Below are 132,595 nucleotides of genomic sequence, written 5' to 3' on the forward strand. Positions count from 1 at the left end.
GGTCAACCCCAGTTGGATCCCCTGCACCACAAGGTCTTTGAAGTATCTTTTTTGTTTCGTGTTTTAGTCACACCTGGCGATACTCAGGGGTTACTCCTGGCTCTGTGCTTAGAAACCACTCCTGGCAAGCTCAGGGGACTATATGGAATGCCGGGATTTGAACCACCATCTGTCCTGAATTGGCTGTGTGCAAGGCAAATATCCTACCGCTGTGTTATCTCTTTAGTCCCTCTTTGAAGTATGCTGAGCTGCAGCTATGAAACCCTGAGTACCACTGGGTAGAGCCAGAAGGCCCCTAACCCTGTTAGAGATGGCCTTGGCATCATAAAGTTCCAAGCAGTATTTCATCCTCAGACCCTGACATTGCTGAGGATAATGGACCAGAAGTTCATTGCTGCTGGTTGGCCTGAATGGCTGAGAACCACCAGGAATCCCTGGACCTCATGAACATTACTTGGGCATTCTCACCCAAAGAAAGAAGCATGGCTTCTGAGGATTTCCCAGAGCCAGGAGGAAAGGTAACACTGCTGAAAACTCCAGAATAGCAGCAGCAGGAACGAGAGACTCCTGAGATGGTCAGAATCTCACCAGCCTCACGCTTCTCTCCTTTCATCATAGTGAACTTCTGTAACAGTAGTTTTGAGCTTCCTTACAATGGGGTTCAGACATACCAGTTCGTGAACTAGCAGATGAGAACAAGAGACTACTTCCATTTTAGAGATGGGAAGATGGAGGTTCAGACGATTTATACTTTGTCCACAAAATTGCACAGCAGAGTGCTGACCCTCCATGTATCCTCCTTTCTGGAGTGTACTCACCAAGACCAACTGCTGGTCTATGAATCAAACTGAGAGGCTGGAGAGATAGCATGGAGGTAAGGCGTTTGCCTTTCATGCAGAAGGACCGTAGTTTGAATCCCAGCCAGCATCCCATATGCCAGGAGTAATTTCTGAGCACAGAGCCAGGAGTAACCCCTGAGCGCTGCCAGGTGTGACCCAAAAACCAAAAAAAAAAAAAAGAATCAAACAATGATGAGTGCCCTCCCAAGGTGCAGAATCTGAAGGTAGGAATGACGCTCCTCAGAGGTCTGTGGCTCCAATAGCAATCTCACAGCAGACTCCACATTGGAAACCCTGAGAGTTGACAGTTGAAAGTTCACAGCAGGGACTTACCCTGACATGAGGTGTGTGTCTGTGTGGGGGGGTGTCAGGTATTTCGGCCAACATTCCTCCAACTATTAATATACCTAAGGCCACGGCTGACCGGGCACTGCAGATACGACACACACAAACCTCTAACAGTGACATATTTTATTTTATAAAGTTAGTGTCATTGTTTTTAAACATGTTTATTTTCATGTGCCTCAGGGAAAACATGACAAGCACATCAGCGCGTGGCAGCAGGGGTGTAATGCTTAGCATGACACTAGAACTGGAGTACAAGAAGTCCATTGCTTTGAAGAAGACTGGAAGCAAATAAGAGCTTATGTTAAAACCTGTGGAGGTGTGTGAACGCTGGGAGTTTGGATTTTGCAGTTCCAAGCTTCAGACAAGAAGCTGAGGTTTGCTTTGGGGTGGGGGTGCAGGAGGCCCAGATTCAATCTTCACAACACGGTGGGATGTTCCTGGTGGTATCCAGCAAGGCCAGGACTGAGTCACAAGGCATGGCCCAAGCATCATTTCAGGGGGTCCTCATGGAGCATGCAGGCATCAGAGGGGGACCCCAGGGAGGAAGGCACAAGTTTCACTGCAAATGTCTTGGGCAGAAGTGATTTCCCTTAAGGAAGAAAAGGCTCTGCAGTACAGCCTTGAAGAAGCAGGGCCCGGAGAGATAGCACAGCGGCATTTGCCTTGCAAGCAGCCGATCCGGGACCAAAGGTGGTTGGTTCGAATCTCGGTGTCCCATATGGTCCCCCGTGCCTGCCAGGAGCTATTTCTGAGCAGACAGTCAGGAGTAACCCCTGAGCACTGCCGGGTGTGGCCCAAAAACCAAAAAAAAAAAAAAAAAAAAAAAAAAACCAAAAAAAAACAATCCAAAAAAACAGCCTTGAAGAAGCAGTACTAACAGGGCTGCCAGGCAGGAGGCCTGAGGAAGCAGGGTTTCTGTGGCAGAAAATGGGGGCTGGGGAAACAGAGGGAACCCCTGCACTGTCCTGCAGTGTGTGAGGGCTCTGGGATGCAGCAAGAACACCTAGAACTCATGCACTTTGTGCCCAGTATGCAGCAGACAAACACTGAATCACTGCCTAAACTCCTGGGGGTCTGCATCACTCCTTCCTATGGTCTTGTGGCTACAGGGCTCAGCCCCATATCTGTGTGTCAGGTCTGTTGTGGGCCACTACCAGGTCCCAACTGTGTCTGTCTGAAAAGCCACGTCAGGGATTCCTGTGAGCCAGGAATCCCATTACCCCCAGTCTGAAGAATGTTTCAGACTGGGGTTGGAGTGATAGCACAGTGGTAGGGTGTTTGCCTTTCATGTGACTGACCCAGGATGGATTTGAGTTCAATTCCCAGCATCCCATCTGGTCCCCCAAGTCTGCCAGGAGTGATTTCTGAGTGCAAAGCCAGAAATAACCCCTGAGCGCTGCCATATATGACCCCCCCTCAAGAAAAAGAATGTTTCAGACCACTTCAACCTTAGTATTTGGGGACTAGAAAGAGAGTACAAGGACGAAGGCACTTGGGCTTGCATATGACTGACCTCATTTAAACCTCAGCACCATATACTGTCCTGTGAGCACCACCAAGAGTGAACCCTGAGCACAGAGCTAAGAGCAAACCCTGTAGATTGCCAGGTATAACCCCAAACCAAAACAATAACAAAAGCAAGCCTTAATATTGGGGCTAGATATGTGACTCAGTGATAAAGCATTTGCCTTGCTCAAGGCAGGCCAAAGCCTAAGTGATAGAGACCTTGGGTGTGATGCTTCCAGCACCCAGAGTGGAGCACAGGAGGAGCTGGGAGTGTGAAAGTGCTAGCTGTGTAAGTCCAGAAGTCAGGGCCAGGCAGGTTAAGGCCCCATGATTTAGGTGTGGTGGGTAGAGTAGCAGGCTGGTTTCTGAGTGGCTTAGAGCAGTCAAAAAGAAGAAAGAGTCAAAATACAGGGGTAGAGTGCTAGTCTTGCATGCAGTATACCTGGATTTGATTCCCAGCATCCTGTATGGCTCCAAGAGCCATCCAGGAGTGATTCCTGAGCTCAGAGCCAGCCAGGAGTAAGCCCTGAGCATTGCCAGGTGCAGCAAAAACGAACAAAAGAAAAGAAAAGAAAAGAAGGAAAGCCAAGTCAGAGAAAGCCACACATGCACCCCAAGGTGCATTTGGTCCCACGAAGCTGAGGTGCTCTCAGCAGCACCCTGCAGCACTTCGCTTCACGTGGCAGGGCTTGCAGAAGAGACGGTTGTTCAGCGGGTAGCAGCCCTGCTCTGTGGGCTCGATGGACAGCAGCACCATGCAGTCCTGCAGACAGGTGAGGGAGATATCGAGTGACTGTGACAGTTGGGCCTTGCCAGGCAGCCACCATCACACCTGAGCTGAGGGAAGGACTGAACCAATGGGCTCCATAAGGAGCAAAGCCAGGCTCCTTGTCCTTGCTCTTTCAATACCTCTGGGCTCCATCAAAAAGGTTCGAGGGGGGCAGCAGGTCAACTGAGGGGAGGACAGAGGATATGGCTCAGTAACGACTCAGATGGGAAAAGAAGGACAGAACAAGTGGTAGAGCATAGACATGGTGGGAGTGAGGCCCTGAGCTCAATCCCCAGCACTGCATATTCCCTTGTGGTCAGGCAACCTCCCCAAGGTGTGTTCTGTTGTCAAAATAAAACTTTAGGAAGAAAAAAGAGGATCAGGTCACTTAATGGGCTGAGCACATGCTTTGTATGTATCTAGAAGGTCTGAGTCCATTCCCAAGATATGGTCCCCTGAGTATCATATTGAAACCTCCCCCAAGCAAAGAGCAGAGAATAGCCCTTGAGTGCCACTAGGTATGATCTAATAACCAGCAAAACTGGACTAGAGAAAAAGTACAGTGGGGAGGGTGTTTGCCTTTAGCATGGCTGACCCCATGCCATAACAGGAGTGACCCCTGAACTCAGTGTCAGGAGTTGCCCCTGTATTGGCTTTGATTAGGGGAGAACAGAACTTTTTTTTTTTTTGTGTGCTTTTTGGGCCACACCCGGTGACACTCCAGGGTTGCTCCTGGCTATGTGCTCAGACATTGCTCCTGGCTTTGGGGACCATATGGGATGCCAGGGGATAGAACTGTGTTTCGTCCTAGGCTAGCATGGGCAAAACACCCTACTGCTTGTGCCATGGCTCCAGCCCCCAGCAACAGAACCTTAAGAGCACTTTTACATTGATAAGGATCCCAAAACTCTGGTCAAGTGGAGACTGCAGTAAAGCCCACTTTAGTCCCATGGAACTTTTAGTTCCATTGGTCTATTCATAGCTATACCTCATGTGCCTTCCTCACAGAGGTGGCTGGCCTATGGAAAGGCAGGGCTTAGAAATGGGGAGCACTGGGGCCAGAGAGATAGGATGGAAGTAAGGCATTTGCCTTGCATGCAGGAGGTTGGTGGTTCGAATCCCGGCATCCCATATGGTCCCCTGAACCTGCTAGGAGTGATTTCTGAGCATAGAGCCAGGAGTAACTCCTGAGTGCTGCTGGGTATGACCCAAAAACCAAAAAAACAAAACAAAAAAAAGAAATTGGGAGCACCTACACAAGGTGTCATCTACAAATGTCATCTTTCCTAAACAATTCCCATTCTTAGTGAAAGCCGGCTGAGTTTGGAGTCTGTATGTACCGCTCGGTACATTCTGATGACTAACCAGCTTGGGAATCAGTTCCCATGCTGACGTGTGTCTGCTCTGGACAGGAAATTGGCACATAGTAGGTTCTCACAGGGCTGCCTGCTGGTGGGTGGTCACACCTAGCCACACATGTATGACTCAGACCAAGGTGCTCCACTTACCTCACACCTGTAGCAATTTTCATGGAAGTTTCTTCCCATGCACTCAATTTTGAAGGCATCTTTCCCATCGCAGGGGATGATGGGATTCTCACAGATGCTGCACACGGGGGCAAATTTCCTGAGGGAGAGAAAGCTCTGCTGGGGAAGAGCTCACACCACCCAGCTACAGAAGGAGCTGCCCCAACACAGCAGCTCTGCTTCACCTCCCAGCACTGCTTTCTGACCCCCCTGAGTTCTAATGTCATCTAGAGCTGCACCACGAACACTTCTTTATGTTGGTCTGGCAGAAGAGGTTGCTGGACTCAGAACCAGAGCATAATGAGCTCAAGAAAGTGACGAATGGGGCCAGAGTGGCAGTACTTATAGGGCACTGGTCTTGCACCAGCTGACCTGAGTTTAATCTCTAGCATCCCATATAGCACTGACCCCCAGCACCAACAGGAGTTGGTGCAGACTCAGGAGCAACCACTGAGCATTGTCAGAAGCCAAAACCATGGGGCCAAAGTGGTGGCGCAGTGTGGTAAGGCATCTGCCTTGCTGGCACTATCCTAGGATGGACCGTGGTTCAATCCCACACGGTCCCATATGGTCTCAAGCCAGGGGCTATTTCTTTTTTTTTTGGGGGGGGAACATACCTGGTATCGCTCAGGGGTTACTTTTGGCTATGCACTCAGAAATCACTCCTGGCTTGGGGGACCATATGGGACCTTGGGGGATCGAACTGCTATCCCTCTTAGGCTAGTGCTTGCAAGGCAGATGCCTTACCTCTAGTACCACCTCTCTGGCCCCAAACAGGGGCGATTTTTGAGTGCATAGTCAGGAGTAATCTCTGAGTGTCACTGGGTGTGGCCCAAAAAACAGAACAAATAAAAAACAAAAAAGAAAATAAACAACAACTAAAAACCAAAACTAAGGGCCAGAGTAGTGGCAGAGTGTTTGCCTTGCATGTGGCTGACCTAGGACGAACCACGGTTTGATCCCCTGGTGTCCCATATGGTCCCCCAAGCCATGAGCAATTTCTGAGCACATAGCCAGGAGTAACCCCTTAGTGACACCAGGTGTGGCCCAAAAACCAAAAAAACAAAAACAAAAACAAAAACAAAGAAAACAACAACAAAAAAAGTGAAATATTAGAACTGGAGAAAGCAGAGAAATATATTTTAAGGGGAGGCCACACCAAGTGGTGCTCAGGGACCATTTGATACTGGAGACTAAATCTGGGGCTCTGGCATTGAAACGTGTATACCGGCCTTTCAGCCATTTCTCCAACCCAGAAAACAGAGACGCTCACGTGTTCAGTGTTCAGTAAGGTCGTGGCCTGTTTCCTTTGTCTTGGTCCTAGCTTTTTCTTCTTCCTCTCTCAGGAGGCAGCTCTGTTTCTGTCTTTGGGCAGTGAGTCTCCAGGGCAGGGACCAAGGCTCCCAGATTTATATCCTTTCCCAGAGTGGGTAGGTACAGTGGGTAGGACACTAGGCTTGTACACAGACCCTGGTTATATTCCCCCCAACATCTGGCCTATATGGTGCCTAGAGCACTGCCAGGAGCAATACCTGAATGCAGGGCCAGGTGTGGCCCCAAAAAAACTAAAACAAAAATACCCAGGGTTGAGCAACAGCACAGCAGGTAGGGCATTTGCCTTGCACAAGGCGGATCTCCAGGAGTAACTTCTAAGGAACACCAGGTGTGGCCCATAAATGAAGAAAATGAAAAAACAATCCAACCAAACAACAAATCAACAAAATTAAAAACAAAAAAAAAAGCCAGATTTACTTGTCTCTTCTGCTCCACAAGGCTTTGGTTTCAGGTCAGGGGTAAATCCAATCTCCAAAATCAGGTTGAATAGGAGATAAGTCCCTAAAGTAAGTGATCCCACTTCCCATCTAGAAGACTTGGGGTTGCTTCTCCGCTGTGTGCCTCTGTCCCTATATTTAACCCAATAGAACCCTTCCCAGTATAGGTCTTAAATCCCAGTTTTGAGAATTAAGTCACTTAAGTCCAGGAGGGACTGCTTAGATGCTCAAAAAGTGCTGCCTTGGGGCCGGAGAGATAGCATGGAGGTAAGGCGTTTGCCTTTCATGCAGAAAGTCATCGGTTCGAATCCCGGCGTCCCATATGGTCCCCTGTGCCTGCCAGGAGCAATTTCTGAGCATAGAACCAGGAGTAACCCCTGAGCACTGCCGGGTGTGACCCAAAAACCACAAAAACAAACAAACAAACAAACAAAAAAAGTGCTACCTTAGGAGGTCAGTGATAGAGCACTTGCCCTGCATATGTAAGGCTCCAGGTTTGGTCCTTGGTACTGGCAAATGAAATAAAAATTCTTTATTGGGACTGGAGAGTTGTTTTTTTTTTTTTTTGGGGGGGGGGGTCACATCCAGTGGCACTCAGGGGTTACTCCTGTGCTCAGAAATCATCTCTGGCAGGCTCGGGGGACCATATGGGATGCCGGGATTCAAACTACCGTCCATCCTGTGTTGTGCTATCGCTCCGGCCCCAGAACTGGAGTCTTAGTACAGTCGGTAGGGCATTTGCCTTGCACGTGGCCAATGAGGTTTGGATCCTCAGCATCCCATGTGGTCCTCTGAGCCTGCCAGGAGTGATTTCTGAGTGCAGAGCCAAGAGTAACCTCTGAGCACCACCAGGAGTATCCCCCCCCCCGAAAAAAACCAAAACAAACAATAAACAAAACAAAAAAATAAGTAGGGTGAGGAAATGACTCAAAGGAGTTCATGATCTGCCTACACTGCAGGGGTCTCAAACTCAATTTACTTGGGGGGGCCGCAGGAGGCAAAGTCAGTAGTAAGCCTTGAACATTGGGGGGTGTGACCCAAACAACTGAAACAAAACAAAACAAAAAAAGATTCCTCTAGGGCAGGGCCACAAAATGTTGTACAGAGGGCCGCAAACGGCCCCGCGGGCCGCGAGTTTGAGACCCCTGGACAGGGTTTGATCCCTGGCCCCACTTAATTCCCTAAGAACTGTGGGTAAATAACCCCTGAGCACAGAGACAGGAGAAGCCTCTGAGCACACTGCTGAGAGAGAGAGGGCAAAAACTAATAAACCAGCCAATAAAAGTAAAAGTAAAGAAAAGAATACAAGGGAATAGGGAAAACTAAATCAATCTAAAGCAGAGGAGAGCCAGAGAGAGAATACAGCAGGTAGGGTGCTTGCTTTGCATGCAACAGACTTGGGTTTGATCTCCGGCACCCCAATATGGTCTGGAGTACAGAATCAGGAGTCAGCACTGAGCTTCTTCCTCCTTTTCCTCCTCCTCTCCTCCCTCTCCTCCTCTCCCTGGCCTACCCACTGCTTCTCTTCCTCTTCCCTCTCCTCCTCCTCCTCCTTTCTCTCCTCCTCTTCTTTCACTCCTCCTCCTCCACTTTCTTCTCCTATTCCTATTCTTCCTTTTCTTCCTCTTCCTCTCCTTCCTCCTCTTAAGAAAAAAATAAAAGTAAAAAAAAAAAGGCAATGAGCACAGTCAGGTGTGGCCAAAAAAACATAACAAAAAAATAGGAGGGAGGGGCCGAAGAGATAGCATGGAGGTAAGACGTTTGCTTTTCATGCAGGAGGTCATCGGTTCAAACCCCAGCGTCCCTTATGGTCCCCTGTGCCTGCCAGGAGCAATTTCTGAGCCTGGAGCCAGGAATAACCCCTGAGCACTGCTGGGTGTGACCCAAAAACCACACACACAAAAAAAGGAGGGAACACTACAGGCAGAAATGGAAGGAGTGGAGTTGATGTAGGGGTAAAGAGAAAGGCCAGAGACAACAGAAAAGCTTGGCCCAGTTATAAGCACCACTTTTCTAGCCAGTCACAGCCTGGCCCCACCACTGCACTGAGAGATGTCGCCATACCTGTAGAAGTCATCCAGGCAGTACACTTCATTCTGGTTGTCCAGGGCGAAACGCTCATCCCCTATGCAACGAGCACAGGCCACACACGTGAAGCAGGGTGGGTGGAAGGCCTGGCCCAGGGCCCTGATGATGTGTTCCTGGATCACCTCACCACACTTGCCACACTTCTCCAGGGTGTCCTGCATAGAGGGCCGTGGGTTGAGTGCAGCCCAGAGTATGCCCACTCCAAACCACCAGGGCCAACGGATGGGTTACCACAGGGTTCCAGGAAGCCAGGCAGTGAGGATAAAGCCCATAGCTATGTCACAGGGAATGCTAGAGGTCAGGGTCTAGTGAGATCTCAGAACCAGTAATTGGTATGCCTGAAAGAACTGGAGCAGGAGCCGGAGTGATAGCACAGCTGTAGGGCATTTGCCTTGCATGCAGCAGACCTGGGAATGGATGCACCTTTTTTTGGTTTTTGGGTCACACCCAGTGGTTCCTCCTGGCGCTCAGAAGTTGCTCCTGGCAGGCTCAGGGGACCATATGGGATGCCAGGAATCAAACCAGGATTCTTCCAGTATTGGCTAGTGCAAGGCAAAAGCCCTACTGCTGTGCTATGGCTCTGGCCCTCAGTTTCCTTGAGGTCATTTCATCTTTGAATCTTCTCAGATCTATCTACTTATTTCCCCTCCCCTTATAGAGTTACAGACTTTCTCTAAGTTTGCCTTTCTTTTTTTTGAAGTTTGCTTTTGTTTTAGGGCCACACCAGCAATACTCAGGGCTTACTCCTGGCTCTGTATTCAAGAATTACTCCTGAGGGGCTGGAACAATAGCACTGTGGGTGGGTTTGATCCCCAGCTGTTTCCTTGGCCCCAGCAAAATGCCCCAGTGGTCTTTATACCATGACTTGGCCACACAGAACTACCATTTAGCAATTCCTTTTTTTGGGAGAGGGGGCACACCCAGCGGTGCTTAGGGGTTACTCCTGTTTCTGTGCTCAGAAATCACTCTTGGCAGGTTCGGGGACATATGGGATGCTGGAATTGAACCAGGGTTTATCCTGGGTCAGCAGCATGCAAGGCAAACGCCCTACCACTGCGCTATTGCTCCAGCCCCCATTTAGTAATTCTAATACATATTTTTTGTTTTGTTTTTGGGTCAGACTCAGAAGTGCATAGGGGCAACTTTGCACAGGTTGCTATGGTACATACAGCCACTCCCAGGAATGCCCAGGGAACCATGAAATGCTAAAGTTGAAAGCTCCTCCCTTCACCTCTGAAATGGGCCAATCGTGGGACTGCCTGCAGGTGGCACCTTCCAAATGCCTAGCACAATCCTAGCACCTGCAGCCTGCAGGGGGGTTACCTGGTAGCAGGGCTCACAGAGAGGCCGGCCGTCCTTCTGAAAGAAACGCTGCCCGGCCAGCTGGCGGCGGCATGTACGACAGGTGAAGCACTGAGCATGGTACTGCCGCTTCATGGCCTCCACAGCCAGCTCATGCGGGGACACGGTCTTGTGGCAGAAGGCACAGATGTCTGTGGTGGAGGAGACAAAGGCTGTGTGTAATCCAGGGTACAAGGGCCCTGTAAGCTGATGTGCAAAGTCCCAGTGAACAATGTGTGAGCACCGTGAGCATGGGGCTGGAACACTGGATGCCTGAAACATACTGACAGTGTTGGAACTCAAGGTGTCTATGTAGAATTGAAAAAAAAAGAGAAAAGGGCCCGGAGAGATAGCACAGCGGTGTTTGCCTTGCAAGCAGCTGATCCAGGACCAAAGGTGGTTGGTTCGAATCCTGGTGTTCCACATGGTCCGCCGTGCCTGCCAGGAGCTATTTCTGAGCAGACAGCCAAGAGTAACCCCTGAGCACCCCCAGGTGTGGCCCAAAAACCAAAAAAAAAAAAAGAGAAAAAAAGGAAAAAAAAAAAAGAAAAAAAAGAGAAAAGGCTGGGGAGAGACCGAGTCTGAGTAAGCAGGTAGGGCATCTGCCTTACATACAACTGACCTGGGTTCTCCAGCATCCCATCTTGTTAGATTACACTTTGTTTTACCCAAAACAAAGATCATTCCTGGTTTTTTTGTATCTGTTTGTTTACAACTTGGTTTCATCCCAAAATAGAGATTGTCTTACATGTAAACCTGGGCAGGACTGGCTCAGGATAGCCTGGGCTTTCTGTCCTTACTCTGTCCTTACTTGCCACACTGGGGGTGGTCTCTGTACTCAATAAAAAAATGATAGTTCTGGGGCCAGAGGGATAGCACAGCAGTAGGGCATTTGCCTTGCATGCAGAAGGACGGTGGTTTAAATCCCGGCATCCCATATGTTCCCCCCAGCCTGCCGGGGGCGATTTCTGAGCATAGAGCTAGGAATAGCCCCTGAGTGCTGCTGGGTGTGACCCAAAATCTAAACAAACAAACAAACAAACAAAATGATAGTTCTGGCAGGCAGCTCACTCTTTATATGAAATAGAAGGCTGCCAGACTACATGTTTCACCCTCAGCCTGGTCTGGATTATTTTATGTGTGGCTCTGCTTTAGATTCATTCATCCAGAGTTGGAAATACAGTGTGGGTGATTTTATACCATATGGTCTCCTGTTATCATGAGGAGTGACTCCTGAGAGGCCTGAGTACTGCCAGATGTGGGTCCCACACAAAAAAATTTAAAAAAAAAAAGAAAAAAGGTAAAACAAAAAGAGCATCCCAGCTAGGGGTGTATGCAGCCATGAGTCATTATGTCATCATCATCAACAACAACAATAAAGAAAATGGAAGAGAACTGTAAATAATAAAAACACCTGAACACCGTCGGGTGTGGCCCAAAATAAAAATAAAAAATAATAAAAACAGGGGCTAGAAGGCGAGGACAATGATAAGGTGCTTGCCTCGCATATAGCTCACCCTATGAGCCCCAGAACCGCATACAGCTCTCCAAGCCCTACAGGAGTGATCCCTGAGTGCAGAGCCAGGAGCAACCTCTGAGGATAATTAGGCGTGACTCCAAAACAAATAGAATACAAATGTCCCAGCCCGGAGAAATAGCACAGCAGTGTTTGCCTTGCAAGCAGCCGATCCAGGACCAAAGGTGGTTGGTTCGAATCCCAGTGTCCCATATGGTTCCCTGTGCCTGCCAGGAGCTATTTCTGAGCAGACAGACAGGAGTAATGCCTGAGCATCGCCGGGTGTGACCCAAAAACCAAAAAAAAAAAAAAAAGAATACAAATATCCCAGGGGAGTGAATTACTTGTACAGTGGGTAAGGTATTTGACTTGCATGTGGCCGACCTAGATTAGATTCTCAGCATCCCATATGGTGCCCCAAGAACTGCCAGGAGTGATTCCCGAGTTCAGAACCAGGAGTAACCCCTGAGAATCACAAAATGTGGCACACACACACACACACAAATCCAGATATAGGACCAGAGCTATAGCACAGCAGGTAGGGCATTTGCCTTGCACGTACGTAGCCTACTGGGTTTGGTACCCAGCATCCCATATGGTCCCCCAAGCCTGCTAGGAGTGATTTCTGAGTACAAAGCCAGGAATAACCCACGTGCCACTGGGTGTGACTCAAAACCCACCCCCCCAAAAAAAAAATTCAGGTATAACCCCATATAATCAGAAGATATATGTAAATATCTAATTATACTTGTATATATGTATCCATACATATGAGTTTTTAGGCTTATGGGGCCACACCCAATAGTGTTCAAGGGTTACTCCTGGCTCTTTTTTCAGAAATTATTGTTGGTAGGTGCTTGGAGACCTTATAGGATCCCAAGATCAAACCAGCTTGGCTGGAGGCCGAAGCAGTGGCACAAGCATCTGCCTTGCGAGAACTAGCCTACGATGGTCCCCCAAGCCAGGAGCGATTTCTGAGCACATTGCCAGGACTACCCCCTGAGCATCACCTGGTGTGGCTGAAAAACAAACAAACCAGCTTGGCTGAGTGCAAAGTGTGTATGCCCTACATATTGTACTATCTCTTTAGCTTATATATATATATATATATATATGTATATATATATATACATACATATATATATATAAAATATATAAAATATTATTTGCTTTTGTTTTGAAGCCACACCTGGGATTTTTTTTTGTTTTGTTTTGTTTTGGGGCCACACCCAGTGGTGCTCAGGGGTTACTCCTGGCTGTCTGCTCAGAAATCGCTCCTGGCAGGCACGGGGGACCATATGGGACACCGGGATTCAAACCAACCACCTTTGGTCCTGGATCAGCTGCTTGCAAGGCAAACGCAGCTGTGCTATCTCTCCGGGCCCACACCTGGGATTTTTTACACACACACACACACACACACACACACACACACACACACACACACACACACACACACACAGCTGTGCTATCTCTCCGGGCTCACACCTGGGATTTTTTACACACACACACACACACACACACACAAACGTGGCTGTGCTATCTCTCCGGGTCCACACCTGGGATTTTTTACACACACACACAAACACACACACACACACAGTGCTGCTCAGGAGTAAGCCTTGAATACCTCCAGATGTTGCTCCAAATAAATGAATGAATGAGTGAATAAGGTCAAAGCAATAGCAGAGTGGGTAAGGTGCTTCCCTTATATGCAGCCAACCCAGGCTTGATCCCCGACATCTTATGTGGTCCCCCAAGCACTACCAGGAGCAATTCCTGAGTGTAGAGCCAAGAGTAGTGACCCTACTGGAGAGATAGCATAGTGGTAGGGCTTTTGCTTAGCACACAGCCAACCCAGGACAGACCCAGGATCGATTTCCAGCATTCCATATGGTACCCAAGCCTGCCAGGATTAATTTCTGAATGCAGAGCCTGGAGTAACCCCTAGCACCACCGGGTGTGCCCCCCCCCAAAAAAAAAAAAAGAGTAGTGACTCCTGAGCACCACTGGCTATGGCCCCAAAACAAAAAGTAAATAAATAAGTAAATGAAAAAAGAGAAAACTGATGTACAGCTCTGGATCAGGTCAGTCTCTGGTGTCCCAGCTCTTCTGCTTCCTTCCTGGAGGCTTCCTGCTGACCCCAGCACCGCAGGGACCCTCAGGATCCCTCCGCACACTGTATCCATACCTGTGGACATTTCCCTTTCTGGTCCGCTGACTGGTTCCTCTGGAGGAGGGGGCAGCTCCTTCGTGGGCCTGAGGTGACTGGGTGGAGGCTGAGGCTGGAGAGCCTGTGGAGGCACAGAAGGGTAAGAAAGATGGTGCATAATTTCATATGACTCCTCAGCCCTGCTTCGACTCTGAAAGTACCCGGCACACTCAGCCCCTTCACATGAAAAAGGATGAGGATGGAAGCCACCAGAGAAGCAAAGGTCTAGGCTAAAGTCACCCACAGGAAGGGCAGCTGGGACCCAGGTGCCCATAGCCAGTCAAAGCTACTTCCCTTTTCTGTTGGTAATGGAATAGTCTAAAACCAGATCATCCCAGAATTTTCTACAGTGGTCTCTGGACTTATGTGGATGTTTTGGGTGCTGGGTATCAAACCCAGGGCCTCCTCAAAGTTTGTGCTGTACCTCTGAATCACATCCCCGGCAATGGCATCTATCAGTTAAGGGCTAGGATTGAAGAGGAGTTTCCTGGGCTGGGGACATAGTTCAGAAGAAGTGCACATGCCTTGTGTACCAAAGACCTTGGGTTCAATCTCTGGCACTGGGGCAAAAAGTGATTTCTCCTATAAAAACTAAGAGATTTGGGGGCTGGAGTGGTGGCGCAGCAGTAGGGCATTTGCCTTGCACGTGGCTGACCTAAGATGGACCGAGGTATGATTCTCTGGTATCCCATATGATCCCCCGAGCCAGGAGTGATTTCTGAGCATAGAGCCAGGAGTAACCCCTGAGCGTCATCAGGTGTGGCCCGAAACAACAACAACAACAACAACAACAACAACAACAACAACAAAAACTAAGGAATTTTTGTTAGACACAAAGAAATGTCTTCTGAGAAATGAATGGTTGCTTGAGGAGAAAAGTGTATGGAGTTCCTTTTCTAGGGACCTGAAAACATATATACCCTGTATATCTCTTGACCCTCACACCAGTGTTGACCAGACTGAAAGGACATTTAATGGACACCCTCCCTCCAGGATTCAGTTCCTGAAACATCCAAATTCCCTTGCCTCAGCCCCCAGCTCTGTCAGGGACCATGGTGTTGGCAGTACCTGAGGTGGAGGTGGAGGTGGAGGAAGGTGCAGCTTTTCGAAATCTGAAATGAGGGACACTCCCATTGGGGCTGGGGGTGCCTCCTCAGGAGGCAGGTAAGCCACAGGGGGTGGTGGTGGAGGCGGGAGAAGGTCCAAGTCAGGGAGTGGGTCATCAGCATCCAGGAGAGGAGGTGGGGGACAGCATCCTGCAATGAGACCAGAGACAGGGTTGGCTGAAAAGTCTCTGAAAGGGCACAGGGGACACTGCTTAGCCAGAAGACTGATCAAAGAAGTGGCTGTGGGCTCAGGAAGAGGGGTATCCAGACCTGGGGTTCATCTCTGACTGCCACAGGACACCTGTCAGCAAAAGGCCAATCCTTTCCAATAAATTTAATTTGCTCAGTCACTCACTCGGGGTTGTGGTAGGGATGAAATAAGATCATGAAAGTTTGGGATCCTTTTTGCTTTTGCTTGAGCTGCACCCAGTGATGCTCAGGGGTTACCTTCGGCTCTATCTGTGCTTGAGGGTCACTTCTGGTATTACTCAGGGGACCATATGGTGCTGAGGACCAAACCCAAGTCTCCCACATGTAGAGCCTGTGCTCCAGCTCTCTGAACCATCTCTTGCTCATCATGGTTGGCATATGGCATGGATGGCATATGATTCACACCAAGAAGTACCAGCAGATTTTAGAAGACTTACTATAGAGAATAGAATGAAAGCTATTCCATCAGTAACTTTTATAATGATACAGAATAAATGATAATCATTTTTATATACTGTGTTGCTAAATATTTACTTAAAATTATATGTACTTTTTAGGGGGCCACAACTGGCAATGCTCAGGGATTACTTTTGACAGTACTCAGGAGAATGTATGGGATGCCAGGATCATACCCAGGTCAGCTGCATACAAAGTAAACACCCCACTGACAGTACTATTCTGCAGCCCAAGAATCATATATTTATGTTGGAGGGCATATGAGACAGTGCTTGGGGATTATTCCTGGATCTGTGCTCAGAGGTTACTCCTGGCAGTGCTTAGGGACAATATGTAGTGGTGGGAATCAAAACAGTATCAGCCACATGCATGGGAAGTGCCTTAATCATTGTATTCTCTTCTCTAATACCCAAAATTATCTTTTTGTAAACTATTTTTATCATCACATTTTATTATTTGCAATTCAGATTATCTAAAACTAATATTTCTTTTCCCCTTTTTTGGAGGGAGGAACTTCTGGTTCTGTGCTCAATGGTCTCTCCCAGCAGGGCTCAGAGGACCATATGGGATGCAGAGGATCAAATCCAGGTTCGCTCTATGCAAGCAAGTGCCCTATCCACTGTACAATCTTTCCAGCCTCATCTTTTTCCTTATTTATTTATGTATTTATTTATTTAAGGGGCTATGCCCATGGTGCTCAGGGGTTACTCCTGGGTTTGCACTCAGAAATCACTCCTGGTAGGCTTGGGGGACTATACGGGATGCTGAGGATCGAACCTGAGTTGGCTACATGCAAGGCAAATTCTCTACCTCTGTGCTATTACTCCGGCCCCGCTTTTTTTTTTTTTAATTTTGTGTTGGTTTGGTTTGGTTTTTGGGTCACACCCAGCAGAGCTCAGGGGTTACTCCTGACTCTACATTCAGAAATCACTCTTGGCAGGCTCAGGGAACCATATGGGATGCCAGGATTCCAACCACTGTCCTTTTACATGCAAGGCAAATGCCCTACCTTCATACTATCTCTCTGGTTCCAGGCCTCACTTTTTTTTTTCTTTTTTAAATGTGAATGCTAGGAGAACTAAAATTATATATATGGCTTTATTTGTGACTCATTTTGTTTTATCAGCCAGTGCCAGTATAGACTATCTGGATGCTGATTCCACGGATAAACCATCTCATCAAATTCTCCTCATTTTATAATGGAAGAAAAGTCAAGTGATTTACTAATGGCACAGTTCAACAGAGAGATAAGATGTAATACAAACCATTAATTTCACTGCAATTCAATAGCTAAAAGCACTTTTGTTATAATTATGGAAAATCAACTGTGGATAAAGTATTAGATAATTATAAAGCATTCTTGTTGATTTTTTGAGGCTCTGTTTGGCATTGTGGTCATGTAAGAAAATGTCCATATTTAGAGATGCATTCTGAAAATGTGGGGCTGACAAGACCTCAGTGCTGATGCTTACTTCTAAATATATCACAAAAGGCTGGACAGATAGTACAGGGATCAAGGAGTTTGTCTTGGAAGTTGGAGTACAGCAGTTAGGAAACCAGCTTCAACTCCCAGATCCCTTTTGTAACTGGCTGTGATCAATTAATTGTAAACACCACTGCACTCGGACCAGCCCCCAGATCCCTTTTGGTCCCCTGAGCACTGCCAGGAGTAACAGCAGGAGTAATTCTTGAGTGCAGAGCCAGGAGTAACCCCTGAGTATTGCCAGGTATGGTCCAAAAATAAATAAACTGGGCTGGAGCAATAGCAGAGTGGTAGGGTGTTTGCCTTGCATGTAACTGACCCAGGACGGACCTGGGTTAGATCCATGGCTTCCCATATGGTTCCCCAAGCCAGGAGTGATTTTTGAGTGCATAGCCAGGAGTAACCCCTCATCACCACTGGGTGCAGTCCAAAAACTAAAAAACTAAAAAAAAAAAAGCCCCAACAACAAAAAGTCAAATAGCAAACATGTAAAAAACAAAAACAAAACAAAACAAAAAACTGGCAAAAACCCAGCTATTTGCTGTTCTGGAAGCTGAGGTAGACAGCAGGAAAAGGGAGCTAGAGAGTCCATCTCCTAACCTAGGGAATGACCTAGCCCAGCTGGTCCCTCACTAGGATCACTCACTGGCACTCTCATGCCCCAAACTGTGCCAGTAACAAGCTATCTAGCAGCCTAGAGGAGGCGATGGGGTGGCAAACGAGACTAGTGGACAGTCAGAAAACCGAATCTACTCTCCCACATGGGCCCAGGTGGAGGCACTCTGCCACCCCCTAAGTGGGCAGGAGGCAGGACAGGCAGCATTGAGGCCAGAGTGCCTGAGAAAGCACAGGAGGCAGATGGTGAGGCTAAGACCATACACCTGGCAGGACTGCCTCTCTAGGCTTCAGATTTCCATCCATTGGAGATGAATAAGGAATAGTTTCCTTGGCAAAGGGCATCAACACTGTGTAGATGGAAGGTGTTTCAGGCCTGGGGGCTTCCCAGATGTGGATAAGAGGCTTGTTCAATGCACATGGCTGGGCTCCCACCCAGCATATTTAGGGTAGAATATGAGTTATGTTGTTTTCATTTTCGTGGGGCTTTTTTTGTTTGTTTTTGGGTCACACCCAGCTGTACTCAGGGGACCATATGGTATGTAGGGGATCAAATTCAGGTTGGCCACATGCAAGGAAATGCCCTCCTCTACTTGGTGAACTATTGCTCTGGCCTCTCATGGGGCTTTTCTTTTGGCAGAGGCTGGGGGTTTGGGGGGCCATGACCCAGTGGTGCTCATGAACTACTCCTAGCTCTGTGTTTGGAAGTTCCCAGGGCAGTGCTCAGGGAAGCATGTAGTACTACGGATTAAACCCAGTTACTCACATGCAAGGCAAATGCATTTTCTTTTTTTTGTTTTTTGTTTTTGGGTCACACCCGGCACTGTTCAGGGGTTATTCCTGGCTCTACACTCAGAAATCGCTCCTGGCAGGGTTGGGGGGACCATATGGGATACTGGGATTTGAACCAATGACCTTCTGCACGAAAGGCAAATGCCTTAACTCCATGCTATCTCTCCAGCCCCATGCATTTTCTTTTTTCAAGCCACACTTAGTGATGCTCAGGACTTATTCCTGGCTCTGTGTTCTGGGATCACTCCTGATGATGCTCAGGGGACAATGTGGGATGGTGAGGATCAAAACCAAGTCAGTCTCATGCAAGGCAAACACCCTATCCATTGTATCCAAAGGCCTTAACCCTATAGGACCTATACTATCTCTCTAGTTCACGAATTTATATTTGTTTGGATTTCCTTTTTTTTTTTCTTGCAACATTCCAGGGTGATGCTGATAGTTGCAAATCCACAACGTCACTTTGTTGTTGTTATTGTTGGGCTACTCCCAGCAGCACTCAGGGGTTACTCCTAGCTCCTACTCAGAAGTCACTCCTGGCAGGCTCGGAGACCATATGGAATGCCAGGAATAGAACCCTGGTCCATCCTGGGTCGGCCACAAGTAAGGCAAACACCCTACAGCTGTGCTATCTCTCCAGCCCAGCAACGTCACTTCTTTTTTTTTTTTTTTTTTGTGGTTTTTGGGTCACACCCGGCAGTGCTCAGGGGTTATTCCTGGCTCCAGGCTCAGAAATTGCTCCTGGCAGGCACGGGAGGACCATATATGGGACGCCGGGATTCGAACCGATGACCTCCTGCATGAGAGGCAAACGCCTTACCTCCATGCTATCTCTCCGGCCCGCAACGTCACTTCTTAATCCCTTTGAACTCATTATCAGAGTAAGCTGTTCAGCCTTACAGCATCTGCTTTATCAAAAAATCCAGGAGGAATGCACATTTTCTGGCCCCAAAAGTACTGAATCAGAAATAGGGGGTAGGTCCCAGCTGGCTGTGTTCAAACAAGCCAAACCCCCAGGCCATGCTGAACCAGCTACAGTGCAAGAACCCAGCTCAGGAAGGAAGGCTGACGCGATTGAGTCAGGAACCGGATCAGGGTGGGCAGCAGTGTTGATCTGCCTAGAGTCTAGACAGCAGGCTGTGACGGGAGCTGTGACGGGGTTGTGAGGAGGAAGGTCCCAGCCAAGACTCAGGGCCAGAGGGTGGGTGTGCTGAAAGTCACTGAGCTGATGGAGAAAGGTGAGGTTCAAGGGGGCTGGGTGGCAGGAGGAGGGTTTGGTTCTTACTTTATTTTTGGGCCACTCTCAACAGCAGATTTGGGGGTAAGTGTATCGCAGAATCTGTACTTCAGCCCTTGGAGTCCTCTCTCCTCCCCAAGCAGCATTTTACAGAGAAGTTAGGAGGAAAATTAATGAACGAGAGAGATGGTGTGAGAGGCTGGAGACTTAGTACTGTGGGTTGGGTGCTTGCCTTGCATGTGGCCAATCTAGGTATGATCCCCATCATCCCATATGGTCCTCCAGAGCCTTGCCAGAAGTGACCCCTCAGTGCAGAGCCAGGAGTAAGCACTGAACACAACTGATAAGGCTCAAAAACAAAACTATTGTGGCCCTCCCCACCTCTTCCCTTCAGCTTTATGCTATTTGGTTTTTTGGTTTCCCCAACATTATAGATCTTTATTATCTTCTCCCTGCACTTGGCTATAAGCTTTATGTAAACAGAAAGCCTTGTTTCTTCCCATATTATAGCCCAGAATAAGGGCAAATAGTAATATACTTCACACTTTTTATGGAAGAGGGACTGGGTGAACCACTTACAACTGTGTAGCTAAACTGTGTAGCTAAACCTCCCTACAGCCATGAAGGTCAGAGAGATAGCATGAAGGTAAGGTGTTTGTCTTGCATGCAGAAGGATGGTGGTTAGAATCTCGGCATCCCATATGGTCCCATGAGCCTGCCAGGAGCGATTTCTGTCTGAGCATAGAGCCAGGAGTAACCCCTGAGTGCTGCCGGTGTGACTCAAAAACCAAAAAAAAAAAACAAAAAACAAAAAAAACAACAACAAAAAAACCCACAAAAAAACAACCTTCATGCTACAGATTCAGAAACTGAAGAACAGAGCCTGCAATGTCACTCAGCCAGAGTGAAGGACCCAGGAACCCCATCTCCTGAGCTAGGACCCCATAGTAGCTGCCCCAGGAAGGAATTAATGACCAACCTCAGCGCCTTCTCATCCCCTCCCCCTTGATGCCTTTGACCTGTCTTCCACCCCATCCTCACCCTCTTACCTCCATTGGAGAGCTGAGAGGGTACAGCAGATGTAGTGGCCATGGTCCTGCCAGGAGCCTTCCAGGGGCCCTGCCTGCCCGCTGAGCCAACCCCAGATGCCTTCTCAGGAGCAAGAGTCTCCCAGGGGCGGCTGGGTCGTATTTCACACATTGCCTGCTTCACTTCCGCCACCGCCTCATCTCGACGTGGGGGTGCCAGGGTGATGAAGACGGATGAGGCCACCCTCTTCTCAGAATTGGCAGCCATGGCCTTGGCTCCTGGTGAGTCTGGGGGTAGAATGGGGTTCAGAGCAGGGGGACCCCTCTATCTGGACACATGCATCCACTCCCAGCCAAGACAGGACCAACCTCCCCATGCTGCCTGCCAATAGCTTGGTTCAGATAAGGATGAGACTGGGGCATCCTTTGAAACAAGGCAGGAGGCATGAACAACCTGGATCACACCTTGTTTTCCTTCCTTCCTTCCTTCCTTCCTTCCTTCCTTCCTTCCTTCCTTCCTTCCTTCCTTCCTTCCTTCCTTCCTTCCTTCCTTCCTTCCTTCCTTCCTTCCTTCCTTCCTTCCTTCCTTCCTTCCTTCCTTCCTTCCTTCCTTCCTTCCTTCCTTCCTTCCTTCCTTCCTTCCTTCCTTCCTTTCTTTTTTTTTGGTTTTTGGGTCACACCCAGCAGCACTCAGGGGTTATTCCTGCTCTACACTCAGAAATCACTCCTGGCAGGCTCAGGGGACCATATGGAATGCTGGGATTCGAACCACCATCCTCCTGCATGCAAGGCAAACATCTTACTTCCATGCTATCTTTCCAGCCCCTGGATCACACCTTTTAACTGTCCCTTCCCCAGCTGGCACCAAGGAGAACAAAGGGCAGCTAGCTAGCCCAGCTTTCTTCAGCACTGCCCAGCACAGCAGACTATAGGCCACACCTGCCTAAGTCCTTACCTGGGCTCAGAATCTTCCTGGGAGAGTAAAGTCCTTACAGTACAGGCGCTGCTGAAACAGGAAACAAAACAACTGTCAGAGTATCATGGAGTCCAGGAGGCAGGCAAGTTGCAAGAGCAGAGCCCCACTTTCCCCAGCTCTGCTCGGTGCCTGTAGTGCCCTAACGCTGCCTACCCACTAATTCTGAGATCCCCAAGTATAGAAGAACAGGCACCATTGCATTTGAGACTTGGACAGTGAAGATTCTTGACCAGGCTCACTTAGCAGAGCGATTGGGATTGGGACCCAAAGCTCTCTTGGGATTGGAACACAGGAACCTCTTGGTCCAGGGCCCTGCAGACCTCTTTCAGCTCAGCCACAACCAGGTGCTTTCCTCTACCATGGCTTTCCACAGCCCATCCAACTTAATTCAAGTTTTCTAATCTGACTCTGTGCAGCTCTGAACACATAGAGGCAGGCATGGGTGGGGACCTCAATGACGTTCAGTCTTGCCTCCTATTCTGATCCTGCTTGCAGAGATCTTTGCAGAGCATGGGGAGGAAGTTGTAATTCTGCCAAAGATCATTTGGATTTTTATAACATTTTCCACAGGCCATATAATAGAGGTAGACAGGTTATGGTCATCTTTTTTTTTTAATTATAATATTTTTTATTTAAGCATGTAAGCATGATTACAAACATGATTGTAGTTGGGTTTCAGTCATAAACAAAATATCCCCCTTCCGGGCTGGAGAGATAGCATGGAGGTAAAGCATTTGCCTTGCATGCAGAAGGATGGTGGTTCGAATTCCGGCATTCCCATATGGTCCTCTGAGCCTGCCAGGAGTGATTTCTGAGCATAGAGCCAGGAGTAATCCCTGAGTGCTGCTGGATGTGACCCAAAAACAAACAAACAAAAAAATCCTCCTTCACCAGTGCAACATTCTCACCACCAATGCCCCCTTTTTTCCTCCCCCCATCCCCTGCTTGTATTCGAGACAGGCATTCTACTTCTCTCACTCACTAACATTGTCATGATAATTGTTAGTGTAGTTATTTCTCTAACTGCACTTACCACACTTTGTGGTAAGCTTCATATCGTGAGTCAGTTCTTCCAGCCCTCATCTCTATTGTCTCTGGGCATTACTACAATAATGACTTTCATTCTTTTTTAAAACCCATAGATGAGTGAGACTATTCTGTCTCTATCTCTCTCCTTCTGACTTATTTCACTCAGCATAATAGTCTCCATGTCCATCCATGTATAGGAAAATTTCATGACTTCATCTCTCCTGACAGCTGCATAATATTCCATTGTGTATATGTACCACAGTTTCTTTAGCCATTCATCTGTTGAAGGGCAAGATTGTGGTCATCTGAGGAGAAGCACCATCTATCCTGTTCAGTGTTAGGGCTAGGGCACATGGCATGGTATCATGGATTATACACCCATGGTATAACCTAGACAATCCTCCTCCTCTCAGAGTATCAATCATTCGCTTTTGCTCCAAAGATTTTCATGGGTCCGAGCAATAGTTTAGTTTAGTGAATAGGGTGTTTGCCTTGCATACTGCAGACCTGAGTTCAACCCCTGACATATGATCCCCTGAGCCTCACGAAGAGTGATTCCTGTACATAGTGCCAGGTGTAAGCCCTGAGCACCACCTTTGTTTTCTTGGCACCCCAAATCCACTTTGTTGGGTGGCTACTTTGCTTTCTTCCCTACCAAGCTGTGAGCTATGTGCTTTTTTCAGTGTAACATAACTCATGCCCACCCACCCCAGCCTTGAAACTGGTGGGAGGGCTACTGTCTGCAAAAAACATCTGAGGACAGTGAGGGTCCCAAGCCACTCCCAACTTCATTTTCTGTTACTGACTCTGTGGTCTAGATACAGGACATGCAAAGGTCACAGCTGAAGGAACTGATTCAGTAGGCTGGAGCACTGATTTGCATGCAGGAGTTCAGGGGATTCCCAGCTCTACATGGTCCCTGAGCACCCCTGATAGTAGCTCCAAAAGAAAAGTAATACATTTTTTTTGAGGGGGGGGACATACTCAGTGGTGCTCAAGGTTTACTCCTGGTTCTACACTCAGGAATCACTCCTGGCTGCATCAGGGAATTATACGGGATACCAGGGATCAAGCCTGAGTTAGCTGCATGTGAAATTGCCCTACTGGCTATAATATCACTCAGGGTTTACTCTTTCGAGAAGATGGGAGACTGAAGTGATAGCATGGCGGATAGTACAGAGGCTATCAGGAGTGATCCCTTAGTACAGAGCCAGGAATAAGTCCTGAGCACCGCTGGGTGTGGTTCCCCCCACCTCCCACCAAATGTATAGTTTAATCTGAATAAAATAGAGCTTCAGAATAAGAAACCCATATGCAAAGAAAGCTTTAGGGTTCTCTAAAAGTTTCTCTCATATTTTATAAGTAGCTTTTGGAAGCATATATACTTATAATGGCTGTCACAATTTTTGATTTTAAACTTTGTTTAAAATCTTTTTTTTTTCTTTGTTCTTTTTTCTTGGGAGGGGGGTGTCACACCGGCAGCACTCAGGGGTTACTCCTGGCTCTGTGCTCAGAAATTGATCCAGATGGGGCTGGAGAGATAGCATGGAGGTAGGGCATTTGCTTGCATGCAGAAGGACAGTGGTTTTAATCTCAGCATCCCATATGGTTCCCTGAGTCTACCAGGAGCGATTTCTGAGCATAGAGTCAGGAGTAACCCCTGAGCACTGCCGGGTGTGACCCAAAAACCAAAAGTAAAAAAAAAAAAAAGAAAAAAAAAGGGGGTCCGGTGAGGTGTCTGCCTTGCAAGCGCTAGCCAAGGATCAGGACCATGGTTCGATCCCCGGCGTCCCATATGGTCCCCCCAAGCCAGGGGCAATTTCTGAGCCCTTAGCCAGGAATAACCCCTGAGCACCAAATGGGTGTGGCCCGAAAAAACAAACAAACAAAAACAAAAAAAAAAAAAAAAAGAAATTGCTCCTGGCAGCTCAGGGGACCATATGGGATGCCGGGATTCGAACCACCATCTGTCCTGGATTGGCTGCATGCAAAGCAAATGCCCTACCTCTGTGTTATCTCTTTGGCCCCTAAAAATCAATTTTTGTAAATGCTTTTCAGAGCGCATCTGAGATTTCAATTAAAGAAACAGCAACGCCCATACTTGCTGATAAACCACTTGCTGTCTGCTAAATGCTTTCTGAATCTCAAAATTCCTCTAATCTTCAAATTTCACTACGTCCCCACTTTATAGACAGCATGAGACGCCATAAGAGACTAATTTTTTGGAGAGGTTGTTGAGTCACACCTGGGGGTACTTGGGATTGAACTTGGCTGGGCTGCATACAAGGCAAGTGCTTTCACTCCTGTACTATCTCTGTGACCCCAACAAGAGATTCATTACGAAGTGACTTTTCCATGGCTGACTCTATTGTTTTGTTTTTGGGTCATAGCAGAGGTGCTCAGGGCTTAGTTTTTGCAGGGGTCAGTAGAACAGGTCAACGTTTGTAAGGCAAGCACCCTCCCCACTGAACTATCTCTCCAGCTACCAGGCACCAAGGTAGATTCTACTGCAATCTTATTTGAATTGGGGAGGGGTGGTATTTGGGGCTACACCCAGCAATGCTGAGGTGGAGCTGTTCCTGACTCAGAGGTCAGGTGTTGTTCCCTGGAGAAGTTGGAAGATCATGGGGGGGGGGGGGCTGGATATGAAACCTGACATATACATTCAGCCCTTTGTGCCCTGTCCTGTGGCCCCCCCAGCCCCCCCCCCCCCGCTATGGGAATTCTGGTGGAGCACCATGTGATCTGACCATCCAGGAGGTATCCTTGGGCCTGTGGGTCTGGGGTCCCCCAAATTTTCAGGTCTGTCTTTCTCTTGAATTTCCCTGTGGTTATCTCAGATGGTTGTGAGTGCCCCTCACCCCACCCCTCCACTGGGGGACATCAGATGTGCCTGTTTGTTTCTCTGAGAAGCTCCAGAGCAAAGGTCCCAGCCCGGAGGCCAGATGTTCACAGCTGGGCAGCCTCCTTGCCTCTTCCCTCCTCTCCCCCATCCTTCAGTGTGACTGTCCAGGCTTCCAGCTGGCTGCAATGCCCCCCTCCCCAGCTTACCCCAGAGGCCAAGTGTGAGAAAGTCCCCTCAGGCCATTCTTTTAGTCAGTCCTACCCCAGTCACCCTCCACCCCATCCTTCTTTCCCCGGGGTGGGGAGTGAACTGAGATCCAGTCAGTCAGCAGCGGGCGAAAGTGGGAACAAAGGGAAGGAAAGTCATTTCCTGTCAAGAGGAAGGAAGAAGGCTGAGATCCAGCCAGCCAGCCAGCCACCCAGAGCGGGCAGCCAGGCTGAGTGAGGGCCTCCAGGGGTGCCCATGGTGTCCACCAACCTCTGACCTATTCCAAAAAGTTCTGGCACCACCTCCAAGCTCTGTTCTCAAGTACTCTATGCTTTGGTTCTGGGTTTGGACTAAGAGTTTGTTGGGGGTACCCTGCACACACACACACACACACATCCTGCAGACCCCATCCACTCCAAGAAGGGAGCTTAGCAGCCTTATTTAGGGTTTTCCTTCTCTCCTACCCCAGGGAAGCAGAGGTGATACACAGCTGGGTCACACGGGGTCACGACCCACCTGCTGAGAGACTCTAGGTCACTGAACCTCTCTGTGTCCCAGCAGGGTTTTCTTTCACCCTTCTTAAGGTGAGAATAATGGGCTGTTTGGGTAGAGCAAAGGGGAGCAAAGGGAGCAGCAAGGTGGCCCCAAAGGCCAGTGCCCTGTGCTTTGAATACAAGAGACCTGAGGAGTGATCCCTAAGCAAATGACCGGTGTGGCCCCAAACCTCCTCCCCAAAAAGGGCGAGGTCAAGATCTTAGTAGGTGATCGGTGCAAAAAAAGGCATTTTTAGGGTCACCCCGCTCCCTGCAACGGAGTCCAGGGAGCCAGATTCCACGGTGGGTGGGTGGGTGGGGCTGGGGAGAACCAGGGTCGAGGGAATCAACGGGGGCACTGCCCAGCTGCTTCTTGGGGTCCTCATGTCTGAGCTGGAGAAAACTCCATTCCAAGATATCCCTAGGAATTCCTACTACTTCCCAGCACCCCAAGACTCCCCACTCCCAGAGAGAGAGCTGAGGCCCATAGAAGGACGCCCCAGACCTCCCCCTTTTTTCGTGCGCCCAGCCAGCGGGGCGCAGGGCCGGGTCAGCGCGGGGCGCGCCAGGTCTTTAATTCGTTCCATGTGCGGGACGCGGGTCCTCTTTGTGCGGGAGCTTCCGCCCTGCCCACCCCAACTCCGGGCGTCCGGCTGGCGGCTGGTGGGGGGACCCGAGGCCGCCCCTTCTTCCCCTGCGCACAGAGAACCGCCCCCCCAAAAAATACCCCAAACCCTCAGCAGCTCTCCACTCCTGGAGCGCGCGGCCGGGGTCCCAACCTGGAGTCCCTTGGCGAGGGTAGGTGCTGTCTCCTGTGTCATCTGCGCTCAGCCCAAAGCGGGCACGGAAAGACGGGGTGGGGTACCCCCAGGCCCCAGGCTGGTTCTCTTACCTGGGACGCCCCGCGCCGCGCCCCGATCGCTCAGGGTCCCCGGTTCCAACCGAGCCGAGCCCCGGGCAGCGCGCGCCTCCGCCCCTGCGCCCTCCCCGCCCCCCGATTCCTCCGCCCCGCGCCCGGCCGCCTGCCCATAAAAGGTGACGCTTCGGGGAGGGGGGCCGGGAGTCCCGCCCCTACCTGCCCCCCACCTGCCCGGCCGCCCCCTCCCCCTCCCTTTGTTCTCTCCACCCTCCCCCCACTTTCCTTCGGCCTCCCTCTGCGGAGGGGTGGCCCGGTGCTGGGTGCCGGAGGGACTGTGCCCCGCCTGTCCCCAAGACCCTTGGCGCGCACGCACCCCTTTCCGCACCTGCCCCTGGGAGTGGAGGATTTGGGGGGGGGGTTTGCACCTGAGTTTGCCATGAGTCACCTGGGGTTGGGTTCCCAGATCCTCTCCTTTTGGACTATGATCCCCCCACTTCCCTGAACCTCAGTTTCCTCTTCTGTAAAGTGGGTTAAGACCACTTAAGGATAAGTTTGGGGTTTTCCCCCCGAGCTTGACCCTTAAGGCATACGCAGACTGCTTAGGGATGAAAGGTGCTTGCTTGGGCCTAAATGGGCCAACTTGAGTTTTCTCTGTCTATGGGACCCCCAAGTCTTCTGCTGGTGGGCGCCTGGACCCCCCCAGGAGACAGATTCTTGTCTCTTCTAGTAATCTCAGTTGATTCCCTCTCAGCTTTGGCACCCCAGGCCCCTGGACCCCCGTTTCAAGCTGGAGTAGATAAAGGGGGAGTGGAGGGAGAAGCCATCCCGGATGAGGCCTGCGTCCCTGGAGGCCTCCAGTCTTTGCTGGGAAAAGAATCTGGGTCTATGCAGAGCAAACAGATTGTTCTTGTGATTAGAGCTGGAGCCAGAGGAACTGAGCTCAGCTGGGGGAATTCAGGCAGGCTCTCCTAGGGGGGTGGGGGGTTGCTTCTGAGACCCTCAATCTTTTAGGTGCCCTGGGCTGGAACTCCTAGAACCTTAACCCTCCTTACACCTTTACCCACTTTTGGTCCCCCAGATTCTGCAATTACAAAAGCTTAACTGGGGAGCATGAAGGACAACACAGCGGTAGGGCGTTTGCCTTGCACAAGGCAGACCCAGGACGGACCTAGGTTCAATTCCCGACTTCCCATAGTCTCTTGAGCCTGCCAGGAGCAATTTCTGCTTGCAGAGTCAGGAGTAACCCCTGAGCTCCACTGCGGTGGCATATGACCCAAAAACAAAAACAAAAAAAGGCTTAACTGTAGCTCTTAAGATGACCTGAAGGATACCTTTACTGCTCTACCAACCTGAGGCTTTGACAGATTTTTTTGTTTTGTTTTGTTTTGGGGCCATATTCTGCAGTGCTCAGGGGTTACTCCTGGCTTTGCACTAAGACAAACTCAAGGCTCATTTTTGGGCCTGAGCGATAGCACAATTGGTCGGGCATTTGCCTTGCACATGACCAACCTGGGTTATCCCTGGCATTCCATATGGTCACCCGAGCTGGCCAGAAATAACTTGTTTTTTTCGTTTGTTTTTTGTTTTTGGGTCACACCTGGTGCCACTCAGCGGTTACTCCTGGCTCTAGGCTCAGAAATCACCCCCGGCAGGCTCGGGGCATCATATGGGATGCCGGGATTTGAACCACCGTCCTTCTGTATACAAGGCCTTGCCTCCATGCTATCTCTCCGGCCCCCATCCAGAAATAACTTCTGAGGGTAGAGCCAGGAGTAATCCCTGAGTGCTGCTGGGTATGGCCCCAAACAAAAACAAACCAAGGCTCATTCTTTCTTGTTTTGTTTTGTTTTGTATGTGACCATAACCAGTAGTGCTCTGGCTCTGTGCTCAGAGGTCATCTCTGGCAGTGCTGGGGAAATCATATGGGATGCTGGCTGGGGATAGAACCTGGGTCAGCCACCTTTAAGGAAGGCTACCCGCTGTGCTATCACTCTGGTTCATTCTTGCTTGGCAACAGAGAAAAGATGACTGAACTTGAGATGAGAAGGACAGAGAACCTTAGCAAAAGTGCCATGCAGGTGGGGGGGGGGGCGATATTTTTGGACCTTCAACTCCCTTTCCAAGTGCTTTGTGACAGCGTCTTACTTAAAACAGAGAAATGGAGTCACCAGGTTGGGGAGATCACATGCTTTGAATGTCAGAGACCTTGCTTCAATTCCTAACACCTCTGGATGTGACCCAATCTCCCAAACCCCTCCTTCCAAATAGCAGTTTTCTCCCCCACTCTGTGAGATCCCTTGCATATTATCACTGCACCTCTCCATGGACCATGAAATACTAAACCCTTTATTTGGGACCATGTCCAGGGTCACGTAAACTCCATTTAGAAGCCAGGCCTCCTTGTACTTGCCCAGGGCTAAGACCTGCAACAGAGGAATAGGGAGTTAAGCTACCACTACTTACCTTCTTGGGTTTTTTGTTTTGTTTTGGTGTTTTGGGGGCCACACTCAACTGCACTCAGGGGTTACTCCTGGCTCTGCACTCAGAAATCATTCCTGGCAGGTTCGGGGAACCATATGGGATGCTGGGGATTGAACCCGGGTCTGTCCCGGGTTGGCTGCATGCAAGGCAGACACCCTACCACTTTGTTATCACTCTGGCCCCACTACTTACCTCTGTCCAATTTCACCTCTGCCCCTACTCCTGGGGGCTAAGAATATCCGGGCTAAGGGTCTTGTGCACCAGCATGGATCAGTGCCACGCCCCCAGGTGCCACACTTCCTGCAATGAAAACCCAGGAAGTGCACTGAGGGAAAACACATGCCCTTTGTCTGCCAGCTCAGAGCCTGGCTCCCTTTTCCTGTGCAACCAGCCTGCCTCCTCCAAGCCAGGGAGCAAGGGCCCACTTTTTGGCAAGGTCCCTGGCAACTGATACCCTTGGTGGTGGAGAAAGGGTGGAGAGAGGCTGGGAACCTTTGCTGTTGTCCAACCAGCCAATTAAGCAACAGGGTACATACTACCATCACAGGATGCTTTTGTTTCTGTCTGGTTTTCGGGGCCACACTACTTTGTGAGGCGACTCCTATATTGGTGCTTGGACCATAAGGAGCCAGAAATTTAAGAGCCAGGGCTCCCACACACAAAGCAGGTATGCTAACAGTTTGAACTCTCTCCCTGGGCCTCTCTCTTAGTCTTTTCTTCAGTCAGTTAAAACTGCATTTCTCTTACTTACTGCCAACAGTGAAGTCATGAATAAGATTGGTGAGATGCCCAATGTCTGGGTTTCTCTGACTGGTAGACTCTGTACCCTGTTACCACTATTTTGGTGGCCTGGAGAGTGGAGGGAGGGGATTTGGGCCACACTTGGCGGTGCTTAGGATCACTCATCAATCTTGGTGAGTTTGGGATATTGTATGTCAGGGCGCCAGGGATCAAACTCAAGTGGGGTGCATGCCAAGTTTGCATCTTGCCTGTACAATATCTATCCAGCTCCTTTATTTTCTCAGTTCTTTAAATGATCCCGGTCCTTTGTTGTTGATGATACTGATATTGTTGTGATGATGTTGTTGTGATATTGGGTTGCACAAACATCTGGCTGTGGCTCTCCTTCATTATTAAGCTGTGGTGCTCCCTGGAGGTGGTGCTCCCTGGAGGTGAGGTACCTGCACAATGCTCACTATCGCTCACTCTTTGCTGAGGCACACAGCTATGGTTGGGGGGGACTTGATGAAGTCACTATGATCTTTATGCATATGCTTGACAAAGTTTGCACTTCCTAGTTGTGGCACTCACACTTTTTTTTTGGGGGGGGGCATAATTGGCGATACTCAGGGATTACTCAGCTCTGCACTTTGGAATCACTCCTAGTGGTACTCAGGGGATGCCAGGAATTGAACCTTGGTCAACTGCATACGCTACCTGCTATACTATCATTTCAGTTTCACATCTTTTGTTTTTTTGTTTTGTTTTGTTTTGTTTTGTTTTTTTGGTCACACCAGGCAGCTCTCAGGGGTTACTTCTGACTCTATGCTCAGAAATCACTCCTGGCAGGCTCGGGGGACCATATGGGATGCCGGGATTCAAACCAATGACCTTCTGCATGAAAGGCAAACGACTTACCTCCATACTATCTCTCCGGCCCCTCAGCTTCACATCTTTTAATTTATTTTATCCATATGTTATTTTGGTTTGGGAGGCTACTCTAGGTAGTACTCAGGTCTTACACCTGTCTCTAAGCTCAGGAATCACTCCTGTTGGTACTCGAAGGATCCCGTGCAGTATAAGGGATCAAACTCAGTTTGGACTCCTATAAGTAGGGCAAACACCTTAACCCTTGTATATCTCTCCATTCCTCACACATCTTTTTAGTTGTGATGTTTGTGGTGCTCACACACCAGACGCTGCTAACAGCTGAGTTGCCTGGATCTTTCTTGGCATGTGCACAACATCATGACCACATTCTTGTGAGGCCAATGCTCTAAATCTCTCACTAAAGATATGTGATCTAGGGGCCAGAGAGATAGCACAGCGGCGTTGGCCTTGTAAGCAGCCGATCCAGGACCTACAGTGGTTGGTTTGAATCCCGGCATCCCATATGGTCCCTCATGCCTGCCAGGAGCTATTTCTGAGCAGACAGCCAGGAGTAACCCCTCAGCACCACCATATGTGACCCAAAAAACAAAAAAAACAAGGGCCCGGAGAGATAGCACAGCGGTGTTTGCCTTGCAAGCAGCCAATCCAGGACCAAAGGTGGTTGGTTCGAATCCCGGTGTCCCATATGGTCCCCCGTGCCTGCCAGGAGCTATTTCTGAGCAGATAGCCAGGAGTAACCCCTGAGCACCGCCGGTGTGACCCAAAAAACAAAACAAAACAAAACAAAAAAAGATATGTGATCTAAGAGTCGTGGTGAAAGAGGAAGGGGTGTGGAATAATGGCGAAGAGGTCCTGGCACGCTGGTAATGGACAGGGTGTAGCTCTAGTAGCATCACAGCAATATAAGTAATACTATTGGTACTATGTAAAATAAAATAGCCAAATTAAAACAATTTTTATTTTTTGCGGAGCTGGAGCAGTGGCACAAGCAGTAGGGCATTTGCCTTGCACGTGCTGACCTAGGACCTGTTTGATCCCCTGGCATCCCATGTGGACCCCCAAGCCAGGAGCAATTTCTGAGTGCATAGCCAGGAGTATTCCCTGGGCTTCACCTGATGTGGCCCAAAAATCCAAAAATAATATATATATTTTTAATTCTTTTTTTTTTTTTTTCTTTTTTGCACTACTCTTTGGAGTGAAACCATTTGAATTTGGATCTTTGTTCTGCTACTTAATAGTTCTATGACCTTGTGCAGGACGTTTCCACTCTTGTCTGTCAGGTTCTCTCCTGGGAAGAGAGAAAAAAACCACAATCAAGGCTGTTCTGGATCTGAGACAAAGAATGTACGAGACATTCCCCAAAGGGTGAGTGATCCCCACTAGACAGTTGCCAGATGAACTGGTCTCTGCAAGTAATCGTTTCTGCTCTTTCCTTCCCTGGGAAGCAGTCTGGAAGGAAGGCGGGGTGGGGGAGGAAGGAACCTCTTCTTTCCTTTCCTCTGTGTATTCTCCTGCTCTGGCCCTTCCGGTCTCCCCTGCCCCCCTCCCAAGGCACTCAGACTGTACCTTGAGCCCAGTCATCAGATGGGTGTGGCCAAGGCCATCCCTTCCTGGAGAGGAGGAGCATGACAGAGGCCTGGCCAGGCTCTGTGTTCCATGTCCTACCTCCACGCCTTTGTTCCATCTTTTCAGCAAGTAGGAAATTGGAGGCGCAAAGAGTTTATTGCTCATATCAAAATTTTTACTTAGCATTTTTCAAATCCAGGCTCCCTTGCTTCAGACCCTTTTACTAAACAAGTCAAATGTACCAGACTAGGGTCCAGAGTGATAGCACAGTAGGTTGGACGTTTGCCTTGCATGCAGCCAACCTGGGTTTGATCCCTGGCATCCCATATGGTCCCCTGAGCCTGCCAGGAGTGATTTTTGAGCACAGAGCCAGGAGTAATTCCTGAGTGCTGCCAGGTGTGGCCCAAAAAACAAAATAAAAAATAAAGCTACTGGTAAGCTATAATAAAAATAAAATTAAAAAAATTAAAATAGAAGGATCTAGAGAGATAGCATAGAGGTAAGGCGTTTGCCTTTCATGCAGAAGGTCATCGGTTCGAATCCCGGCACCCATATGGTCCCCCGAGCCTGCTAGGAGTGATTTCTGAGCATAGAGCCAGGAGTAACCCCTGAGCATTGCCGGGTGTGACCCAAAAAAAAAAAATTAAAATGGGGCCTAAGAGATAGTATGGAAGTAAGGAGTTTGCCTTTCATGCATAAGGTCATTGGTTCAAATCCTGGCATCCCATATGGTCCCCTGAGCCTGCCAGGAGCGATTTCTGAGCATAGAGCCAGGAGTAACCCCTGAGCATTGCCGGGTGTGACCCAAAAACCAAAGAAAAAGAAAAAAAAGACAAAATTAAAATAGGGGCCGGAGCCGTGGCTCGAGCCATAAGGCACCTGCCTTGCATGCACCAGCGGTTCGATCCCCCAGCGTACCATATGGGCCCCCAAGCTAGGAGCAATTTCTGAGCACAGAGCCAGGAGTAACCCCTGAGCATCACCGGGTGTGGCCCAAAACACGAAAACAAAAAATTAAAATTAAAACAACAAAAATGTACCAGATTAGGTGAGATTCTGTTGAGCCAGAATCTGTTTTTTTGTTTTTGTTTTTGGGCCTCAGTGGCGCTAAGGGGTTGCTCCTGGCTTTGTGCTCAGAAATTGCTCCTGGCTCAGGGAACCATATGGGATGCCAAGGATCAAATCCGTATCCATCCTGGGTCAGCCTTGTGCAAGGCAAATGCCCTACCACTGTGCTACCACTTCAGCCCCTTGAGCCAGAATCTGGCTACTTGCATCCCCTTGACTGCAGGGCCAGTGTGAGATGGGGCTATGAGGACAGTAGCTTGGGCTTGGTCCCCTCTTGATGTTTCCCAAGGAAAGGGCATTCATTTAACACATAAGCATGGACTCCAGATGAGGGACTGAGTGGGCCATGAGGGGGCTTGAGACATGAGGGGCTCTGCTTGAGCAGAATCTTGAGGCTCAGAGCTCCTGAATGGCTGAGTAAACATGTAGGCATCATTTGGTGTGAACAACGTGCCACTCCTCCACTGAGCCCTTCATCATCTGCCTTGGCACTGCCACCCACCTACACTTCCATGAGTCTCTATTTCTGCAACATCTATGCAACACCCCTGCTTCTTTGGGAACAGAGAGATAGTCCAGTGGGTAGGGCAATTGCATTGCATGCAGCTAACCTGGGTTCAATACATGGCATCCCATATGGTCTCTTGAGTCTGCCAGGAATGATCTCTGAGTGCAGAGTCAGGAGTAAGCGCTGGTATGACCCAAAAACATAAAGCAAAAAATATCTTGCCTCGGGCCCGGAGAGATAGCACAGCGGTGTTTGCCTTGCAAGCAGCCGATCCAGGACCAAAGGTGGTTGGTTCAAATCCCAGTGTCCCATATGGTGCCCCGTGCCTGCCGGGAGCTATTTCTGAGTAGACAGGCAGGAGTAATCCCTGAGCAACGCCGGGTGTAGCCCAAAAACCAAAAAAACAAAAACAAAAACAAAAAAAAAAAACAAAAAACACAAAAAAAACCCATCTTGCCTCTTGGACTGTAGACTGTATCTGTATCAGTCCCCTCAATACCTGAGACCCCTTTTTACTAAAGCATAACATGGTCTAATCCCTACCACATCTCTCCAGTGGGCTTCTTGGCTTCTTTTTCAGCTGAAGAAAGATTTATTGTTAAATACATGCGAAAATGTTCTCAGCTTTTCCCTCATGTGGGGGCTGAAAGCTGAGACTAGCTGTGGGTTCCAGAAAATTCTAGGAGAGCACAGTTAGGCCACAATTATTCTTTTCCAAGGGGCTATACCCCATGGTGCTCAGGAGGTAATGGATTGCTGGCGACAATCAAACTCATGGCCTTGCACATGGGTCTCAGCACCTCAAGAAACAATTTTCATGAAGGAGTCCTGGTAGAGTTTTCAAAAAAATATCAGAATGATGAACCAACCCTTGGGGCCAGAGCAGTGCTGCAGAGGTAGGGCGTTTGCATCATTAACCTAGGACAGACTGTGGTTCAATTCCCCGGCATCCCATATGGTTCCCCAAGCCAGGAGCGATTTCTGAGCACATAGCCAGTAGAAACCCTGAAGTCACCAGGTGTGGCCCAAAAATAAAAAATGAAAATTAGGGGCTAGTGAGGTGGCGCTAAAAGTAAGGTGTCTCCCTTGTAAGCACTAGCCAAGAAAGGATCGCAGTTTGATCCCCCAGCGTCCCATATGGTCCCCCCAAGCCAGGGGCAATTTCTGAGCGCTTAGCCAGAAGTAACCCCTGAGCATCAAATGGGTGTGGCCCCAAAAACCAAAAAAAAAAAAATTAAAATTAAAATAAAGAATGATGAGCCCAAATTCCTGGGGCTTCAGAGATTTGTTCTGTTTTTCCTTTTTCCTGTACAGGAAAGCTCCATGAGCCAGAGCATAGATTTTTGTATGTGGGATGTCTGAGAGTAATCCCTGGTTACCACATGGTCCCCTGAGCATTGTTAGGAGTGACCAAGTATTGTGTCCCCCCAAAAAAAAAGAAATAAGAAGAAGGGAGGGGGCGAGAAAGCAAGGAACAAATGAAGGAAGGAACGAAGGGAGGAAGAAAGGAAGGAAGGAGGGAAGAAGGGAGGGAGAAAGAGAGAACAGAATGAGGAAGGAAGGAATTAAAGAGAGGGAAAGAGGAAGGAAGGGAGAACAGAATGAGGAAGGAAGGAAGGAAGGGAAAAGAGGGGAAGAAGAGAGGAAGGAGAAAGAGGTGTTTCTTTTGTAGTATTCTGTTTTTTCCTAAAGTGGCCCTTAAACAAAGTTCGCTGCTCCCCCTCCGTGACTCATTTTCACTCCATCGTTTTGTTTATTTTTGATTTGGGGGCTGGTTCTTAGAGCTTGCTCCTGGCTCTGTACTCAGGCATCATTCCTGGTGGAGCTCAGGGATCAGGTTCAGGTTGGCTGCAGCAAGGCAAATGCCTTACTAGTACTCTCTTTCCAGACCTCAACACTTTCGCCAAGATTACTTCAAAAGAATTATTTTTCTTGTTACTTTTGGGCCATATCTGGTCCACGTCCACAGGGCTTATTCTTGGCTTTGAGGCTTTGAACTCAAGGGTCGCATTATAGTGGGTCTTAGGAGACCATATTTGGTATGAGGAATTGAACGTGAGTCATTCGTATGTAAGGCAAGCAATCTTCCTGCTGTATTGTCATTCCAGAACTGCTCTATAAAGCAGCATTTGATCTCATTCCTGCAGGCCCCAAGCACAGCCCTTTTCTTGCTTCCTGCTACTCTCATGGAAAAATGCCCACCACTGCCCTTGGGCCTGGGTGATTGTCCCCACTTGCCTCTGTGTTCCTCATCTCCTCTATAGCAGCCACATCAATCTTTTCCCCAGCCCCTAAGTCCCTTAGGAGCCATAAGGCCTATCTGGGCTTCCCACTTGCTCCTTTGGACTGGGACTTCCCCTCCCCCTTTGGGTTCATTTTGTTTGTTTATTTGTTTCTCGGCACACCTGATGCTGCTCAGAGGTTACACTCAGGAATCACTCTGAGAGTTGCTGGGGGACCATATGGGATACAGGGGATTGAGCCTGGATTGGCAGCATGCAAGTTAGGTGCTTTACTTGCTGTACTATAACTCCAGCCCCCAGAGTTCAGTATTTTTTTTTCCAGTTTTTGTTTCCAGGGAGCCACTCACAGTGCTTAGGAAGCCACAGGATGCTGAGGATCAAACCCAAGTCTCTGGGGCATAGCAGGTAAAGGCCCTAGCCCTTTGAGCCACCCCTAGTCTAGGCTTCAGTTTTAATAAGTCATTTTCTTCTTTTTTTTTGGTTTTTGGGCCACTCCCGACGTTGCTCAGGGGTTACTCCTGACTGTCTGCTCAGAAATAGCTCCTGGCAGGCACAGGGGACCATATGGGACACCGGGATTCGAACCAACCACCTTTGGTCCTGGATCGGCTGCTTGCAAGGCAAACACCGCTGTGCTATCTCTCCAGGCCCCTAATAAGTCATTTTCAATGTGGATTAGAGGGTAAGATCTTTGCTTGCCTTGCATGTAACCAACTCTGATTCAACAAACTCACTTTCCACCACACACACCATATATGGTCCTTCAAACACCACTGGGGCAGGGCAGAGTGATAGCACAGCACTGTGTAGGGTGTTTGCCTTTCACTCAGAAGGACCCTGATTCTATCCCTGAGATCCCATATCATCCCCCAAGTTTGCCAGGAGTGATTTTTGAGCTCCTGATTTTAAGAGTAACCTCTGAGATCTCCCCGGGTGTGTCCCAAAAGAAAAAAAAAAAAGGGGGCCGGAGGGAGAGATAGCACAATGGTTGCCTTGCAGGTGACCAAGGACGAATGGTAGTTCGAATTCCCGGCATCCCATATAGGTCCTCCCCATCTCCCGTGCCTGCTAGGAGAGATTTCTGAGCAGAAAGCCAGCTGTAAACCCTGAGTGACTGGGGTGTGGCCCAAAATAAAAACAAAACAAAACAAAAAACCCCCACTTCTGAGCACAGAGCCAGGAATAGTTCCTGTGGCCTCATCAAGCCAACTCTTCTTCAGCTAGACTTCATGGACATCAGCACTGACCCCTCCCCAGGGACTGTGGACATAGGTCAGTAGTAAAGTATTTACTGGATATTAGTGAGGCCCTGGGTTTAATCCCCAGCTCCACACCCAAAAATGCTAACCCAAATATGGAATTCTGCTTCATTGCATTCATCTAGTTGTTCAAGTCAAAACTCAAAACAAAGAAACAAACAAAAATCAAAAACAAAAACAAGGGCCCAGAGAGATAGCACAGCGGCGTTTGCCTTGCAAGCAGCTGATCCAGGACCTGGGGTGGTTGGTTCGAATCCCGGTGTCCCATATGGTCCCCCGTGCTGCCAGGAGCTATTCCTGAGCAGACAGCCAGGAGTAACCCCTGAGCAATGCCGGGTGTGGCCCAAAAACAAACCAAAAAAAAAAAAAAACCCAAAACAAAACAAAAACAAAAACAAAAAACAGACCAGAGAGTTGCACAGTGGGTAGAGCATTTACCTTGCAATGGGCCAACCCAGGTTTAATCCCCATGGAGTGCCCTAGCACTATCATGAGTGAATCCTGGAGCACAGAGCCAGGAGTGACCCCTGAGCATGGCTGGGTATGCTCCCCTGCCACAAACAAAAAACCCTCAAAATCTCCTTCATCATGTTCCCCCAGATTCCTTTCTTCCCCTTAAGCCTACATGGAATCGAACAGGAAAACTTTGTTTTTGTTTGGAGGACTATACTCAGTGTTGTTCCCAGCACTGTTCATACTAGGGATCCAACAGGGATCCAAGCAGGTACTACAGCTCCTGAGCCACCTCCCCAGCCCTCTATTTGGAAGAGTAGAGAAGATTTCCTGATTTGGGTTATTGCTTGAGCAATTCTCAAGCTGAGCAAAGTCCCTGAGCACTGCCAGGTGTGGTCCCCAAACAAACAAACAAACAAACAAAAAATCAACCCATCAAAACAAAAAACACAAAACCCAAGACTATATCCAGAATCCATCCAAACACTGCACAACTGCTGGTTTGGACCAAAGGCCTATGCTCTCACCTGCTTTCTTCCAGATATTTCCAAACCCATGTTGTTTCAAGTCTTTTCTCCTCTGGGTTCACACCTGGGTATGCTTGTTGATCACTCCAGATAACACCCACTCCTGAACCCCGATAGGGTGCTGGGGAATTGAACCAGTTTTAGCTACATGCAAGGTGAAGCTTCCACTCTGTACCATCTCTCTGGTGCAAAGGGTCTCTTTTTATGTTTGTTTTGCTTTATCGATGCTTCGAAGTTATTTCTTTTTTGTTTTGTTTTGTTTTGGGGCCACACCCGACAGTGCTCAGGGGTTACTTCTGGCTCTGTGCTCAGAAATTGCTCCTGCCAGGCTCGAGGGGACTATATGAGATATCAGAGATCAAACCAGGGTCAGTCCCGGATCAGCTGCATGCAAGGTAAATGCCGTACCACTGTGCTATCACTTCGGTCCCTGAGGTATTACTTCTGACTCTGGGCTCAGGGATCACTCCTTGTGATGCTTGGCAACCACATGTGACACAGGGGATCGAATCCAGGTCAGACACATGCAAGAGCTCTACCCACTGCATTATCGGTCTGGCCCCGATCAAACTGGCTCTTCAAACCAGCAGTGAGAGAAGTCCTCCACCATGTGAGGAGCTGATTAGTCTCTTTCTTCCTCGGCAAACTCCCTGCTGGCTCCTGTCCCAGGAGAATGAAACCCGAACCCTCCCATGCCCTGACTGACCTGCCCTGCTGCCTCCTTGTCCTCTTTCCTGCCTTCCTCCCTCAGACTCTCCATGTGAAGTTTCCTGCTGTGCTAGAATTCTCCCAGCTCAGGGCCACCTTGGGTCTGTCCCAGCCTGGGATGTTTCTCCCTCCACTTTGGCTTGGCTTGCTCCCCACATCCATTTGGGTTGCTTCAAAGAAACCCTTGGTGGAAGGCAGCAAGGAAAATACTCCCCAAGAATCCCAGTCCTGCCAGCTGTGCCTAGTATGACCCTCCCTCCTGTTCCCCATCCCTGGGCTGACACACAAGACTTGCTTCCTACCGACAGAGTAAGGCAGACTAAAACTTTCTGGGCATGCTTGGCTCATGGTTCAAGGCTTACTCCTTTTTTTTTGGGGGGGGGGTTAGTTTTTGGGCCACACCCAGCGGTGCTCAGGGGTTACTCCTGACTGTCTGCTCAGAAATAGCTCCTGGTAGGCACAGGGGACCATATGAGATGCCGGGATTCGAACCATCCACCTTAGGTCCTGGATAGGCTGCTTGCAAGACAAATACTGCTGTGCTATCTCTCTGGCCCCTCAGGGCTTACTCTTGGCTCTGTGCTCAGGGATCACTCCTGACATGGCTCGGGGGACCATCTGGGATGCTGGGGATCTGGCCCAGGTCAGCTGCATGTATAGCCAATGCCCCACCTGCTTTACTATCACTCCAGTCCCCCAAATCAGTTTTGATGCTGGGGAAGCACCCAGAGCCCCTGGATGGGGAAGCCTGTGCCATTTCTCAGCTGCATTCCTGGCCTAGTCTGAGGCTTCTGTCTGTGCTCCCTCAGCCCTGCTGGAGAAGGGAAGCCAGCTGCCAGGTGGGGGAGCTGCGATGAAAAGAGCCAGGAGCTGAGGGAGCTGCCAAGCAAAGCCAGAAGAGAACCGAGACCCCACAGCCCATGGACACTGAATCCTGCCCACGACCACATGAGGTGACACGTGGTCTTAACTGACACCTCAGCTGTGGCTTGGAAGAGGCTTCCAGAGGCCCAGGGCAGTTGCTCCCATTCCTCAGCCATTCTAAAAGGCCAAGACATAAAAATCTATTTTAGGGGAGAGGGAACGAAGGGGGCAAGGAACCACATCTTGTGGTACTTAGGATTTATTCCTAAGGTTCTGCACCCAGGGTCACTATCGTTGGGCTTGGAAGGCCGTATGGGTGACAGGAATTGAACTTGGGTCAACCATGTGCTAGGCAAGTGCCCTAGCAGCTGTACACTCTCCACCCCCTAAATCTTTTTTTTTTTTTTTTCTTTAATAGTTTTTGGACCATACCTAGTGGTGTTCAGGGTTTATTCCTGGCTCTGTACTCAAGAATCACTTCTGGGGGCAGGAGCAGTGGCATAAATGGTAGGGCGTTTGCCTTGTAAACACTAACCTAGGATGGATCCCCCGGCGTCCCATATGGTTCCCCAAGCCAGGAGCAATTTCTGAGCGTATAGCCAGGAGTAACCCCTGAACATCACCGGTATGGCCCCAAAAGCAAAAAAAATAATTCCTGGTGGTGTTCAGGAAACAATATGGGATGCTGGGAATTGAACCCATGTTGGCCACATGCAAGGCAAGAGAACTATCCTCTGTATTCTCTCTAGCACCAAGTTTGGTTTATTTTGAAGGGGAGAACTACCCTCTGTATTCTCTCCAGTACCAAGTTTGGGGGTATAGCTCAGTGGTAGAGCATTTGATTGCAGCACCAAGTTTGGTTTGTTTTGAAGGGTGCTTTCTCAAGTGGTGCTTTAGGCCCACTTCCATTTTAATCAATCATTCTGGACTGCACAAGTCTGAGGATGTGATGCTGTGCAGCTTCTGCAGTGCCAGGGACCACAAGCCACATAAGGTGGTGTTGGAAGCAGCAGTGAAGATAGATCAGGGCCAGGTGCTTGTATGCACCCCTCACCCCTTTGCATTGTGACCAGCATGAAGTCCATCCATCTTTCTGCTATGGTGATAGTGGAACTGGGATTGTGGTGGTTCCTGGAACTGAAATCTGGACAACATAAGTGCAAAGCGGAAGCTCAATCACTAAGCTATTTCTCCAGGCTCAAAAGAGTGTTTGTTGCCAGCTGCTAAGTGTTTCTGGTTGTCATCACAAACGCACCCGCAGCATCTTCGTGACACAATTGCACATGTGTCCTGCCCAGCCTGGGTCTGGGTTCATGCAGACAGAAAACACCCTGCCAGAGGCTCCACTCATGAGCACAGAAAAATTAGAAGTGGGGTCTCTAGGTGCTTTTTTGTTTGTGAATGTTTTGGGCCACATGAATGGTGCTCAGGGATCACTGGGGGAATTTCATGTGGTTCCAGGGATCAAACCAGGGTCTGATGTGAGTGATGCAAATACCTAATTAGCTTATCTATTCTAGGATTCTAAAAAGAAGAGGTGGCTGCCCCAGTCCCAGCTGATCTAAAGGTCACTGCCCTTTGGGACTGGGGGTTCTCAGTTTCCCCCCTTTTCAGGATTGGTGCACTGGCAATTGCTGGAGGAAAAACTTGGCTTGCCTCCTTGGCCACCTCACCCAGCTCTCTGGCTTCATACTGAAGCTTTGCTGACAGCCAGTTATTCAGGGTTCTCTCATTTTTATACCCTTATCTGACTTTTCACAAAAATAATTTGGTAGATAAGAAAAGAATCTCATTCCAGTCCACAGGGTCCAACTTTTGTTTGGAAAGTGGTCTGAATGACCATAAAAAGGAAAGGTGCGAGCTGTTCCCTCAGCCTGTCCCCAACAGGTCCCAGAGGGCCACTGGGGGCCAGGGCATCTTCCAGCATAAACATCAGTGGGGAAGAAGCTGACATGAACCTGGGGCTGCCAGGGTATGGCCTTGTGCCCATCTAAAAAACATTTCCTCCTAGACTGGTCCATTTCCTGCCCAGGGGCAACCCAGTGCCCTGGAAGACAGAGGTGGGGGTCAGTCAATATGGGTGTATCACCCCATCTCTGTTCCTAGGGACCTGAGTCCTGTCCAGGTCCTGTCCAGTGAGCTCTAGAGTCAGAAGAGGAAAATCCCAGGCTAGGCCCTGTTGCAGTTAGGGAACTTCCAGGGGCTGGAATCCTTCTAGATTCTTCTCTGAACCACAGCTTCCTCCTTTGCAGTATCTTTCCTATAGCTCACAGGCAGCCTGACCTCCCATAACATCTTAGAGGCCCCCTGATTGGGGCAGCTTCTGGGGAAAAAAAATCCTTGAACTGTGATTCCTCAGTCCTTGTGGAACCAAACACCCTGCAGGTCTGAGCACTTGAAGGTAGAGCAAAGCCTGGAAGAGCCTGGAAGAGGTTTGCTATGGTGGCAGCACAGTGAGGGCAGTATGCCAGAGTGGAAATAAAGTGTGTAGGGCATTTGCCTTACTCGTTCAACCCAGGTTCAATCGCAGCATCTCAGTTCCCCAAACTCCCTACAAGTAATCCCTGAGCACAGAGCCAGTAGTTAGCCTGAATAAGTGGCCCCAACCAAAATGCCAAGAGGTGTGTGTGTGGGGGGGCAGTACAGGGGTTCAAGTGTTTCCCTTGCATGCAGCCAATCCCGTTTTGATTCCCAGCACCACCACTTGAAACCCCAATATCCATTGGGTGTCTCAGGTAATGCCTGATTTGTTTGGTCAAGAATCACAGAGGGGCTGGAGAGATAGCATGGAGGTAAGGCATTTGCCTTGTACGCAGAAGGACAGTGGTTGGAATCCCAGCATCCCATATGGTCTCCTGAGCCTGCCAGGGGTGATTTCTGAGCGTAGAGCCAGGAGTTAACCCCTGAGCACTGCTGGGTGTAACCCCCCCCCAAAAAAAAAGAATCATAGAGAGGCCCTCTGACTTTTTAAGCACTACCTAGGAGGACCGCTAAAATGAAAGATAATTAAATAAATCAAGAAAAGGGGCTGAAATGACACCTGAAATCTCTTAGGAAAGGCTTGGATGTTTTCAGGCCACTCTGATTTATTTCCTGGACTTAATTCTGCCTTAGGAACAAGGAGCCAGGCACCTGCCCAGGCCACCAGCTGACCCCAAAGTCTGAATTCAAATCATGACTTGCCACTGTACTAGACCATTGTGGCTTCTTCATTGCCGATCCTTAGTGCCCTCAACTTCAAACTCCCCAACACCCCTTTTCTCCATCAAGAAACAGCCCTTGTAGAGGGCTGGGCACCCCCAGATCCTGGGAGCGAGCCACCCAAAGCCAAGCCACATCTACTTGTGTATTCTAAACTTTTCTTTTCTTCTCTTTACTTTTGGGTTATACACATGTGTGTGTGGCACTCGGGATTCACTCCTGGTGGTACTCAGAGGATAGAATTTGAGCTGCATGTAAAGCAAGTGCCTTACTTGATGTACTTGCTCTAGCCCTGACTCTTTTTAGGGGAGAAAAGGTGGGAAACCACACCAGGAAGTACTCAGGGGTTACTCCTGGTTCTGAGCTCAGGAATCACTCCTGGCAGAGGTTGGAGGATCCTATGAGATACCAGGGAATTAAACTCGGTTGGCCACCTACATGTGATAGTATCTGCTGTACTATCACTCTGGCCCCTCTAACTTTTTATTTTATTTTTATCTTTTTTTTTGGGGGGGGGGTTGGGCCACACCCGGCGGTGCTCAGGGGTTACTCTTGGCTGTCTGCTCAGAAATAGCTCCTGGCAGGCACAGGGGACCATATGGGACACCGGGATTCGAACCAACCACCTTTGGTCCTGGATTGGCTGCTTGCAAGGCAAAAGCCACAGTGCTATCTCTCCGGGCCCTTTTATCTTTTTCTTTTCTTTTTTTTTTTTTTTTTTGTTTTTGGGCCACACCCTGTGACGCTCAGGGGTTACTCCTGGCTATGCACTCAGAAGTTGCTCCTGGCTTCTTGGGGGACCATATGGGACGCCGGGGGATCGAACCACGGTCCGTCCTAGGCTAGCGCAGGCAAGGCAGGCACCTTACCTCCAGCGCCACCGCCCGGCCCCCTTATCTTTTTCTTAATTTTTTTTGGGTCACACCCGACAGCTCTTAGGGGCTACTCCTGGCTCTACACTCAGAAATCGCTCCTGGTAGGCTTGGGGGACCATATGGGACACTGGGATTCGAACCACTGTCTTTCTGCATGCAAGGCAAACACCCTACCTCCATGCTATTTCTCCAACCCCTCTTTATTTTATTTTATTTTTTGGTTTTTGGGGGTCACACCCGGCAGTGCTCAGGGGTTACTCCTGGCTTTCTGTGCTCAGAAATTATTCCTGATAGGCTCAAAAGACCATATGGAATGCCAGGGATCAAACCCAGGTCGGCCGCGTGCAAGGCAAATGACCTCCCAGCTATGCTATTGCTCTGGCCCCTTCCATTCTGCCTCTTAACCCAGGCTGAGAAAATTATCTTTATTGTATGCAATAATAAACAACCTCCCTGTGCTCTCCAGTCTCAGGAGAGCAGGTCTGACGTCCATGTCCACTGTCCACGTGCAGAGAGAATGGGGCTGAGCCGGAAGTCTCCAGGTGTGCCTGCAACCTTTCAAGAGGCCCAGCTCTAAATTCTTCCTTCCCTTTCCCAGAGTCCACCCCTAGCTCTAGGCAGGGGCCAGCCCTGCCACTGTGTCCCAGACAGTGGTCTGAGGTCTATGCTTGCAGCGGGGCCTGTGGGGAATAGAAACAGGGCACACCCTGGTGGCGTATGCTCAGGAAAGGGCTCAGAAGAGCTAACACAGAGGGACTCATGAAGGGATCATCTTCTTCGGCTGGGGCTGGGCTGGTGTGAGTGGCTGCTGCTGGCTGACACCGCAGTTCTCGGGGATAAGAAGTCCTGAAAGAAGGGGAAGGAGGAGATGAGGCTCCCCAATTCAATTGTTTTACCCTTGGGGTGGACCTCAGGCCTCCTACCATCTGGAGCCCTTCTTCAATTCATGGGCCTCAAGAGCACAGGATGTTATGGGCTGTGGATGGCTCTTGGGGTACCCCTCATCCTTCCCTCTCCTGGTTATAGAGGGAACAAAAGAACCCTAGTTGGGGGCTAGAGTGATAGCACAGCGGTAAGGCATTTGCCTTGTATGCTGCCATTGTATGCTGCCATTCTGAGTTCAACCCCCAGCATCCTATATGTCCCCCAGCCTGCCAGGAATGATTTCTGATCATAGAGCCAAGAGTAGCCCCTGAGCATAGCTGAATGTGGCCCAAAAACCAAAATAAATAAATAGATAAATAAAATAAAGGAACCCTAGTAGGGGAGGGTTTTTTTTTTTTTTTTTTTTGGGTTTTTGGGCCACACCCGGTAACACTCAGGGGTTACTCCTGGCTATGTGCTCAGAAGTTGCTCCTGGCTTGGGGGACCATATGGGACACCGGGGGATCGAACCGCGGTCCGTCCAAGGCTAGCGCAGGCAAGGCAGGCACCTTACCTTCAGCGCCACTGCCCGGCCCCAGGGGGGGTGTTTAATCTCTGTTCTGTCCTTCTGAGAGGCCACTCCAGCAGTTCTCTGTCCCTCTCTTTCATTGCTGTTGCGGGGTCAACACCTAGAGATACTCAAGGGCTCTTGTGGTGTGCTGGGATCAGTCCAGAGTCCCCTGTAGTCTGGACTCTTTTTTTTTTTTTTTTTTGGTTTTTGGGTCACACCCAGCAGCTCAGGGGTTACTCTTGGCTCTACACTCAGAAATCGCCCCAAGCAGGCTCGGGGGACTATATGGGATACCGGGATTCGAACCACTCTCCTTCTGCATGCAAGGCAAAGCCTTACCGCTGTGTTATCTCTCCAGCCCCTAGTCTGGACCTTTTGTTTTAATTTTTGGACTCCACAGTGCTCAGGATTACTCCTAGCTCTGGAATTAGAAATCACTCATGCTGGGCTCAGGAGACTGACATATGAGATGCCAGGGATCAAAATCACATAGGCTATGTACAAGGCAAGTGCCTTCTGCACTGTCCTACGAATCTGACCTGGCACTGGCTCTTCTAGCTGAGTCACATTCCTGTCCCCTGACTGTGCTTAAAGTTGAGGTTCCCTTATCTAGTAAGGGCAAGGGTGTCTTGCAGGTCTAAGTCAGGGTAAGGTTGCCCACCTGGACCTCGCAGAGGTCAAGAAGGGTGCGGATGCCCACCAGACACCAAATCTCGCCGAGCAGGGAGAAGAAGAGGCCCAGCAGGTCCAGCCATCGACCCACGGTCAGCAGCAGCACTGAGAGTCCTCCCATGCGCACCAGCACCGTTTGTACCTGGCCCTGCATGCCAGGGTTCCGGCGTTCCTCCTCTGTGGGTGCAGGGCATTGTCAGGGGCATGTCACCTTGGGGGGACTGGGTTTACTTACTCCCCTAGACCCCTCGTCTTCTGAATCCATACCCCATGTTGAACATCTGTAGGGCGCCAGATGCCTCCTAGCTGGATGTTCCTTTTTAGGGGTGGGAGGTCACACCCGGTGGTGCTCAGAGGTTCTCCTGGCTCTGCGCTCAGAAATCACTCCTGGCAGTCTCGGGGAACCTGGATGTTTCTTCTGAGCCTAACTCCTTAGGGTACAGGCCTCCTGCTTCCTGTCCTCCCACCTTTGAGCCGTCATTAAGGTCCCAGCTCTTACCTCTAACTAGAATCAGGGGTCTCAAACTCAAGGCCCTCTGTACAACATTTTGTGGCCCTGCCCTAGAGGAATCTTTTTTAGTTTTGTTTTGTTTTAGTTGTTTGGGTCACACCCCCCAATGTTCAAGGCTTACTACTGACTTTGCACTTGAGGATCACCCCGACTTTGCCTCCTGCGGCCCCCAGGTAAATTGAGTTTGAGACCCTAGATTACTAGATTCTAACCAGAGCACATCCATCCACTGCCATGTTCTACCCCAGTTTCAGCATTTCAGCTCTTATTTATTTCTTAATTTTGGAGATACTCAGGGGTTACTCCTGGCTCTGCACTGAGGAATCACTCCTGATGGAACTCAAGGGACCATATGGGATGTCAGGGGCTCAGACCTGGGTTGACTGTGTGTAAGGCAAACATCTTAACCCCTGTACTAACTCTTTTATTCCAACTCTTGCATTTGTTTTGGGATCACACCCAGAAGTGCTCAGTGCTTAGAGGTCATTCTGGCCTTGTTTGGGTGACCCAGCAGTAGCACTAGAGATCTAACCCAGGCCCCCTGTCTTGGGTTAAGAGCCCCTAAACTCCTTCCCTGGCTATTCAGATGCTGCTTAATGCTCCCCATGCCTTTGCCCTGTACCCCTTCCCACCTCTGACTCATTTCCCTTGCTCACTCACTCACCCACCCACCCATCACTCACCCACCCCTGCCACTCTGGTTTGTCATGGTCCAACATGCCACCCTTCTCCCTACCTCAGGGCCTTTGCTTATTCTGATTTTCTCCCCAACTGTCCATGTCCTGTCACTTTACTCTGTCCCCATCTGTAGGAGGCTCTTTAAAGACTTCCCCCACATGCATCGGCTTCTCATCAACCTGTCCACAGGTCTCCCCATGGGTGACCCCCAACACTGGACCTGGAGTGATGGGCACCCTCAACTTTTGTCACTTATTTGATATTTTGCCCACATCACCTTTCTCAGGGGCTCCAACTCATCTTTCCAGACCCAAAGCAGGTGCAGTCCCCTTAGCACCCATCACCTGCTGAGTTCTCCCTGGCCCCTCTCCCCCAGGGCCTTTGCCGGGGAAGCCACCCAAGGCCCTCCTCACCTTGCATGTAGATGACCAGCAGCGTGTAGCAGATGGTGAGTGGTGTCCAGAAGCGCACAGCCTCCGAGGTGGTTAGAAAATCCTGATTGATGAGGGTCACAGCCGCCAGGTCCCCCACTATGAAAGCCACTGTCAGGGCACGGCCCAGCAGTCTGGGAAGGTTGTGCGCGCTAGCCAGCAGGCCCAGGCAGAGCCCACAGTAGTTCTGGCTGGTGTGAAGCTCATAGAGGTGACAGACATGGAGGCGGCAGCGCCGAGCACCCATGTGCAGCAGTGCAGCCAGTCCGAGGCTCAGCAGCAGGTTCAAGGTGCGGTGCGGGGCCCCTTCCTGCAGGTAGCTCAAGCCGCAAGTCAGCCCACAGCCCAGCGAGTACTGGCTCAGGAGATACAACTGCAGCTTCTCGGAGCCCAGGGAGCCCTGTGCAAAGTGCAGAGACAGGAGGCTGCCAGGTTGTGTGGGCTCCTCCCCTCATCACATAAACCCACGATGCTCCAGAGGGGGCAGCCTGATGGACGATATGGATTGTTCCTGAAGATCCTTTGGTATTTGGAGCCAGCCCTATGAGGATCTCTTTTGGCCTCCTTTCCACCTGCTTATATTTGGGACCATTCTCCCTGGGCAGAATTCTGGACACTCCAAACCTGGGTTTCAAAGTCGGGTTTTGGGGCCAGAGAGATAGCATGGAGGTAAGGTGTTTGCCTTGCATGCAGAAGGACGGTGGTTCGAATCCCGGCATCCCATATGGTCCCCGGAGCCTGCCGGGAGTGACTTCTGAGCGTAGAGACAGGAGTAACCCCTGAGCACTGCTGGGTGTGACCCCAAAACAAAACAAAAACAAAAACAAAAACAAAAACAAAACCCCCCCAAAAACCAAAAACCAAAAAACTCAAAGTCGGGTTTTACCTAGATGCCCAACAACAGATGAGTGGCTAAAGAAACTGTGGTACATATACACAATGGAATACTATGCAGCCATCATGAAAAACAAAGTCATGAAATTTTCCTATACATGGATGGACATGGAAACTATTATGCTGGGTGAAATAAGTCAGAGGGAGAAAGATAGACAGAATAGTTTCACTCATCTGTGGGATTTAAGAAAAACAAAAGATCATATGGTAATAATACCCAGAGACAATAGAGATAAGGGCTGGAAGGAAGGACTGATCCATGATATGAAGGTTACCACTAAGAGTGATGAGTGCAGTTAGAAAAATTACATTAACAACTATCATGACAATGGTAGTGAGTGAGAGAAATCAAATGCCTGTCTCGGGGGGCCGGAGAGATAGCATGGAGGTAAGGCGAATGTTCGCCTTGCATGCAGAAGATCGATGGTTTGGATCGCAGCATCCCATATGGTCCCCTGAGCCTGCCAGAAGCGATTTTTTTTTTTTTGTTTTTGGGCCACACCCGTTTGACGCTCAGGGGTTACTCCTGGCTATGTGCTCAGAAATCGCCCCTGGCTTGGGGGGGACCATATGGGACACTGGGGGATCGAACCGCGGTCCTTCCTTGGCTAGCGCTTGCAAGGCAGACACCTTACCTCCAGCGCCACCTTCCCGGCCCCAGAAGCGATTTCTGAGTGTAGAGTCAGGAGTAACCATTTAGCACTGCCAGTTGTGACCACCCCCCCCCCCAGAGAGAGAGAGAGAGAGAGAGAGAGAGAGAGAGAGAGAGAGAGAGAGAGAGAAATGCCTGTCTCAAACACAGGCAGAAGGTGGGGGGAGGGAGATGGGGGCATTGGTGGTGGGAAGGTTGCATTGGTGAAGAGGGTGTTCTTTTCTATAACTGAAATCCAACTAAAAACATGTTTGTATTCATGGTGCTTAAATAAAGACATTAAGTTAAAAAAAAGTCAGGTTTTAGGGGCCAGAGTGATAGCTTGGTGGTAGGGCATTTGCCTTGCACACTGCTGACCCAACACGAACCCAGGTTTGATCCTTGGAATCCCATATGGTCCCTCAAGCCTGCAAGAAGCGATTTCTGAGTACAGAGCCAGGAGTAACCCCCGAGTGCTGCTAGTTGTGGCCCAAAAACAAAAATAAAAGCAAAACAGGGCCCGGAGAGATAGCACAGCAGCGTTTGCCTTGCAAGCAGCCGATCCAGGACCAAAGGTGGTTGGTTCGAATCCCGGTATCCCATATGGTCCCCCGTGCCTGCCAGGAGCTATTTCTGAGCAGACAGCCAGGAGTAACCGCTGAGCACCGCCGGGTGTGACCCAAAAACAAAAACAAAAAAAACAAAACAAAAAAAAATCGGATTCTATACCTTACTGCTGATTGATCCACTACAAACCACTAAATCTCTTCCCCAGACTCCATGAACCCCTCCATGGTTGTGAGGGTAAAAGACTATGATGTGCAGCCCTGCCTGGACCAGGGAGGTATCCACACTGGGGAGTCATATCTGTGTCCCTGGAGTGGATACTTGACTTTGGGTTGCACATTTGCCATCTCTGGGAGACGCTGGTGCTGAGGAGACTTCAGCTGGGGTCCTGTTCTTGTGGCTGCTAGATGTGGGGACCATGCCACCCCTCTTCACCACCCCACTCACCTTGTCCAGGGACAGCACCATGGAGATGGCCCGAAGAGAGAACTCCAGCACCACCAGGGAGGCCACCCGCGTGCCCACGAGGGTGAGGATGAGGGCCAGGCCTGCCAGGTGCACCATCTCCAGGGAGGCCCATTGGGCTCGCAGTCGCTCCTTTTCCAGCCGTCTTTTCGGGGTGCTGTGGGGGGCATGGGATGTGGGCAGCAGGGGGGAGGATCCCTTCTCCCTTCCCTCTCTGCTGAACCCAGCAAGCTGGCTGACAGGGGGCTGGAGAGGAAGGCACTCACTTGACGCAGACCAGGAAGAAGTAGATCTTCAGGAGGTTGTTGAGAACAGAGATGCCACAGGCCCCGATAAAGCCTGAGCGGGAAGGAGGGATTCAGGCTCAGTGAAAGGAGGTATGAAGAAACCCTAATGAGGGGACTTGCACTGCTGGGCCACCCCAGAAAGCCACAGGGAGTGGGATGGCTCACCTTGTAGAAGGGAGTCCAGGAGGTCAGAGCCCCACTCCAGGGCGGGGAAGCTGGGCAGCCAGGAAGAGAGGGAGGGCAGGGAGAACATGGCTGCTGCCGGCTCTGTCCCAGCCTCCTGCAGCCCGTCCAGTCCACCTGAGAAACCCGAGGCACGTCATGGGGCAAAGGTGTCTGTGCAGGGAGGGAGGGGAGTGGCTGGGAGAGGTCAAAAGACCAGCAGAGGGGAGGGGAGCTGAGGCGGGCTTTCACCCTTTCTCCTGCTGGGTGAAGGGGCATCAGAGGCAATCACAAGCCTGGGAGTGCCCCATGTGGGCAGTGGAGTTTACGGGGAAATCCCAAGTCTCAGCCTGAGTCTGGTTTGTGCCCAAGTGGATTCCACGCCCTCGGGCCACAATCCAGAAGGGGGCAGTTATCCCCCATCCCAGTGCTGCCACCACTGGAGGTTGGCAGTCTGGCTAGGCTATCAAAAGAGAGGTTGCTGGAACTGGAGATAGCATGGAGGTAGAGCATTTATTTGCCTTGAATGCAGAAGGACGGTGGTTCGAATCCAAGCATTCCATATGGTCCCCTGAGCCTGCCAGGAGTGATTTCTGAGCATAGAGCCAGGAGTAACCCCTGAGTGCTGCCGGGTGTGGACCCCCCCCCCCCAAAAAAAAGAGGTTGTCATCTAACATGAGCGCCACCTCCCTCACTCAGGTCTTGGACCATCTACCTGTGTCCACTAGGTGGCAGGGGTAAGGTGTATAGGGTGGGAGGGTCTGGCCAGTTTATTTTTTCCTTTCTTTTTCTTTTTTTTTGGTTTTTGGGTCACACCTGGCAGCGCTCAGGGGTTACTCCTGGCTCTATGCTCAGAAATCACCACTGGCAGGCACAGGGGACCATATGGGATGCCGGTATTCGAACCACCGATCTTCTGCATGAAAGGCAAATGCCTTCCCTCCATGCTATCTCTCTGGCCCCCAGTTTTTTCTTTCTTTATTGGAGAAGAGGAAATCACACCTGATAGTGCTCCAGGCATACTTCTGGCTCTGTGCTCTGCTCAAGGCTCACTTTTGATGGTGCTCAGGGGCCAGATGTGGTGCTGGAGATTGACCCTGGCAAGCTCCTTTAGTCCTTGTACTGTTTCTCTGGCCCTTAGTGTTTTGGTTTTTGGGCCACACCCTGTGACGCTCAGGGGTTACTCCTGATTATGCGTTCAGAAATCGCTCCTGGCTTGGGAGATCATATTGGACACCAGGGATTGAACCGTGGTCCGTCCTAGATCAGTAGCGTGCAAGGCAAACACCCTACCACTGCGCCACTGATCCGGCTTCAGTGTTTTGGTTTTTGGATCACAGCCAGCTGTGCTCAGAGTTTACTTCTGGCTCTGTGCTCAGGGATCACTCCTGGTTGTACTCAGAAGAGTGAAGATCCAAATAAAGCCAAGGATTCAATATGTGGTGTCAGGGACTCAAATTGGGTCAATGAGAAGTAAGACAAACACCTGTGCTAACTCTTTGGTGCATTTTCCTTTTGCTAATGCTCTCTCTACTCCCTATCACTGACAGTGTTTTGTGTGTGTGTGTGTGTGTGTGTGTGTGTGTGTGTGTGTGGTTGCTGCACACAGGCCTGCCTGAATTGCTCACACACTTGCTGTGAAGCTCCCACTTGCTCACAAGTATCCACAAGCACGCACTTGCTGTGGCACCCACACACGTGATTGCTAGCACTTGCCCCCCCACTTTTGTTTTTGATCAACACAAGGTGGCGCTCAGGGTACCTGAGCTGTTTACCTGGCTCTGCACTCAGAAATCACTCCTGGCAGGCCATATGAGGTGCTGGGGATTGAACCGAGGTCCATCCTGGGCCAGCTGTGTCGTGTGCAAAGCAAATGCCCTACCACTGTGCTATCACTTTGGCCTCCTTTTCTGCTATTTAGGCCATACCCGGCGATGCTCAAGGCTTACTCCTGGCTCTGCACTCAGGAAGTCCTGATTGGTGCCCAGGGGACCATATAAGATGCCGAACCTCAAATAAAGCTAGAGTTCTAACCACGGTGTTATCTTTCTTACCCCTCCAAAAGATATTTTATCTTTATTATTATTATTATTATTATTATTATCATTATTATTTTGTTTTTTGGGCCACACTCAGCGGTGCTCAGGGGTTACTCCTGGTTCTGCACTTAGAAATTGCTCCTGGCAGGCTCAGGGGACCACATGGGATGCCAGGGATCGAACCGAGATCCATCCTGGGTCAACCACATACATGGCAAACGCCCTACTGCTGTGTTATCACTCCAGACCCCACTATATATATTTTGTTTTTGTTTTTTTGGGTCACACCCGGCAGCACTCAGGGGTTACTCCTGGCTCTATGCTCAGAAATCGCTCCTGGCAGGCTCAGGGGACCATATGGGATGCCAGGATTTGAACCACTGACCTTCTGCATGCAAGGCAAACGCCTTACCTCCATGCTATCTCTCTGGCCCCCACAAAATGTATTTTTTAATTTTAATTTTTTTATTTTAATTTAATTTAATTAAAAATTTTAATTTTTATTTATTTTTCAACCAATTCAGCAATGTTTAGGGGTTATTCCTGGCTCTGGGATTAGAAATCACTCCTGGTGGGCTTGGGGACTAAGGATGCTGGGAATCAAAACTAGGTTGTTTGGCATGATATGCCAGGCTGTCGCAGCAGCAGATGATGTTCATGCGGCTGTGGTCAAGGAGGCCAGCACTTCTGGGCTGCTGTGGCAAACATCACAGCACAGTGCTAAAGGCCGAAGGAAGGTGTCAAGGTCTGCAGCTCCCCCTGCAGCTGAAGTCGAATCTTCACCACCTGGGCTAAAGTGGGAAAGGGGTTCAGTGAGGACACAAACCGGGCAGCACGCGGGGGCACCCAGTACCAGATCCACAACTGGGAGCTCTATATCCATGGGCTCCGAGCACAGTCTCTGGGGTGGTATTAAGGCTGCCTGAAGCCCCTTAGGGCTGAGACCCGCTCAACTGGGAAATAAACACACGCCCCTCTGGGCTCTAACCAATCCCAGATGCCTCCATCTCCAGAGGCTGGCCCTGGACCCTGAGATCTAGGGGAAAGGTCATGGGGCCACCTAAGGGTGGGGAGCGGGAGTGCATCAGTCCAGGCTCCTCTGGCCACTCTGGTTCTCCAACACCGTAGATTCAGCTCCCTGCTCCTCTGCTGGCTAATCCTGCTGCAGCCCATGCCTTGGGCAAGGCCAGGCACTCCAGGGCCTCTTCCTGCATGACAACCCTCTCCTGGTTCTCTTTCAATCCATGGTGTGACTGCAGGCAGGAGCAAAGTAGGGAAGGCTCTGGCCCTGGAGTGACCCAGGTGTGTGACCTGAACAAGTCACTACCTCTCTGAGCAGGCCAAGCTGGCAGCCCCAACTCTGAGGCTTTCCTGGAAGACAGGAAATTGAGGGGCAGGCCCAGCATGGTGCTTTACTTAACTAATGGGAGCCCCCCCCCCCAGTCCCTGCTCCTGCTTGGGCTAGGAAGAAGAGGGTCCTGGCAAATAGCCTTGGGTGCCTAGTGCTGAAACCTCTTAGGGGTGTTTGTCCCCAGGGCAGCTGTCTCAGTCCCACATCACCAAGTGGCATTCAAGAGCCCTGGACACTGCAGCCTCTGCTTCCTCAGTCCTTCTTAGGCTTGGAGCTGAGCTTGATGCTGAAGGTGGCAGAGGTCCCCTGAGGTCATGCTCTGGGGCAGGGCTGTCTTGGTCTGGCCTGGATTTGTTTGGCGTGGACAGTGACGAATCTGGGCAATATAACATGTTTTTTATTAAAAAAAAAAAACAACAAAAAACTAACAGGGGCTGGAAAGATAGCATGGAGGTAATGTGTTTGCCTTGCATGCAGAAGGTCATTGGTTCGAATCTGGCATCCATATGGTCCCCTGTGCCTGCCAGGAGCGATTTCTGAGCGTGGAGCCAGGAGTAACCCCTGAGCACTAGCGGGTGTGACCGAAAAACCAAAACCAAACCAAACCAAAACAAAACAAAACAAAAAAAAACAACAAATAAACTTGGACCACCTGGTCCCTCTATAGGGCTTTTGACAAAAATCCTACAGGGTCTACTCCCTACCAGGCAGGGAACAGGTGCCCTCTGAGCCTCTAGGTCGGGGGGGGGGGGGGAGGGTCCTTAAACTACAGCCCACAGACTACATGTGTCCTTTGGAGGATATTTATCCAGCCACTGGGTGTTTTTGCCGATGCTGCCTGTCCTGCTTAGCAGCTGAATGTTCCAGGTTCACAGTGCATGTGTGGGATATGCGCTATACTCTCCGACTCCCGTCCTTCTCTGTCTCTCGATTCCTCCTCCTCTGTCTCTCGATTCCTCCTCCTCTTAGGCAAAGGTCTTCAAACTACAGTCCATGGGCCACTATTGTTCAGGTTTTTATTTATTTATTTATTTATTTATTTATTTATTTATTTATTTATTTATTTATTTATTGTTGGTTTTTGGGTCACACCCGGCAGTGCTCAGGGGTTACTCTAGGCTCTACGCTCAGAAATCACCCCTGGCAGGCACAGGGGACCATATGGGATGCCGAGATTCGAACCACCGGCCTTCTGCATGAAAGGCAATGCCTCCATGCTATCTCTCCAGCCCCTTTAAAAAAATTTTTATTAACTATAGTCCAGTCCTCCAATGGTCTGAACAGTGAACTGGCTCTGTTTAAGAATTCTGAAGACCTCTAAAGATTCTAGGACCTTGTTGCCCCCCCCCTTTTTTTTGAGCCACACCTGGTGATGCTTAGGGATTACTCCTGGCTATGCACTCAGAAATTGCTCCTGGTTTGGGGGACCATGAGATGCTGGGGGATCGAACTGCGGTTCATCCTAGGTCAGCCATGTGCAAGGCAAATGCCCTACCACTGTACCACCACTCCGGCCCCGTGTTGCCCTTCTATCTGCTGCAGGTACAGCAGGGAAGGTGAAGGCCAGGCCAAGAAACTCCAAAGACTTGTGCTAGATGCAGAGAAAATGCTGAGGGGCAGCCAGGGAGCTAGTGCTGGCTAGCAGTACAGCTAGGGTGGACAGAAAGCATGGAGGGCCCAGAGTTCTGCCTAATCAGAAAGGACAGTGACGAGTCTGGGCAATATAACATGTCTTTTATTTAAAAAAAAAAACAACTTGGACCACCTGGCCCCTCCATAGGGCTTTTTGACAAAAATCCTCCTGGGTCCACCCCCTGCCAGGCAGGGGACAGTGAGGGGCTACCAGGTGTTCCCCCCACCCCCGGCTTCTGGTCTCTGCTCCTCTCCAAGCCCTTTCCCTCTCTTTTGCTCCCTGATTCCTGGGTCAGATAGGCACAGCCGGGTATCAGATAGGGAGAGGCAGAGACAGGGGGCAGTGACATGCAGGCCTCCCTAGCCCTGGCCAGGTGGGCAGCAGCATGCACGGGGAGTCAGTGAGAATCATGCACGAGACTGCAGGTGTCCCGGCTCCCTGCATGGCTGGTCATATCCTATGCGGAAGAATGACCCAGGCCCAGGCGACCTCTACTGGAGCGCTCCCTCTGTGGGTCACTGACCCAGGAGTGGAGGAGGGAGATCATGCCCTGCCAACCCATGCCTCCACGATGTTGGCATCACTCTTCTTGCCTCCTGCAGTCGCTGATGCCCCCAGACAAAGCTGGACACCAGCAGAACCCATAGGGTTCAGACCATCTTTTCCCTGCACACCTGTGGCTGCTGAGCTCCCCCATCGGATCCCTAGACTCTGGCTCGAGCCCCCTTGATGAGACAGGAGTGTGGGGCGTCCAGTGGGATGGTGGCCTGTCCCCGAGCAGCACAGTGACACCGTGATGACGGGTCTGGATGCTCCAAGGATCTTTCCTGCCACACTTGGATGCCACAGAGGCGTCTGCGTGGGTGGCTCGGCCTCAGCACCAGGGATCTCGGGAGGCTCTGCCCCGGCACAGGCTGTCACTCCGCTGCCAGGTGCTGTGGATGAGGCTCAGGGCGTCCTCGAACTTCTTGTGGGAGGCCTCCTGCAGAGCCTTGTGGGGCAGGTCCACCTGGCGGGTGTGAAGATACTTAGTGAGGGGTGGCAGCAAGGGCTGGCCAGTCCTGAGCTCCCAGTGGGGCCCAGGGCTGTGACCTTGCACTCTGGTCTCAGATCTTATTGCTCTTTTAAGTGGAGGGGCCGCCCTCTCCAGGGAGAGCCTCTGCTCTCAGCTTGTCCCAGGAACTTGTGCCCGCTGTAGGCTCTGATCTTATTTGTCTGAGTATTTGATGTTCATGTTATAAATCCCGTGTCCCCAGAGCTAGTACAACTCAAGCTTTACTGTATGTGTTTAATAATTTTTTTAATTTTTTTTGAGGGGGTCACACCTGGCGATGATCAGGGGTTACTTCTGGCTCTGCACTCAGAAATCACTCCTGGCAGGCACGAGGGACCATATGGGATGCCTGGATTCGAACCACCTGAATCGTCTGCTTGCGAGGCAAATGCCCTACCGCTGTGTTATCTCTCTGGCCCCAGGTTTAATAATTTTTTAATTAAAAAAAGTATTTTTTCAGGGCTGGAGAGATAGCACAGTGAGTAGACATTTGCCTTGCACACAGCTAACCTGGGTTTGATCCCCACCATCACATATAGTCCTCGAGCCTGCACGAGTGATTTCTGAGAGGAGAGCCAAGAGTAATCCCTGAGCAGCACTAGGAGTGGCCCAAAAACCAAACAAACAAAAAATTTTTTAAAAAATTTTGGGGCTGTGCAGTGTTCAGGTTTTACTCCTGGCTTTGTGCTTAGGGATCATTCATGGAGGAGTTTGGGAGAGCATATGTGGTGCCAGAGATTGAACCTGGGTCAGTTGCATGGAACGCAAGTGCCTGCCCTGCTGTCCTTTCTGTTTCACTTGTTTTCTTTTCCTTTCTTCTTTTATTTCTTTTTTCTATTTTGTTTGTTTGTTTGTTATTTTGGCCATACCCGGTGATGCTCAGGGGTTACTCCTGGCTATGCACTCAGAAATTGCTCCTGGCTTGGGAGACCATATGGGATGCTGGGAGATTGAACCAAGGTCCGGCCTAGATTAGCGTATGCAAGGCAGATGCCCAACAATTTTGCCACCCTCTCCGGCCCATTTTGTTTGGCTTCTTTTGGCCATACCCAACTGCGCTCAGGAGTTACTCTTGGCTCTGTGCTCAGAAATTGTTCCAGACAGGTTCGGGACACGATATGGGATGCTGTGGATCAAACCCAGGTCGGCTGCATGCAAGCCATACCTGCTATGCTATAGCTCTGGCCCCATCCTTTCTCCTTTGACACGGAAGAGGTCAGGGTTGGTGGGTATACTAGATATCACTGTCAGCTTTAGTCCCACATTCATTAGGAGCCAATCTTCATTTGGTTTTGAAGCCACACAGGGCAGAATTTAGAGGTTCCTTGGAGCCTACTGCAATGGGGGTGCTTCCTAATGTTTAAAGACTACGCAGGGTGTGCGAGCCCGGCCTCCAGCTTGCAGAGTATGAGCTGTAGCCCCTTGAGCTATGCGGTGTCAAGTCTAGTTCCTTTGGTCTTATTTTTGTTTTTTGTTTTTTTTCTGGGGGGGGGGGCACACCTGGTGGTGCTCAGGGTCACTCCTGACTCAGGAATCATTCCTGGAGGTGTTCAGGGGATCACATAGGATGCCAGAGATTGAACCAGGGTCAGCCATGTCTAAGGCAAGCTCCTTACTCATTGTAGTATTGTTCCTGCCCCCATTGTCTCTTTGGAGCTAAACAGTCCTGTCTGTCCCAGAGCTCCAGGCACAGTGTCATGCCTGAGCCTGCCTCCTGCCTTTATCTGTGCCTTGAGGATCAAGTCCTAAGAATGACGAGGGACTCAGTTTTTATGGCCCCAAACAGCGAGATACCTGATAGATGGTTTTCCAGCCTGCATTCAATGTGGACAGGAATCTGTCCAGCTCGGCTGTGCAGCTCAGGTAGAGGACCCAGGAAGGCGGGGGCTGCTGGCTGTCCTGGGAGAAGTCCTGAGGAGAGGGGGCCCGGGTGAGCAGACCCAGCACTCTTGGGACAGGCCTGCTGCCCCTGTCACCACCCCTCCACAGTTGGCTCACCAAAACGCAGTACTCCCTGCCCGGATCAGCAGAGACAGCGCTGATGTCCGCAAGCTTGGCTGTGCCCAGTGAGCGGAAGAAGCTGGTCTGGCAGTCCTCATGGCACGTGAAGAGGCGGTCAGCGGTGACCACCAGGCAGCAGGGGATGCAGGGGCTGGGGGCCACGCCCTGGGGAATGACCTGGGGGTAGGAGGGATATGTGGGCTCTGGGGTCTGCTGAGACTGCAATGGCTGAAGAGGGAGCTGGGGGATCATGGAGAGCAGAGGAGCTCACCCCTTTAGACACGGCCTGGCACAGGTGCTGCATCCAGTCGGCCATCTCGGCCTCGCTGCCGGCGCTCAGCTCCAGGCACGGCCGGTCAGCAAGGATGACCTGGAAGGCGTGGGGCCGGTCCGTGGTGTTGGATCTCCGACAGCCACCGCACTGCTCCCCCCTGGGCCAGAGGAGGAGGGTGAAACAGAGCGTGGAGGTGGCAAGGGACGGGGCCCTGAGGTCGGCACCAGTTGCAGATGCAGGGCTGGCTTGTCCACCTACAACCTGGGATACCCATGGGATATCCTTGTGAAAGACTAAAAGCCACTGAATAGCCCTGAACCTTCCCCATGTGATACTTCTGCTCTCCAGACTCATCAAGATCCTTCTAGAGAACCAGGTGACATTTCCCTCTCAGTTCCTTTTTTTTTTTGCTTTTTGGGGCATACCCTGTGACACTCAGGGGTTACTCCTGGCTATGAGCTCAGAAATTGGTCCTGGGTCAGGGGACCATATGGGATGCCGGGATTGAACCATGGTCCTGAATCGACCGTGTGCAAGGCAAACGCCCACCACTGTGCCATCACTCTGGTCCCTTCCCTCTTAGTTTAGTTATGACCTGTTCAGAATCAGGGCAGTTTCACTCATGTGCCCCAGAGGTGCTGGATGGTTTTCTCAGCATGCAGGAGCCTTCCAGGGAAGGGGCAAGGACACTAACCCCTATCAGTGTGCAGGGCTGCCCTCTCTATTGGTCTGGGAAACTGCTTTCCCTATCAGCTTGGAGTATGCCTTCCTTGTTAATCTGAGGGGCTGCCTCCCCTATGAGTGTGGGGGACTTCTTCCCCTGGTAGCCCACGGATATGCCTCCCTTATCAGTCTCAGTCTAGGGGATTGCTCCCTCTAGCAATCTAGTGTGCTGTCTCTATCAGTCTAGGGGGCTGTCTCCCCTATGAGACTTGACCTTCCCTAGGAAGTTTCCCTGGACGGAAGTGCCCTTGTTCTCGCCTTTTGAGGTCAGCAGCCCACAGGGCAGTTGGGGCCACAGCTGAGGCAGTGTTGGGGAGCAGGAAGCCTTCAGGCAGGAACACCTTCCCGGTTCCCACAGCTGTAGCACTCACCCCATGTTCACTGAGAGCAGCGGGGTCACATCGGTGCGGTCGGGGTACTGGTAGAGGATCCCATTGCTGTAGGTCACAACATGGCAGGGGTGAGGCCTGTCCCAGAAACCCAGCTCCCAGGGCAATCCCACCAAGATGCAGAAGGGTTAGGGTCAGGGATGGGGGTTGGGGGGCAGCAGGGAATGCTGTCTCCTCTGTGGGCCTGGGACAGACCCAGGTCCTCCCTTAAGTTCTTTGAGGACCCCTAGGGTCCTGGAGCAGGGTGGCCTCAACACCAGCCCCACTGGGGGACCCACCTGAGTACCACGAAGCAGGGTTTCCAGTGCTCCTTGCCCAGGTAGGAGGTGCCTGCCTTGTAGTGCAGCATACCTTCCTTGGTAATACCACCTTCGGGGGCCATACACTGGCAGGGGGCTGGGCCCACAGTCTCATCCGTGGGGTCTTCCCAGTGCACCAGCCCGTAGAAGCATACGGTGACGGCAGTCGCCTGGCAGAGTGGAGCCACCAATAGAACATCAGACACCTATTTGTACACCCCTGACCATAATCCGGGGCTGATGTCTCAAGATACCCTCCTGGCCCTCAGTTCCTTACCTCACACTTAGATTCCTGGGCTACAAACTTGGCCAGTGCCAGCTTCTCCATGGTGGCATCTGTCAGGATGCTGGGGTAGGGCGGTTCCCGGCAGCCTTTGATCATGGCTGACTTAAGAGATGCCAAGAAGAACCTGTGTAGGGAGTGGGGATTGATACTGGGGGGCCCGTCTCAAGAGTTTCCAGAAATTTGGGGCTGGGTCCATTTGGAAGCAGAGACCAGGCGTGGGCAATGATGCATCTGTGGCATGCCTAGTTCCTGATTCTTGAACTAGGAGTTGTTGGTGGGGGAAGAACAGGAGGCTTGAGGGACCTAAAGTGCTCTAGTTCTGTGTCATCCTCCAACAGAAGAAAACCCAGGGATGAAGGGCTTTTTTTGTTCGTTTTCTTTGGGGGGGGGGGCACACCCATCAGTACTTAGGGGTTACTGCTGGTTCTGTGCTCAGAAATTACTCCTGGCAGGCTCAGTGGACCATATAGGATGCTGGGGATCAAACCCAGGCCAGCCATGTACAAGGCAAACACCCTACCCACTGTACTATACTCCAATCCCATGGGCTTATATGAGTTTTTTTGTTTTGTTTTGGGGCCACACCCATCAGCACTTAGGGGTTATTCCTGGCTCTGTTCAGAAATTACTCCTGGCAGGCTCAGAGGACCATGGGAAGTCAGGGATAGAATTCAGGTCAGCTGTGTGCAAGGCAAGGCAAAGCCCTACCTTCCGTACTATTGCTCTGGCCCCAAGGGCTTTTATTTTTTATTTGTTTGCTTTTGGGCCACATCTCATGGTACTCAGGGGTTACTTCTGACTGTGCACTCAGGAATTATACCTGATGGTACTTGGAGGATCATTTCGGATGATGGGGATTGAACCCAGCTGGTTGTATGCAAGGCAAATGCCTCACACACTATCACTCCAGTCCCAGAGTTTATGCTTTCTTTCCTGTGTGGAATGTCCTGCCAATACCCCTTCCTCTGTGTAGGTCATAGGTCACACAGGGTCTGAGGCCATGAGGATGGGCCATGGGAGTCAGAGTTCTTGTTTAGAGTGCTTGTCTGGTCAGCCTCTCTGACCAGAATCCAGACTCCAGAGAGAACTTACGACTTCTCTTCTCTGTGTCCCACTTTCTATTCACCCTGAGAGGGAACCTAGGCAGGGAGATGCTGAATCTCCAGTCCTGCTTGAGGGCTGTGTGTGTTGTTGTGTCTGTGTGTGTCACTCACTCAGCCAGGCTCACATCAGCCGTGTCCAGCAGAAACTGCTTCCTGCGGTTAGTGCACACCAGTCTCACTGTCTGCTGGTCCAGGCCCACCTGCCAGAAACCATACCAGGACATGCATATGGGCTAGGAGCTACCTGTCCAGAGGGGCTGGTTAAGGGTTGCTAGGGAGGACACACACCCTAGGATATCCATGAGGTAAAGCCTGGGAGGCCTGGGACCGTGCTATGAATTATGGACGAGTTGAAAATATAATGAAGAGATGTCCCCCCAGCATGGTTCTCTTGCAAGCATCTGGCACAGAGGTTGCTTGAAGGAGCTGGGGGAAGGATCAATGGGCCAGAGAGTGGGAGGGTCTGCATTTGATCCTTGGCATCACACAGTCTCAAGCACCACTGGAAGTGACCCTGAGTAGATCCAGGAGTAGTCCCAAACTATGTATTTTTTTTGGTTTGGTTTTGGGTTTTGGGCACTCAGGGCTGACTTTTGGCTCTACACTCAGAATCGCTCCTGGCAGGCTTGGAGGACCATATGGGATGCCGGGGACTGAACCACATCTGCCCTGGGCTGGCCACGTGCAAGGCCACTGTGCTATTGCTCCAGCCCCCCAAACTATGTTTTTCTGTTCTGATAACACCCAAACAAAAAAAAGTAGCTGCTCTGAAAAGTGAGCTGGAGCCTGACCACAGCAGCAAGGTAGGGGCCTTGCCTCACCTGGGGCCCAGAGGATAGGGAATAGGGCAGGTGAGGAGCCCTGGTTAGGGCATAGACTAGCAGTGAAGCCTGCACTCACCGACACATAATCCAGTTCATTGTAAGAGATGGCCTCTTCCACCAGATAGGGCTTCTCTGTGGCCCCTGGAAGAGGAAACCTCAATGTCCATTAACGCCCATGGCCTGGTTCCCTCTTCCACCCCCATTAGTCTCTTTTCTGGGAAGTCTGGCCCCGAGACTGCAGAAGGATGGGCATCTGCTGACAAGAGTTCTCAGGCTCCTGCCTGTCTAGGGACTGCTGAAAACACTTCCTCTGAAGTGCATTTTCACCAGCACACTAGAATGAGCAGGGCACACTTGAGCTTGATTCAGGAGGCAGAGGGCTGGGGGAAAAGTGAGGAGAAAGTCTCATCGTCTACCTGCAACTAACTGCCTTGGCTAGTCTGTGGGTGGTATCAGGGGTGGGTGGGGACAGGACCTTTCCGGAGCAAGTAGATGTAGCAGTCGGTGAGCAGCACGTACAGCAGCTGCAGGTTGCCTTCCATGTGCCCGGTACTCATTCGGATCATCTGCAGGCCCAAGCAAAGAGGTCAGGCCCTATGCTCCTTCCTGGTCTGGGACCATGCTTCCCTTCTTGTGGATTTTGGTGAGGGGAAGGTTGGGTCAAACCTGGCAGCGCTCAGGGGTTACTCCTGGCTCTACGCTCAGAAATCGCTCCTGGCAGGCTCAGGGGACCTTATGGGATGCCGGGATTCGAACCACCATCCTTCTGCAGGCAAGGCAAATGCCCTACCTCCATGATATCTCTCCAGCCCCCACGCTTCCCATCTCAATTAGCTTGTGACCTGGCCCACCCCATCCACCCCGCCTCTGCTCTGCTCTTTCACTTTCGAGTTCCCGAGACTTACTTTGAAGAGTTGTTCTTCGTTTTCCCGAAACACGTGGATCATTAGCAGGAGTAAATGATTGTTGTCTACCCTGTGGGGACAAAGATGATGGGCAGTCTGGGTGGTAGGCTAAGGTGAAGGATGGAAAGGTGATACAGGAAAACAGAGGAGATGCAGGTACAGGGAGGTGACACAGGCCCACTAAGAGGATGCAGGCACACCAAGGCAATGCAGGCATACTGAGAAGCTATGTGAGAACAGACACACAGGTAAAGATGCAGTGAGTTAGATTAGTTCATCCCCTCAATGAGGGACCAAAGTTAGAGGGAGGATCACGCCTTTCTACCCTTCAGCCCAACCTAGATTCTTTTGGGTACTGAGCTTAGTTTCCCAGAAGGACAGAAGCCCAGTGACAACCCTTCCCTCACTTCAAGGATGGCAAGAGTCTCTCACACCAGCGGCTCAGCCAGCCTCACTCACCTGAACTCTGCCGTGTGGGTGGCTTCTGAGGGGCTCCCCTGGCCCTCATCTACCCCTGAGTCCTCAGCACTACTCAGAGAGGGGCTAGGCTGCTCTCCCTTGAGCTGGCTAAGTGTTTCCTGGGAGTCAGGTTCCAAGTCCAGCACGGGCCCCTCCCTGACTAGGGCCACTGAGGTGTCCAGTTCCTGGGTCTCTGGCCCGGAGGCCTCCTCTGAGGTGCTGTCTAGGGGCGAAGGCTGCGGTTGTGCTTCTCCTCCTCCTCCCTCTTCCTCTTGGCCAGCAGTCGCAGGGCTACCAGGAACATGTGGCGGTTGGCCAGACCCTGCAGGGTCATGGTGGCCGCCACCTGATGCAACAGTGCCTGGACTCTCGACGGTAAAGCGGTAGAAGTCCATCGGGGCTGGAAGCCCCTCACTAAAGTCGCAAGATGGCGGCCTCTCCGGGGCATCCCCGGGAGAGCCGGTCCGAAAGGACTGGTCTGGAGGTTCAACTTGGGTGCTCCAGTTGCTGGGGTCCAGCTGCCCGTTGAGCTGTTCGATGACCTTACTCAGGGGCTGCCCCAAGCACTCCATGGAGGTGTCCTTCATGGCAGGGATGAGCAGGCCCATCTGGCGGGGCTCCAAGCACTCACTGCTCTCAATCCTGTGGCTGGGCCCCGGCACTTCCTCCTGGGGGGCAGCACAGGGAGGGTCTGGAGAGGCCTGCCCCGTGCCTGGGCTTCCCTGCTGCCTGGCTCCAGTGTGTTGGCTAGCAGAGGGGTGAAGTGGGTTGGTTTCCTCATCTGCTCTGGTCTTCTTCTTCTTGCCAGTCTTCTTCTTCTTGGTGACCCTGGAGGAGTGGTGGTGGGAGAGATTTCACATCATCATGGCTCTGAGGGGAATCACAAAGGTTGAGTGAAAGTGTTCCTGGAGGCACAGATAGTCTTGCCTGGGGACCTGGACAGTACCAGTGGCAGGAGCAAGGGGGGGCCTATGTCAGAGGCCACCATAGCTCAGGCCCCCTGGAGCCTAGCTGTGACCCAGGGATGGGACTAGCAGTGGCAGGGCAGGCCCATGGCCCCTCTACTCTGTTGACCTCCTGGCATGTGGGCCAACTGTCTCAAATTGGCCCCACTCCCCGTTAGGTGTCATTAAGGATGATGATGTACCACCAGCAATGTATTTAAAAGTTTTGGGGCACAAACTTTGTCCAAGTGACTGTAGTCATGGTGAAGTGAGACTGAGGGTTGAACCACTCACTCACTCATTCACTCACTGCAAAAGCTCAGGACAGCAGGCAGCCTGAGGTAGTGGGGAAGTCCTCCAGGCCAGTTCCTGGGGAGTTATTCCTGCAGGTCAGCAAGTCTCCAAGTGCATCCCAGCAGACAGTCTCAGAGCTGAAGCCAGGGACATCAAGGAGCCAAGGAGGCTCGGGGTCAAGAGTTTCCCAATTGGAATGAGAAAATTTTACAGGCACTGGCCCTGCATGCAGCGGGGATCCCTGGAACTGCACAGGATTCCTTAAGACATCCCCCACCCAAGAAGGATCCCTAAACACAGAGCTAGAAGTAAACCCTGAGCTCTGCCAGGTATGGCTCATGTACTTGGCCCCAAATATTCTCCCGACTTGTCATTCACTTCCTGCTTCCCTTCCGTGTCCCTTTCTTTATGACATACTTTTCTCTCAATGTGCCCTGCTGGCCTAGAGTCAACACAAAGCTCTGAAACTGCATTGCTCTGGGGTGGGGGTGGGTTGGCCTGGGGGAGGTGGGGTGGACAGGGAAACCATGGTAGCCAGTCACCTGGGTCATCCACTGTCTTCCAGACCAGGGCCCTATGTTGCCTTGTGCTCTGAGAACGGCCAAGCAGGAGACACTGGGGACATTAAGGGGAGACCACCCATCTACCCAAGGGAGAGGTTCCCCTCACTTCTCCCAGGGACCCCACCCCTCACTGACCTGATGACTTCAAGCTCAGCGCAGGCATCAGGCAGGTTCGAGGTGTGGGGCTCTGCCTTATCCCGAGCAGCAGTGTGCACAGGGGTGGTGTCCGAGGAGGACACCCCGTCTGCCTGGTACTCATTGAAGGGGTTGTGGCGTTGGGTGGGGCTCTTGTTGGAGGCCTTGCTGCTGGCCAGGTCCGAGGCAGTAGAGCGGGGACCGCTGACAGTGTCTGTGAGGTCTCCATCTGGGGGAGCAGGAGTCAGAAGATAGCCTGTCAGGTAGCATCTGGGATCCCCAGGCCCCTATAGCATGCCTGATCTCAGGAGAAAGGCCAGTGAGTCCCTGCCCAGAAAAGCTGCTCTAGGTGAAGTCAGGGGAGGGGGTGGCTCTATTTCTGGAGTGAAGCCCCAATCTCACAGGACATGAGAACTGTGATTTGAGAAGCCGAAGCACCCGAAGCCCCTTGCTGAGGTGCTCTGAATCCCACTTAAGACACAGACACCAAGGGACAAAAGATGAGTTGGGAAAGAGAACCACGTTCAGAGATGAGGGATATAGGATGGGGAGCAGGGTGAAAGGGTGAGAGTGAAATGTTGCTGAGGGGCCCTCATCACCCCTCAGTGAGGGGCAAGAGGCCCTTGAGAACTTCCCCATTTGATCCAAATCTCAGGGAGTCTATGGGTCTCCTTGCTATCTAGGGAAGCTGGACAAGGGTGGTCTATTCTGAGGAGAAAGCAAGGAGAGAGGGTTTGGTTGTGTGGGGGGGGAAGTGATTGATGTTGCTGCGCTTCTAGAGGGGAGATGATTTAACTGCTCCCCTCTTTACCAACCAGCAACCATCAGTCACTGGAATGGGGACTCCACTTAAAAGCACACAGGGTTCTCGTCTAGATGGGAGTCATCCATGAGAACCATGCCCAACAAGGCAGAAAAGCCTGGGCAAGTGTTGATGACAAAGGCCGCAGGTCTATGCTCTAATTGCCAGTTCCACAGAATGCGCCAGCCACTGCCTGCCCAGATGAGAGGCGGCACATGACCCTCCCACTCTCTGCTAGAAGGGCCCTGCCTGCTGCTGTTTAGTTCTTAGTGGGCCTGGAACACCCCCTCCCCACACCATGGCAGCTACCTGCTGGATACTGTCCAAATGCAAAAGGGCAGTTTTGATGTAAAGACAAAAGGAAACTCTAAAGTCATTGCTAGTTCTGTCAGAGGGAAACTAATGCTGAGTCTTTCTGCTAAGGCCCCAGAGGCCCAGAGAACTGGTTCTCAAAAAATCTTACCCTCTGCTTTCAGAGGAGGCTCCTGTAAGGAAACCCCAGGGCCTCTGTGAGTTTCAGGGTAGGGATCCCCACCAGAAGGCTACCCCAATTGTCATCCCGGGGCTGAGAATTTGGAGCTTCCCTCAATCCTCCTATCCTTCAGTCCCAGGAAGGATATATATAAAGGCCTGCTGTCAGGTCAGCTGTCACAACGAGCTCCAGAAGTTGTTCAGGACAGTGGGAGATCTTTGTCAGGGAGAATCACCATGCCCTGGAGACCAAAGCAGCCCGAACAAGCAGTGCATAAACTGGGCTACAAGTTCTCAGCCCCTAGGAGCAGGGAGGAGAGGTGACAGCAACAGGAAGCAGTAGCTGGGTTATCAGGAAGTTATTAGTTGTTAGATTGAGGGGAAGACCAATGCCCAGCAGGTGCTGTAGGAAAGAAGAGAGGCTGAGAGGACAGCTGCTTGGATGGATTCTGGACTTCGTGCTGGCCTGAACTAAAATGGGGAACTATTTTCATCAAGGCCACTGTTTGGACCAACCAGAGACCATTTCTTATCCCCAATGTTGTAACTCATTTCCCTCACCCTGGAGCTTTTTCACCGGAGTTGGGAAGGGATGGACAGACTACCATTCATGTGGCAGAGATGCTGAGGCAACTGTGAGGGGTGAGCTCTGAGGCAGGGCAAGTGATTGTACCTATTCCTGCCTGGATGAAAGGGGCCCACAGGCCAAGAAGGTCTTTAATAAGGGGGTCAGGTTTGACCTAGGATTCAAGGAGGAGCCCTTGCCTTTTAAGTGAGCCTTCCTTCTGTTGAGTGACCAAGAAAAGTGGCAGCAGTTCCAGATTTCCTGAGCTCATAATGGGATCTAAGCATTGCTACTGCCTAAGAGACAGAGCAAGATGGGTAACAGGACTATATATATATATATATATATATATATATATATATATATATATATATATATTTGGTTTTTGGGTCACACCCAGCAGCGCTCAGGGGTTACTGCTGGCTCTATGCTCAGAAATCGCCCCTTGGCAGGCTCAGGACCATATGGAATGCCAGGATTCAAACCACCGTCCTTGTGCATGCAAGGCAAACACGCTACCTCCATGCTATCTTTCTGGCCCTGACAGGGCTATATTTTAATCTGTCCTAAAACCTAAGCCCTAAGACAGGATAGGGGCTTAGCAATATAGCACTTGTCTTACATGTACAAGGCCCAAGATTTTATAATCCCTAGCACCAAAAACATTTTTTGGAAATTCTTCAAAGACAATGTCCACATGAGAAGTTTCAGCTATATGATTTCTCTCTCTCTTGGACCTTAATCTCTCAAAAATACCTGAGCAGGGTCACTGATATAACTGGGTGGTAGGATGTATGCTTTTCCTATAAGGCCCTGGTCTCCAGCCCCAGTACCAGGAAAACAAAAACCCTGAGAGAAAGTCATTAAAAACAAAGAGTCACTGGCTACTTTGGGCACATGAGGGCTCCCGACCCAATGGGACTCACAAGTACTTCCTTGCCTTTGTCATCAAAGTACTTCCTTGCTGGGGCAGGTCTCTGGCCCCACAAGCTGATTGTTTCCTGCACACATCTGGTGCCTTCACTGGCATCAGAGTGAGGAAGGGTAACAGGACTGTGTCCCTGAAAGCCAGCCCCCTTGCAAATCTACACAGGCCACTGCAACCCAGCAGGACTAAAGGTCAAGTTCCCCTCCTGCAGAATTCCATCTATTAGAACACCAAACTCAGCTTTATTAGGATTACTGACATTATTATAAATAACGAGCTGATACTGAGTCATGCAGCAAGCTTGGCATGGACACGTTGCAAAACAGGAAAAGAGGGTAACAGCAGAACTCTGTCCCACCTTCCCAGTCTGTGCTGGGTACAGACGGCACTGCTGGAAACACATCTCCAAAATCATAATCTATAAAACGAGGGACAAAACTGAAGATTAGAAACACAGACAATGGAAGGGCAAGGAGAGTACAAGACAACAGGGTGGGAAGAAAACAAGCAAAAAAATTAAACTTTCTACATTTATTTTCTCTTTCTTCCTCAGAGGAACTTAGGACTCCAGCAATTTCTCTGCTTGGACCCTTGCCAAATTGCCTGTGATGGCTGGAAAAGGGCACAGTCTTTCCCACCTCACAATTGGGCCTGGCAGAGAGGAGTGGCTACCTCAAATCCCTGGCTTTTTTTTTTTTTTTTTTTTTTTGTCCTTGCCTGCTCTTTGTTCTGGTGGTAGCTCAGCTGCTGTGATGAGCAGGTTCAAGGGAGCACCTCTGTGTCCCATTCAAGACCCAGACTCAAGAGAGACCCAAGCCAGATCCAAGGAGACCAAGCCGCCATCTTCCTTCTGCTTGTCCAATGAGGGACACCCAGTCTTGCCAGTGCAAGTCTGAAGGCAACTGCCCTCTCCCTGGGATATGAAAACCCACAGAGCAAGCAGAAGAAAAGAAGGAAGGTCAACAGAGTGAAGTTAATGAAGAGTCCTGGTTTCCCACCTGGGATAAAGTTCATTTATAAATGAACATAAAAGTTTAAGATTTGAGGGGATAGAGAGATGATAATAAGGTGGATAGGTAGTTTGCCTTGCATGTGCTGACTTGGGTTCATTCTCCAGCACTGCACCCCTGAACCCCCTAGGGGTGATCCTTGAGCACAGAGGCAGGAGTATGTCCTGAGCACCACCAGGTTGGTGCAAACAAATAAACAAACAAACAAATGAAAAGCTTAAGGTTTGAAAGAAACCAGGCTGGTCCAGAAGTGGTAGGATCCTGATGACAAAATGACCCAGATAGTTGATGGCATTCTTTCAGTCTTCGCTGGGTGCGACCATTTCTCATGCACTAGCAAATGCAGATGCAGGAGGGACTCAGAAATCAGTGGACTTGTGAGAAAGGGGGTCAGGGGTAAGCTTCCCTAACCTGAAGGGAGGACAACCACCCCGGAAGGCAGCATTTGGCCATGCAATGGCAGGAAAATTTCAGGTCACACAACTCATCCTTCCTATCTCAAAACTGTGCCCCTGGACCTGCAAGCTAGAGCCTTCTGGAAAGTGTCGCAATCATGAAATCCCAGAACCAACTTTTGGACCACCACAGCGAAGTCTGCGGAAATCTAAGTCCAGGAAGTGGTCGGCACTGTTTAACTTCAAACCTCAGTCACTGAACCCAAGAGCCAGGCTGTTCCCAAGCAGCCACAAAACAGCTTCCCAGCGGAGGCTGTGATGCTCCATTCTGGCCTGAGCCACTTACCCTCGCTAGATGGGGCAATTGCACTGTCGTCCCACTCCAGGTTGGTGGAAGTGACTGAATTGAAAGAGTTGAGAGATAAGCTGTCTGAGCCATGGACAGAGCTGGGAAGGCGATCTTCAAAGTCCAACAGGTACTGAGGTTTATAGTAGTCAGGCATGTAGGGGGCCAAGTCTAAGTAAGGGGCATCCTGAGGAGAGGGAAAGAGGCCAGTGTGGGTGGCAGGAGGCCTGGAGGGAGAGAGACCCGACACAATGTCCACAAAGTCGCTCCCTTCTTCCCAAGGGGCTCCGAAGGCTATATTCAGGAATGAACTGGCAGAGAGCAGAGGTGCAGCTCTTAAAGCCGTGGGTGTGAGCCCACAGTGAGGCCAGAGCCAGTCTGCCTTGTAAAACCCCCGACCTCTGTTGGCTACCCATTTCCTCCAACTGCTACTCCTTTTCTGTAGCCAAGTTCCTTTTTTTGGTCTGTGCTGCTGGGAGAGGGGCCAAAGCAGGCAGTTCAGTGAGGACCAGGCACTGCATGTGACCAGATGGGCCAAGACTAAACTAACCACCTTAGTTCTATCTGGGCCTGAAGCCAATTTATAATGTGCTGAAAGGGAGGGGCATGGGGAGCTGGGAACACAGAGCAGAGGGCACTTCTAGTATCCCAGAGGCACAGAGATGAGCCTGCTATGTCCTAATCATTCATGTCCTAAACCGGGGCTTGAATGTGCAGACACTGGGCAAGGTGGTGCTCCCAGAGGAGGCGAGGCAGAGAAGGGGACCCTGACCACTAGCCTGGCTTCCAGTAAGCCCCAAACCCACCACACTATGTTCAATCCCAATGCTCAGCCCCCAAATCTCTGCACCCTGAGCCAGCCAGGCCTGGCGCCAGCACAACCGATCCCACAGGCTCCCAGAGAGGGAATCTGAGGTACAGTGCTCTGTATTGTCATTCCTGCCCAAATCTCACCCACCCAACAGTCACTTAAAGCTGGCAGTCTCACCAGGTCCAGATCGAATCGAATAAACTCCAGCCCAGAGACCAAGGTCAGGAAGAGGGTCAGGTGATCGTGGCTGCAGACCAGGGCGTTCCTGGGAGACACAAGAAGGAACACACTGGGCCCGGAGAGATAGCACAGCGGTGTTTGCCTTGCAAGCAGCCAATCCAGGACCAAAGGTGGCTGGTTCGAATCCCGGTGTCCCATATGGTCCCCCGTGCCTGCCAGGAGCTATTTCTGAGCATACAGCCAGGAGTAACCCCTGAGCACCGCTGGGTGTGGGCCAAACCCCCCCCCCTCCAAGAAAAAGAAGGAACACACTGGCAGGGCAGGTCTGGGTCTGGTTATCCACTTTGCCTACATGACCAGTAAGCCAGCTGTGCTGAAAGGTGACATGCAGGAGTCCCCCATTCCCTGAAGGGTTCACAGTTTAAAGCAGCACCGCCCGCCCACCCCTTTCTGGCAGGCTCCTTCCCTGGCTTTGGGTTAAAGAGCCACATGGCACCTGATTTCAGGCACAGGGGCTGTCACATAAGGATCATCTAACACAGAGCAGTTGCTATAAATATTCTGCTTCAGGAGCAAGCCTGCAAAAGGCGAAACGTTCTAGTTAGGTCTGAGGCCTGGGCACAGGGTCAGGCGAGGTGGAGCACCAAACTGCCACACATCAGCCAGTCTGGAGCATTAGGGTCCCCCTACAAGTCTTCTCCAGGCTGAACCTGGGATATAGTTCAGTGGTAAATGACATGCCTTGCATGTGGGAGGTCCTGGGTTCGATCCCCAGCACCACAAAAAAAAATGGATTTACAAAATTTCAGGCTTACAATAGAACCAAGAGTTTGTTTTCAGGGTTTTCTCTACCATGATTTTCCCTTTCCATCCCACTCAGATATTGGACTGGAAGGACAGCACGGTGGTAGGGTGTTTGCCTTGCATGTGACCAACCCAGAACAAACCCAGGTTCGGTTCCTGGCATCCCATATGGTCCCCAGAATCTGCCAGAAGCGATTTCTGAGTACAGAGTCAGGAGTAACCCCTGAGCACCACTGGGTGTGACACCCCCCCAAAAAAAAAAAAAAAAAACACAAGTCTCCTCCAGGCTTTATGGGCTCTAGCCATCACTGATACCACCTCACAAACCAGTGCCAGGTAAAGCCTCTGATGAAGCACACCATGGGGTCTGGATGTAACATCTGTTTGGATTTGGGGGAGGGGGTTGCGGGGCACACCTGGCAGTATGTGCTTACACAGGGCTTACTCCTGGCTCTGCACTTGGGAATCATTCCTGAGGGTGCTCAGGGGACCACAGGAGACTGTCGGATAGTGAACGCAGGTCAGTCACATGCAAGGCAAAAGTCTTCCCTGCTGTCCTATCTATCACTGCCTGGATGTGACAACTCTGTGATGCAGCTTTAATGGTTCCCTGGGACACATGCCACACAGTAAGCCCCTCGGAGCACTCACTTGACATAGTACTTATGCAGCAGAGCCAGGTTCTCCTGAAACAGCCGCAGGTAGCTCTCCAGAGAGTTCTCGTTGAGGGCCAGGTAGAGCCAGGCCCGGCCTGCACAGACACACAAAGTGTAAGAGAATTGGAAGGGAGGCTTTGCAAGGCACTGACTGCTCTGGCTGAGCAAGGGCAGAAAAGAAAGAAAGAGGTACAGGGGTGATCACGTATGACAACAGCCTTCTCTCTTGTGGAAGTGCCACCCACCCAACAGGCATCTTCAGCTCCCTCGCCAGACCCTAGTCAGCAGCTGGACAGGCAGCTCTGACAGAGCAGGACACTACACTGATCTGTGAGCTAACACTGAGTCCAGCTCAGGGGAGAGAAGCCAAACTTCTCATATGTTCATTAGAAGGAGTATGGTCATTTCCAACATCAGACTCTCCTCTATTCCACTCATGATGCTCCCATACAGATTGTCATTAAACATGGAGCGATATGAAGGTTCATGGCTTCTAATGCCCCGCTGCCACTGGGTCCCTCTAAGGCTGCTCAGGGCTGACCTGGAGGCCACATCTGAGCCCCAAGCTAACAACCACAAGGAAGGCGGAGGTGGGCCATTCCCAGTATTGGCCTGGTCTTACTCACTGCGCCCCAGGTTGGTGGACACGTGCTGCAGCACCTCGATCTGTTTGATGGCCTCTTTCCGGGTGAAATGCACCACGAGCACCCAGTAGCCAGATGAGAGGTCTTGCAGCCTGAGAAAACAGGACAGGAACTGCCAGGACCTACCCAGGTCTCTTGGGAAACTGCAGTCCGCTGGTCCACTATCCTTTGTGTCAGCCTGGAATGCCAGGCAAGGGATTCCCAGTGGGATCTGTAAGCTGCCATCATCATTGCATCTCCTGTGGCTAACGTTTTTGTTTGTTTGTTTGTTTTGTTATTGGAAACCAATCCAGCAGTGCTCAAGGCTTATTCCTGGCTCTATGCTCAGGGACCACTTAAGGTGCTGGGAATTGTACTCAGATGAGCCGTGTGTAGGTAAACACACTACCCTCTGTACTATCTCAGACTGCTCCTATAGCTAGTTCTCTCACCAGTCTCGTCTGCCTGCTGAGATGATCTGTTGGGAAAACTTCAGAGAGCCTGTAGACCCCTGAGTGAGATAAATCTCTTTCTGCCAAAGGAAGAAAACATAAAAGGCAGACAAAGGTAGGGCCCGTCTCTTGGGAGGCTAATAGTATCTCCCACCACACTCTGTGAGGCTCTAAGTCCCTTCCCGACACCAGCGCCCCCTTACCCATACAGCAGGGCATGGTCTAGGTGCTCACACAGACGCTGCAAGACCTTGTCGTGGTTCCGGATGGCTGGGGTTTCATCCTCACAGGCAGCGAAGTAGCTCTGCAACTGAAAAAGATGCAACACAACATCCTGATTAGAAATGAATCAAGGAGCCAGAATAATAGTTGCATAACAGGCAGAGCGTTTGCATACAGCCAACTGAAGTTTGATCCTCTGGGTCCCCTGAGCACAAGTTAGGAGTAACCCCTGAGCACTGTCAGTGTGGCCTACAAAGAAAATAAAACTGAAAAAGAAGCAAATCAAGAGAAAGGGTGGGATCAGAGCAATAGCACAGTGGTAATGTGTTTGCCTTGCATTTGGCCTACCCCAGACAGACCTGGGTTTGGTTTCCAGCATCCCATATGTCCCCTGCGTCTGCCAGGAATGATCTCTGAGTGTAGAGCCAGGTGTAACCCCTGATCGCCACCAGGTGTGGCCCAAAAACTAAAATATATAAAAGAAGAAGGGCTCCTGAAGCTATAGACTCAAGGAAGAATAACTTTTTGTTGTTGTTTGGTTTTTTGGGGGTCACACCCAACAGCACACAGGGGTTACTCCTGGCTCTATGCTCAGAAATTGCTCTTGGCAGGCTTGGGGGACCATATAGGATGCTGGGATTCAAACCACTGTCCTTCTGCATGCAAGGCAAATGCCCTACCTCCACGCTATCTCTTCAGCTCCAAGGAAGATGAACTTTATTTTATTTTATGTTGGGTTTTTTGGCCATACCTGAGAGTGCTCAAGGGTTACTTCCGGCTCTGTGCTCAGAAATCACTCCCGGGGGAGGTACATGGGGAAGAGGACGGGCAGATATCTGGCTCCTGGTTTCCTCTTTGATTCTGGAGGCCAGCTCTTGCCAAGTATGGGGTTTGGGAAGGCCCCATGCCAGAGGCCTTCTCCCTAGTCTGGGGAGTGCTGGGAGGCTTGGCAGGCCCCCAGCCATCCCTCTCTTTCTCCCCTGGACTCCAGGCCTTCCCTGGGTGCCGATCCAGGTGGACTCTATAGGGGTCATCAGGCTTTCCCCCTACCTCTCCCTACACTAATGGGAATGCGCTTTGGGAGGATGGCGGGCTGTTGCAGCACTGGTTTATGTTGGGACAGTTACTAGAAATATTTTCTCCTTGGTCTCTATTTCTAAAACCACGTGGCGGCTAGTGCCCCCACGTGTACAATATATACTGATAGTATTATATGCATACAGTTTATATATGCATAATATCTATCTTGTATTGTGACCTTGATACTGCCCTACAAAGCTTATTTTTAATCTTTTACTGCCTCAGTCCCAACCATTATTTCCTCCCATTTACCCATATTGGTGCAGCTCATGACATGAAGCTCACCACATAGAGTGATGAGTGCAGTTAGCGCAACAACTACACTGAAAACTATCATAACAATGTGAATGAATGAGGGAAATAGAAAGCCTGTCTTGAGTACAGGTGTGGGTGGGGTGGGGAGGAGGGAGATCAGGGAAATTGGTGGTGGTAATCTTGCACTGGTGAAGGGGGGTGTTCTTTACATGACTGTAAACTACAATCATATTTGTAATCAATGGTGTTTAAATAAAGATAATTAAAAAAAAGAAAAGAAATCACTCCCGGCAGGCTCAGGGGAACATATGAGATGTCGGGAATTGAACCGAGTTCGTCCTGGGTTGGCCACGTGCAAAGCAAACGCCCTATTGCTGTGCTATCAATCCAGCCCCTGGTATGAACTTTAGATGTCTGCTCTAAGGTCTCTGGCTGAAAAGCTGACACAGGACAGAGGATGTGCTTGAGGAATATGACAAGGTGGGATATGGGTCTGAGTGGAAGCCAGGCTCATGCCAAGCCCTGCAGAGCAGAGAACACTGTTCCGTGGCCTGACTGCTAGGAGGAGATTTGGATAGAAGCAAGATGAACTGTTGCTGTTGCGCAGAGCCAGCCCTGTCAGCCAGGGCAACAGAGTTGAGGAGGGCATGGCAGGGCAGCCCTGTCAGCTGAATAAAGGTCTGAGTCATCTATGGCCACAGACAAGAGGCTGGGAGCCTTTCCAGTCAAGCACTAGAAGGAAAGGCTTTCCTTTTCTTAGCCTGTGCTCAGCCTGATCAGAAGGGCAGGGAGGAGGGAAGGGAGACACACATAGAGGATGACACCTCCTTGCACACAGGTCTCACTCAGGTATAAGCTCTGGGTGCCAGACAAACTTGTTTTTGAGTGTTTTTCTGGAAGCTGTGGAAGAGATAGCAGTAGCAGGCAAGACACATCAGCCACACCAGAAGCACGCGCTCTTGGCCATGAGCCAGTCATTCAGCCCCCACAACAAAAATAACCTCTCTTCTCTGAAAGAAAGCCCAGGCCTGTGGTTCACTCTTTCTACTGAGAGGCAGGTGGAGAGCCCCAGGAGGAAACAGCTTAGAAGACTGACAAGAAACAGTACTTGGTCTGGAAGGAGCAAATACTGCAAGTATTGGGGTGGGGGAGTAGAGAGAGCGAGATCGAGAGTTTCAAACATGCAAGGCAAAACTCTGCACTGAGCACTCCATCTACTACGTTTTTGGGGGGATGGGCACACCCAGCAGTGTGCAGGGCTTACTCTTTTTATTTTTATTATTTGTTTGTTTGTTTGTTTAGTTGGTTTTGGTTTTTGGGCCACACCCAGCAGTGCTCTGCACTCAAAAATCGCTCCTGGTAGGCTCAGTGGACCATATGGGATGCCAGGGATTGAACCTGGGTTGACAATGTGCAAGGCAAACACTCCATCGCTGTGCCATCACTCCGGGTCACTATCAACTTTTGTTTGTTTGTTTGTTTGTTTTGTTTTGGGTCACACCTGGCAGCGCTCAGAGGTTACTCCTGGCTCTCTATTCAGAAATTGCTCTTGGCAGGCCATATGGGGTGCTAGGATTTGAACCACCATCCTTCTGCATGCAAGGCAAACACCTTGTCTCCATGCTATCTCTCCGGCTTCCCCACCATCTACTTTTAAATTGGGGAGGGAGAATAGGACAGGGCTGGAAAGATAAGACAACTGATCTGGGTTCCATACTTGGCATCCCATATAGTCCCCCAAGCCTGCTAAAAGTGACCCGTAAGTGCAGAGCCAAGAACAAGCAGACTAAGTCTTGAGTCACTGATGTGTGTGTCCCCAAGACAAAAAACAAGCAAAGAAAAATGTTGATTAAAATAATAAATTAGGGGCCAGCGAGGTGGCGCTAGAGGTAAGGTGTCTGCCTTGCAAGTGCAGCCAAGGAAGGACCGCGGTTCGATCCCCCGGAGTCCCATATGGTCCCCCCAAGCCAGGGGCGATTTCTGAGCGCTTAGCCAGGAGTAACCCCTGAGCATCAAACGGGTGTGGCCCGAAAAACCAAAAAAAAAAAATAATAATAATAAATAAATAAATTAGGCCCTTAGGATGGAGCTGGATGGAGGTGGATGGTGATGGAGGCCTTTCTCCTCCAGCTCAGGACCACGTGTGTCTCCAAACCCCAACCGGCGGGTATATGGGTTCAGAAGAGCGGTGGGTAGAAAACTTACATGCGGCCCTTAGATACCTGTCCTTGGGCCACCCTCTCCCTCTCCTTCCCCTCCTTTCCTCTCCCTTCTCTCCCCACCAAAAAAAAAAGAAAACTTACATGCAGTCAGGCTTCCAGAGAGATAACATCTTTATTCGCCCTGGCCATCATGTGTGGCCTATATTATAAACCTATTTAAGCACAGGCCATCCTTAGCTTGCCCTGCGTCTTAGCTTCCTTCAGCCATCTCTCCTCCTGCTACCTTCTCCATTCTCCATCCAGCCAAAATCCCCTTGCCCTTCCGGCCAAGAGCCTTTTGTTACCTCCCAAAGACTCCTCCCAGAGGGCCCGGAGAGATAGCACAGTGGCGTTTGCCTTGCAAGCAGCCGATCCAGGACCAAAGGTGGTTGGTTCGAATCCCGGTGTCCCATATGGTCCCCCGTGCCTGCCAGGAGCGATTTCTGAGCAGACAGCCAGGAGTAACCCCTGAGCACCGCTGGGTGTGGCCCAAAAACCAAAACAAACAAACAAAAAAACACCAAAGACTCCTCCCAGAAATAGGAGGTCTATTAGCAGGTAAGGTTACACCGGAGGAAATGGGGGGTGTGGTTACAGAAAAATGCTTAAAGGTGGGGGCTATAGAGATGCAGGAGATAAAGTATTTGTCTTGCATATGGTGGACGGGGTTCAATCCCTGGCATCCCATTTGGTATGGGGCCAGTAATCAGCGAGCACCACCAGGAGTGGAAGTAAAACAACAGAGAAGGTGGCTAGGAGCAACAGAAGTTATGTTTTTCACTGTGAGTTTTAGCTAAGTGAGACAGACATGACTACAACTTAAAACAAACAAAAAAAAATCCAATTATATACTTCCATATTACTACCTACAGATCCATTCACTTTCCATAGTCACAATACATTCTAAAATATGATAAACAACACTTTAACCATTAAAAGTTATGGCCATTATCACTAATTCTTTGAGAATACACAATATAATGAATATCATGGATCCTTGTGTGGGGTTTTCTAGACTGGCCTGCTTTGAGTAGAACTGCAAAGCTGAAGGATATGGACATATCTAGTTTAATTTTTGGCAGTCCAACTGGTGAAAAACAGTACCAATCAATTTTTATTTTTGGTTTTTAGGCCACACTCAGTGACACTCAGGGGTTACTCTTGGCTATGCGCTCAGAAATCACTCCTGGCATGTGGGACCATACGGGACGCTGGGATCGAACCCAGGTTCGCCACATGGGTCAGCTACATGCAAGGCAAATGCCCTACCGCTGTGCTATCATTCTGGCCCTCTAATCAATTTAATTTTTTTATTTTTCCCCCAATCAATTTTTAAAGCAGAAAATTTTATTTATTTTGTTGTTGTTGTTTTTGGGTCACACCCAGCAGCACTCAGGGGTTATTCCTGGCTCTATGCTCAGAAATAGCTCCTGGCAGGCTCTAGGGACCATATGGGATGCCAGGATTTGAACCACTGACCTTCTGCATGCAAGGCAAACACTTTACCTCCATGCTATCTCTCTGGCCCCATTTATTTTGGTTTTGAGATTATCCATGGAGGTGCTGGGAATCACTCCTGGCTCTACTTGGGGATCACTCCTGGCAGTATTTAGGGAATCACTAGGTGCCAGGGATTGGACTCAGGACTCCTGAATGTAAAGGATGCTCTCCAGCCCTTAGATCTATCTACCTGGCTCTGCTTGACACATACCTTTAGAATAAAATTTCATTACAAGGAAGAGAGAGGATAGTTCAAAGGACTGCTTACAGGAGGCTTAAATTAGACCAAGTTCACTACAATGGCCTCTGAACAAAAGAAAACAAAAAGTGGGGGCTGGAGAGATAGCATGGAGGCAGTGCGTTTGCCTTGCATGCAGGACAGTGGTTCGAATCTCAGCATCCCATATGGTCCCTCAAGCCTGCCAGGAGTGATTTCTGAGCATAGAGCCAGAAATAACCCTTGAGCACTGCCAGGTGTAACCCAAACAAAACAACAACAACAAAAAAAGCTTTTTTGGGGGGGACTACACCCAGCAGTGCTTAGGAGTTACTTCTGGCTCTGCTCAGAAATTGCTCCTGGCAGGCTCAGGGGACCATATGGGATGCCAGGAATTGAACCCAGGTCTATCCCAGGTCAGCAGTGTGCAAGGCAAATACCCTATCACTGTGCTATTACTTCAGTCCCCAAAAAACTTTTGTTTTTGTTTTTGTTTGGATTTTTAGGCCACACCCGTTTGACACTGAAGGGTTACTCATGGCTATGTGCTCAGAAATCAGCCCTGATGGGGCCAGAGAGATAGCATTTAGGTAAGGCGTTTGCCTTGCATGCAGAAGGACCGTGGTTCTAATCCCGGCATCCCATATGGTCCCCAGAGCCTGCCAGGAGCGATTTCTGAGCGCAGAGACAGGAGGAACCCCTGAGTGGTGCTGGGTGTGACCCAAAAAACAAAAACCAAAAAAAAAAAAAAAAAAATAGAAATCGCCCCTGGCTTGGGGGGACCATATGGAATGCTGGGGGATTGAACCGAGGTCCATCCTAGGCTTGCACTTGCAAGGCAGACGCCTTACCTCTAGCGCCACCTTTCCCCCTCCAAAAAAAAAAAACAAACCCTTTTTGGGCCTGGAGAGATAGCACAGCGGCGTTTGCCTTGCAAGCTGCCGATCCAGGACCAAAGGTGGTTGGTTCGAATCCCGGTGTCCCATATGGTCCCCTGTGCCTGCCAGGAGCTATTTCTGAGCAGACAGCCAGGAGTAACCCCTGAGCAACACCGGGTGTGGCCCAAAAAACCAAAAAAAAAAAAAAAAAAAAAAAAACCCTTTTTTTTTAATCAGAATTCTCTTAGGGATTTTCAATAGAATTACACTGAATCCTGAGGGGTTTTTTTGTTTGTTTTTCTGCTGTGTGTGTGTGGGGGCATGTGGCAGAGCAACAGGACACCGGTTAAGGTGCTACGCTTGAATACAATCAACTCAGGTTTAATACCACACATCCCATATAGCTCCCTGGACCAGCCAAGAGTAATTCCTAAGATCAGAGCCAAGAGTAACCCCTGAACACAGCCAGGTATAGCACAAAAGCCAAAAGAAAAACAAAATCGGGCCCGGAGAGATAGCATAGCGGCGTTTGCTTTGCAAGCAACCGATCCAGGACCAAAGGTGGTTGGTTCGAATCCCGGTGTCCCATATGGTCCCCCGTGCCTGCCAGGAGCGATTTCTGAGCAGACAGCCAGGAGTAACCCCTGAGCACCGCTGGGTGCTACCCCCACCCCCCAAAAAAAAAAAAAGAAAAACAAAACTGGAAGCTATATGGGGAGAAAATGATATTTGAGTTTTCCTGTCTAGAAAACATGGAATTCCTTTTCTCATTTATTCAGGCCTTTTATTTTAATACCTTTTGATAAGTTAGTTCAAATAGATCTTGTATGTTAATTTTCAGATAGGTTTGCAAACATATACATGGTTATTATAAGTTACAAACAATCTGAAGTCAGGAAACAATTTCTGCAATGAACACCGAGTGTAACATGGTGATAAATGTACTAAGAAGCAAAGCCAGAGTCTAGCTCTTGAGCTAAGTGCCTTTTGGGAAGTCACTTATCCCTTGAACACTCATCTAAAAATAATAATAATCAAGATTTAATACCAGCTACATGCAGTCACAAATTCAAATCTACATTAAACAAAATTTTAAAATAATTTCCTTATCAATCTGTATCTCAAATGCCCTTTCACCACAGAGAGTTAGTGGCCATCTGAATTAGAAAATAAAAAATACATGGGGCAATAGCACAGATGGGAAGGGTACTTGCCTTGCATTTGGCTAACCTGGCTTTGATCCCCGGTACCTAATATGGTCCCCCAAGTCTGCCAGGAGTGATCCATGAGCACAGAGCCAGGAATAAACACTGAATACCACTTGGTTTGGCTCTCCAGACAAAAAATAAAATAATTAAAATCCAGACTGTCAATCAATTTTGTTTAATAAATTCTTACAATAAAAAAAAATCCAAACTGTCTTCCTCATAAAAAATTTCAACTTGGGGGCCGGGCGGTGGCGCTGGAGGTAAGGTGCCTGCCTTGCCTGCGCTAGCCTAGGACGGACCGCGGTTCGATCCCCCGGCATCCCATATGGTCCCCCAAGAAGCCAGGAGCAACTTCTGAGCGCATAGCCAGGAGTAACCCCTGAGCGTCACAGGGTGTGGCCCAAAAACCTAAAAAAAAAAAAAAAAATTTCAACTTGGGCTGGAGACAGACAGACAGACAGACAGACATACAGACAGGGTGCTTGCACTGGTACCATATATCATCTCTAGTGCCACTAGAACTAGATCCTGAGCACAGCTGAGTGTGGCCCAAAATGCAAAGGGGGATTAAAGTTTAAGTTGATTATGTTGAGATCAAGTGATACACAAAAGGCCTAGAACTCAGTAAACAAGTGCTCAATAAAAACTAGGTAAGGTTAAGAACTCAGGACTGGAGCGAGAGTATAGCAGGTAGGGTACTTGCCTTACATGTGGCTGACCTGGGTTTGATCCCTGGCATCCCTCAGCCTTGCCAGGAATAATTCCTGAGTTCAAAATCAAGAGTAACCCCAGGGGGCTGGAGAGATAGCATGGAGGTAAGACGTTTGCCTTTCATGCAGGAGGTCATCGGTTCAAATCCCAGCGTCCCATATGGTCCCCCGTGCCTGCCAGGAGCAATTTCTGAGCCTGGAGCCAGGAATAACCCCTGAGCACTGCTGGGTGTGACCCAAAAACCACAAAAAAAAAAAAGAGTAACCCCAGCCTATCACAGGATTGGGTGTTTATGTCAAAAACAAAACTAAAATAATTAAAAAAAAAAAAAAAGAACTCAGGGCCAGAGAGATAGCACAGCAGTGGGATATTTGCCTTGCACACCCAAACCAGGATGGACTTGGGTTCTATTCCTGGCATCCCAATGGTCCTCCAAGCCTGGTAGGAGCGATTTCTGACCACAGAGCCAGGAGTAACCTGAGTGCCACCGCCCAGTGTGGCCCTCCTCCCCCCCCCAAAAAACAAACAAACTCAAATGATTAATCAAATCAGTGGCAGCACTGAACTAAACATGGGGCAGGTGCAAAGAAGATTCATATAGTCTACTTTCAAGAACTTTCTGCTCATGAGTGTCCTGACTGGTGGCTCTTACACCTCCTCTTTCACCACTCCATTCCAATAGCTAGTAAAGTCGCCATTATCTTAGAGGACAAGATCCTGATTATTGATATGACTGAAATGATTCTTGTGAACAACAGAAGGGTTAGAATGTCATGAGGGTAGAGTGAGTAGGGTGTTTGTGTTGCCAACGGTCAACCCAGGTTCAATTCCTAGCATCCCATGGTCCCCCAGCCCTGCCAGTTGTGATCCTTAAGCACAGAGCCAAGAGTAATCCTTGAGGGGCCGGGCAGTGGCGCTGGAGGTAAGGTGCCTGCCTTGCCTGTGCTAGCCTAGGACGGACCGAGGTTCGATCCCCCGGCGTCCCATATGGTCCCCCAAGAAGCCAGGAGCAACTTCTGAGTGCATAGCCAGGAGTAACCCCTGAGCGTCACAGGGTGTGGCCCAAAAACCAAAAAAAAAAAAAAAAGAGTAATCCTTGAGCATCGCCATGTGTGGCCCCAAAACAAAAATATTTTGTCTATGGAACTAGAGAGAGAGAGAGAGAGAGAGAGAGAGAGAGAGAGAGAGAGAGAGAGAGAGAGAGAGAGAGAGAGAGAGAGAGCTCAATGAGCTTCAGCAAATGCTTTGCATTTGGGAGGCCTGAGTTCAATCCCTGATACCTCATGGTCTCCAGAGCACCACCAAAAACAACCCAGCACAGAGCTGGGAGTGGCCCTTGAGAACCAGGAGAGGTGACCCCATAACCAAAACCAAACCAAAGAGAGAGAGAGAGAGAGAGAGAGAGAGAGAGAGAGAGAGAGAGAGAGAGAGAGAGAGAGAAGAGAGAGAGAGAGAGAGAGAGAGAGAGAGAGAGAGAGAGAGAGAGAGAGAGAGAGAGAGAGAGAGAGAGAGAGAGAGAGAGAGAGAGAGAGAGAGAGAGAGAGAGAGAGAGAGAGAGAGAGAGAGAGAGAGAGCTCAATGAGCTTCAGCAAATGCTTTGCATTTGGGAGGCCTGAGTTCAATCCCTGATACCTCATGGTCTCCAGAGCACCACCAAAAACAACCCAGCACAGAGCTGGGAGTGGCCCTTGGGAACCAGGAGAGGTGACCCCATAACCAAAACCAAACCAAAAAAGTAACTATGAATCAGGTGAAAGAATTTTAAGAGCATTCTTAACAGCCTGTGCTCACACTTTGGGAGTTCACTGGTAAAGAATGAGGTAATGGCAAATAGCACCTCCTGGGAGATGGCTCCTCCCAGCACAGCCATGGTCCCTAGGGAACACTAGGGACAGCCCTCGTGCCCTAAGCACCATCAGAGTGGCCTTGATGGCACCACTGGGTTTGAGCAGCAGAGTTGACAAATGAAAAAGCATTTTCTCTCCCTTCACCATAACTCGGCAGAAGCCACCAGTCATTTACTGCATTTACCCATAAGAGCTGTAGGTTCTGAAAGAACAGAGAGTAGGAGGAAGGCAGGAGCAAGCAGGCAGTGGGAGCCCCGAATTACTGGAAATTACAGAATTAGTGGAATGAACATAATGAATGCAACTCCACTGAGAAGCCCAATTACCTATGTTTACTCCAAATTACTCTGCAGTTACATCTAATCCCTTTCAACTAGCTAGTGCTAGCTATAATTAAGCCATCACTTATTGACTACTTAATTTTTACACTACAGATTAGTTAAAAGTAGGAATTTTGCACAACTGAAAGCTGGCCATCTTGGGAGGAATGGGCAAGCCAGGTCCGTGCCCTATCAAAGCCATGCCTGCTGCACCCATCACCCACAATCCTGACTTCACCAATGGCTCTGCTTTACCACTAATACACCAATCTGACCAAGACTCCAGGTATGCTGGTATTTGGGCTGACATCACCAGGACTTCTTTGGAGTGAGTACAGGCATCCTGCACTCCCCCCGCCCCACTGCCTTCTCATACTTCCAGAAGGCCTGGCAGCCAACGCCATGCTCTACAAAAGCTGCAGTATCAACAATACTAGGAATTCCTGGACCTGGCAACAATTCCAATTGCTTTTAATACTGCCTTCCCATAGAACATACCATATTTTCCGGCGTATAAGACGACTTTTGAAACAAAAAGAAGTCAAAACCGAAAATCGGGGGTCATTTTATACGCTGAGTATATCCAGAGAAACGTTTCGATTTGCCGCTAAACGAAAATCGTCTGGATATGAGGCTGGGAAAATCTACGAAACTACGCCTGCCCAGTGGGGCCCGACTGTGAAAAATTGTGAGGGCTGCCTGTGTGTGTCTGCCTCCTGTCCTGTCGCGTGAAACTCTTGGGAGTGGGCTGAAAAGAGGCTCCAAAAGAGCACGGCCGAACCGCTTCGCTACGCGGCCGTGCACTCTTTCTAAGGAAAGAACACCATCGTAACAGAAGAAAAAAATCACACTAAGAATTGTACTGGATCACTGAAGCCCAGCATTTCTCTCCAGACTGTCTTCTCTGCTGCGTGCTCAGGCCTAAGATTTGATCCTGTGGGCCCGGAGAGATAGCACAGTGGCGTTTGCCTTGCAAGCAGCGGATTCAGGACCAAAGGTGTCACATATGATTTCCCGTGCCTGTCAGGAGCTATTTCTGAGCAGACAGCCAGGAGTAAACCCTGAGCACCGCCGGGTGTGGCCCCCCCCCCCAAAAAAATAAGATTTGATCCTGTGAGAGGCTTCATCCACGGAGGACCCACCCAGAAAGGGTGGAGCCAGAGGAGTGTGGCTGCCTACATCATTTAGCCAATGAATATCACCACAACACTTAGAAAAACCCACAAGTGTGACAATGGGGAAACAACGCAGGCCAGCGTCAGACATAGAGAATAAAGATGACAATTCTGATGACCAGATAATGACCAACCAACTAATCAACCTCTCAGATAAGGACTTTAGACAAGCAATATGGAAGATGCTCAAAGAACTCAAAGAAACCATGGATTGAGTTGAACAGAACACTAACAAGAACAAGAAAATATGAAGACAGAAATTACAAAACTCCAAACTGAAATAACATGTCAATTAACAGGCCTGAAAAACTCAGTAACCAAAGTGAATGACAAAATGGATAAGCTCTGGGACAGGGTAACAGAAGCTGAGAATAGAATTGGTGCTGTGGAAGATGAGATAAATAACAATTCCATACAGCAGGAGAGACTGGAAAAAAAAAACAAAGCAAATGAACAGACAATGGAAAAATTAGTAAAAGAATGGGAACAGATGAAAATAGAAGTCTATGATAAGCTCAAGAGAAACAACTTAAGAATCATTGGAGTCCCAGAGACCCAGGAAGAAAATTTCCAGGAAGAATCAACGGTCAAGAACATCATTAAAGAGAAACTTCCAGAGCTAAAGAATATATGTGATCAAATCCTGCATGCTCGAAGAGTACCAACCAAAAGAGACCCCAGAAAAAATACCTCAAGACACATCCTAGTCACAATGACGAATCCCACAGATAGAGACAGAATTCTGAAAACAGCAGGATCAAAAAGGGAAATTACATTTAAGGGAGCATCCTTGAGATTTACAGCAGACCTGTCACCAGAAACACTCAAGGCCAGAAAGCAGTGGTGGGATATTGTAACAAGACTGAATGAAATGAATGCTTCACTTAGAATACTGTACCCAGCAAAACTTACTTTCCGGTTTGATGGAAGAATACATGGTTTCACAGGCAAAAAACAGCTCAAAAACTTTACAGACTCAAAACCAGTCTTAAGAGAAAAACTGAAAGACCTAATTTAAGACAAGACTAACCAAAAGACACACCAAATTTCGATATAAAGATGGCATAATTCTTTCTCTTAATGTCAATGGACTAAATGCACCAGTTAAGAGACACAGAGTGGCTAAATGGATCAAAAAACTCAATCCAACCTTCTGCTGCCTACAAGAAATGCACCAGAATAGTCAGAACAAACATAGACTCAAAATAAAAGGCTGAAGAAAATTATCCAAGCAAACAACACCCATAAAAAAGCTGGAGTGGCCATACTAATATCAGATAATGCAAACTTTATACTCAGAAAGGTTGTAAGGGACAAAGATGGACATTTTATATTAATCAAGGGGTATGTAGAGCAGGAAGAAATCCCTCTCCTAAATATATATGCACCGAATGAGGGTCCAGCAAAATATTTAATACAATTGTTGACAAATCTGAAAATAATATCAGTAACAACACAATAATTGTGGGGTACCTCAACACGGCTTTGTCAACACTGGATAGGTCAACCAGACTGAAACCCAACAAGAATATACCAGACCTGAGGAGAGAAATGGAAGAAAGAGGCCTAGTGGATATATATAGGACACTCCATCCCCAGAAACCTGGATACACATTCTTCTCCAATGTACATGGGACATTCTCCAGGATAGACTACATGCTGGCACATAAAAATACCTCCATAATATCAAGAGGATAGAAATATTGCAGGCTACCTTCACTGACCACAAGGCTCTGAAATTATTTGTGAATGCCAAAGGTACACAGAAGAAAAACTTTAACACCTGGAAGTTAAATAGCCTCATACTGAATAACCAGTGGGTCCGAGATGAAATCAAGGAGGAAATCAAAAGGTTCCTGAAAAAAAATTATAATAAAGACACAAACTATCAGAACTTATGGGACACAGCAAAAGCAGTACTGAGAGGAAAATTTATAGCTTTGCAAGCACACATCAGGAAGGAAGAAAGGGCTTACCTGAGTAGCTTAATGATGCAGCTCATAGAACTAGAAAGTGCTCAACAAAAGGACCCAAAAATAGGGAGACAGAAGGAAATAACAAAGCTGAGAGCAGAAATCAATGAAGTGGAAACCCAAAAAACAATCTAAAAGATCAACGAAAGCAGAAGTTGGTTCTTTGAAAAAATAAACAAGATTGATAGATCACTGGCAAAACTAACAAAGAAAGAGAGAGAGAAACTTGGTAACTTGTATTAGGAATGAAAAAGGAGAGATCACTACTGATATGGCAGAGATTCAAAGGGTAATCAGAAACTAATTTGAGAAACTATGCCACTAAAAATGAGAAACTGGGGGCCCGGAGAGATAGCACAGCGGTGTTTGCCTTGCAAGCAGCCGATCCAGGACCAAAGGTGGTTGGTTCGAATCCCGGTGTCCCATATGGTCCCCCGTGCCTGCCAGGAGCTATTTCTGAGCAGACAGCCAGGAGTAACCCCTGAGCACCGCCGGGTGTGGCCCAAAAACCAAAAACCAAAAAAAAAAAAAAAAATGAGAAACTGGAAGAAGTGGATAAATTCTTGGACTCTTATAATCTTCCACGGTTGAAGAAAGAGGATGTAGCATATCTAAACACCCCATCACTATTGCTGAAATTAAAACGGTAATCAAATGTCTGCCCAAAAAGAAAAGCCCAGGCCCAGATGGATTCACTAATGAATTCTTTCAAACTTTCCAAGAGGAACTACTACCAATCCTGGCAAGACTCTTTCATGAAATTGAACAAACGGAAACACTTCCAAATAGCTTTTATGAAGCCAACATCACTTTGATACCTAAACCAGACAGAGATGCTACGAAAAAAGAAAATTACAGACCAATATCGCTGATGAAAGCAGATGCAAAGATCCTCAACAGAATCCTGGCAAATAGGATTCAGTGCCTCATTAAAAAGATTATCCACTATGATTAAGTAGGTTTCATCCCAGGAATGCAAGGATGGTTTAACATCCATAAATCTATCAACATAATACACAACATCAACAACAAGAAAAATAAAAATCACATGATCATATCAATAGATGCAGAGAAAACATTTGATAAGGTCCAACATCCATTCTTGGTCAAAACTCTCAGCAAGATGGGAATAGAAGGAACCTTTCTCAATATAGTTAAGGCCATCTACCACAAGCCAGAGGCAAATATTGTCCTCAATGGAGAAAAACTGAAAGCCTTTCCTCTAAATTCTGGCACAAGAAAAGGCTGTCCTCTCTCACCACTCCTATTCAACATAGCACTGGAAGTACTTGCTATAGCGATTAGGCAAGAAAAAGATATCAAGGGAATTCAAATAGGAAAGGAAGAAGTCAAGCTCTCGCTGTTTGCAGATGATATGATACTCTACCTAGAAAACCCTAAAGTCTCTACAAAAAAGCTTCTAGAAACAATAGACTCATATAGCAAGGTGGCAGGCTACAAAATTAACACACATAAATCAATGGCCTTTCTATACACCAATAGTAATAAGGAAGAAATGGACATTAAGAAAACAACCCCATTCACAATAGTGCCACACAAACTCAAATATCTTGGAATCAACTTGACTAAAAATGTGAAGGACCTATACAAAGAAAACTATAAAACTCTGCTCCAAGAAATAAGAGAGGACACGCAGAAATGGAAGCACATACCCTGCTCATGGATTGGCAGGATTAACATCATCAAAATGGCAATACTCCCCAAAGCATTGTACAGATTTAATGCGATCCCTCTAAAGATACCCATGACATTCTTCAAAGAAGTGGATCAGGCACTTTTGAAATTCATTTGGAACAATAAACACCCTCGAATAGCTAAAGCAATCATTGGGGAAAAGAATATAGGAGGAATTACTTTCCCCAACTTTAAACTGTACTACAAAGCAATAGTTATCAAAACAGCATGGTATTGGAATAAAGACAGGCCCTCAGATCAGTGGAATAGGCTTGAATACTCAGAAAATGTTCCCCAGACATATAATCACCTAATTTTTGATAAAGTAGCAAGAAATCCTAAATGGAGCAAAGAAAGCCTCTTCAACAAGTGGTGTTGGCACAATTGGCTAGCCACTTGCAAAAAATTGAACTTAGACCTGCAGCTAACATCATGTACGAAGGTTAAATCCAAATGGATGAAAAACCTCGATATCAGACCCAAAACCATAAGATATATAGAACAACATGTAGGTAAAACATTCCAGGACATTGAGACTAAAGGCATCTTCAAAGAGGAAACTGTACTCTCCAAGCAAGTGAAAGCAGAGATTAACAGATAGGAATATATTAAACTGAGAAGCTGCTGCACCTCAAAAGAAATAGCACCCAGGATACAAGAGGCCCCCACTGAGTAGGAGAAACTATTCACCCAATATCCATCAGACAAGGGGCTAATCTCCAAAATATACAAGGCACTGACAGAAATTTACAAGAAAAAAACATCTAATCCCATCTAAAAATGGGGAGAAGAAATGGACAGACACTTTGACAAAGAAGAAATACAAATGGCCAAAAGACACATGAAAAAATGCTCTACATCACTAATCATCAGGGAGATGCAAATCAAAACAACTATGAGGTACCACCTCACACCCCAGAGATTGGCACACATTACAAAGAATGAGAACAAGCAGTGTTGGCGGGGATGTGGAGAGAAAGGAACTCTTATTCACTGCTGGTGGGAATGCCGTCTAGTTCAACCTTTATGGAAAGCAATATGGAGATTCCTCCAAAAACTGGAAATTGATCTCCCATACGATCCAGCTATACGACTCCTAGGAATATACCCTAGGAACAAAAAAATACAATACAAAAATCCCTTCCTTACACCTATATTCATTGCAGCACTATTTACCATAGCAAGACTCTGGAAACAGCCAAGATACCCTTCAACAGACGAATGGCTAAAGAAACTGTGGTACATATACACAATGGAATATTATGCAGCCATCAGGAGAGATGAAGTCATGAAATTTTCCTATACATGGATGTACACGGAATCTATTATGCTGAGTGAAATAAGTCAGAGAGAGAGAGAGAAAAACGCAGAATGGTCTTACTCATCTATGGGTTTTAAGAAAAATGAAAGACATTCTTGCAATAATAACTTTCAGACACAAAAGAGAAAAGAGTTGGAAGTTACAGCTCACCTCATGAAGCTCACCACAAACAGGGATGAGTTTAGTTAGAGAAATAACTACGTTTTGAACTATCCTAATAAAGAGAATGTACGAGGGAAATAGAAAGCCTGTCTAGAGTACAGGCGGGGGTTGGGTGGGGAGGAGGGAGATTTGGGACACTGGTGATGGGAACGTTGCACTGGTGATGGGTGGTGTTCTTTACATGACTGAAACCCAAACACAATCATGTATGTAATAAAGTTGTTAAATAAAAAAAAAGAATTAGGTATAAAAAAAAAATCGTCTGGATATTGCCACAAAACAAAGTTTCCAACTCGATCCTGCACCAATCACTGCAAGGCTGCTCGAACCGCCTCTCGAACTCAGCCAATCCAAGCAAGGCTCTTGATGCATGCAAATGAGACAATGTTCTGTACCCGAATCTACACTGTCAAAAGTCTGCTCAGATTGGCCAGAGTCAGAGAGGAAGTCTAAAATTAGGGGGTCTTCTTATATGCCACAAAATACGGTACCAATTTAGACACCAATGTGTATTTGAAGCCACCTACTGTTTAAGGAACAAAAGAAGCAACAGAATGATCAACTAGAAGAGCTTAATAAACTTAACAAATAAACACTAATAAATAAAAACTCATTTTTCACAAAAAAAAATTTTACTTAAAATCATATGACTTTTTTTTTAAATTTTTTTTATTCTTCACAAATTTTCTTGTGGTTGTACTCTTTTTTTTTTGGTGGAGGGAGCCCACATCCGGCAGTGCTGTGGGGGGGGTATTTCTGACTTTGCTCTCAAGAATCACTTCCGGAATGAGCATCGCCCACACACAACTGAACAATGGATACCATCTACGGAAACAACCACAATTGTCTATATGACATTACCAGGATCCAAGCTTCTACCGAAGACCTACCACTGCTTTGGCATTGACTTACTCCAAAGTGTGCTCTCAACACCCAGACGACTCAGCAACAGCCTGCTTGCAGAGCAGATCGCCCAGCATTTAATGGTATGCTAGAAACTAGAGGATGCTCCACATCAGCCTGACATCAATGAAAGAAATGCACAGAATCCAGAATCTTTAAATATAAGAACCTGATACCAACAATAGCTAAAGTGTGAACAAGTTTCACCGGGGCCACGAAGAATGACTCAGGTTGGACAGACTGGTATGCCTGGAACCCAGAGTCGGTCTTATGCCAATAAACTTCTGGGGTGAGGCCTTTTTGTAATCAGGCTAAGGATTTTTTTTTCCGTTTTCCCCATATTTTTCTGGATCTATGCAAACAACGGTGATTGCCACTATCACACCTTTACTATATTTTTTACTCTTATCTTTTAAGGGAAAAAATACAATTTACTGAACTTAAAAACAAAATAACTGTAGTAGAATGCCTGTCCCGAATACAGGCAGGGGATGGGAAAAGGGAGGGTGGAATGTTACACTGGTGAAGGGGGGTGTTCTGTTTGTGACTGTAACCCAACTATGATCATGCTACTTAAATAAAAAATATATTAAAATAAAAAAAAAAAAGAATCACTTCTGGCAGGCCCAGAGGACCATATGGAATGCCAGGGACCGAATCCAGGTTGACCACATGCAAGGCAAATATGCTACCTGCTATATTATTGCTCCAACCCCCTTTATGTTCTTTTTAATTTATATTTATTTATTTATTTTTGTTTTTGGGCCACACCCAGCGATGCTCAGGGGTTACTCCTGGCTGTCTGCTCAGAAATCGCTCCTGGCAGGCACGGGGGACCATATGGGACACCAGGATTCGAACCAACCACCTTTGGTCCTGGATCAGCTGCTTGCAAGGCAAACGCCGCTGTGCTATCTCTCTGGGCCCTATTTTTATTTATTTTTTCTTTGTTTTTTTTTGGGGAGGTCACACCCGGCAGCGCTCAGGGGTTCCTCCTGGCATTGTGCTCAGAAATTGCTCCTGGCAGGCTTGGGGGACCATATAGGATGCTGTGATTCGAACCACCGTCCTTCTGCATGCAAGGCAAACACTTTGCCTCCATGCAATCTCTTAGGCCACTTTATGTTCTTTTTAATAATTTTGCTCTCACTTACCTGAAAATAAATGTATCATAATCAACCACATAATACATGATCTTTAAAAATATAAATTATATATACATACATAAAATATATACACAAATATATATTATATATATAAAGGTGTGTGATTCTGGGGTCAGACAACTTGGATATGGATGTTGGCTGCATTATTCCCTAAGTTACTTAACCTCTTTATTTTATTTTATTTATTTATTTATTTATTTTTGATTTTTGGGTCACACTCAGCAGTGCTCAGGGGTTACTCCTGGCTCCATGCTCAGAAATCGTTCCTGGCAGGCTCCGGGGAACAGATGGGATGCCGGGATTCGAACCCATGACCTTCTGCATTAAAGGCAAACTCCTTATCTCCATGCTATCTCTCCGGTCCCAGCTACTTAACCTCTTTAAACCAGTTTCTTCATCTGTCAGATGGACTTGGTAATAGTACCCTACTATAGATTATTGTTAGGGTTCAGATGATGCTTATACTGTACTTACTGAAGCACATGATTTCTTGAAAACAATGTCAGCAGTTATGACATTGTTACTAAAACACTCCACAACTACTGTTTTACTTTTCATTTTTTCTTTTTTGGGTTTTTGGGTCACACCCAGCAGCGCTGAGGGGTTACTCCTGGCTCTTTGCTTATAAATCGCCCCCGGCAGGCTCAGGGGACCATGGGATGCCGGGATTCGAACCAATGTCCTTCTAAATGCAAGGCAAATGCCTTACTGCTGTGCTATCTCTCTGGCCCCTGTTTTACTTTTCTTATTTTGTTTTTTGTTTGGGGGCCACACTGGGCAGTGTTCTGGGATTATGCCTGGCTCTGCGCTCAGAAATTGGTTTAGGCAGGTTTGGATGACCATATGGGATGCCAGATATCAGACCTGAGTTTGCCATGTACAAGGCAAACACCCTACCTGATGTTATTATTTGGCACCTACTATCTTTTTTGATTGATTTAATCCCATAAAATAGGTCACAGAGCAAAACGACTTTTTTTTTGGGGGGGGCCATACTCAGTGGTGCTCAGGGATTACTCCTGGCTCTGCACTTGGGACTCAACCACTGTGATACACAGGATGGGATGTCAGGGATCAAACCCAAGACAGCTAAGGAAGGCAAATGCCCTACCCGTTATACTATCACTAGTTTTAATTGAAAGAACTTTAGAGAGGTTTGAGGAGAGAGAGAGAGAGCAATAACTTGTTCAAGAGAGAACACTGGCTTCTCCAGAGCAGGAAAAGACTTAAAAAGCCATATTTTTAACACAGCCTTCTAATCTAATCTAGGTTTAAGATCTCTGAATGAACAATGTACATAAGATCTCTGTTTAGGGCATGAGTGCTGGTGCAAGTGATAGGGTGTCTGCCTTGCAGCGTCCCATATGGTCCTCCAAGCCAGGAGTGATTTCTGAGCACATAGCCAGAGAGTCACCAGGTATAGCCCAAAAACAAAAACAAACAAACCAAAAAAAGATCTCTGTTTAGCCAACTTCTGATATGCTGTAGAAAAGAGAGAAAATCAGTGAGCTACAACTCAGTGTGCTCTGCAGCTCTGCTTCTTAGAAGACACGATTTCTTGGAGAAAGCAAACAAGCAGGAAACCAGCGGGGCCTCTCGAAGGACAAAGTTTGCCTAGTGATTTCTCCTTTCCTCCCACTTGGTGTTCTCCCACCACTCAGGCTATGCATTGTTTGGTTAGCACGAGTCACACAGCTCCTTCAAATGGTGCTTTCCCTAGGCCTGAGAAGAAAATCCTTTCTGATCAGACTGCTAAGTAGCTATGAGTATTTCCTTTCTGTCTGTGTAGATTTGGGGCAGAGAAAAGTTTCAGACTTCAAAGGAGTCTAGAATAGGTTCATAAAAAAAAAAAAAAAAAGCCAATGGCCTACCTCCTATTTTTGTCAAGTTTAAATACAGTTTTATTGAGTGGATGAGAAAGTGCTGTAGGTAAGGTGATTGCCTTGCAAGAAGCCAACCTGGGTTTGATTTTGGCCACCGCAAATGGTCCCTCAGATCCAAGAGTATAAGCCCAGAGCATAATCAGGTGTGGCCCCAAAATAAAACAAAATAAAAAACAGAGTAGGGGCGGGAGAGATAGCATGAAGGTAGGGTGTTTGCTTTGCATGCAGGACCGTGGTTCAAATCCCGGCATCCCATAGGGTCCCCCGAGCCTGCCAGGAGCGATTTCTGAGCACAGAGCCAGGAGGAACCCCTGAGCACTGCCGGTGTGACCCAAAACCCCCAAAAAAATTAATTAAAAAAACAGAGTATATGTACATATATACAAGTTATTGGATCTTGGAAATGTAGATTGTTTGATATTAAGAAAATTTTATCGGGCCCGGAGAGATAGCACAGCAGCGTTTGCCTTGCAAGCAGCCAATCCAGGACCAAAGGTGGTTGGTTCGAATCCCGGTGTCCCATATGGTCCCCCGTGCCTGCCAGGAGCTATTTCTGAGCAGACAGCCAGGAGGAACCCCTGAGCACCGCCGGGTGTGGCCCAAAAACAAACAAAAAAAAAAGAAAATTTTTATCATTAATTTGGGGATCATAACCAGCAGTGTTCAGAGCTTTTTACTGATAGTGCTTGGGGAGACCATATGAGATGCTGGATATCGAGCCCACATTGGCTGCATGCAAGGCAAATACCCTACCCACTGTACTATTGCTCCAGCCTTCTATCATTAATTGTTAAAGTTGGTTTATGTTAAACCAATTGTTTAAACCAAATTGTTAAAGTGGCTTATGGTATTGGGTTATGTGAGAAAAAAAATCTTCATCTCTGAGCAATACATATAATAGGATTTATTGATATCTGGGACTGGCTTCAAAATAACAGAGGGGGGCCAGAGTGATAGCACAATGGTAGGGCGTTGGCATGCACACTACCAACCCAGGATGGACCCGGGTTTGATCCCTGGCATCCCATATGGTCCCCTGAGCCTGCCAGGAGCGATTTCTGAGTGCAGAACCAGGAATGATCTCTGAACACCACCGGTGTGGCCCCAAAAACAAAAAAACAAAAAACAAAAAACCCCCAGGGGCCGGAGAGGTGGCGCTACAGGTAAGGTGTCTGCCTTGCAAGCGCTAGCCAAGGAAGGACCGAGGTTCGATCCCCCGGTGTCCCATATGGTCCCCCCAAGCCAGGGGCAATTTGAGTTCTTAGCCAGGAGTAACCCCTGAGCAAACGGGTGTGGCCCCCAAACAAAACAAAACAAAAACAAAAAAAAAAACAGAGGGAAGAGGGTTAATTTGGTAGAATGCAGTTAATAAGAGCACTACATAGATCTTCACTACACAGAGTACACCACACTGCCTTTTCTAGGCCAGAAAAGAGAGGAGGGGGATGGAGAGAGAATTGGGGGTTAAGGTACCTGTGCTGACTCCAGGTCCAGGAGTGACACTTAAGCACCAAGTGAGGAGCAGTCTGGCCGAACCATCTTCTCCACTACAACACTCCACCAAAATCAAAAGGGAGGAAAAATAGGAAGGAGAAAGAACATTAAGTAGAGGGGAGGAAGAGAGTGACAGAGATACTCCTTGGACTAGTTCTGCCAAAACGATAGCAGGAATATAGGGAAAGAGAAAAAGGGGGGTATGCTGGAGGTAAGGAGCAGTACCAAGCCCTTGAACAAGAAAAACAGGATGGGGTCCACTGCTTTGGGGTACTGGTAGCCAAGCTAAGAGCCAAAGTACAAGTGGGCTGGGAGGTCTGATGGTAGGAAAATCAGAAAGCTCTCAGCAGATGAAAATTTAAACATAGGAGCCGGTGAGGTGGCGCTAGAGGTAAGGTGTCTGCCTTGCAAGCGCTAGCAAGGAAGGACCGCTGTTCGATCCCCCAGCGTCCCATATGGTACCCCCAAGCCAGGGGCAATTTCTGAGCACTTAGCCAGGAGTAACCCCTGAGCATCAAACGGGTGTGGCCTGAAAAACCAAAAAAAAAAAAAAAAAAAGAAAATTTAAAAATAAGTGAGATTGGGGCCAGAGCGGTGGTGCAAGTGGTAAGGTGTCTGCCTTGCCTGCACTAGCCTAGGACAGACCGTGGTTTGATCCCCTGCAACCCATATTCCCCCAAGCCAGCAGCGATTTTTGAGTGCATAGCCAGGAGTAACCCTTGAGCATCACCGGGTATGCCCCCCCCAAAAAAAAAAAACGGTTAGCTGGAAATAAAGAGAGGAATTTTGTTTTGGTTTAAAGAATAAGGTCCTGGGGCCAGAGAGATAGCATGGAGGTAAGGCATTTGCCTTTCATGCAGAAGGTCATCGGTTCAAATCCCGGCATCCCATATGGTCCCCCGTGCCTGCCAGGAGCGATTACTGAGCGTGGAGCCAGGAGTAACCCCTGAGCGATGCTGGGTGTGACGCCAAAAAAAAAAAAAAAAGGGGGGCCGGGTGGTGGCGCAAGAGGTCCCATATGGTCCCCCAAGCCAGGAGCAACTTCTGAGCGCATAGCCAGGAGTAACCCCTGAGCGTCACCGGGTGTGGCCCAAAAAACAAAAAAACAAAACAAAAAAAAGAATAAGGTCCTTAAAGAGCTTTAACTCAGGCTCTTTAACTCCCATCTATCCAGCCGGTTCCAGACCACACCCTAGGCTGGCTAAACTGCTCTTCTCTCTGGGTTCCGGATACTCTGCGTACTCTGTGACTCCAGAGCCAGCAATAGCTGGAGTCTTCCTCCCCAGGCTCTCAAAGCTAGGAGGTCAGTGCTCCCTGCCTTGCACTCTAGTAAGACTGACCTCCACAAGACTGTGCCAGACCGTGTGGGTGGCACATGCCAGAGAACCAAGCAATGCCTGAGTCAGAGCATTTTCATGAGGGTGAGTCCCACTCTCTGCTCCAAGTTGCCACAGCCCAGCCTTCTCTGTCTTGTCTCTCTTAGAGACACACAACCACAAAACAATGTCCAGTGCTACGGTTGGGACTAAGAAATCTCCCAGCATCAGTCCCTACTTGGTATCTCTAAGGAAGCTGTGAGAGGCTAGGAAGATGGTTCAAAGAACTGGAGCAGAAGGTGGGAACCCGAAGCCAACAAAGCACAACCAGGAGAGGCCCCAGAGCTCTACACTAAGAGTGGCCCCTGATCATTACCAAATGTGGCCCCCCAATTTTTTTAAAGGAAACTTTGAGAGGCCAAAGCAATAGTACAGCAGGTAGGGCACTTGCCTTGCACATGGCTGACCTGAATTTGATCCCCACCATCCCATCTGATTTTCCAAGCACTCCCATGAGTAATTTCTGATTGCAGAGCAGAATTGTTGGTGTGTGGCCCAACTCTTCTCTGCCCCCCCCCCAAAGGAAAATGTGAATAACCAAATAAAAACCAGTTGATTGTACTCGCTTTGGCAGCACATATACTAAAATTGGAACGATACAGAGAAGATTAGCATGGCCCCTGCACAAGAATGACACGCAAATTCATGAAGCGTTCCATATTTTTAAACTGTCAAAAAAAAAAAAAAAAACACAAACAGTTGATTACAAGCACCTTTTCTTTCTCCCTGGTTGATCAAGGCAATAGATGTGGCGCTGGCTGGAGCACAGTGGTAGAATGTTTGCCTTGCATGTGGCCAACCCAGGAGGGTTTAGTTCCCAGCATCCCATATGGTCCGCCAAGTCTGCCTGCCAGGAGCGATTTCTCAGCACAGAGCCAGGAGTAACTCCTGAGCACTGCTTGGTGTGGCCCCAAAATAAAACAAACAAACAAACAAAAAGAGGAGGTGCTACTGCCCAGCAGACAAATTTGGACTCATTCTCTACTACCTACACAGGAAATGGGGTGGCAAATGGCCCAAAACCCCTGCTGCTTGGTTCTCTACAGTAAGACTCAGCTTCCTGGATTCTATAGTGGCAGGCAGGGTTGGGGGTGGGGGGAGTCTCTTGGTGCCACATGCAGCTGTGCTCAGGGGCTATTTACCTCCCTAGGTCTGTCTCCTTGACTACAAAAGGAAGATCCTATCAAAAGAAGCATTTGCCAGAATGACAGCTTCTCAGACCCCTCTACAAAGCCTTCCTGAAGAGAGGCCCAGGAAATGCCACTTCTTCACCAAGGGACTTTGAAGGGCTTTTCTCTTAGATCTTGAAATCCTTCCACCTGGCCAGCACCCAGCCTGGTCTCTGTTTCCAGGGGAGATTCTCTACAGAAATGCTGTGGGAGGTGACTTCCAGTCCCTGGATCATGTGAGACAGGCGTAACTGATCTCACAAACTGGAAGCTGGAGAGATAGTGCTAGTATTTTTTTTTGTTTGTTTGTTTTTGAGTCATACCCGGCAGCGCTCAGGTATTACTCCTGGCTCCACACTCAGAAATCGATCCTGGCAGGCTTGGGGGACCATATGGGATGCCGGGATTCAAACCAATGACCTTCTGCATGAAAGGCAACGCCTTACTCCATGCTATCTCTCCGGCCTCAGATAGTGCTAGTATTGCATGCATTGGGATGCATTCTGGGCATCCCATATGGTCTCCAGATCACTGCCAGGAGTGATCCTAGAGGGGCCCCCTCTTCAAACTAAAACAAAAAAGGGGATTTAAAAGACTGCAGCTTTCCCAACTTGAGGGAGTGGAGGTGGAAATATATTCTTGCTCTTCAAATCCAGGAGCAGTCAGTACCTTAAGCCAGTGCAAACTGCTGGTGCCAGATCAGGGTGAGGACTGTTTTGGAGGCCTTCCAGAAAGGAAAGAGGGTGGCTTTAACCATAACCCCCTCTAGCTGCCACCTCTATGGAAATGCCTCTCATAGGGTCTCTCCTCTCCACATAGGAGTCTAGATAGCAAGGTCATTGGAAATGGTCTTAGAAAGAATAACTGTGGGCCCGGAGAGATAGCACAGCGGCGTTTGCCTTGCAAGCAGCCGATCCAGGACCAAAGGTGGTTGGTTCGAATCCCGGTGTCCCATATGGTCCCCCGTGCCTGCCAGGAGCTATTTCTGAGCAGACAGCCAGGAATAACCCCTGAGCACCGCCGGGTGTGGCCCAAAAACCAAAAAAAAAAAAGAAAAGAAAAGAATAACTGCTTGAGGACGAGGCCAGCCTGCCAGTAGCCCCAGTGACAACAGAATTCCCAGGGCAAGGCAGATGCTCACAGACATCTCACTCCTCACAGGCCCCAGCCCTATGCTCATTAAGAGGCAGCCAGGAGGATTAAAGCCAGAAGAGCTGCTTGCAAGGTAAATGCCCTATCTGCTGGACTATCGCGACCCCCCTTTGTCCCCCAGTTTAATTTTTAAAAGGATTTAGAGTGAGAGCGCAGTGGTAGGGTGTTTGCCTTACATGCGGCCAACCTAAGATGGACCCGGTTTGATCCCCGAAGCAATAGCACAGTGGTAGGGCGTTTGCCTTGCATTCGGCCAATGATCCCCAGCATCCCATATGGTCCCCCGAGCCTGCCAGGAGTGATTTGTGAGCGCAGATCCAGGAATAACTCTCGAACACAGCCAGGAGTTATTGGCGAAATAACTCCTAAGTTACAGTGGAAAGGGGGAGAGAGGGAGGGAGGGAGGGAGGGAGGGAGGGAGGGAGGGAGGGAGGGAGGGAGGGAAGGAGGGAAGGAAGGAAGGAAGGAAGGAAGGAAGGAAGGAAGGAAGGAAGGAAGGAAGGAAGGAAGGAAGGAAGGAGGGAGGGAGGGAGGGAGGGAGGGAGGGTGGGGTGGGGGGACGGACGGAGGGAGGGAGGGAGGGAGGGAGGGAGGGAGGAAGGGAGAGAGGGGGGAGTGAAGGAGAAGGGAAGGGAAAGGGGAAGAGGGATTTGGGATCACAGCAGCGTGTGCTGGGCCTGAGAGGAAAGAATGCATTGAACCATTTCTGGAAATAATATTCAGTCATTATCCCTTTCTCCAATTGAGCTGTTTTGTGTGGTTGTGTTTCTGTCTCCTCTACTTGAACAAATGAGTCTGTTCTAGACCTTCTGCCATCGGAACAGGCCTGTTTCCAGTGAGCCAGTAAGGTGGCTATTGTTCCCTGGGCAGAGGAAGAGATCTGGGCTTGTCTGAGTCTCTCAGTGTGTGCCCTTGGGGAGTGCTGGGCAGGGACTCAGAAGGTCAGGAAGGCGCAGTGGTAAGACCAGTCACACAGGCACACCCTGCCACAGCCTGCCAGCCTCCTGCCATTGTTGGGGCAGGCACCTTTTAATAGGGGCCCACCCAGCAATCCTTAGGGTGGTGTCTGGCTGGTGCATGGAGTCATGAGGGTAAGGGGTTGCACTCAGGGCCTCGCACATGCTAAAACTGCACTCTACCACACTCTCTCCTGCTCTAGAGCTCTGACTCTTGCTTTCTTCTTTTGGGGTCTCCCTATGGTGTTCAGGAGGTTTGGAGCACCTAGACTCATTAGGGTCTGAGGATTCAATGCTGCTCAAACCCTGCCCTGTCCTGCTAGGGATACCCAAGGCCACCCCAGCAGTGCAGGGGCCTCTAGGGCAGCAGCTGACAATGATCAGGGGATCATGTAGTGCCAGAGCTCAAACTTAGGTCCAGAATGTACTAGGCATGTGCTGTACTATATCTCTTGGCCCATAGGGATTTGGCAGGGACTTTTATCCTGCTCAGTAAATACAGAAGTGAGGAAAGGCCAGAGAGATAGCAGGTAAAGTTCTTTTTTGTTTTGGTTTTTGGGCCACACTCGGCGGTGCTCAGGGATTACTCCTGGCTGTCTGCTCAGAAATAGCTCCTGGCAGGCACGGGGGACCATATGGGACACCGGGATTTGAACCAACCACCTTTGGTCCTGGATTGGCTGCTTGCAAGGCAAACGCCGCTGTGCTATCTCTCCGGGCCCGCAGGTAAAGTTCTTGCCTTGCATGAGTTCAAGCTCTGGCATTCCCATATGGTCCCTGATTGCAGAGCCATACTGGATAAAGTCCCCAAGCAAACAACAAACAAATTACTGGAGTGGGGAAAGGCCCCTTCCAGGGACACTCCCCCATCAGGACCATCCCCCTGTGGAGCATATATAGGGAGCAGTGTTGGAATCTAGAACCCAAGGCCTGAGGCTGAGAGTGAATTCTAGTGGCACTGTTCTTTGGGTCCTCATCACCACAAAAAGCAGGTAATTTCTGGCACCCACAACTCTTATGTTTGGGCACTGAAGATAAGGTACACAACCTTGGTGGTCATCACAACAATGAAATGAAGCAAAAACAAGAAGAGAATCAAAGAATTTCAAGATGAAATTCCCAGGGCCAAACAATGACACAGGGATCAGGAATGCAGGAGGACCCCAGTTTGATCCCCACGATATGTGGTCCTCCAGTGCCACTGAATGTAGCCCTGGAGGTCCACAGGACTGCTGGACGTGGGCCTGGAAATCCCTGAAACTGCAGGGCCCAAGCAGTGTCACATCCTTGCACCCTAACCTGAAGCTATCTAGTCCAGTGGGCTGAGTATCACCCAAATGGCCCTCAGGGCCCCTGGGTACTGCTAGAGTGGCCCCCCATTGCTACCTGAGACAAGAAAATCAACATCTGTGACTGGAGGCTCCACCCACCTTATTGACAATGAGTCAATTACACTGTAGTAGAGAATCCAGAAATCACTCATATATATGAACCAATCAGAGATCCTGTATTTCAGAAACTGGCTTTCAGCTAATGCTTCTGCCCAGAAAGAGCTTGTGTCCATGCTAGGTGGTCTCATGGGGGAGTTGGGGAGGGGGGGGTTTGTGGGTAGCCCAGTGTGCAGAATTGCTGTTTGCTTACCATTGTTCCTTAAGCAAACAATGAAATCAGTCCTTAGGAACCATTCATTTCACACTAATAACACCTAATTAGATGGCTTTTTTTCCCCAGTTCCAAACCACTACTCATTCACCCTTTCTTGAAGAGCAAACAGGCTCTCTCTCCTTTACTGGCAGCTCTGCTGAAATATGCGTCAAAGAAAAAAGTGGAGAAAAGCAAGAGCTTGAATTATTCACGGATTTCATCCTTCTTAGGGTACTGGGGCAATTATAGCAGAAGGCTACTGTTCTAGTTGAGCACAGATCTTTGGGAATAACGACTGAATATTATTTCCAGAAATGGTTCAGTGCATTCTTCCCTCTCATGCCCAACACATGCTGATTATTTGGTCTCTGAATTTGCACATACAGGAACCAAAGACCTCCTTTAAAGCGGGATGGAGGGGCCAAAGCAGTGGCGCAGCAGTAGGGTGCTTGCCTTGCATGTGGCTGACCTACAATGTACTGTGGTTCGATCCTTTGGTCCCATATGGTCCCCCAAACCAGGGATGATTTCTGGGCACATACAAGAATAACCCCTGGGCATCACTGGGTGTGACTGAAACACCAAGAATAAACAAACAAACAAACAAACAAACAAACAAAGTGGGGGGCTGAAGAGATAGCATGAAGGTAAAGTGTTTGCCTTTCATGCAGAAGAACAGCGGTTCGAATCCTGGCATCCCATATGGTCCCCTGTGCCTGCCAAGGGCGATTTTCTGAGCATGGAGCCAAGAGTAATCCCTGAGCACTGCCAGGTGTGACCCAAAAACCAAAAAAAAAATAAAAATAAAAATAAATAATAGGGGCCCGGAGAGATAGCACAGTGGTGTTTGCCCTACAAGCAGCCGATTCAGGACCAAAGGTGGTTGGTTCGAATCCTGGTGTCCCATATGGTCCTCCGTGCCTGCCAGGAGCTATTTCTGAGCAGACAGCCAGGAGTAACCCCTGAGCACCGCTGGGTGTGGCCCAAAAACCAAAAAAAAAAAAATAATAATAATAATAATAATAATAATAATTAAGTGGGATGGAAAATGTTGGGAATCTAAGAGGTCTGTAGGCAAACATCTGAGACCTACAAGGCAACCAGTGGCCTGCAGAGCACGCAGCACATGCGTGCAGATGGTGTTTCGAGTGGGTAGAAGCAGCCCACTGTTTTCTTTTTCTTTGTTTTTTGTTTTTCGGGCCACACTCATTTGATGCTCAGGGGTTACTCCTGGCTAAGCGCTCAGAAATTGCCCCCGGTTTGGGGGGACCATATGGGACACCAGGGGATCGAACCGCGGTCCTTCCTTGGCTGGCCCTTGCAAGGCAGACATCTTACCTCTAGCGCCATCTCACCGGCCCCAGCCCACTGTTTTCTGAGCACTCCACACAGTGTGTGGCACTGGTGGGAGAAAGAGTTTTTCAGGGGGCTGTTTTGACCGGTCTCTCAGAGCCTGGGGGCCTTCAATGCTTCTGTATTCATCTTTCACTTCCTATATGGCACCACCATTGCTTCCCCAGACAACACAACTGTTTTGTTTCCAAGGACAATGGTCTCACATCACTAAGTCACGCTGGAATGAGAACATGTGCCAAACTATCAAGGACTTTAGAGGCTGAAAATGTACATAAATGCAAGTAAAGGGTCGGGATGTGCCACAGTGGTAGGTTGCTTGCCTAGTATGTGTGAGGCCTTGGGTTCAGTCCCCAGCACATAGGGAAAAAAAGGAAAGAAAGAAAATGTAAATATAAGATGAGAGAGTGTATAGGAGTTGGAGAGAGAGAGCACAGTGGTAGGGCATTTGCCTTGCATGTGGCCAACCTAGTATGAACCTGGGTTCTATTCCTGGCATCCCATATGGTCCCCCAGCCTGATAGGAGTGATTTCTGAGCACAGAACTAGGAGTAAACCCTGAGTGCTGCCGGGTATGGCCCCAAAAGGAAACAAACAAACACACACACAAAAAAAGAGAGAGAGAGAAAGAGAGTATAGGAGTTAAGGCATTTGCCTTAAAAGTATAGTATATATCACATATAGATGTGACATTTATAATATATATTATATAATATGATGTTGTATATAGTTCACGGGTACTACCAGGAGTGAGCCCTGAGAACTACTGGGTGTGGTCCCCAAACAACAACAAAAATAATAAACAAAGTTGAGAAGCATTTATGACAAAAAACGTCATGAATTACAAACACATAATTATTATTCCAGGACATGGGAAGATAGCTAGGTATAGTGCTATGCACTGTGATTTGTTTAATGTCTACATCCTCATCTGTAGCACAAGTTCTTAGGGGCAAAGTGTTGGTGGGTTTTGCTTGGTGCTGATTCCTAGTGATATGGGGTGGAGGTGGGTTATAGTAGGACAGACATCATAGAGCTAGAAAAGACTCAAAAGAAATGCAAAGGGGGCTGAAACTGTGGCGCTAATGTTAAGGTGTCTGCCTTGCAGGCGCTAGCCTAGGATGGACCACGGTTCGAACCCCAGGCATCCCATATGGTTCCCCAAGTCAGGAGAGATTTCTGAATGCATAGCCAGGAGTAGCCCCTGAGCGTCACCGGGTGTGACCCAAAAACCAAAAACTAAAAAAAAAAATACAAAGAAAACAAGATCTAGGAAAAGTATTCAACACTAGCTGTCTATTACAAGCATTATAATGGCAGGAGAGTTTCTTCTCTAACCCTCTTTCCCCTCGTATTAAACCAAGGTCATAATTCATCCTAAAAATTGTTGGGAAACGGAGAAGGGGTGGTGTGGTGAACACAGCAAGGAGGTGCTAAACAACTTAAATGCAAGAATCTCTGATATTGTTTTGTTTTTGTTTGTTTTGTAGTTTCTGTTTGTTTTGGGGCCACACCCGGCACTCAGGGATTATTCCTGCTCTGTTCTCAGAAATCACTCCTGGCAGGCTCAGAGGACCAGATAGGATGCTGGGGATAGAACCCGGATCCTTTGTGGGTCATTTGCATGCAAGGCTAACATCTTATCACTATGCTATCACTCCAGCCCCAGAATCTCTGATGTTGAGTTCCCCTTCTCTCAACTGTACACAGACATTTCATATATGCAGTCTCTAACACCATATGGAACTTGGGGTGATAGTATGAACAGAGTCGGGCTGCTTAGAAAAGCAGCTTGCAGGGCCCGGAGAGATAGCACAGCGGCATTTGCCTTGCAAGCAGCCGATCCAGGACCAAAGGTGGTTGGTTCAAATCCCGGTGTCCAATATGGTCCCCCGTGCCTGCCAGGAGCTATTTCTGAGCAGACAGCCAGGAGTAACCCCTGAGCACCGCCGGGTGTGGCCCAAAAAACAAAAAAAAAAAAGAAAAAAAAAGAAAAGCAGCTTGCAGACTTTTGTGCATTTCAAATCTATATTAATCCTTTCCTTGTTCTCACGTGTTACTGGGTTTCTTCCAACTCTATTGGTTTCAAATAAGTGCAGTCACTGGTGAGGAAGGGAGCTTATAAGAAATTCTACTTGCTATTTCCATGATGTTTGTAAACACAAGCAAAGGGGGGGAAAGAGATTTTATAGATACCTGATGCCAGGTGTGGGAATGTGTTGTGTGGCAGAGCCAACTGCTCTGCTAGCAAAGGAGAAGAGAAGATTTTAGGACTCAGGTCTTGAAATAGCCTTGAGTTCAAAGCCCTCTCCTTGCAGCTCTAACCACAAACGGCCTTTACTCTCCTGCTCAACAACTTTCACATCTTGAGCAGCAAGGAGGAGAAGGAAGATGGAGCAGCAAAGTTCCTTGTACCTAATTTTGTTTCCTGAGGAAAACGGCTCTAACATGCATTGTGGAGCTTCTGAACACAACCTGGAAAACCTACTTCTGCAATGGCAAAGGCCACAGAGAGCCATTTTAACTATACGGAGAGAGGCCCTTTTGCTTTCCCTAAATCTTTTTTGTTTATTTGTTTGTTTGTTTTGTTTTGGGAACATACCCAGCAGCACTCAGGAGCTACTCCTGGCTCTGCGTTCAGAAATCACTCCTGGCAGGCTCGGGGGGACCATATGGGATGCCAGGAATCGAACCCATGTCTGTCTCATATTGGCCACGTGCAAGTCAGCGGTAGGGCGTTTGCCTTGCATGTGGCTTACCCAGAACTGGCCTGGGTTCGAACCCCGGTGTCCCATCTGGTCCCCCAAGCCAGGAGACATTTCTGAGCACATAGACAGGAGTAACTCCTGAGCATCAACAGGTGTGGCCCAAAAACAAACAAACAAAGAAAAAACATATCTTGGGCTGGAGCAACAGTTCAATGGACTGGATTCTTTTACCAGGTGGTCCCTGAGTGCTGCTGGAACCAACCCAAGCAATAAGCTGGAAGTAGGCCCTGAGCAGCATCGGCAATGGCCCCCAACACAGATAAACATCTTTTAAATACTCTCGTCCTTACTCAACATTTGTTTTCAGATCTGATATTTCTGTCAGCTAGCAAAATGTTGCCTGGAATTTACTGTCGGGGAGGGGGGCCCAGCTGAATTTCCGAAGGGGACCTACTACAGAACTCAGCACTGTTCAATCAGAAACTCCAACATGCTAATGTGATTAGCAAGTGGCTGTAGAGAGAGGGCTGGAGCCTGCTGAGATGGTACGGAGCACCTGCTGCTGCCAGATGGTGATTTGCATCTTCTAACATGTCTCAAGAGACACAGGAGCCTCACACCCTGGTCTCTGGTCATCAAAGAGGTCATCTTTTCCTCTGGACGAGCCTCATCCCTAAGCCAAGCCACGCACAGAGAGCTAAAGATGAATGCCATGAGGCTTCAAAGAGAGCCCTGACATTGGAGAAACATTGCCTAAAAGGAGAATTACATCCTAAAACTAAAAGGGCAGGGCCCCGAAATAGCAGTAATCAAATATCTCATGCTGATATTAAATAGTAGACCAGGAGGGGCTACTGGCTGTGGGGTAGGCAAAGGCAAACCAAGTGACTCCTGATTGGGGCCTCCTACACCTCTTGCTGGAAAGTCTGCATTCTGTCTCAAATGAGAGGAGCTGAGAAAGCTCTTGCCACCATGAACACGTGCACAGGGGAAGAGGAAGTTCAGGAGAAGAAACTCTGAGCATGTAAGTTTCTAAAATGTTTGTGTAGATATTATTCTATTTAGCTCTTGGCCCAGTAACTCAAGTCATGAGAGATTTTTCAGAACTTAAAATTAAAAAAAAATTTTTTTCAGATTTAAAACTTTCAGATTTTAGAACTTTTCAGATTTCAGATTTAAAAATCTGGGTCCAGGGCTGGAGAGATAGTAGGGCGATTGCCTTGTACACAGCTGATCCAGGAAGGACAGTGGTTCGAATCTTGGCATCCCATATGGTCCCCCGAGCCTGCTAGGAGTGATTTCTGAGTGCAAAGCCAGGAGTAACCCCTGAGCACCGGTGGGTGTGACCCAAAAACCAAAAAAAAAACAAAACAAAACACCAAACAAACAAAACAACCCTGAGTCCAGGTGTTGGAGAGACAGCAAAGCGGCATTTGCAAGGGCATTTGCCTTGCACATAGCCAATCCAGGATGAATGGTGCTTTGAATCCCGGCATCCCATATGGTCCCCCATGCCAGCCAGAAGTGATTTCTGAGCACAGAGCGAGGAGTAACCCCTGAGCACTACTGGGTGTGGCCCCCAAACCAAAATGTCTCGCATGAAGCCAACCTGGTTTTGATTCCCAGAATCCCACATGGTTCTCTGAGCATTGCCAGGAGTGATTCCTGAGCACAGAACCAGTAGTAACCCTTGAGCACTGTTGGGTGTAGTCCAAAAACAAAAATAACAACAAGAAGATTTTAAAAGTCCAAAGAGTCTTTCCGTGAAACCAGAAAGAACAAAACTATTGATTGAAACTGAATGGTCAATATAATTCTTATAGATATAATTTCCAGGTCTTCTCTAGAAATATGCTGTCTGAGCTCTTTATTATTATTATTATTATTATTGTTATTATTATTATTATTGTTCTTTTGGGGGCCACACCTGGCAAAGTGTAGGGGTCATTCCTGTCTCTGAACTCAGGAATGACTCCTGGAAGTTCTCTGGGAATGACACTAGATGCCAGGAAATCAAACCTAGAGATACCTACTGTACTGTCTCTCTGGCCCCCTGAACTTTCACATTATTATTTTTTGTTTGTTTGTTTGTTTTTTGGGTTACATCTGGCAGCACTCAGGGGTTACTCCTGGCTCTACACTCAGAAATCGCTCCTGGCAGGCTCGGGGGACCATCTGGGATGCTGGGATTCAAACCACTGTTCTTTTGCATGCAAGGCAAATGCCTTACCTCCATGCTATCTCTCCGGCTCCAGAACTTTCACATTATTAACATATAGTAGTGCCACCTCATCCACAAGTCACATCTAAAGATCCCCAGTGCATGATCCCCAGTGCCTGGACGCATGCATGTGCTGAATCCTGTCTCGACTATTTTTTCATACCATACACATCTATGATGAAGTCTAAGTTACAAATTAAATACAGTAAGAAAGTAATAGCAATCATTAATAATAAAAAAATCCGGACCAAAAGTTCTACATGTGGGGGCCGGAGAGATAGCATGGAGGGAAGGCGTTTGCCTTTCATGCAGAAGGACGGTGGTTCGAATCCTGGCATCCCATATGGTCCCCTGTGCCTGCCAGGGGTGATTTCTGAGCATAGAGCCAGGAGTAACCTCTGAGCGCTGCCGGGTGTGACCCAAAAACCAAAAACCAAAAAAAAAAAAGTTCTACATGTGAATATGAACCCCTAAAGTATCTTACTGCACATAGTGTTTTGGGACTGTAGATGATTTTTGTTAACAGAAACCCTGGAAAGCAAACACAGATAATGGGTTACAACCATATACATGGGTAGATCTAATCTATCCAAAGTATAGAGATTTGAGGGACAGTGGCCTCCTGAACCAACCTTTACAGATGCACCTACAAGCTGATCGAACTGCTGCAGCTCATTAACCAAGCTTGGACCAGAATGTGCCTGGCCAAATCAGAACCTCCCTTGAAGGCCAAGTGCCCAAAGTAAGGAGGTGGGAGAACTGGGATGTTCTAAGAAGGAGAAGGTCATCTTACAGGAGCAATACCACACTCCATTGTAAACAGGGAATGAAACCGGGGTCAAGGAGATAGAGATCATGGACCAGTTGCCTATTTTGCACTCTTCCATGCTCTTTGTGTGCTTTAAAAACCAACTATTCACTTTATTAGAATAACCGCTCATCCTCTCATTAGAAAGCAGTATACTTTGTGCTGGATGCAATGCCATTTACTAAGGCCTGTCCTCTCTGACTCTCTCCTAGAGAGCAAACTTCCCTGCCAATTCTTTACCAGTTTACTCTGCCTAATGCCTTTACAGTCCTTTTCACAATCTGAAATCACCTTGGATTTGGTTTGCTCACTAATGTATCTCTCTTCTCTTCAAATTGGAATATCTCTTCCATGAAGATAGCACTTTCCATCTACCTTGTTCACTGCTTCCTTCCCAGAGCTGGAGGCAGTGGCCCAGTTGTATTTTTTTTCCTTTTTGGCCACATCTGGCAGGACTTACTCCTAGAGGTGCTCAGGGGGCCGACCATATGAGATGCCAGGAATCAAACCTGGGTTGGTGGCATGCAAAGCATGCTCTACTGCACTGTACTATCTCTCTGGCCCCAAAAGATACAAATATTTTTGAAAACCTGAATAAAGGGACATATGATGGGCCTTACTAAGGGCCTACAATCACTCCACAAATCTGAAATAATGCACCAAATAGTTCAAACAGAGCTCTGGTATCTACAAGACAGCCCACATTGGTTTGTCTAGAAAGGATTCATAGGTAGCCCAGGTAGGACTTTTTGGATGTGTCCATATACTTATATCAGGTCAAGCCAGTGGGCCAAACCAAGCCTGTGGCCTGTCTGTACAGACAAAGGATATCTATGAAACAGAGTCATGCACATAACCTATGTGGATTGTAAGTGGGAGCCTTTGAGCTACAAAAGCAAAACTGAGTAGTTGAAACAAAGAACATATAGATGGAAAAAACATCTGCCATCTAATAAAACATTTGATTGGGGGCCAGACTGATAGCACAATGGTAGTGTTATTTGTCTTGCACGCTACCAACCTGGGATGAACCTGGGTTCAATCCCTGGCATTCCATATAGTCCCCTGAGCCTCCCAGGAACGATTTCTGGGTGTAGAGCCAGGATGAGAGCCATCGGGTGTGGCTCCAAAAAAGAAATAAGTAAATAAAACATTAAACTTGGAGCCTAGAAATAGTTCAGCAGGGTAAGGCACTTACTTGCCTTGCACATGGTTGACCTAGGTTCGATCATCCGTATCCAATATGGTCCCTCGAGCATCCCTCGAGCCACAAGTGATTCCTAACTGTAAAGGCAGGTGAAATCCCAGAGCATTGCCAGGTGTGGCTCCAATACAAGATAGAAAAAGAAAACAAACAAATAAAACGTTGGACAAATTCTGAGTTTGAAAAAAACCGAGCAGAGAAGTGCAGTGTAAACTTTTGACTGAACTCGGCACAAGGGAAAACAAACTGCAGAGTTCACACAGAGTCTGGCAAGTGGTAATGGTGGCTCGTATTTATTTAAGCCTTACAATGTGCGAGGCATTACACTAGGTGATTTAAATATATTATCTTCTATAACTAATTCTCATTGCCAACACTATTAATAGGTTCTGATTGCTGAGGCTGATAGCTATTTGCCAGGGGCAAAGTAGTCAGTGTCAAATCCAGACCCAGTCAGCCAAGGAGACAGTAGTTCAGAGGGCTTAGCCTAGTGGTCAATCCTCAGTACCACACAGCTTTCCTGAGCACCACAGGGTGTTGCCCTGGTGTCTCCAGCACTCCTGGGAAGGCCCCCAAAACAAACAAACAAATAAACAAAATCCTGGTAACTGCATATGTATATCTCCACTCTGTGACACACCTTCCATGCAAAGAACTTTCCAGACTTTGAAGGGTCAAAGCAGAACCCTTTATCACTTCTGAAACAAGTCCATCTCCTTCACTGTCCTGTGAACATCATCCGTACAACCCCTTTACCTTGGCACGCCCAGGATGTTCCTTCTATCCTGAATGTCTTCTACTTCTCTAAATCCTACCAATTTATCTAAACTGAGTTAGCTCTCTTTTTATATTTGTTTTAGTCATGCTCAGGGGACCATATGATGTCAGGGTCTGAATTGGGGTCAGCCACATACAAGGCAAGCATGTACCTTGAAAGTCCCTCTGTTAAACTCGTTCACTGTAGACTTCTCCTTGACTTCAATATTTCTTTTATTTTTTTTTTTTTTCTTTTTGGTTTCTGGGCCACACCTGGCGGCATTCAGGAGTTACTCCTGACTCGGCAACCATATGGGATGCTGGGAATTAACCTGGGTCCATCCCAGGTCAGCCACATTCAAGGCTATGCTATTGCTCTGGCCCCTTGATATTTCTTCCCTTTTTGGGGTGGTGGGGACACCCACTGACGCTCAGGGGTTACTCCTGGCTATGCGGTCAGAAATCACTCCTGGCTTGGGGTAACCATATGGGACGCTGGGGGATTGAACCGAGGTCCATCCTAGGCTAGTGCTTGCAAGGTAGACAGACGCCTTACCTCTAGTGCCACCGCACCGCTCCCCACCACCATATTTCTTTCATTTTCTCTCCAAACAATATACAAACCACTGAGGGACATAGGCTGCTGCTACATGGGTAACAGACACTCAAGCTTATCAAAATGACAAGGGACTGGAGTGAGGACAGTGGCTAAAGAACATGTGATGTACAGCTGATCCTAGTTCCATCTCAGGCACAACATGGTGCCCTGAGTGTCACTTGTTGTGGTCGTGGAGGCAGCCACACACAACCGGGGTGGCTGAGTTAATTCTCAGTACAGCAGTAATGCATTGTCTGACTGGTATTATAGTGTCTATTCATCATCACAAAATCTTGGTGTTCAAATAGCCAGACTCAACAATACTACTGGAGAGAGTGGTTACATTTGGTAGAAAAATTTCAGGGAGGTAGAGAGCAATTACCCCGACTGTGTGAGAACTTGGGCTAATGCTCAAAGTAGCAAACACCTACAACTGTAATCCAACTCTTATTAGCAGCACCTACTGACCCAAAAATCAATGCACTTCATGAAGCAAATGAAATAAAAATTCCCTGAAACAGCAAAGAGAGTGGTGACCAAGTACAAAGGGATATTCAAAACAAAACAAAACGGAACTCTCTGGGATGGGTCAGAGAAATTGTATGGCAGACAGGGTGCTACCTTCAATACAGTCAACCAGGGTTTGATACTCAGCATCCATATGGTTCCAATGATACTACCAGGATCATCCTTGTGTGCAGGGCCAGAATTAAGCCCTGAGTACCATTAGATGTGGCTCAAAACCAAAATACTTTCTCTCTCTCTGGTGGTGAAGTACATAGCTATCTTTAGACCCTGTTAAAAATGAGAAATTGATTCTACCAACATAAAGTTACTGCTTTTCTTTATAAGCAAAAGACCTTTCTTTCTGTTTCTCTCTCTCCCTCCTTCCCTTTTTTTTAGGGGGTTTTTGGGCCACATTCGGTGACACTCAGGAGTTACTCCTGAGTTACTCCTGCACTCAGAAATTGCTTCTGGCTTGGAGGACCATATGGGAGGCCAGGGGATCAAACCAGAGTCCGTCCTAGGCTAGCATGCTCAAGGCAAACGCCTTACCGCTAGCGCCACCAGCTCCAACCCATCCCTCCTTCCTTTTTTCTTTTTTCCTTTCCTGCTCCTTCCTTTCCTCCTTTCCTTTCTTTTCTTCCTTTTGTTTTGGGGCCATATCTGGTTCTGTGCTCAGGTGACCACATGTGCTGCTAGGATTAGAGCTGATTGCAGCCATAGTCGCATGCTAGGCAAGTGGTTTTACCTTTGTCCTATCTCTCTAGTCCATTCTCAGCGTTTCTTCCCCCCCCCCCCCCAAATTCACTTACTGAAATCCTATCACCAATATGCTACTACCAGGAGGATCAGTGGAGGCTTTGGGAGGTTCTTACATTGTGAGGATAAAGTTCTCACTCATGAATAGCACAGTCCCCTTAGAAAAAGGACCCCAGACCTTGATACTGCCCTACAAAGCTCATTTCTAATATTTTACTGCCTCAGTCCCAACCCTTACTTCCCCCCATCCTCCCATGTAGGTGCAGCTAATGACATGAAGCTCACCACATAGAATGATAAGTGCAGTTAGAGAAATAACTACACTGAAAACTATCATAACAATGTGAATGAATGAGGGAAAAAGAAAGCCTGTCTCGAGTACAGGTGTGGGTGGGGTGGGGAGTAGGTAGATCTGGGAAATTGGTGGTGGGAATCCTGCACTGGTGAAGCGGGGTGTTCTTTGCATGACTGTAATCATACAACTACAATTATATTTGTAATCACAGCGTTTAAATAAAGATAATAAAAAAAAAACAAAACAAGAAAAAGGATCCCAGGCCGGAGAGATAGCACGGAGGTAAAGGCATTTGCCTCGCATGCAGAAGGACAGTGGTTCGAATCCTGGCATCCCATATGGTCCCCTGAGCATGCCAGGAGCGATGAGCGAAGAGCCAGGAGTGACCCCTGGGCATTGCCGGGTATGACCCAAAAAACAAAAAAAAATAAGGACCCCATAGCAGGAAATCTGTGTAAACAATACTCTTTACTAGTATCTAAGTGAGACACCACAAACCATGACAAATAGATTTATGTGGTTTATAAGCTACTGGATCCAGAGTAATTTGGTACAGCAGCCAAAACAGTTTAAGACAACTTATTAAGATAGGCCCAAGCACCAAGCTAAATGCTCTTAAATATATACTCTCATAGAAGCATCTCAACAAACCTAATTTTATCCCTGCTCTAGAGATAAGGAAACTGAGGGTTGGAGAAGAAACCTACCCAAGTTCACAGGGTATCAGCAGGCAGGACAAACATGGAACTTGTTCGACAGGGAACACTTTTGTTAAGACAGGGCAGCCAAACTCCAGAATCTGTTTTTATTCGTGATACTGGGGTAGGTCTGTGGACAAATGTAGCTCCAAGGATCGCACTAGGGTTGGTCACATGCAAGATAAGTGCCTTAGCCCTGTTCTGTTTCTGGCTCCAGAATTCATGACTATGAAGCTGGTCATACCTTTGGTAGCTATGCATCCAGGATGGGTTTCCAGTTTAGAGTGCTCAATTTAAACTCTATGTACATTAGACATCACGAAATGTGCTGTCCAATTATCAGAATCCTGAGAGCACACTCAATTCCTTTGTTAATGACAGTCTGATTTAAAGACCCGCCTACAAAGATCCAGGCTCACACAGAGGACAGAGTTCTGTGTCTACACTCTTTCAATCAGATTCTTTCCCGTTTGGGGAAGTCCAAAAAACCACTTGGCCTATTCGATGCGATCATCAGTCCAGATTAGATCACAAGGTCAGCAGTCTTCCTTTCTCTCGCATGAAGAAAGATGCATTGCCTTTTAACAAAGTATTGGCTCATCCCAAACTCCTTGAGTAAGCAAAAAAAAAAAAAAATTGATGCCCCATTCTATTGGCCTAACAACTTTTAAACAAAGCTTCCAGAATGCCTGCAACGGTACTTAAAAGTACATTTCAGAGAGAGTATTCTGAATTTAGACCTTCTTAGGAAAGACGAAACTGCCTCCCTTGTTACTTTGGAAGAAGCTTAAGTGAAGGGACATTTTTGTTAATACCTAGTTGATTTTATCCATCCACTTCGGTATGAAGTAATAAAAGTAATGGGATGAGTTTCCCTTCTCTCCACCCACCAGGCTCTCCACCCACCAGCTTCAGAGCCTATTAGTGGAGCCTGGAATTTAAATGTGGGGAGGAAAGAAGGGGGAAAAAAATCCAGCAATATAACTTAGAAATTTTTTTAAGGTTCTAGCTGATAAGGTTAATTCGTTTAGTAAGTAAGGTTCAGTTCTTAAGTAACTCTGAACTCGAAGCAAGGAGCTCTTTCAGATAAACTGATTTCCTTAGACATAGTTTTTGGGTTTTTTTTTTTTTATTATTATTTCTCTCTGAAATTGGGACTATAGAGCAACTGCAGGGAGCCCCAGACAGCAATGTGCTTTAGGTGCCACCTGGTCCACGGTGATACCCACGGGGATACTATCCCCCCCAAAAATAAACAAACAAACAAATAAATAAATAAAATGCAATTCCCAGGAACCCGAGATTCTCAGTCCGAGCTAGGAATAAGCCTCTTGGAAGGAAAGTGTCATTTCTGAGCAAGATCACCCAAGGAGAAATAAGTAAGGGCCCTTTCCCAGCGCCCGGTGACAATGTCACCCGGGGCGGGGTGCTCAGTCCCTCGCTCCCCAATGCCCCTGCCCTGCTCCAGATGCGATGCGGGGGCCCCGGAGGCCTGCCTGCCCATCCTCAAGCACTGCGGCGGGGCTGCCAGGCCAGCGGGTCCCCGGGGCAGGAGACTCCGGGGACCCCAAGGCGCAGGGCCCGGCTGCAAGCAAGCAAGCAAGCAAGCAAGCAAGCAAGCAGCGCTGGTGGGGGTGCTGACCTCCACCCTCCACCCTCCACCCACCCACTGGGTTCTTTCCAAATAGCTGCGAGGCTGCGGGGTGGCGGGGTGAGCCCGGCCCGATCCAGGGGCCCCCCGCGCTCGCTCACCTTCTTCACCGACTGCGAGATGTTCTCCAGGATCCGATCCTTCACCTCCCCGGGCTCCATGGCGCGGTCCTCGCCTCCCCGCCGCCGCCGCTTCCCGCGCCGGGGACCCGGGGCCGCCGCCAACCGCTGCCGCCGGCCGTGCGGGGGCTCCGTCGTGCCGGACGCGGGGCCCGGCGCCCGCCGCCCGGCCCTCGCCTCGCCTCGCCTCGCCTCCCCGATCGCTCGTCCGTCCGCCGCGGCCCGGCCGGGGGAAGGAGGCCGCCCGCGGGGCTGTGCGCGGCGCCGGCGGCAGGAACTGATGTCAGGCGGGGCGGCGCCAAGGCCGGCCAGGGCCGTGGCCCTGCAGGTTCCCCGGCCTCCTACGGATCTGGGGTGCCCTCCCGGGACCCCGAGACACCCCCTTTCGCCCGCCGATCACACGCAGACACACACATCCGCACACGCTTCTTCCACCCGTTGAGTGAGCGCTGCAAACACAGGCTCCCACCCTCTCCCACGCACACACATGCATTGGAAGTCATGCATGCTCACACACATGTTCATCACACACACACACACACACACACACACACACACACACACATCTAAACAACCCTCCAGTGCTGCGAGACTCTGGGTTCAGTCCCTGCCTCCGGGTCAACAACCATCACCACCACCACCACCACTATTACACTCATATCTCCATTCTGGCTGACACTCCAGAGACCCTGAGTCAGTACCTCCACTTCCAGACATCCCAACACTTGCTCTGTTCTTTGAATTTGGCATCCCTCTCCTCCCCCAGGCCTCAATCAAACCAGACAAGCAAGCGGAGTAGCCCTGAGCATCTTAGTCTAAATAGGCCCTTGTCTCCATTTCTCCTCAGCCCACAGTCCCAGATCCCTGCCATCTTTCACAAAGACCCCCCCCCCACCAAATCCTTCCACCCACTCAGGCTTGGGCACCCTAGAGGCCCTCAAATGTTCCAGTCATGAAACACTCCTCAGTGCCCTTTAGTTAGATAGCTTCGAGGTCCAAGCCCTTTGGGATCTGGGGTGGTTTAATACACAAACTCCAGCTTTCCTCATCTGGCTTTTGCCTGCTCATAGCCACCGGCAACCTTAATTTGTCCTGTACTTTATCCTGTCTGCAGAAGTGGACCTTCAGTCCCTCATCAGCCACCTGGCCTTCACCTCCCAGTCTAACTTTTGGGGGTCCCTTTGAAGAAGGCAGGTAGATGGGGAAAGTTGTCCTGACCCATGGCAATGCATTCTTGGGATGTAACAAAAGTTCTTGAGATATGATAAATCCAAGACATGAAATTTTAGGAAGTTACTCTTGTCCCTTGCTCCTGTAGCAGGAACAAAAGCCAGGAAAGGAAGGTTAGAGATCAACTGACCCCAACTCTTCCCCCTGGCAACCGCAACAGGACTTATAACCTTCGTAGAAAGTCCCACATGGGTAGGTTTGGAGAAATCCTGTATATGCCAACTTGGAACAAGGAACACACACATATGTATTCCCTGGACCCATGTGTCAGTGCTGTAAACATGGACGCTCTTGGCCCACACACATGGTGCCTGAGCATATGTCATCAGCACCCCCCCTTTTTTTTGTTTTTGGGCCCCACCTGGCGGCACTCACTGGACTTTCAGAAATCGCTCCTGGCAGGCTCTGGGGACCATATGGAATGCCAGGGATTGAACCTGGGTCCATCCCAGGTCGTCCATGTACAAAGCAAACGCCCTACTTCTATGCTATCACTCTGGTCCCTCTTGAGATGTGTACCGTCATGCTTTCCTACTTCACACTGAGATGTGTCCTGAAGTTCTCTTCACCTTTGGAGAAGTCCCTGTTCTCTCTTTGTTATCCACTCACTCCCCTTTCTCAGTACCTTTGAATAAAGTCTGTCTTTACTTCATTGCTCATCTCCTCCTGAATTCTTTTCTGTGACGAGGGCAATGGTCCAAAAAGGCTGCTTAAGATTTGAGATTGACTCTTCTTTCTCGTAAAGAGCTATTCCTCACTTCAGCCTGAACCCACGGCTCCCTGAGAAACTGGGTGATAGGGATCAACATCCATGCCAGACAGATCAAGTGGATGTTAGATGCGGCTTAACTGCAGTCTAATGAAGCTGGCGGGACTTGAGGTCTGTGCTATATAGGGGCTCATTACAGGCTTTATACGTCCAAGATCTCCCAGCCATTCCTGGGTGGCAGAGGTGGAGATAAAAGGCAAAAGATTCCCTCTGGGCTTCTAACTCTCTCTTCCTCATGTAAGTCACCTGGGGACCTCCAATGGCATCATCTTGGTGTCCTTCCTACTTCCAAAACGTAAGATTGAAGATTGCTGTGCTCATGCTTTCAGTTCTTTTTTTTCTTTTTTTTTTTTTTGGTTTTTGGGCCATACCCGGTGTTGCTCAGGGTTCCTCCTGGCTGTCTGCTCAGAAATAGCTCTTGGCAGGCACGGGGGACCATATGGGACACCGGGATTCGAACCAACCACCTTTGGTCCTGGATCGGCTGCTTGCAAGGCAAACGCCGCTGTGCTATCTCTCCGGGCCCATGCTTTCAGTTCTAAGCCACTTTCTACTCCTCTTCTTACCCCCACCTCTCTATTCCTTTGTTTCATGAGGGCCTCAATTCCTTATCCCTAACACCTCTAAAATCTTCATCAACAAATCCCTTATTTATCCCCCCTCCCACCCCAAACAACATACCTTCTCTCTCCCTCTCACTTTTTTTCTTTTGGGGGTCACATCGGTGATGCTCAGGACTATTCCTGGCTCTACACTTTGGAGTTTCTCTTGGCAGTACTCTAGGGGTCATATGGGATGCCGGATCAAACCTGAGTTGTCCACATGCAAGGCAAACGCCCTACCCAGTGTACTGTCATTTCAGTCCCAGCACACACTGTCTCTTAAAACCACTTACACTGGAGTTTTCAGTTTCCTCCCTAGGATACTTGGCATCATTCATCGATACATCCATTAATTCTTCCTTCTAATTCCTTAAAGAAAAAAAACAAAACCTGTCAACAGGGGCCGGAGAGATAGCATGGAGGTAAGGCGTTTGCCTTTCATGCAGGAGGTCATCAGTTCGAATCCCGGCGTCCCATATGGTCCCCCGTGCCTGCCAGGAGCAATTTCTGATCCTGGAGCCAGGAATAACCCCTGAGCACTGCCGGGTGTGACCCAAAAACAAAAACAAAACAAAACAAAATAACCTGTCAACATGTATTCTTTGTTTTCTTTTTTTTCTTTTTTTTTTTTTTTTTTTTTTTTGGTTTTTGGGCCACACATGGCGGTGCTCAGGGGTTACTCCTGGCTGTCTGCTCAGAAATAGCTCCTGGCAGGCATGGGGGACCATATGGGACACCGGGATTTGAACCAACCACCTTTGGTCCCGGATCGGCTGCTTGCAAGGCAAATGCCGCTGTGCTATCTCTCCGGGCCCATATTCTTTGTTTTCACATGGAAAAAAAGACAGATTGGTTTCAGATATACAACAAATATGTATGTATATGTATATATATATATATATATATATATATATATATATATACATGTTGTTGTTGTTGTCGTTTTATTTTGTTTTATTTTTTTATTTTTTTGGTTTTTGGGCCACACCCAGTAACGCTCAGGGGTTACTCCTGGCTATGCACTCAGAAGTTGCTCCTGGCTTGGGGGACCATATGGAACACCGGGGGATCGAACCGCGGTCCGTCCAAGGCTAGCGCAGGCAAGGCAGGCACCTTACCTTTAGCGCCACCGCCCGGCCCCTGTTGTCGTTTTATTTTGTTTTGATCATACCCGGCGGCACTCAGGGGTTACTCCTGGCTCTGTGCTCAGAAGTCGCTTCTGGCAGGCACGAGGGAACCATATGGGATGCCGGGATTCAAACCACATCCGTCCTGGGTTGATGGCATGCAAGGCAAACGCCCTACCAGTGTGCTATTTCTCTGGCCCCTACAACAAATATATTAAATGATCACCTTTGAACTATGTTTTATTGTTGTTGTTTTTGTTATTGAGTCATACCCAGCAAGGCTCAAGGGTCACTCCTGGCTCTGCACTCAAGAATCACTCCTAGCAGGGCTCAGGGGACCAGTATGAATACCAGGGATTGAATCAGGGTTGGCCGAATCTAAATGTAAGGCACGTGCCCTAGCTGCCCTACTGTCTCTTGGGCCCACCCTTTAATTTTATTTATTTATTTTGGTTTTGGGGGCCACACCCGTTTGATGCTCAGGGGTTACTCCTGGCTAGGCACTCAGAAATTGCCCCTGGCTTGGGGGAACCATATGGGACACCTGGGGATCGAACCGAGGTCCTTCCTTGGCTAGCGCTTGCAAGGCAGACACCTTACCTCTAGCACCACCTCTCCGGCCCCACCACCCTTTAATTCTTAAGACACGCCAGTTTATCTCCTTGTTTTTTAACCTCTTCTCAAGCAAGTCCACTCTCAGCTTCCCATATGAAGTACCCATATGAAGCACTGATATATATATATGTTTTATATATGTATTTATCATATACTTTATCATATATATTGTATATATATTTTTTAGTTTTTTGGGGGGCCACACCCTGTGACGCTCAGGGGCTACTCCTGGCTATATGCTCAGAAATCACCTGGCTTGGGGGACCATATGGGATGCGGGAGACTGAACTGCAGTCTGTCCTAGGTTAGTGCATGCAAGGCAAACCCCCTACCACATTTGCCACCACTCCGCACCTTATATTGCATATATATATATATATATATATATATATATATATATATATATATATGTTAGGCCACACCTAGTGGTGCTCAGGGGTTACTTCTGGCTTTGCACTCAGAAATCACTCCTGGCAAGCTCGGGGGATGTTGGGGATCAAACTTGAGTCAGCATGTGCAAGGCAAACATCTTATCCGCTGTGTATCTCTTAAGCCTGCATTGATATTTTTGTGGGGGAGAAGTGGGTTTGGGCAATGTTTAGGGGCTATTCCTGGCTCTGCTCAGCAGTAATCCCTGGTGGTGTTTAAAGGACTGTATGTGATACCTGGGAATGAACTGAGGTTGAATGAACTGAGGTAGCCCCTGTATTAACTTTGTCCCTGAAAAACTAATTCTGGGGTGAGAGAGAGCTCAATAGGCAGCTTTGTGTGCAGGATACATAGGTTCTATCTCAGGTACCACATTGTCTCCCAGTATTGACAGGAGTGACCCCCAAACACTATTGGGTATGGCTCCTACACTGAAAATAATAGTTAATATAGCATATTCTTTTTTTTTTTTTTTTTTTTTGGTTTTTGGGTCACACCTGGCAGCGCTCAGTGGTTACTCCTGCTCTATGCTCAGAAATGGCTCCTAGAAGGCTCGGGGGATCATAGAAGATGCTGGGATTCGAATCACCGACCTTTTGCATGCAAGGCTAATAAATGCCCTACCTCCATGTTATCTCTCCAGCCCCAGTAGCTTATTCTATTTTTTTTTTTTTGAGCCACACCCAGCAGCGCTCAAGGGTTGTTCCTGGCTCTACACTCAGAAATAGCTCCTGGCAGGCTCGAGGGACCATATGACCATATGTTATGCCAGGATTTGAACCATCATCCTTCTGCATGCAAGGCAAATGCCCTATCTCCATGCTATCTCTCTGGTGATGGATCACACACCAGACATATCCTAGGCAGAGAGGTAGCTCAGCTAGCTGGAGTGCATGCTTTTCCTGCAGGGGGACCCACATTTCTCACCAATGCTATGTGAACACTTGAACACTACTAGGAATGACTTCTGAGCACCATGCTGAAAGTAGTCCTTGAGATGCCTGATGTGATTCCAAAATAAGTAAACAAAAACCCAAAGAACAAACAAGACAGAGAAGATCCCTACCTCTTCTCAGTTTCCAAGGAGAAATCCATGATTGTGGTGATTATTATGATGATTGGCATTGGTTTTAGGGTATTTTGTGTTTTTTTTTTTTGGGGGGGGGGTTACATCTGGCATCGCTCAGGGATTACTCCTAGCTCTACACTCAGAAATCATTCCTGGCAGGCTTGAGGGACCATATGGGGTCTACAGACTGGGATTCGACCCACCATCCTTCTGCATGCAAGGCAAATACCTGACCTCCATGCTATCTCTCCAGCCCCATCATTTTAGGTTTTTTGATCATACCCAGTGTGCTTAGGGACGACTCCTGGTACTTGGGTCACTTATGCTACTACTTGGGACTAGTAAGTAACTGGAATGTAACTGAGGTCAGCTGCTTGCAAGGCACATACACAAGCCCTTTTTTTTTTTTTTTTTTTTTTTGTTTTTGTTTTTGGGTCACACCTGGCAGTGCTCAGGGGTTATTCCTGGGCTCCAGGCTCAGAAATTGCTCCTGGCAGGCACAGGGGACCATATGGGGCGCCGGGATTCGAACCGATGACCTCCTGCATGAAAGGCAAACGCCTTTCCTCCATGCTATCTCTCCGGCCCCACACAAGCCCTTTGAGCTATCTCCCCAACCCAATTTTGTTTTCAAATTTTTGGTTGTTACAGTCAGTCACTCCTAGTGGTGCTTGAGGGACTTTGATAAACATAGTCTTGAACTGAGGTTAAACATATGTAAGCCAAATGCCTTATCACCATACTGTCTCTCTGGTCTCTCTGTTTTTAATTTATTTGACTAAAGGATAAATTATATACCAAAAATAAAAAGATATATAAACTTTTAGAGAGACTGCAATATTCTACCTCAGGATCTAGGACAAGTGCTCTCAATGACAGTGATGATAATATTTGAGTTTTAAGTGCTATACACTGATCCATTTCATATCTTTGCCTAATGTACTGTCATAGAACAATTATTATGTAGATAAACTTAGGCAGTCTCAGGGAGATAGTTTAAAGAATTTGAGGATATGTCTTAAGTGCAAAAGTCTGGAACCCCTTTGGGAAAAATCCCTGACAACCTCTATGCGAGGCATCTCCTTGGACCGTCAGGTGAGAGGTTTGAAAAAAATTATGAAATAGATTGCTTAAATTCATACAGCAAATGGCAGAATCCAGACACTATAAGTTTTTTCTAAGTCTAGAACCCTTGTACATTTCTTCATACTATTCTGGTAGTATGAAGTATATTCTGGTAGGCACCCATATGAGCTAATTTTAATTGTTTAAAAAAGAACCAAGTATTTTTGTTTTGGGTTTGAGAACACAGTAGAGAATGCTTAGGACTTACTTCTGGCTTTGTAATAAGGAATTAGTCCTAGCAGTACTCACGGAACCATAGGTGTGCCAGGGATTAAAGCCAGGTTGACCACATGTGTTTTACCCACTGTACTACTGGACTCTCTGGACCCAAAGAGCTAGTCTTGAGTTATTTAAACCCAGAGCATTTTTTTTTTTACTAGTTCAGAGTTCAAGGAAAGGAAAGATAGCAGCCTATGTGGAGTTGGGCAAAAGACAGAATGCGAGAGAGATGGGGACTGCTGTCACTAAATGCATAAAGAAGAGATTAAGGGCAGAAGGCATAGTCCTTGAATGAGGAAAGAGGCTGGCGTACAAAGCTGTTGGTGGCAGGTAGGAGGAATCCAGCTTGAATGACCAGTTTAATAGCTTTGGTTACTCCCTTTCCACTCCACCCAGGCAGAGGTGCCTATAGGCCCCATCCTCCCATCCTATTGGCTGCCATTCTGGCTCATGAGAACACAGTCAGTCTAAAAAGACCCAACTACCTTTGTGGCTCTTCCCTGTTAAACAAGCAAGCCTGGAAGGGGGGGGGGGGGGTTCCTGGTGGCTGCATGGCAAAAAACACCTGCCTTGCAAACAAGAAGCAGTGAGTTCTATCTGTAGTGCCATCCGCAATTCAGAATGCCTGATGGTGCCATCTCCCACACACCACAGGCAAATGTATCTGAGCATAACTAAAGCATGTGACCTTCAGGGAACATTTGCAAGTGTGAGTTCTGTTGGCTAGCTGTGTTAACCCCCTCCCCAGCACACATGTAAGTGCCAGAATGTGACCCTGGGTGAACAGCACAACCAAATGTGTATCCCCACCCCTGAAGTCATCCCAACCACAAAAGGGAAAAAAGTAAATAAATAAAAACACAGAGCAAAACAACTTCTGGATGCCACATCTTATAAATACGATCTTATATTATAAATACATTATATATACAAATATTTTATACAGTATTTTATATACAAACATATACAATATATAAATATATTATAAAAACACTTTTTTTGTTTTGTTTTTGGGTCACACTGAGTGTTGCTCAAGGGTTACTCCTGGCTACGTGCTCAGAAATTGCTCCTGGTAGGCTCAGGGGACTATATGGGATACCGGGGATTGAACACAGGCCTATCCTATCCTGGGTCTCTGTGTGCAAGACAATGCCCTACTGTTGTGCCATCACTCCAGTCCATAAATACACATTTTTTTTTTTTTTTTGGTTTTTGGGGCCACATCCGTTTGATGCTCAAGAGTTACTCCTGGCTAAGCGCTCAGAAATTGCCCCTGGCTTGTGGGGGCCATATGGGAAGCCGGGGGATCGAACCCTTGGCTAGCACTTGCAAGGCAAACACCTTACCTCTAGCGCCACCTCACTGGCCCCCATAAATACACATCTTATGCTTGGGGCCAGCGCAGTGGCACTAGAGGTAAGGTGCCTTCCTTGCCAGCACTAGCCTAGGACGGACCGCGGTTCGATCCCCCGGCGTCCCATATGGTCCCCCAAGCCAGGAGCGACTTCTGAGCGCATAGCCTCATAACCTGAGCGTCACCAGGTGTGGCCCAAAACCCTAAATAAATAAATAAATAAATAAATAAATAAATAATAAATAAATAAATAAAATCATACTTGAACACATGACTTTTCAATGGGGCAAGGTGTTTTTGTTTTGTTTTGTTGTTGTTGTTGTTGTTTTTAAAGCTTTATGCCCTACGATGAAATTTTCAGGGGCTACTCCAGGATTAAATCTGGGCTGGAGCAATAGTATAGCAGGCAGGACACTTGCCTTGCATGTGACTGACACCAGACTTCAATCCCTGGCATCATATTTGGTTCCCGAGCACCACCAGGAATAATTTCTGAATGTAGTGAGCCATGAGTAACTCCTGAACGTCACCAGATGCGACCTGAAAATAACAAAAACAAGAAACAAGGCAATTTATGGGCTGGAGCTATATAGTACAGTGTTTTTACACACAGACTTACACACAACTGACCTAGGATCAATTCTCCAACACCCTGTATAGTCCCCCTGACCCCTTCCAAAAGTGATTCCTGAAAGCAGAGCCAGGAGTAAGTGCTGAGCACTATTGGTATGGCCCCTAAGCAAAAAAACAAAACAAAACAAAACAAAACAAATAAACAGAACAACTCAAAACAGTTCTTACCCAAGATCTTGTCCCCCCAACAAAACAAATAAAAAAACAAAACATGCTTAATGATCCTGCTTCTGGGGTCATTTTTTTTTTGTTTTTTTGTTTTTTTTTTTTTGGTTTTTGGGCCACACCCATTTGACGCTCAGGGGTTACTCCTGGCTATGCGCTCAGAAACCGCCCCTGGCTTGGGAGGACCATATGGGACACGGGGATCGAACCTCGGTCCGTCCTACGCTAACGCTTGCAAGGCAGACACCTTACCTCTAGTGCCACCTTCCCGGCCCCTGGGGTCATTTTTTAAAATTAAAGGCTGAGCAATAGTTCAAAGATAAGATGCTTATCTTGTACACAGCTGACACCAGTTCCATCCCAGCACTGCACATACTACCTCAAGCACTGCCAGAAGTGACCCTCGATCATGGCTGGGTGTGGTTCTAAAACCAAACCAAACCAAAAAAAAAAAAAAAGTACCATTCCTTTATTGCACAAGACTCTGCTGATCACATGGAAATTGCATGTGACTCTGAGGCATCAAGAGTCAAAAGCCCGGATTGACTCACCCTAAGGCCTCGGGCAAGTTACTCTGTGTTTCCAAATCAGTGACACAGAAAATAATGACTTTGTTCTTTTTCTCTACTTCTCTCTCACCTAAGTTTCCTACTGCTAAACTCTGCTGAATGATGAGATAGTTGGGTGAAAAAGTAAGATACTTGACTATAGACCCGATTCACTGGGTTTCCTTTACGCTTTTTTTTTTATTTTTCAAAGATGTGCTCTGTGGCTGAAGAAAAAGATAAGACTTTCTGGCAGCTTTATTTTCCCACATTTTTAAAGGTCAAGATTGTGCAAAAAGGAACAGTGAAGGATGGTTCAAAAGACTAATTCCTCCTTCTCATTCTCACTCTACTTCCAGCAAAAATATTTGTGTTTACAGAGGAAGAAGTCAGTGATTACTTGGCTATTACTTTGTGGGTTTCTGAAGCTGATCCCCATCCGGGAGGGAAAGATAGAAGGGGCTGGTTCTGTCAAAATACCACAGTTTAAGTTCCTTGTAAAATGCCATCAGGGTACAAATTGAGGACAGCAGAAATCCAAACAAGGCTGCCTTAATCAAAGTGATTTTATTTAATTTATTTAAAGTCAATGAACTCCAGTTCTGTTCTTATTACAGTTTAGTCAGTCAGTCAGAGGGGTTATTGAAATTAGAATATTTTTCAATTTTCTAGCATAAAAGCCTTCATTGGGGTCAGATAGATCGTACAGGTGCTTGCCTTGCATACGAAATCCATAGGCATATTTGGGGTGACATCTATAACTCATTTATCTGGACTATAAGGTCATAGGTGAAAGAATCCAGCTGAAGTCATCTCCTAGTCCCCATGCTGATATGTGCCAGCAAATAAGCAGTGAGTTGAGAAACCTTTGTTTCTCAAACATACCAATGTGTTCACTCTGGTGCCTCTGGGAATAGTGTTCACCATGGTGGCAGAAACTTCAAATTCTTTTTTTTTTTTTTTTTTTTTTTTGGTTTTTGGGCCACACCCGGCAGTGCTCAGGGGTTAGTTACTCCTGGCTGTCTGCTCAGAAATAGCTCCTGGCAGGCACGGGGGACCATATGGGACACCAGGATTTGAACCAACCACCTTTGGTCCTGGATCAGCTGTTTGCAAGGCAAACGCCACTGTGCTATCTCTCCGGGCCTAGAAACTTCAAGTTCTTGCTCAAAAATCTGATTTTGCCCAGAGACAGCTTTGTAGCCAGGCATGGCGCTTGACAATTAACTAACTACCTGTTTTGGAATTTAGAACTGTATTTCTTCTGAATCCATATTTTCTATGTTTATTGTACTTATGCCTCATTTTAATTTAAAATTTTAGGGGGGGGTGAGTGCTTGGTGGGGGTATGGCTATGCAGTGTCAAGGATTTAACTCAGTTGAACTACTGGCTTCTATATTTGCCTTTTTTTTTTTTTTAAGGGGTTGAACTGAAAGCAGCTTTTATTTGAAAATTCTGTGGAAGGTGTGTGTGTGTGTGTGTGTGTGTGTGTGTGTGTGTGTGTGTGTGAAAGAGAGAGAGACACACACACACACAAAGAGGGAGAGAGGGAAGGTGAGAGAATAATGTGCTCAAGAGAGAATGAAGGTTTCTCCAATGGTGAAGAGAGCCCTAGTATACATTCCAGCATGCAAGTATGGAAGCATAAAAGTAAATAATTCTTTTTTAATTTTAATTTAATTTATTTATTTATTTTTGTTTTTTGGGTCACACCCGGCAGGGGTTATTCCTGGCTATGAGCTCAGAAATCGCTCCCGGCATGCTCTGGGGACCATATGGGATGCCGGGATTCGAACCACCTTCCTTCTGCATGCAAGGTAAACGCCTTACTTCTATGCTATCTCTCTGGCCCCAAAAGTAAATATTTCAAGATTAGCCAGGATTGAAGCAATAGCACAGTGGGCAGGGCATTTGCCTTGCACAAACCAACCAGGGTTTGATACCCGGCATCCCATATGGTCCCGAGCCTGCCAGCAGTGGTTTCTGAGCGCAGAGCCAGGAGTAACTCCTGAACGTCACTGGATGTGCTACCCCAGGAAAAAAAAAAAGAGGAGAGATGTGGTGGAGTGTACATGTGGTGTACATGTGCTCAGGTATCATATGCATACACTGACAACATACATGTATAATAACATTGATACATGGGCCCAAGGAGCACATGCTCCTGTATTTGCATTTTAAAACATGTTTACCATGTCTTACATTTTCCTCCTCCAAACTGTACGTATAAATTCTGCCATTAAAGCCCAAATGTATTTATTTTCCTAGTTTATTTTTGGGGGTGATCACACCAGCTGTGCTCAAGGTTTATTCCTGGTCCTGTGTTGCAGGATCACTCATGGCACACTCAGGACATATAGGATGCTGGGGATTGAACACAGGTCAGCTGAATACAATGCAAAAGCTCGCTGTACATCTCCAGCCCCTGCTTTCCTTGTACTCTTAAAATATTTTATTATTATTATTATTATTTAAAAAAGTTTATTTTATTAAAACAATTGTGTGTGTGTTTGTGTGTGTGTGTGTTTGGTTTTTCAGCCATACGCAGTGACGCTCAGGGGTTACTCCTGGCTATGTGCTCAAAAATTGCTTCTGGCTTGGGGGACCATATGGGATGCCAGGGGATCAAACCGTAGTCCGTCCTAGGCTAGCACACGCAAGGCAGACTCCTTACCACTTGTGCCCCTACTCTGGTCCCCAAAACAATTGTGATTTAGAGTCCTTCATAGTTGAATTTCTTTCTTTTCTTTTCTTTTCTTTTCTTTTCTTTTCTTTTCTTTTCTTTTTTTTTGGTTTTTGGGTCACACCTGGCAGCGCTCAGGGGTTACTCCTGGATCTACACTCAGAAATCTCTCCTGGCAGGCTGGGGAGACCATATGGGATGCTGGGATTCGAACCACCATCCTTCTGCATGCAAGGCAAACACCCTGCCTCCATGCTATCTCTCCGGCCCCCATAGTTGAATTTCTGATATAAAGTGAATCACCACCAGTGTCAACCTCCTTCCACCAATGGACCCAGAGTACATCCTGTCCCACCACTTTTTGCCCCATGGTCTGCCAGTGTAACAGGCCCTTTTGAGTTTAGACTGCTAAAGTTTAGGTCCCTTGATTCTATTATCATTGACTTTGGCTTGGATATTTAGTTCTATCCTTCCTTATTTTCCCACCAATACATCTGAGATCAAATTATTATTATTATTACTATTATGTTTTTTTTGTTTGTTTGTTTTGGGCTACATCAGCAGCGTTCAGGGGTTACTCCTTGCTTTGCACTCAGAAATCACCTCTGGCAAGCTCAGGAGACCATATGGGATGCTGGGAGTCAAACCGGAGTCAGTCCTGGTTGGTCGCGTGCAAGGCAAATTCCCTACCATTGTGCTATATCTCTCCGACCCCAAATTATTATTTTTTAATAAGGATAACAGTGAGGTCCTGTTTTATTCTTATTTTTTGACCAAGGACCTATAATTATTTCAAATAGTTACTTGTTTCTTTTTTGTGGGGGTCACACCCGGCAGCACTCAGGAGTTACTCTTGGCTCTACACTCAGAAATCGCCCCTGGCAGGCTCGGGGAGCCATATGGGATCTGGGATTTGAACCACCGTTTGGCTGCATGCAAGGCAAATGCCCTACCTCCACGCTATCTCTCCGGCTCCTGTTCTTTGGGTCACTCCTGGAAGTGCTCAGGGATTACTCCTGGCTCAAAAATCACTCTTGGCAGGCTCAAGGGACCATAATGGATGCTGCAATCAAATCAGGTCTGCCCTAGGTCAGCCACATGTAAGGCAAATGCCCTACTGCTGTGCTAACACTTCAGCCCTCAAATCGTTACTTGTTAACTATTGTCTCACAATTTTCTTCCAGATTAGAATTTTATTTATTGTGAGGATGGGATGTCATATCCAGCATGCTCAGGGTTTACTCCTGGGTCTGTGCTCAGGAATTACTCTTGGTGCATAGGGGACGATATCCAGTGCCAGGGATTGACCTGCATCAGCCACATGTATGGTCAATAGTGTTTTTTAGATTCAGCTGATATTTGAGGGGCCATACCCAGTGGTGCTCAGGGGTTAGGTTACTCCTGACTCTGTATTCAGGAACCCATTCCTAGCAGTGCTCTGTGGACCATAATGGGATTGAACCTAGGTTTGACTACCAGGTGAGTGAGTGCCCTGCCTGCTGTACTACCTATCTGGTCCCAAAGAAAATGTCTCATGTACTATCTGGTATTATCTGTCCAGTAATATCGTGTACTATTCCCTCTTTTGAGTGGTAGAAATAAAGTTCTGTTGTGTTATGATATGTGGAGCTGTTCTTTTATTTGCCATCACACCCACTAAAAGTAGGGAAGCAGTCATGTAGCTCCATGGATTAAACCAGGTGTCTTCAAACTTTTTAAAGTGGGGGCCGGATTACGGTCCCTTAGAGAGCAGCTGGAGGGCCGGACTATATGAGCTACTAATTCCTACTCACACTGCACATATCTTATATAAATAAAATGAAAACCATTTATAAATAAACAGATCACGCGCCAGTATTTCAATGGGAACTGTGGGCCTGCTTTTGGCTAATGAGATGGTCAATGTCCGGTTCCATATTTGTCACTGCCAGCCATAACAAGTGATGCAAGTGGGCATCAGTTAATCTTGATCTGGTTGGAGATTTTAGATGTTTCATTCTTGAAAAAGTCTGTTCACAGGCATAAGTGCTACCAAAGATGGTTACCATTTTGAGTGCATGGTTCCTGATATTTGGATATACACTGAGTGTATATGCTGGCAGGTATCTTGGCAACCAAACAGAGCTCACCCGGATCAGACTCCTCTGCGGGCCGCATGTGGCCCGCGGGCCATAGTTTGAAGACCCCTGGATTAAACTCAGGGCTTCACACATACTAGATATGTATTCTACCATTTAAATCATAATCCCAATCTCTACTTAATCCACTAATTATTTTGAAGGGTATATTATAGCAGTTATCTTACCTTAATGCAGAAATTGTATCCTAAAAGAAGACACTGCTTTGATGGTTAAGAAGGAAACATGGGGGCCGGGCGGTGGCGCTGGAGGTAAGGTGCCTGCCTTGCCTGCGCTAGCCTAGGACGGACTGCGGTTCGATCCCCCGGTGTCCCATATGGTCCCCCAAGAAGCCAGGAGCAACTTCTGAGCGCATAGCCAGGAGTAACCCCTGAGCGGCACAGGGTGTGGCCCAAAAACCAAAAAAAAAAAAAAAAAAAAAAAAAAAAAAAAGAAGGAAACATGGAGGGCCGGAGAGATAGCATGGAGGTAAGGCATTTGCCTTTCATGCAGAAGGTCATCGGTTCGAATCCCAGCGTCCCATATGGTCCCCCGTGCCTGCCAGGAGCTATTTCTGAGCAGACAGCCAGGAGTAACCCCTGAGCACTGCCGGGTGTGACCCAAAAACCACAAAAAAAAAAAAAAAAAAAAAAAGAAGGAAACATGGCATGAGTGATAGTACTGCAGGTAAGGTGCTTGCCTTTTTATGTGGCTGATCCAGGTTCAATTCCTGGCACCCCATATGGTCCTCTGAACTCACGGAGTGATTCCTGAGCACAGAGTCAGGTGGGTATAGCCTCCAAACAGAAACAAAAAAAAATCTGGGAGATGGCTTTAAGAACTAAAGTACATATTCTGCATGTGGGAGACCTGAGAATTATGTAGTGCCCCCCTCCCACTGGGAGGCTAAAAACCTAAAAACAAATAGGGGCTGGAGAGATAGCACAGCTATCTCACAGGTAGATCATTTGCCTTGCATGCAGCTGACACAGGAGCAACAGTAGTTTGAAACCTGGCATCC

General features: G+C 48.4%; 3 protein-coding genes, 1 long non-coding RNA gene and 1 other non-coding gene across 7 annotated transcripts; 2 read left to right on the forward strand and 3 right to left on the reverse strand.

Annotated features, from left to right (window-relative positions):
* The first annotated feature begins 856 nt into the window (after positions 1-856).
* On the forward strand, positions 857-33,600 carry LOC126006679 (uncharacterized). Of its 2 annotated transcripts, none has more exons than XR_007494869.1 (2): positions 857-874; positions 33,451-33,600. It is a non-coding gene; the product is annotated as an uncharacterized LOC126006679 (long non-coding RNA). The 2 variants fall into 2 exon arrangements; XR_007494870.1 differs by lacking the exon at positions 857-874 and adding an exon at positions 22,529-22,545.
* FBLIM1 (filamin binding LIM protein 1) lies at positions 3,343-21,112 on the reverse strand. 2 transcript variants are annotated; one of them, XM_049772070.1, is made up of 7 exons: positions 20,866-21,112; positions 14,986-15,173; positions 13,897-13,999; positions 10,172-10,341; positions 8,825-9,003; positions 4,971-5,088; positions 3,343-3,456 (listed from the first exon to the last, which is right to left on the reverse strand). In XM_049772070.1, exons 1-7 carry the CDS (start codon positions 21,110-21,112, stop codon positions 3,343-3,345), a joined length of 1,119 nt encoding a protein of 372 aa, XP_049628027.1. The 2 variants fall into 2 exon arrangements, with proteins under 2 accessions (XP_049628027.1, XP_049628028.1); XM_049772071.1 differs by lacking the exons at positions 13,897-13,999; positions 14,986-15,173.
* A 13,126-nt stretch (positions 33,601-46,726) lies between the features above and the next one.
* On the reverse strand, positions 46,727-51,514 carry TMEM82 (transmembrane protein 82). Its single transcript, XM_049772080.1, has 5 exons — positions 51,394-51,514; positions 51,208-51,280; positions 50,924-51,098; positions 48,367-48,784; positions 46,727-46,941 (listed from the first exon to the last, which is right to left on the reverse strand). The coding sequence occupies exons 1-5, from the start codon at positions 51,479-51,481 to the stop codon at positions 46,730-46,732; spliced, it is 966 nt and encodes a 321-aa protein (XP_049628037.1). The 5' UTR covers positions 51,482-51,514; the 3' UTR covers positions 46,727-46,729.
* Positions 51,515-56,521: 5,007 nt separating this feature from the next.
* Positions 56,522-117,019, reverse strand: PLEKHM2 (pleckstrin homology and RUN domain containing M2). Its single transcript, XM_049771963.1, has 20 exons — positions 116,874-117,019; positions 74,913-75,019; positions 74,261-74,370; positions 73,630-73,729; positions 72,172-72,259; positions 71,184-71,370; positions 69,791-69,850; positions 66,667-66,895; positions 64,731-65,558; positions 64,272-64,341; positions 63,842-63,932; positions 63,443-63,507; positions 62,654-62,742; positions 61,431-61,563; positions 61,133-61,323; positions 60,837-60,902; positions 59,740-59,899; positions 59,466-59,645; positions 59,262-59,378; positions 56,522-57,422 (listed from the first exon to the last, which is right to left on the reverse strand). The coding sequence occupies exons 1-20, from the start codon at positions 116,931-116,933 to the stop codon at positions 57,288-57,290; spliced, it is 3,066 nt and encodes a 1,021-aa protein (XP_049627920.1). The 5' UTR covers positions 116,934-117,019; the 3' UTR covers positions 56,522-57,287.
* LOC126008331 (U6 spliceosomal RNA) lies at positions 98,855-98,961 on the forward strand. Its single transcript, XR_007495666.1, has one exon. It is a non-coding gene; the product is annotated as a U6 spliceosomal RNA (small nuclear RNA).
* Positions 117,020-132,595: the final 15,576 nt, after the last annotated feature.

The sequence above is a fragment of the Suncus etruscus genome, chromosome 4 (assembly GCF_024139225.1).
Source record: "Suncus etruscus isolate mSunEtr1 chromosome 4, mSunEtr1.pri.cur, whole genome shotgun sequence".
Classification (NCBI taxonomy): Eukaryota; Metazoa; Chordata; class Mammalia; order Eulipotyphla; family Soricidae; genus Suncus; species Suncus etruscus.

Excerpts from the sequence above, each read along its gene's own strand:
- FBLIM1 (XM_049772070.1), bottom strand. The coding sequence starts at position 21,112 with ATGGCTGCCAATTCTGAGAAGAGGGTGGCCTCATCCGTCTTCATCACC. Across the intron at positions 10,342-13,896 it reads AGAAAGGGAAATGTCCACAG|ACATCTGTGCCTTCTGCCAC; the intron begins GTATGGATACAG and ends CCTCCACCACAG. Across the intron at positions 9,004-10,171 it reads TCTGTGAGCCCTGCTACCAG|GACACCCTGGAGAAGTGTGG; the intron begins GTAACCCCCCTG and ends CCCTCTATGCAG.
- PLEKHM2 (XM_049771963.1), bottom strand. The coding sequence starts at position 116,933 with ATGGAGCCCGGGGAGGTGAAGGATCGGATCCTGGAGAACATCTCGCAG. Across the intron at positions 72,260-73,629 it reads CTGCATAAGTACTATGTCAA|GAACGCCCTGGTCTGCAGCC; the intron begins GTGAGTGCTCCG and ends TGTGTCTCCCAG. Across the intron at positions 71,371-72,171 it reads TTCGATTCGATCTGGACCTG|GATGCCCCTTACTTAGACTT; the intron begins GTGAGACTGCCA and ends CCCTCTCCTCAG.
- TMEM82 (XM_049772080.1), bottom strand. The coding sequence starts at position 51,481 with ATGTTCTCCCTGCCCTCCCTCTCTTCCTGGCTGCCCAGCTTCCCCGCC. Across the intron at positions 51,099-51,207 it reads TTCTTCCTGGTCTGCGTCAA|CACCCCGAAAAGACGGCTGG; the intron begins GTGAGTGCCTTC and ends TGCCCCCCACAG. Across the intron at positions 48,785-50,923 it reads TGGTGCTGTCCCTGGACAAG|GGCTCCCTGGGCTCCGAGAA; the intron begins GTGAGTGGGGTG and ends CACTTTGCACAG.